The 119,778-nt window shown below is 31.6% G+C and overlaps 20 protein-coding genes across 20 annotated transcripts; 11 read left to right on the top strand and 9 right to left on the bottom strand.

Moving 5' to 3' along the window:
• Window positions 1–1,974: 1,974 nt before the first annotated feature.
• Window positions 1,975–6,454, bottom strand: HELRODRAFT_170202 (hypothetical protein; the record flags this gene model as incomplete). Its single annotated transcript, XM_009016034.1, has 5 exons — window positions 1,975–2,098; window positions 2,331–2,334; window positions 2,492–2,573; window positions 3,233–3,376; window positions 6,212–6,454. The coding sequence occupies 5 exons, from the start codon at window positions 6,452–6,454 to the stop codon at window positions 1,975–1,977; spliced, it is 597 nt and encodes a 198-aa protein (XP_009014282.1).
• Window positions 6,455–14,669: 8,215 nt separating this feature from the next.
• On the top strand, window positions 14,670–15,542 carry HELRODRAFT_170200 (hypothetical protein; the record flags this gene model as incomplete). Its single annotated transcript, XM_009016033.1, has 1 exon — window positions 14,670–15,542. The coding sequence occupies one exon, from the start codon at window positions 14,670–14,672 to the stop codon at window positions 15,540–15,542; it is 873 nt and encodes a 290-aa protein (XP_009014281.1).
• A 277-nt stretch (window positions 15,543–15,819) lies between these two features.
• Window positions 15,820–25,770, bottom strand: HELRODRAFT_191008 (hypothetical protein). Its single transcript, XM_009016032.1, has 22 exons — window positions 25,580–25,770; window positions 24,363–24,414; window positions 24,045–24,140; window positions 22,973–23,020; window positions 22,734–22,811; window positions 22,493–22,641; window positions 21,972–22,139; window positions 21,567–21,639; window positions 21,350–21,455; window positions 20,883–21,118; window positions 20,219–20,464; window positions 19,874–20,001; window positions 19,425–19,620; window positions 18,975–19,133; window positions 18,421–18,491; window positions 18,074–18,230; window positions 17,583–17,641; window positions 17,109–17,212; window positions 16,938–17,000; window positions 16,495–16,653; window positions 16,232–16,328; window positions 15,820–16,107 (listed from the first exon to the last, which is right to left on the bottom strand). Exons 1-22 carry the CDS (start codon window positions 25,603–25,605, stop codon window positions 16,050–16,052), a joined length of 2,529 nt encoding a protein of 842 aa, XP_009014280.1. The 5' UTR covers window positions 25,606–25,770; the 3' UTR covers window positions 15,820–16,049.
• Window positions 25,771–27,758: 1,988 nt separating this feature from the next.
• HELRODRAFT_75798 (hypothetical protein) lies at window positions 27,759–28,992 on the bottom strand (the record flags this gene model as incomplete). Its single annotated transcript, XM_009016031.1, has 2 exons — window positions 27,759–28,032; window positions 28,859–28,992. Coding segments are annotated over 2 exons (408 nt in total), but the record flags the coding sequence as incomplete, so codon positions are not given.
• A 679-nt stretch (window positions 28,993–29,671) lies between these two features.
• On the bottom strand, window positions 29,672–30,264 carry HELRODRAFT_76087 (hypothetical protein; the record flags this gene model as incomplete). Its single annotated transcript, XM_009016030.1, has 2 exons — window positions 29,672–29,856; window positions 30,153–30,264. Coding segments are annotated over 2 exons (297 nt in total), but the record flags the coding sequence as incomplete, so codon positions are not given.
• A 3,583-nt stretch (window positions 30,265–33,847) lies between these two features.
• Window positions 33,848–35,908, bottom strand: HELRODRAFT_170197 (hypothetical protein; the record flags this gene model as incomplete). The annotated part of the gene is made up of 4 exons (XM_009016029.1): window positions 33,848–33,894; window positions 34,577–34,658; window positions 35,286–35,410; window positions 35,614–35,908. 4 exons carry the CDS (start codon window positions 35,906–35,908, stop codon window positions 33,848–33,850), a joined length of 549 nt encoding a protein of 182 aa, XP_009014277.1.
• Window positions 35,909–37,899: 1,991 nt separating this feature from the next.
• HELRODRAFT_132660 (hypothetical protein) lies at window positions 37,900–47,032 on the bottom strand (the record flags this gene model as incomplete). The annotated part of the gene is made up of 4 exons (XM_009016028.1): window positions 37,900–38,015; window positions 39,669–39,782; window positions 46,017–46,133; window positions 46,912–47,032. Coding segments are annotated over 4 exons (468 nt in total), but the record flags the coding sequence as incomplete, so codon positions are not given.
• A 2,833-nt stretch (window positions 47,033–49,865) lies between these two features.
• On the bottom strand, window positions 49,866–55,908 carry HELRODRAFT_98421 (hypothetical protein). The gene is made up of 16 exons (XM_009016027.1): window positions 55,761–55,908; window positions 54,872–54,944; window positions 54,521–54,783; window positions 54,215–54,437; window positions 54,008–54,146; window positions 53,780–53,895; window positions 53,543–53,650; window positions 53,331–53,458; window positions 52,854–53,240; window positions 52,621–52,688; window positions 51,864–51,979; window positions 51,657–51,776; window positions 51,353–51,534; window positions 51,193–51,290; window positions 50,914–51,119; window positions 49,866–50,228 (listed from the first exon to the last, which is right to left on the bottom strand). The coding sequence occupies exons 1-9, from the start codon at window positions 55,897–55,899 to the stop codon at window positions 53,224–53,226; spliced, it is 1,206 nt and encodes a 401-aa protein (XP_009014275.1). The 5' UTR covers window positions 55,900–55,908; the 3' UTR covers window positions 49,866–50,228; window positions 50,914–51,119; window positions 51,193–51,290; window positions 51,353–51,534; window positions 51,657–51,776; window positions 51,864–51,979; window positions 52,621–52,688; window positions 52,854–53,223.
• A 1,580-nt stretch (window positions 55,909–57,488) lies between these two features.
• Window positions 57,489–62,907, top strand: HELRODRAFT_75816 (hypothetical protein; the record flags this gene model as incomplete). Its single annotated transcript, XM_009016026.1, has 4 exons — window positions 57,489–57,595; window positions 58,431–58,464; window positions 61,916–62,026; window positions 62,716–62,907. Coding segments are annotated over 4 exons (444 nt in total), but the record flags the coding sequence as incomplete, so codon positions are not given.
• Window positions 62,908–64,735: 1,828 nt separating this feature from the next.
• On the top strand, window positions 64,736–67,049 carry HELRODRAFT_170189 (hypothetical protein; the record flags this gene model as incomplete). The annotated part of the gene is made up of 6 exons (XM_009016025.1): window positions 64,736–64,835; window positions 64,898–65,084; window positions 65,186–65,448; window positions 66,435–66,595; window positions 66,767–66,848; window positions 66,922–67,049. The coding sequence occupies 6 exons, from the start codon at window positions 64,736–64,738 to the stop codon at window positions 67,047–67,049; spliced, it is 921 nt and encodes a 306-aa protein (XP_009014273.1).
• Window positions 67,050–67,966: 917 nt separating this feature from the next.
• On the bottom strand, window positions 67,967–72,480 carry HELRODRAFT_98414 (hypothetical protein). Its single transcript, XM_009016024.1, has 12 exons — window positions 72,440–72,480; window positions 71,642–71,680; window positions 71,381–71,546; window positions 71,015–71,115; window positions 70,570–70,769; window positions 70,388–70,502; window positions 70,081–70,220; window positions 69,782–69,943; window positions 69,541–69,693; window positions 69,150–69,320; window positions 68,760–68,937; window positions 67,967–68,231 (listed from the first exon to the last, which is right to left on the bottom strand). Exons 1-12 carry the CDS (start codon window positions 72,447–72,449, stop codon window positions 68,101–68,103), a joined length of 1,566 nt encoding a protein of 521 aa, XP_009014272.1. The 5' UTR covers window positions 72,450–72,480; the 3' UTR covers window positions 67,967–68,100.
• A 3,568-nt stretch (window positions 72,481–76,048) lies between these two features.
• On the top strand, window positions 76,049–76,483 carry HELRODRAFT_138302 (hypothetical protein; the record flags this gene model as incomplete). Its single annotated transcript, XM_009016023.1, has 2 exons — window positions 76,049–76,160; window positions 76,368–76,483. Coding segments are annotated over 2 exons (228 nt in total), but the record flags the coding sequence as incomplete, so codon positions are not given.
• Window positions 76,484–78,208: 1,725 nt separating this feature from the next.
• HELRODRAFT_110527 (hypothetical protein) lies at window positions 78,209–81,146 on the top strand. The gene is made up of 8 exons (XM_009016022.1): window positions 78,209–78,426; window positions 78,557–78,662; window positions 78,830–78,888; window positions 79,144–79,336; window positions 79,475–79,734; window positions 80,005–80,135; window positions 80,203–80,284; window positions 80,901–81,146. The coding sequence occupies exons 2-8, from the start codon at window positions 78,580–78,582 to the stop codon at window positions 81,020–81,022; spliced, it is 930 nt and encodes a 309-aa protein (XP_009014270.1). The 5' UTR covers window positions 78,209–78,426; window positions 78,557–78,579; the 3' UTR covers window positions 81,023–81,146.
• A 1,852-nt stretch (window positions 81,147–82,998) lies between these two features.
• On the top strand, window positions 82,999–84,738 carry HELRODRAFT_170185 (hypothetical protein; the record flags this gene model as incomplete). The annotated part of the gene is made up of 7 exons (XM_009016021.1): window positions 82,999–83,054; window positions 83,286–83,370; window positions 83,469–83,560; window positions 83,651–83,708; window positions 83,978–84,103; window positions 84,400–84,508; window positions 84,575–84,738. 7 exons carry the CDS (start codon window positions 82,999–83,001, stop codon window positions 84,736–84,738), a joined length of 690 nt encoding a protein of 229 aa, XP_009014269.1.
• Window positions 84,739–85,099: 361 nt separating this feature from the next.
• Window positions 85,100–91,877, top strand: HELRODRAFT_170184 (hypothetical protein; the record flags this gene model as incomplete). The annotated part of the gene is made up of 20 exons (XM_009016020.1): window positions 85,100–85,108; window positions 85,306–85,383; window positions 85,674–85,755; window positions 85,956–86,033; window positions 86,151–86,218; window positions 86,462–86,506; window positions 86,643–86,867; window positions 87,474–87,545; window positions 88,119–88,218; window positions 88,484–88,634; window positions 89,011–89,102; window positions 89,352–89,439; window positions 89,709–89,782; window positions 89,916–90,013; window positions 90,138–90,208; window positions 90,516–90,690; window positions 90,796–90,939; window positions 91,104–91,223; window positions 91,407–91,570; window positions 91,772–91,877. 20 exons carry the CDS (start codon window positions 85,100–85,102, stop codon window positions 91,875–91,877), a joined length of 2,040 nt encoding a protein of 679 aa, XP_009014268.1.
• A 168-nt stretch (window positions 91,878–92,045) lies between these two features.
• On the bottom strand, window positions 92,046–94,893 carry HELRODRAFT_191003 (hypothetical protein). Its single transcript, XM_009016019.1, has 3 exons — window positions 94,585–94,893; window positions 93,434–93,556; window positions 92,046–93,138 (listed from the first exon to the last, which is right to left on the bottom strand). The coding sequence occupies exon 3, from the start codon at window positions 93,134–93,136 to the stop codon at window positions 92,612–92,614; it is 525 nt and encodes a 174-aa protein (XP_009014267.1). The 5' UTR covers window positions 93,137–93,138; window positions 93,434–93,556; window positions 94,585–94,893; the 3' UTR covers window positions 92,046–92,611.
• Window positions 94,894–96,975: 2,082 nt separating this feature from the next.
• Window positions 96,976–100,125, top strand: HELRODRAFT_170182 (hypothetical protein; the record flags this gene model as incomplete). The annotated part of the gene is made up of 8 exons (XM_009016018.1): window positions 96,976–96,982; window positions 97,307–97,552; window positions 97,686–97,813; window positions 98,074–98,151; window positions 98,225–98,301; window positions 98,405–98,450; window positions 99,535–99,642; window positions 100,069–100,125. 8 exons carry the CDS (start codon window positions 96,976–96,978, stop codon window positions 100,123–100,125), a joined length of 747 nt encoding a protein of 248 aa, XP_009014266.1.
• A 1,207-nt stretch (window positions 100,126–101,332) lies between these two features.
• Window positions 101,333–103,081, top strand: HELRODRAFT_170181 (hypothetical protein; the record flags this gene model as incomplete). The annotated part of the gene is made up of 2 exons (XM_009016017.1): window positions 101,333–102,820; window positions 102,992–103,081. The coding sequence occupies 2 exons, from the start codon at window positions 101,333–101,335 to the stop codon at window positions 103,079–103,081; spliced, it is 1,578 nt and encodes a 525-aa protein (XP_009014265.1).
• Window positions 103,082–104,896: 1,815 nt separating this feature from the next.
• Window positions 104,897–113,417, top strand: HELRODRAFT_98406 (hypothetical protein). The gene is made up of 20 exons (XM_009016016.1): window positions 104,897–105,031; window positions 105,270–105,358; window positions 105,632–105,758; window positions 106,041–106,117; window positions 106,220–106,285; window positions 106,957–107,046; window positions 107,524–107,602; window positions 108,056–108,128; window positions 108,989–109,077; window positions 109,361–109,428; window positions 109,641–109,874; window positions 110,043–110,128; window positions 110,346–110,435; window positions 110,662–110,790; window positions 111,177–111,269; window positions 111,356–111,429; window positions 111,585–111,693; window positions 111,976–112,035; window positions 112,271–112,366; window positions 112,753–113,417. The coding sequence occupies exons 2-20, from the start codon at window positions 105,334–105,336 to the stop codon at window positions 112,870–112,872; spliced, it is 1,785 nt and encodes a 594-aa protein (XP_009014264.1). The 5' UTR covers window positions 104,897–105,031; window positions 105,270–105,333; the 3' UTR covers window positions 112,873–113,417.
• Window positions 113,418–116,984: 3,567 nt separating this feature from the next.
• HELRODRAFT_170179 (hypothetical protein) lies at window positions 116,985–119,372 on the top strand (the record flags this gene model as incomplete). The annotated part of the gene is made up of 5 exons (XM_009016015.1): window positions 116,985–117,088; window positions 117,148–117,241; window positions 117,731–117,809; window positions 118,670–118,795; window positions 119,281–119,372. 5 exons carry the CDS (start codon window positions 116,985–116,987, stop codon window positions 119,370–119,372), a joined length of 495 nt encoding a protein of 164 aa, XP_009014263.1.
• Between the last annotated feature and the right edge of the window lie 406 nt (window positions 119,373–119,778).

Raw genomic sequence — 119,778 nt, 5'->3', positions numbered from 1 at the left:
ACTTTATCACTGAGCGTGATTAAGTTTGTCTGTTTCCCTTGCATAGATGAATTCAGTTTATTTAACTGTTCAAAAATATCAGCCAAATAAGCCAGAGTAGCAACCCATGAATTGTCATTCAAATAAGCTGCAAGTTGGGGATTTTTTTCTTCAAGAAACTCTTTCAAAGCATCACGCAATTCATAGAGTCTGTTAAAAACTTTCCCCCTCGATAACCAGCGAACTTCAGTATACATCAGTAACTGTTCATGTTCCAGCTCCATATCTAAACACAAGGCAGCAAAGAGGCGAGAATTCAGTGGACGTGTCTTGATGAAATTAACAATTTTTATAGCCTGGTTAAAAATAGACTTTAACTCGGCACTCATTTTTTTACATGCAAGACTTTCCCTATGAATCATACAGTGAGTAAATTTGGCAGTTGGCACATTTTCACGTACACGTTCCCACAAGCCAGTTTGTCTTCCTGTCATTGCTGCTGCACCATCAGTGCACACTCCAACACACCATTGCCATTCGATGCCATTGAATGTCATGAAATTATCAAGGATTTCAAAAAGTTCTGCGCTTGTTGTATGACCCGGGCAAGTTTTACAAAACAACAAATCTTCTTCAACTTCATTCACCCAAATATATCTCACATAAGCCATTAATTGTGCCTGGCCAGACACATCTGTCGATTCATCCAATTGAATTGCAAATTTTTTACAATCTTGTAGTCTGGAAATTAATTGTTCTTTAACATCACCTGCTGCCAATGTAATACGTCGTTGAATTGTGTCATTTGAAACTGGAATTGTTTTTAGTTTACTTGCTATGGCTTCGCCAAATATTTCTCGACACATATCTATAGCAGCAGGCATTATTAGAGTCTCAGCAATTGTGTGTGGTTTTCTCGCTTTTGCAATTTGAATAGCCACTAAGAATGATGCTCTTAAAGCTCTCTCGTTGACTTTTGTTGCTTTTGAGATGCATTCCTTCTGACTAGCAAGTGACTGTTTCTTACGCATAAAATATTCAAGTGGTTTTTCTGAGCAATCAGGGTGATTAGTTTTAAGATGTCTTTGTAGTTTTGCAGGTTTCATTGCTTCATTTGAAAGAGTTTGTGAGCATATTACACACTGTGGTTTAGGTTGATCATTTACTGTGACACATATAAATCCAAAACGCAAGTATTTTTCATCATATCGTCGTACGGTTGTTCGTCTTTTTTTTCAGAACTTCAGTTGTTTCACAGCCACTCGAGTCAGAGGAACTATCATCGTTTTGATTTTGTTCGTTTGTTTTTTTGGTTAGAAATTTATCCATTTATTTTTTTAAATTTAATTATTTGTACATGTACTATAATTTTTATAAGGTCTTTAAAATTTAAACTTGAAATACTTGAAATGCTAAAATGTCAACAAGCAGACGTGAGGTTTCCGGTGATGTGATTAAAAGTAAACATAATTTAAAACGAATTTCATATGTTGCAACAATTTTAGTGCTATTTAGCGATTAAAACAAACAAAATTAACCATATTAATAGTAAGAAAATTTTGTCATTATTAGTTTCCTGCGGCCATCTATTCTAGCGATCGAAATTGAATGAAATTAAAAAAAAGACAAAAATATATATTTGTTTTTTGTTTTTGTAGATTTTGTATGTTTTTAATTTAAAAAGCGCAATTTTAGACTCTGCTTGCGGACCACCAAGCAGGTGGCCGCGGACCACAGGTTGAGAACCACTGCACTATACAATGTACACAGTGCCTTTTAAGGCAGTCATACATGGAACACATGCGGCTTATCCTTTATCTAAGATCATTAGCACACAATTTGTCACCAAGTTAAAAGGGCTGCGTTATTTATATATATATATATATATTTATTTATTTATTTATATATATACATTTATATATGCACATTTATATACAATATTTATTAATTTATTTTTATTTGATCCCATAATTGTTTGTTTATTTATTCATTAATTCACGGAATCATTAGGATGTGCATGCATGTAGACAGGAAAGCTGTAACGTTTTTCAGCTGGTGCTTTGTGACTTCAACGAAATGAAAAAGAGCGAAGATGACAGATAAATGCACAGCGCATATTCTTGGAAAAAGGAGAGAGAGAAAGAAATATATTCATAGACGGACAGGAAAATGGACATAACAAAAATGCAAGATAAATAGCTTTTTAACTTTTTAAAAGAAGATGTGTTAAAATAGATAATAACTGGTCTTGAAGTTTGAAAATGTTCGGTGAACTACATTTGATGCCGTTTCAATCTATCTATTAACCCATCACTATGAGGCATTTTCTAGAATTTAACGTTAGCAATAACCTGCCTAGTTTTGTTGTTTAATTAAAATTTTTGAATTTAGTTCGTTTAGCTCGCACTTGTCAAATAACCGAAAAATATTTTTCTGCCGTGCGTCACCGCAAAGATGATAGGTAGAAGTATGATAAATGAGCATCACGAGGCCTGCCTGCCTTCTTACTTACAACTTTCTTCCAACTTTGATAAATCAAGCACTGAGAGTTTTGGCAACTCGGAGGAAGTTTGATAAATTGGTTTGAGTTTAAACTGAAAAATGAAAAAGTGTTTGTTAATAAATTTTTAAAGTTAGAACATGTAGCTTCACTGTTTAAAAATGATTTATTTTAGTAACAAAAACTGAACGTTAAACAAGTTTTGAAATAAAAATTTTGAACATAAAATTGGTTCAGATGAAATTAAAATTTTTGTGGCTTAAATGAAAAAAGTTTATTTACATTCGTTACGAATTCATGAAATAAATATCTCGTTGAATTTAGGAAATAATTCATGGACATTTGCGAAAATTAGAAAAATTATCGGTAAAAAGGAGATATATAAAAATAATATGACGTTTTTTGTAAAAAAATACTTAATTAGAGCCAGTTGTTGCAATAAATACCAAGTCGGAATGTATGCAAACAAATTGCGTTTGCAGATAGTGTATTATTTGTAATATTCATTGTGATATATAATACATAATTCATAAATCATACAGTGTGTGTATGTATGTGAGTGTATATGTATTTGTGGTTTGTATGTGTGTGTCTGTCTCTGTCCTGGTTATGACATTAAACTGACCCTCACTGCCTTGTGAGTGATGTTGGATCATCAAAGACTAGGCCCACCGCTTATAACTGTGGTTGCGTAAGGAAGGGCGTCCTGCGTAAAAATTAGCCAAATAAATTACTTATGATGACAGAAGTGACAATGGCCCTCAGAATGGCGTCGAGGGGTATTTCGGTTTCATCATAGGTAGCCAAACGGCAACCCCCGATCTCGGGGAAAATGTCGTCTAAACGTGTGTTGTTGTTGTTGTTGTCGTATGTGTGTGTCTGTCTGTGTGGTTGTGTCTGTGTGTGTGTTTGTGTGTGTGTTTGTGTGTGTGTGTGTGTGTGTGTGTGAATGTGTTATTTTGCCCACCATACATAATTTCATGGCAAACTTAATTATCTCACAAGTCCTCTGGTTATGAAGCCGTAGAATAAATCAAGTTGATAGTGGATTAATTCTCAACTTCATGGATCAAACGCTGTAACAACATTCTTAATTTATACCTATCTATTAATATCATAACTATATTTAACGCCTACCACAGTATTTTATTTATATATTTTATTTTTCTGTTCGTTTTATATTACTAGCAGCAGTAGTAGTAAAAGTAGTTGTTGTTGTTGTTTGTTGTTGTTGTTGCTGCTGTTGTTGTTGTTGTTGTTATTGCTGTTGTTGTTGTTGTTGTTATTGGTGTTGTTGTTGTTATGGTTGTTGTTGTTGTTGTTGTTGTTGTTGTGGTAGCGGCGGTTGTAGTAGTGATAATACTACTACAACTAGTAGTAGTAGTAGTAGTAGTAGTAGTAGTAGTAGTAGTAGTAGTAGTAGTAGTAGTAGTAGTAGTAGTAGTAGTAGTAGTAGTAATAGTAGCAGTATGTATTTCGTATTTTTTTGTTTTTCGTAAGCCAATTAAATAACCAAATTAAAATTAAATTATATAATTATCTGTGTGAAACCATAAAGATTCTGGGTTCGAAGATTTTAATATAAATTCTGCGTGAAACCATAAAAGTTAATTAGTGGACTCAAATTCTTGAGCAAATTTAAGAAATATATCTATTGAGGATTATAAGCGGAGAACATCGAGGAACCCCGTTTAACAAACTAGACCCCATCACCATCTGCTCCAACTTCGTTGTATACATAACATAACGGATGCATGACCTGAACTTAAAAAAGGGCATTAACCAAATGCCTCACTTTTGAATTTTTAAAAAAAATTTTTTGTCAAATTTTTGAAGATCTTGTCAAATTTTTGAAGTCCATGAAATTTTGTGGCCTCTAGTTAAAATTCACAAAAATGTTGCGTCAATTGGACACATAAAATTACACCAAATGGCTTCGCTTCCTACCGCCAACGCTTAAAACGGTCATCATCAAGCATAATTCTTGATAAAAATGGTGGTTAATCAGAAAAGTTTAATTTCATTAACCACGTTTAGATAATACAGTATTTTTATTTTTTTCTCTAGTTGTAATAACACTTAAAATGCCACTATGTAAAAGTGTCACGCTTCTTCCTTCACTTTCCTACCCGCGTCACAAAATTAGTGAAACTTTTAACACATATTTTTTAATCAACCATTTAATAAAACCAATTTTCGTTAATATGGAAGCGTATAAATGCATCAGTTAATAATAGAGCAACAAAAAAGAGAATTTCTTCTATGACGAGGTTCACTCAGTTTTAAATTATATTTTTATCAGTCTTATATTTTATTAAATGTTTTATTTTGTATTTTCTATTTTTTAGCTCTACTTCTTCCTTTAAAAGCCCTTTAGTCCTTATATATCTTTGTATATGGGCGTGAGTGTTTGTTTGTGCGTGTGTGTGCGTGTGCTTACGTGTGTGTCGTTTGAAATAAAGAAATTAATTATTAACGTTGCAAGGTGAATAAAGATTCCCACTTCACACTTCAAACATCTTATCCTACGCACATGACGTTTGGTAGTTTTTGAGTTTTCCGCAGACGGCATCCGAACAAGTTCATTACCCAAGAAGGAAGAGCGCAAGACAGCACTGCAACCGTCTGAGCTAACTCGCCAAAACGAAAGCTATCTCCCAATCTTCCACGTTTCAAATTAAAACTTACTGAGAATATAAATTAACTTTCAGCTGGCAATGCAACAAATTTTTACTATTGTACGTTGTTTCGTTTGACTGGCAATTGAGTTTTATGACACACTCCTCCAATAATTTAATACATTCTCATCTCACTGCTCACTGCTTCCTGCACACTACTTCTAACAATGACTTCAAACAACTCAACCAACTTAATATATAAATAATCAAGTTTATAAATAACATTATATATAAACTACAGCATATATTACAGAAAATATAAAAAGATTTACACATCAAAAGATTAAGTAAAATGACGTATTAAGAAATGTATAAAATGCATCAACGAGTTATGCAGGAGGGGTTCTTCACTGCAATTGTATTTCATGGCATTTTCATGTAACGCTAACGAGTATGCGTGATGTAAAATGTTTGAAGATGGCAATTAAATAAATTGAACCGTTCAAATTGGTCTTTCGGGATGTTCATTAATTGGAAATGTTTCTTTGCTCAACTAGTTTTTATTTCTATCTTATTAATCAATGAACTTCTTCTAAATAATTAAACTTGTTCGTGTTCAATGATTTGAAATATGCTACATCTCATTGCATGCAATAATTTTAAATATCTATAAAAATAATTTTAAAAGTAAATTTCCACGATTAAATTTCGATGAATTGAATTCATAATTTTGCAAAAAAATTACAACCAATGAGAGGAGCGGATGGATAGATGGATGGATGGATGGATGGATGGATGGATGGATGGATGGATGGATGGATGGATGGATGGATGGATGGATGGATGGATGGATGGATGGATGGATGGATGGATGGATGGATGGATGGATGGATGGATGGATGGATGGATGGATGGATGGATGGATGGATGGATGGATGGATGGATGGATGGATGGATGGATGGATGGATGGATGGATGGATGGATGGATGGATGGATGGATTGTTGGACGGACGGACGGACAAATAGATACATAGATATAGATATATAGATAGATATAGATTGATGCACGTTCTCATCTTGCCTATGCATCTCATGCTTACTTCGCGCTGTTACCTTTCTGATAGAAATAAGCGGATAATCTTTAAAATTTGGTCTTATGTAATAGGTAACGCTTGCATACGTTAAACGCGTTGATATTTCATTTTGTACACACAGCATATTTGCACGCGGTGGGAAATGACAGAGACAAGATGTTTCCAAGGAATGATATGCAAGGGTGCGCAGACCATCGGCACCTGTGTTTGTTTGCTTTTCTCCTTCTGAAACATTCAATGCCTCGAACTTCAAATGTTTCATTTGCACATGTACTGAAGATGCATCGTTTATTTTTTTTTATCTACCATATCTGTCATTGTTTCGTTTCTCTTTCTAAAATAATGTTCCTTTTAATGTTTTGTATCGCATTACAAATAAAACTTTTTTAAAATAATTTTTTACTTTGAAACAAAATTCATAAGCCTTTCTTTCTTAGGTTTTGAAAAATTTTCTTCTTTGACATGATCTTTAAAGTAAAACAGAAAATATAATTTTGTTTGTTCTTTATAAAAAAAGACTAGTAAACTTCTTTCATCATTACATTTACTTGTTTCAAATATTAACTATATACATTTACGTAAACATTTGAAGCTGAGAGCAGCACACAATTAATACCTCTCTCGGCCACTCAGTCGACATCAACCTTCAAAGAAATCATTATTTCTTTCAAGAATGTTGAAGAATTTACATTCAGATAAATATTTATGGCATTTATTTCATGGCATAATATAAAAACTGTGAAATTGTTTTTCATATTTGACGGCAACCTAACTCTTGCTTAGGCAAGATAACAAGAAAATATGATAGAATAAATGAAGCGTTGTGCAATGTGCCTGTGTCATTTTATCCCCTCTAATTTTTTCATATCGTGTTGTTACGCACGGAAACATTTATCTTGTGTTGTGACTTCATTTTTGATTTCCAGTTCAAATTTTGTTGCCTGCAATCTTCACACGTACGTACTCGCATTATTGAATTCATTTGAAAATTTTGATTATTTTCAATATTAGCAAAATGTGTGCCGATTAAATCTTATTTAATAGATAATATAAACGTAAATGTTTACCCAATCTGATCAACTAACGATTTACTCTCTATTAATTACTTATGTGTAAAAATGTTCTAGCCTTAAATCAAGAATAAATGTATCTTCAAATGATTCTTAGCATAAAGAAATATAAAGAAGGAAGGGAGAGAAGACACTTCAGGTGAAAGTGCCTTTCACCTAAGTCATATTTTGTTAACTCTACATTGGTTTGTCATTCCCAACGGCTTTAAACTTTCGCATTAGTGAATTTGGCATGTGTCATGAATTTTTTAGATATCAGGAAATAGGAAAAGTTAGCAGCCAAATAATAATCATCGGACAATGTGAAGACCGCCTTAATTGGTGTAATTAATAAATAGATTGATGTACTTAGTATTTCTTACGGTTTTTTCTTTGTATTCCTCAAAGATATCGACAATAAACAGACAAAGTATTGAAATACACGTGAAGAAACGCATCACACACATGTAGTTTACATAATTTATAAATTAATTGTCTATACTAACGACGGTTGAATGTTTCTTCAGAAAAGATTCGACATAAAAACTTGTTAACAAACTTTTTGTATGGTCGGACAAATATTATCCTTGCTCCGAGTGAGAAAAAATTTGAGCAAAGCATAGCAATATTGTACATTCCAATTAAAAACATTTTATGCAAGTTATCTGAATTTATTAACTGCACAGTTGCATCACTGCAGAATTCTTTACAAATGCAGCTCTTAGAGGTTTTGTCTGATGATGGCATTCATGCAAATATTTCTCATATGTTTACGCTCTGTTTCTTATTTATGCACTGTTTTATATTTATGTTTTAAATGAAGTATTTCATCAAAAAAGTTGAGCAAAAATTTATTGTTTTCACTTTTCTTGCATCTAAGACATTCGGAATAAATAAAATAGCCAACCTGCAGATGCCAGGTGATATACAACAATCATTTCTAAATGTTATTTGTTAACATTCTTTTTTGCAGAGCCAGTATGATGCGTGCTCCAATAAATTCATTAAGTACATGGGCCACTCTTCTTAATATTTATTATCCTGCGTGCGCATGATGTTATCTATGGCACTCACGTGTGAAACTTGTGGGTGTGCACTGTATATAAGTGTGCACTGTATACAGAATGAAATTTTAAAAAATTTCAAGTTTTTACATTGTCACATTTTTCAGTTTTATTTGAAATAATTAATAAAATAATTTCAATAATTCATAGAAAACATTGCTGAAAAAAAGTCTTAAAAAATTAAACAAAAATAATACACTAGCTCTTTTTTTAAAACTAATTCTTTCATTTATAAATGTACCCGACCAAAAAAGATCGAAAATTTATAACAATACGGAATTATGCGTTGTCTGTTTGAGCTGGCCTTCCTTAGCGACATGGAAGTCTGTGCCGTGTAGTTGCGGGGCGATTCTCAGGGCAATTCGTAGAATGCTGATAAGGAATTTATGTTTTTTGACTACTTTTTACTTTTTGATTTGGCGTTTCTCAGGCCCGCGCTTTTTTCATCTTTGTCATGTTTATGGTTTTATTTATAAAGTCTATATCGATGTTTTATTGTTCTAATTCTTTATTTTTGGTTTTAATTTTTTCACTTTAGTTTGTCCCTTGGTGGGTTGGTTCATTTATTTATTTAGTTGATTGTTCATTTTTGTGTTTTAGTTTAAAATAGCTCGCCTGTTTGTTTCTGTGTAAGCAACATAAGGAAAATTTTTATAGCCTTGTAGAACACTTCTTCCAAAGGTTTTCATAAAATTAAAGTTTCAACCTATCAGTCAAAATATAAATAAAAGTAGACTGATGTTCGTTATGCAGTTAGTGAGATGCTGATGATTCCATCGTAAATTTTTATTTCATCGAACGAATCAAAATTCAGCGTGCCGACCCCTATCAAGGACGGGTAAGAGGTTTGATGGCCATGAGGCAACGGTGGAGTGGAGGTTTTTATTCATTTTCAGAATAAAAAATGGAGTAAAACAAATTAAATATGCTTGGAAAAACGGGAAAGTTGTTGACCTATCGTAATTTTTATATCTTTTAAATTTATTACTGAGCCCCATTTTTAATTAGTTAATTAGTTAACAATCACTCATTTCTTTATTTATTCATTAATTCATTCACTTATTCATTCATTTACTAAAAAGTGTATCAACATTGCAATCGATAAAATATTTAAGCCGATATTCTTGATAAATCGAAAAATTAAATTTAAATGATAAATAGTGCCTACCCTACTGCAGTAAACACTTTCATCATTTAACATTTAAAACCCAGAAATAATCTCTACAATAACAATATAAAAGATATGAATTTATAAGATATTTTGAAATTTAAAAGCCATGCACTTGATTTTACAATTCACAAACAAAAACACCGAGAATAAATTATTTAAAAAAATTCAAATAACCCAACAAAATCAGCTTGAGTTTGAAATTTGTCAAGCACTTTCAAGTTTAATTTAGAATTTATAACATTCATACATGGATATAAATTTATATAATAAATATATATAATAAATATATATATATATATCTATGCATTCACATGCAAGCAAATAAAAATGTTGAATGTGAAACCAAATTTTATGACATGTTCAGAATTTAGAATGTATGCAGGTGCAGCAAGTAATTTAGTCTCCGTGCCTCAGCTTGTTCAGTTGCGCTCATTATCAGAAAGTTCATTAAGTCTTTAATCCGAGGTTGTTTTAATATATAAGGATAATGATGACGACGATGAGGAGAAAGAAAATGATGAGGATGGTAATGAGGATGATTAGAGTGATGCTGTGTGTACTGTAAATGACAAAACTTACAGATGCGTTCATAGGCATTAACTTATAATGAAACAGAAATTAAAGACTTGGGATTTGTTTAAAAAAACAGAATGAATAGTTTTAATTGGTTATAAAAATCGAACTGAAGTAAGATGAAATATTTTATCACAAAAATGTAAATAAGAAGGCAGCCGTAAACATGAAAAAGTAGCAGAAAACATTACAGATAGCGATAATGATGACCAAAACCTCCGCGGACATTTATACAAAGATTTTCATCTAATCGATGCTGCAATATACATTAGAACAAATTCATACAAAAACGCAAAGATATATGCGATCGCTATTAACTGAATTTTCATGCCAATGCAACCTGGTTTCGTGTTTGGTTAATGGTTTATTGAATGGAAAAATAGTTCTGTAGACCCTCCCTGTGTAAACATTAGACTCTCTCTCAGCGCTAATGTGTTTAATTACCTCGGCTGCACGAAACGCCAGTCAGCTTATATTATTGTTTGCGTAACACTGAAACGTTAAGTTGATAGTTTTAATCTGTCAATTATTTTGATGAATGTTGTATTGATAGTTCTAATACGTCAAATTGTTTGATGTATGCAACGCACTGGGTTCACGTTAATTATTTATTTACAAAATGTCGTAACATTTTTGTGCTTTAATGTAAATTTTTCAACTTCAAGAATTTTTTTTTTAACGATACAAACAAAGTTCTTCTTTAGCCACTGAAACTTTTGCACTTGAAATAAAAAAACGAGCACACACACAAACACACTTGCCCTGGAGTCTTTCTGCTTTGCTGAAACACTTGGCATTTCATGTAATTATGAAATATACTTTATATAAGAAGTTTTCACGTGGAAATAATTTAATTTCATTGGATTGGTTTAAAAATTTTGTGCATGTCATATTTTAGTTGCGCTTGAAATGGGTTGTGAATCTTGTTATGGCTGAATTTCAATTCAATAACATTTTGAAAGATGATGGAACTATATGAGAAATAATTTCAAAGTTAATTAACTGTAAAATTTTAATGTACCTTTATAGGAAAACAATAACTAAATGATGGTATTAATATCAATCATACTAATAATATATAAATCTAATTTGTTGTCAAAGGTTACATATAAACACTCATAAAAAAATGATATCATTTAAAAATCCAAGATTTTCTGAACAAAATTGATCAGGTGAAGTGAAAAGGGTTTCCTTTATGCAGCAGAGGAGTTACTCGTGCGGCGATATCTCTCCAACAGAAACAGAGGCCGACCTATTCAAGGACGACGACGACAACATCGACAGCCTCATCTGCTGCGACTACGACGACGACGATCCAGACGCTGAACTCTACCACAACCAGCAGAGGAGTCTACGGCGTCGAACCCACCAGCAAGTTCTCTCAGCCCATCCTCATCATTCACAGCAGCAGCACCATCCTCGCCATTATCATCCCTATCGTCCCTACCCCCAAATGGCGACAATGCAACAAAATGTCGATTACTACTCTTTTGCTCATGAAGAAGGTTTAAAATGTACTTTGGCATATTTCTGATTTCTGACTCATTAAAACGTTCAAGGCAAATTTTTGACAATGTTCTAATTAGAAGATTAGGACTTTTAAATAAACGTGAACCAATTAGCATAATAGATATTATATAGCACGATATATATTTAATGCAAACAAATTTGTTTGAATGTCACCAAAAAATTCATCCGGCTGATAAGCTCTGATTTGACAAAGAAAATAATTTTGTCAAGAAAATTTTGTCCAGTCAACACAAAAATGTAATCACAATAACTTAACAATCTTCACTTTTATTTTGAAAACTAAATTATTTACACGACAATTCACTAAATTCAACAGCTACAAACAAAACGTGCAATAACTGTTTATTGCCGAGAAATTGTAAAAGTCTGTGTTCTATAATAAAAGTTAACTTTGAATTATTTGCGTAATCAAATATTTAAAAACAATTTTTATTTAGTAGGGCAGACATATTTTTGTCGGAATGACATAATATAGTATATTTTATTTAAAATGTTAAGAATTAAAATTATGTAATAATACGGCAATAAAAATAATTGCATGAAAAAACGTTAGACATTTAATATTCAATTTATTGAAAGCTTTTCTAACTTAACTACTCAGGTTTCAAAAATAAAAGAATGCCACCTGCATACTGCGCCCCGAAATCAAATCTTCAGTACGAGTCAACGATAGATCGTCGGCAAAATTGGCTGAAACAAAAGCAACGAAGTAAATCATCGGACTTTTCCTGGAGATCTGGCATGTGGAGTCCCGTAGATGACAACAACAAAGTTCTCATCATAGTTCCTTCGTCAAACAGAAATAAAAATTATAACGCAAACCAGATTAATAAAATAAAACTACCTGCCTTTTTCCAAATGGACAGTGGATCGTCGTACGAATCAAATGATCCCAATGACCCAAATAAAATGGTTCAAGACAAAGAAAAATTAATTGTTCAACCTGTTCAACATCAAAAAAAACCTTATAATCAATCGCTCAAATTGGTAAACGATCAACTGCAACGTGATGAACGACCGCAATCTTCACCATATAGCCAACAAAAACAATCAAGTCCCAGCACCAAAGTAACACGCTTATCTCCGATGGAAAATTTCGACAGATCGCACGTAATGAGATTGTCGCCGCAAACAGAAATCAGCAAAAAATTAAAACTGAATAGGCAACATTTCGCGAACCAAAACAAAAGTCATTCTTTAGATTCCAGCTTTGACGATCATGGCAACCAAAGAAATTCCATTAATACAGCCAGCTCTGGGTCCGTTTTGAGTGCTGAAAATAGTTCTTATTACTCAAACGCTCAATTAGATGTTGGAGACAAACGCAAAAGATTTATGATGAGCAACGAAAACAAATCGTTTGAAGTTCGGGAACCGTTTGTCACTTCACCAAATCATTTATTGCAGGCATACAATCAGCTGTCCAAATATAAAGAACGAAAACAACTAAAAACTACTGACTTATTATCGAAACAAACAAGTGAAAGGTTGCGAATAAGCAACGAGGAAATAAAAAATATGAGACTAAAAGATAAAAGTCCCGATGGATCTGTGACTTCTATGAAGAAAAGTGAAAACAAGTTGAAATCAGTTCTTTCGCCATCATCCAGAAATTCTACTGCAATAGATTTAGAAAGAGAAAAAAGAATAACTTTTTCGCAACAGAAGAGTTTTTCATACGATGTGCCGAGCATGCAACCCAAGCCAGCTGCCCAATTTCGCAAACAATCTGAGCCCATCGTAAGCAGTACATATCGAATGCAAACTTCACGAAATCGATACATGGCACATCCTCCTTTATCAATGATGTCTCACAGTCCTTATTCAAACGCTAATAAATTTGTTCAGTCCCTTGATGTAAGTTCGTCCGGCTCTAACTATTCAAGATCTCCTACAAATCGGTCGCCACACATTGCAAAAACCCAACAACCGACCGTTGAAATATTCATCACTTACGAAAACGATCAACCAGCTCAAGAAAACGAAGCGTTGCCATCAATGAGACGACAGAAATACTGCACGCAACGTAGCCAATCGTGTGAAACAAGTAATAAGCAGCAAGTAAATATTAAAAGGCCTTCAATGAGTGAACAGTTGTTGACCGTTTCGTCCAGGGTTAAAAGAGATTATTTAAATCAAAATGAAATGCAAGAATTTGAAACGCAGGTTTCACAGTCAATACGCTCAGGTGTTACGTCACCAGTCATGCTCAAAACCAAAAACATTATGAACGCTGCAGAAAATAAAAAATTGCAATACTCTTATCAAAAGTCCCAATCATGCGAGGCGACCGAAGATTACTATTTGCAAACATCTAGCCAACCATTCCACATTCCACCTCGAGAAATGCGTAACTTAACCGGTTATCCAAAGTTACTACGACAGTTCGCAAAGTCTGATATGGAAGTAGAGCCAATTTACGAAAAAGATTCATCAAATTCAAGTAAAGAAGCAACTGACCCACCAATAATTAACGATCAACAGACTCAGCAGTGTCAAGCCACTCAATCGACACAAGATGCCCAGTATCAAAACCAGATTAATGAAAAAATTAGAAATAACGATATGATAGAGCAAAGGAGATCAAACACAAACCGACAGAATGTTCAACTTAGCCATAAAATTACTCAAACCGTTCCAACTCAGGCACAGCAGATACAAATGAATGAAAAATATCAGATGCGTGAATATCCACATCCAAGCTCCAACCGTCTCGCTGATGTTATTGATAATTCATCTGCCTATGTCAATCAAGTAGAAAATTATTATCGTCAAAAATGGCCAGCAGGGTAAATTTACCGTATGTGTTTTTTGTATGTGTAGATCGCCCCAAAAAACATTTCTAAATGATGTAACAATTTTAAGTTGTATTCTATGCACACCAACACAATGATTTTGTTGTTAAATGATAACCATGAATGCATATTTTTAAGTCCGCCATCCTCACGCCGCTGAGAAATACTGTCCACGCTACTATCAATAAATGTGTAAATATAAATAAATATACAAAAATTTGTACAACACCATATACGTAAAATTCAATTTAAAATTTTTCAAAGGATGCAAGAGAATGTACTACTAACAACCCGAATGACGAGCCAAGAAGAAAGCCAAATGGTTTCTGATGGAATTGTCAAGTGGCGCAGAAAACTGCCTGAAGTCGATTCGGCTGTGGCTAACGAAAAATTTGAGAGGCTGATGGAGAGAAATAGGAATTGGGTGGAGCAGAGAAAAATTAGCTTTCAACAAAACGAGAACCACCGTTATTTTCAAGTTCATTTAGACGAGAAAAGAAACATTTTCGGACAACAAAAAAGTTTTTCTTACGAATCCGAACATTATCCGAAAATGAGACAAATAAATATTCGACCCACTGAAGCACAAGCAGCTTCTCACAAAAAGCCTACGCTGGTCGACAGAAGAGTCATGTTGATTGAAAACAAGCGAAAAAGTTACTCCTTAGACGAGAATGTTCCAGCAAACTGCACCACACAAACGAATAATTTATGCGAAAGTCGATCTAGAGGCAGGGACGAACCTAACAGACCAATTAACACCGCATACAATCCACCCTCAGCCCGAGATACACCCATTCAAAGCCGTTACAATTATTCTCAAGAAGTAAATATTGATAGACGATATTCAGAAGCCATTAAGAACATAGAACCTCCGCTCTATGCGAAGTCACCAACACAAAATGTGATTCAACGATCCACCGCAGCTGAGAAGCAACGCCATTCAATGGTCAAACCGCAGAACAAAAGACTCGTCATGCTTCACGATATGAAGGCATTGAACGACAATGACGACAACCTTAACGGAAACCAATTTAAATCTGAAATAATAAAAACTCGAGAAGAATTAATTGCAGAAAAAAATAAAATGTTGAAAAAGCGTATCAGTTGTAGGCTACCGCTGAGCAAACTTTTATCGAAATTTAGAATGGAACGTGTTAAAAAATAATATGATGAAAAACCCCATTTTTGGGTTAAATAAAAAACATTGTTAATAGATGAAATATTAAATTTTAAATATTTAAGAATATGTTGGTCGTTATCGATAGATGGAGACACGACAATCGAGTAGGAACCGTTCAATGTTACTGTGTTTCTGCATTCAAAGCTTGTTCATTCGTCGTTTTGTACGTGTGTTACATTGTGATTTCTAGGTAATTTTTAAAAATTACTATTTTTATACAATATCTTTTGAACTCATGTCACTTGTGCTATGTATATTGTTATTTTTTTATAAACGTTTTGAATCTTGGAAAATAAAAATTCGTGTATAAATAAATATTAGCAATTGTTTGTATTATCATATCACAAAACATCAGAAGATTCAACAATTATTACTCTACATAATTGCCGCCCACATTCTAAACTGCTTATTTACATATAACCATCCATTCAATACTAACTACACTTATCACTCATTCACTAAAAAATTATTATCATATTTCTTATCATCCCATCATTCACAATCCATCTCGAGTGCAGAGTCTGCATCATCCACTTCGTCAGAAACATGCCTGCAGAAAAAAATTAGTCAGTGAACGACATGATTTCCATATATCAAAATGAATTTTTAAATTTAGCTCAAAATTTTTTTAGAATCGAAAGTTGTTTAAAAAAATATTTCTAAAAGACACAAACTTGTTATTAACAACTTGGCTGAATCGGTTGACTTGACAAAGATAATTTACAAAAGTTGATTTGACGAGCAACTTTTTTACCCGAGCAAAGTGTCTTTCTACAAATTTTGTTAAAAATGGTTTAAATGATTTGATAAATAAATAAGTTTACAAAACAAATTATATATATATAAAATAATAAATTCCACTTTTATTAATTCTAAGACAAGCAACTAAATTATGGATACAAGTAAATACAAATTGTTGTATGTTTCGTAAACTTGCCTGTGTAGGGAATCATTCCTTCGACCAATTTTTTCGAGTTGCTCAACTGCAACAACTGCGATTGTGTGTAATGACGCAGTAGAAAATTAAGTACATGCTGAGCCACGAGACAGTTCTTTGAATTTTGATTCCATGCGATAGTGTAAGCTATGAGTTGATCTGAAAATTTTTTTTAAATGTTTTCCTCGTAAAAGTAAGCATATTTAATAAACTTGCATAAACTAGCTAACAAAATTTTTCCTACACACGATTAGGCAGACATTTTTAAACAAGGTTAACTACTTACATTATATACATTAACCGCTTTCGACAGTTAAGAAAGTTGAGAAAATCATTATGACCAAACAAATAACAGTCTGCCGAAATTGAGAATTAAAATAAGAAATATAGAAAAAGCTGTGAAATGAAAACGACCATAAATGTTAATTTGTCGATTCACGCACCTGTTAGAACGTTTCCAAGTCCTTCCAAATGCTTCTTTATGTCGCCTTCACTGTTTAACAAACCTGAAGTGTGGTGCAATATTCGAAATGAGTATCAATTGATACTAACTGAAAGTAAAAAAACTTCAAATTCTGAGATTATATTATCAATAAATTAAAGAAAATGTAAACCTTTTAGAATTTCCAGTGTCCGGTTTGGCTGGTTAAGACTTATTGCCAGTGCAAGAGCCTTTCCAAACTGTTTGGCTTGAAGATAGTTTGACAGTTCCTGCTCTCTTCAAGTTCAATTTGATTTGAATAGTTATTAATTAATAATTATAAAAGACAAAAAAAAAATAATGTTATCGACTGTTTACAAATTTCAATCTTAATCGTAGTCACTAAAAAATCAATCAGCCAGCTTCTATCTTAATTTCGAGGATAACAATTTTTACGCTAAAGTTTAGCGTAAAATTTGTTGTCGGCTAAACAATAACAATTGATACGGAAAAAAATTAACGACGTGAACTGAGGCTATTGGCAATTTCGGTAACATCGTCGTAGCTAAAACATTAATAGATCATCCTTCAACGTGTAAACCTTGAAATGAGAAGCAATTCAAATAAATAAAGATCTAGCAATGAAAAATTAAAGAAATGTACAAACTTAATTGTAAGTTCTTGAGATTTGTTGAAGGCTTCCTGCCTCTCATCTTCGGTGACGTCCTTTAAAAAGTTTCGAATTTATTGAAATATCAAGGGGCCATCATACCATCTTTAATATTTAATAGTAACAAATTCATATCAGACTGACTGACTAAAGTTATGCGTATGTAATGCACTCAGTTAATAAAAAGTTTTTATTAAATATTTTAAACGGTCATAGAGCGTGAAAATTTCGAATAAGTCTGTTTTTTAAAGTTAATCGGAGTAGAGCGAGGGAAAAAAAAGCTACATTTTTATCACTTCATCTCAATAATTTATTCCTTCAATATATAGTTCTAGCATTAAATCGATACAACAAGCAAATAAAGGTTTATATAATAAACTAAGTGAAATTATTACAAATCACAAGTTATACACAGAAGAAATATGAATTGATATAAATTAATGAGGTTGGAATTCAATAAAATCTTAATAACGTTAAATGATGAAAACCTTCCAATAAGTTATGGAGCCATCACCAGCCCCAGTGGCCACCCTCTCTCCTGATTGGTCAGTACACATGGCCCACACGACGTTGTCATGGGCATCAATCGTTTTCACGCATTCATTCGTTTTTACTGTCCACAGTTTCATCAGTCCATCTGATCCACTGCAGAATTTCATGAACTATTGCGATATACATGCACCTACCACACAATCTACATCATACATCTACAAAAGGTACAGCAAAATTTAGTACGAGACACTAAAATTTGAAATACCAACAAACCAAAACATAACTCAACACACACGACGTTCACCACACGATGTGACGCAAGCAAAGAACATAGAATGCTAACCATGACAGAAGTTGCATTCCCCTACTTATGAATGCGACCTTCAAAATGGCACTCTCGTGACCTTCAAATGTCTGGAAATCAGTAATATAAAACATTGCCAATATTGTAACGTATCAATTATCATCATTTTCATTATGTTAGTATTTTTATTGCTAATGTTACAATAAGTGCTATGCGAATAAACTTTTGAAAGCAGTGGAACATCACAGAAAGACAAAATATTAATTTTAATTTCTTCCATAAATGGCTAATAAAAATCTAGGTCATAAAATCATTACTTAGTTTTACTTGTTGAACCGCTATATCTATGTTACAACTCTGGTAACAATGAAAATAATCTCCCACACATAATTATTCATTTGAAGTTTCAGTTCACTATAATAGACATAATACTAATTTTTAGTTATAGAGGTTTCAAGTTTCCATTAGAGTGCTATTCTGCCATCATCCCTTCTACATCCCAAATGTTGTAATGTACGAAAACATTCAATTATCCTACAGTTCAGTTTAGCAATTCCAAAAATAAAATGAGAAGCATAAGAGAAAGTGCAGACCTTGATGCATGCAAATGAGGAGATGTCCCAGAGTTTGATAGTAGCATCAGCTGAAGATGTGGCGAGGATCTTATCGACGTTGGAAAACTGGACACACCAGACTCCTCTCTTGTGTCCCTTGAAGCTGCCCAGCAAGTTTAAACCAGACCGACTCCACAGCTGAACCATTGTCGTGGTGTTGAGTTTTAAAAACATTTATAAATGAAATCTTGATTATAGCAAACCAACAAAAAAAGTGCTAAATTAAAATCAATATAAACCCGAGACCCAATATAGTTGTCTTTGAACGAACGTAAATAATGCATGCAACGAGTGAAATAGTAACCTATTTTAATAAACAAACATAACTCTATCTGAGATGAAATACGAATATGAATGAAAAAATAAAAGAAAACAGAAATTAATAATGAAGAATATTTCGTTTAATGAGGAGGAAGGAAATCTACCCACCTTGGCAGTTCGATCTTTCGACCCAGATGCGATGAACTTCTGGTCAGGAGACACGCAGACCGAATTGATATCTTTCTCGTGACCATCAACGGTCAGTTTAGCCTTCACCTTCGAGCTGTCTGAACTGAACTTCCAAAGTTTCAAAGTTTTGTCATTTGAGCCAGATACAATGAAGAATGCTAGAGAAGTAGATTGCCTGTAGGATGGCAGATGTGCCGTGGTTGTGTTCTTGATGTCATTTTTTAATTGTAGTAACTATTAATTCAATCAATAATCATTTCTGAATATTGTACAAAGCTTAATTATATAATCCAAATCATGTAAAATCTATGCATTTCTTGTATGCAAAAAAATATCTAAATATGGTATCGTAAAACATTTCGGTCAAACAGTAAATGATTTTTCAATCTGAGATAATAATTTTGTCACGTTGATAAGAGGGCACCAACTTCTCACTCGGTAGGAGTTTGAGGAGTGCGACAGAGGTGACAGTGTGAAGATGACCTCCACCTCGACAGATGAACTGCAGATGTGGAGGATCCCCTTCCTGCAATTGCCATACGCCTACTGTGTTGTCCTGTTGTGTGGTGGAAATATCAAGTATCATGCATCATTTCATGATATTTATCAATCAATTAATCTTCGTTTAGCGTCCAGAGACCCAGTTGCCCCGAGGTAGGACGTATCATGATATCTATATATCATATGTGAACAGATGAATTAATGAAAATAACTTTAAATATTAGAAACTACTGAGAAACTATTCGAAGTGAACATTTTCCAATGATACAAACCTTCGATCCAGTGACAACATAATACTTCCCGGATATTTTCAAAGTGTCCATGGATACGATGATGTCACTATGGCCAGCATTAAGAGAACAAGACCAGCATTTCGTGTTGTACAGTTTCAACTTGCTTGTGTTACTGGCAACTACGAGGTATTTGTTTTCCTCAACACTTGAAGCATCATTTGAGCCAGCTGAAGAACTGGCTTCTATGAACTTCATGTCCAAAATTTGGTCATTGTTACCTACAAACTGCCATTAAAAAATCAAACAGCTCTTTAAATAATTTCAAAATTTTACAGGAAGATATGCAAAATTAAAATATATTTCAGCTAGTTTTTTGTAATTTTATAGAACTTATTAGACTATAGATACAAAAACATATAGAAAAAGCCACCAAGCATCTGGTTATATTGTATACAACAGATCAAATCAACTCGTGATAACATTTCTCAAAAGAAAAGAAACATGAAAAGTATTACCAAATGTTTAGCAAGTAAAAATGTGAAAAATGAAACTACCAAGCCTTTCATTAAATGGTTATTCAATATAATGATAATAAAATCAAATTATGCTTTCTACCAAATAAGACTCACCCAAAAATTTGATAACTTGAATTAATCTTTCCTAAACATTTAAAAAAAACCAGTGACAAGAATGAAGAACCTACTTGCTTATGTACAGAGAGGTTGGATGCATTGATGAACATGATGTTCTGGTCGACGGTCACCACAACAAACATTCCCGACACAAAGAACAACTGGGAATATCCTTCTGAAGACTGCTCGGTTTCATCGCTGCTAACAGTTTTCAACGATGTCTCGTCACTATTTGTCAGCTCCTGTTGTTGTTGTTTGGTTGAGGCTACACATAATCCAGTCTTTGCATTCCATACTGACAAATTAGCTGGATAAATATCAAGATGTTACAGGAGATATCACTGTATTAATCGTGCAATGAGTTGATTTGATCTGTTGGATATGATAACAGAGCATGCTACCATATGGATCAACTAAGACAATAAGCTTTAAAAATAAACTAGCATTTATGAACATAATGTAGCAAAATATTAAATGGTCAAAAAGTGAATGTTTGTGTGTCCACACAAATTAGTGATATAAATATAGAAAGACCAACCATCACTCCCGACAACAGCAAAGTGGTCATCTGACTTGTCGTCAACACAGGCAATCTCTGACAACTCTTTAGATAGAGCAGGTAGAAGGAGAAGGGACTCTATGGACTGCAAGAAGAAATTAATATTTCTAATTCATTTCATCTTCAATCTAAATTTACGGGTTTTATTTTCAATCAGGTATTCACAATGAAGTGATTATACCAATCAACAACTCACTTCAAAAATGGGGATGGTTCTTTTTGACTTTTCTTTCAGATTCCATATCAGAAGAACTTTATCTCGACTTGAACTGAAATGAAAAGAAAGAGAAAATATTAATTGAATATTCCAATATAAACTTAGACTCCAATCGCCAAATATATGTATAATCATTTTAAGTTCAAACATCTTTTATGCAAAGAGTACTAAATATAAAACTTGATCATTTTTTTATAAAAATAAAATCACTGAGATGAAAATTAATAAATAAATATATAATAAAAAACTAAATGATTTTATTGACTACAGTCATTACATTAATAATTTGAATGTTACTCAAGCAACTTATATAAATAGATGTTAGCTAGAAATCTTTTCAAAGGAAGAAAACTAAAAATATAATTAATCTGAAAAATTACGAACCTGTATAAAAAGTTGGAATCGTGTGAGAATTGAACTGAGGTGACGAGACTAAAGTGACCTTCAAGGGACCTCAGACAGTCGTGAGTTCTCAGGTCCCACATCATTATATGGTAGTTGTCACTGCAGGTTACCAGCTGGTAGCTGTCATTCTCGTTGAACTTCACAAGGCTGTCGGCATTCACCAAGACACAAAAATTAACAACATTATTTTATTATCATCCGAAATAACTTTCTGGTTAGTGGGCTAAATACCATCTTCAGCAATAATAACATAAGCAATGTCTTACATAAATTAAAATGTAACATTATTCATCTACAAAGAATCAATGAGAAATAGAAAGCTTAATATTTTTCTTGGTTGATGATATAACTTAATGAAGCAGACGACTTCTTTTAAATAGATAAAAATCATTAGTCCCCATTCAAATGGCTAAAAAAATGTACAGTAGATCAGTTACCTATCAGACTGAAGCCACAACTAATGAACAAAGAAGATAGAAAAATAACTTTTGTTTAAGAACCTGACAACTCCAGAATGCTTCCTGAAGTAGTTGGTGCAATATTTCTTAGCAAGGTCCCAGACTTTAGCAGAGGAATCAGCACTGCCAGTGCACAACAAGGTTGATGTTGAATCAAAAGCCATCGTTGAGATAGGTCCTACATGGTCAGACTGTCAAAAAAAATTAATCATTATTTTAAATCAAATATAGAGCTACTTTACTTTAAGTTATTAACTAATCTAAAATAGTGAACCCTGCTCACCTTCCACGTCCTTACAAGACTTCGACTCTTAAAATTCCATTGCCTGAGTATGAATTCTTTATTTGATGTGACCAGGTGCTATAAATATATATTACATATTTAAATTGTATTGCCATATTTATTGTACACACACACACACACACACCCACACACACACACATATATATATATATACATATATAAAAGCATGCATATAAATATGAATATAAATATACAAATGTTCCAAATGAAATTCTTACCTCATTATCAGGACTAAGCGTGAAGCAAGTGATGCACGAATCATCTTCCTACAATTACAACAAAATTATTATACCACCAAAAAACAACATTTATAAAATTGGAAAAATATATTTAATTATATTATATAATAACAATTCCAAAAGTAAATAAATTGTATGGGACAGTGATGTGGTTGTATTTAAGTACCATTTCCAAGGACTTGCACTTGACACCCATGTACTTTTACATGTCTCGCATTTATACTTGAAAGTGTACAAGTACAGCATACCGTTACTTTTATCTTTAACAGTACTATGCATAGTATCAGATTACAGCGTACAACTCTAAGTCATTCATTGTACAATCTTATTAAATATCTTTCTATTCACACAGTTATAACATATTTAAGTCAGCCTGCTAAACAGATTAACATGTTTTGTAGTAACCAATATTTCTCTACTGAATGCAAAAGATGAATGAACAGCAGCATAGAATCACTGATGAACAAGACTTTGGTCTTGTCAGGACAGTTAAAAAAATAACGCCAATCCTTTTCAATGGATGGGAAATTATCTTATATAGCCAGCCAGATTTCAACTCAGTTATTTTAAACAGAATCAGCCAAGGCAGTTCAACAGCCACATATCACAAGATTAAAATGTTTGACTGCACAAATGTACAACATGTCCAAGTACAATTGACTTTTGGAATAATTTAAGAAAAAGTATGCTTCGATTCTGTTGATACATACATTTACTGTACACATTATTTTCTGCCCTTGAAGTCAAGAATTCTTACTAAAACTTTAGATATGAAACTTGTATTAAAAATCTAGCTCTTGCTATTTGCACTTGAGACCCGAATAAAAGATAGAAAACAGTTGGAATGCTATGGTAACAATAAAGGGCATTTGCATTATTTTTCCAAACAGAATTTAAATGTTAACGTGGTTTTATGTCTTAATACATATATAATTTTATGTAATTATCAAAATGCATTTTATTTTCTACAATCTATCTACTCACAAACCATTCTATCAAAAAACACAATATTTAGAAAAGAAATGAAACAAATGAAGTATAAAAGATGTACATGAGAGAAGAAAGATTCCGTGAGTCCAGTGGATACGTTGAAAACGTTCACCTGGTTCTCCATGCCGCACAACAAGTAATTTCCATCCTTCGTTATCTTTAAAAGTATTTAATTTAATATTCAAAATCAACTGAAGATTATTATGATTTTTAATCAAAAATTAACTCTATTAAATCAGACTTAAAAATTGAAATTTGAAAACCTTAAATTAACAAATTTCAAATGAAAAAATTTCTAACTAGCAATAACTAAAACTACTATTTAAACATTTTGGTAATTAACAACTAGTTAACATTAAAAAAAATAAAGAATAACCACCTCAATTTTTCCATTTGTGAAAAATTTCTCAAGCTTGTTCACAGGAGCATAACTACAAAAAATTGACAGTTATATTAACAATGAAATTGAATGTCATCCAATCAAAAAGATGCTAACATGAAATCAAAATCATAGCTATTTGCAACATCAATAGCAGATATATTACATGCTAAACCCTGCTCTACAAGTTTGGAAACGAATAGGTACTCCATATAAATGAAAAAAAAGCTATAATTTTGCAATTGTTTTCAGTTCTTTTGTTCTTAGATTTGGAATGTAATGTAACTTGTAGGCAAATACAAATGCCAAATCAAATGTTCATCCTGTACCAAATCTATATTGATACATATTCCTGTGATTTCCATTTATTGTTATTATTAACTAGTAACAATAAATGGAAATCACAGGAACAAAGGCCTGGGTTATACAAATTTCCTATATAAACTGCAACCAGTGCTGGATTATACAAATTCTGTATATAAACTACAACAAATGCTGAAAATGACTGAAAAATCAAAATAGGTCCTATACAATCGAGAATGAATTGGAAAACTATATATTATTGTAACTTTAATAAAATAATGACAACAAGAATTTGGTTAGAAATATTAAGAAATGTAATAAAAAACTATCCAACACTAGGAATTCTGTAGATTTCATAAATTATTGCATATATATATATATATATATTATATATATATATATATATGCAGTAATTTATGAAATCTACCGAACTTTTAGTATTGGAAAATTTGGTAGATTTCTTAAGTTACTGCATTAATTATGGTCTTTTACCAGCATTCTAAAATATCTAGAACCAACCAAAGAAACTTAACAGGTGAACATAAGTCATAAATGTGATCAACGAATGTTCCATTTTTTTGTGAGTAAATAGCAAAGTACCAACGCTAGAGATTCGGTAGATTTCATAAATTACTGCATTAATTTAATTAATTTAATAATATTCATATTAATTAATGATTAATAATTAATATGAATATAATTATGGTTACCGTTACAGTAAAGGCGTTACTGGACCATTGTTTTTGCTTTATTTTATTTTTATTGACCACACAAATGTCATAAATCATAAATAAATAAATAACTACATAATTAATAAAAGAAAAATTCTTTCTGAAAAAAGCAACTGAAACTTGAAAGTTTTTATTTTTTAAATTTTAAAAGATTAAATTAAAAGACAAATAAATATCACTCACTTTGCTTTCACTTTTAAGTTTGACATTCTAAATACGTCAAATAGAGCTGATTGCTAAATAAATTAAATATTTACTTATTTTTCGACTTATTAACTTTGCAAATTTATTGCGGTTGAAATCTAAAAAGATCGTGACCAGCCCTTATGTTGATGATTCTAATATCGTTCGCGATAAACACATGCTTTAATTTGAACTACCATAGAGCTAATACCATAAAATTTTATAAATATGTATCATGATCATATAATTAGAATAACAGTCTGTTACCAAAATATATATACATTAGAGTATATTATATATATATATATATATATATATATATATATATATATATATATATATATATATATATATATGTTCATAATAACTTTCGGGTGACTTTCAAATAATGGATTTATGCAACCAGCGGTCAACAATAAATGTTTGAAAAATATTTAATTTGATGCGCGTGGTGATCCGCGAAATGTTGGCTATAGCTTTTCACCCCATGCTACCATGTAGTCCTGAGTGGTCAAAGCTAAAATATAAAAATGCAACAACTTTTTGGCCAACATTCAAGCCAACAACTCCATTTTAACTTGAATCTATAATTCAATGGTTGTGAACTTTGAGGATGATAATTTGTTTATTTCAGCAACAATTATAAAGAAATTAAAAATGTCTACAATATAATAAATATTTTGTTAAATAAATATTGTTATATCTAGAAATGAAATGTTTTTGATATAATTAGAACAAATTCAAAAAATGAATAACCTGATATATAATAATTGACATAACTGTTTTTTTTCAAAATATTGGTTGTAAATAATTATTCGAAACCGAGGTTTATTATATAAAATCCTAGTAAATGTACCGGTAAATAATTTGGTCCTAGTAAATCCTAAAATCCTAGTAAATAAAATCCTAGTAAATGTACCGGTAAATAATTTGGTTGATTCGGTCGCATTTTAAAAAAATGTTGTTTTGCCAAATAAATGCTTTGTCATGTGTGTTCTTTTAGAATTCTATCAATCCATGTTTTGAAATAAAACACCTTGACGGCAAAACTACTTTGACATACATCAGATGTCTCTGGAGTAACTGGTCCTATCGCTACAATTGAAAAATATTTCTTAATAAAAAAATCGAACTATGAGTGTAAGCAAACCTTACCAGCCACATAGCTATGAATGCCATGTACTGTCCAGCGGTCTTCGGTTAAACTCTGACAGGCAAACGGACCTCCGCTGTCACCCTTGTGGTTGCAAGTGCAAATAAAATTAAACGATGTTAACTAACGAACTCACAATATTTTTGTATTTTATTGATAAACAGGATGCAGTGGTAAGTACTTGCATTTTTAATTTATTTTCAATATTTTTAATTTATTTTCAAGGGTGGACAAACAAAAAACAAGAAGTATTTTGCTCAAATTTTTCAAAAACTATTATATTGACTTATGAGTAGAACTATGTTAAAAAATGGCGTTCAATGAATGAGTAAATCTATAATTCGAACATAACTCATTAACATTTCAAAGAAAGCAACATTAATAATTCAATATATTACTATTTGATAGACACGTTTTTTAACTTATTGAACCCCTGCAAAAAGAAGCACAAAGTAAATTCAAAATGATATGTTTATAAAAGAAAGAAACGAATGAAAAAATTGTCTGGCGCGTTCATGACAAAAAAATATATAGCCAAAAGGACTAAAAACCCGGAAAAATCTTATTTTTTAGCTCTCGGTCTGTATAAGTAGTATATAGGCAGGGCAACCGTCTGTCGTGAACCGTTTGTCAAAATTTCAATATGAAGTTGAGATTGTGGTGATTGTTTGATTGAAAAAATTTATATTTTATAACTATTTGATGAATAATAAGTCATATTTAAACTATTGAAAAATCTAACTCTGCAAATGTTAGGAAATTCTTTGATGAAACTTTTGTGAGCTCCAATGCATAGTATGTCAATATGCTCCGCACACGGTAGAACTGTCATCCTGGTCTTCAACATTTTATCTGAACCGGCATCTGTGCAAGTTTTTAAATGTTTTTATTTACTGCCATGTGTAGGTTCATGTCATTATTAATTTTTAAAAATCAACCCAATTTTAAAAAAGCGTCTGAAATTCTATGAATATGATGAATTGTTTTTATTCTTATTATTTAAACAAAATGTTAAAATAAAAATGCTTATTTTAAAGTGTATCCAAAGCCACTGCTGATGCAAACGCTGTGAAGAACAGTGGAGGCGGAAGCGCGAGGAAGGCAGATGGGCTGAATGTAGTGAGTGAATCGTACTTTTCTTTTAAGTTTTACCAGTGCGATATCGTTTGCTAGATGATTGCCAGGAAGCTTTTCATGAAGAAAAACTTTATCAATTTTCATTCTTTCCCAGTTTTCGTCGAATTTATAAATGGAGCCGAGATGAATGGTGCATTCATGAAGTTTTGTCCGAGTTTCTGTGCTGAATACACGTTTACTAACATATTCAAATAATATATAAAATTCTTGTACAGATAATTTTAAAATTTAATATTTTTATCAAATAAGTTCACTGAGTGGAAAGTTAAACAAATTTCGTGACTAAATGTTATTTAGCTGCGTTAACTTTTTAATTTCTTTGCCAGAGCACGTTCAACACATAATCAAAATGTATATTGTTGAGTTCAGTTCGAGAACAAATAATTTGGTCCTTTATCTCATACAATTGCAATATTTGAATTACAAAATAGCTGTACCATTAAAAAGCTTTAAAAAGTGAAAGTTACAGGAATTATTATAAATGGGATATGAATCAAACCAGGTTGCAGCAATTGATTTGAAGTTCAAAATGAACTCAACATAGTTAAAAAATTTAACTATGTTGAGTTCAAGTTTTAGTTCAAGGACGAAGACGGTGGTAAACTTATAAACTGACGTTGATGTTCATAGTGTTGAAGAATAATTAACACATACTACAGCTTACAAGACTTTAAAGCAAAAAAATTTCGTGAAGCAAAGCATAAAAATGTTGCTCCAGTTTGTATGGACCCACCAACGTAAAAATATCAAAGAACGAGCTGAAGAGCACTTTCTTAATATGGGGAAAAAATAATTCAGCAGACGTGTAAGAATTTAGCATGGTAAGTTTGGAATGTGGTTGACGAGCAGCCAGTCAAACACTTTGTTAAATGACATGAAACGGCGATTTACATGGACCTCAAATTATTTCATTTACTGCGCCTAAATAAAATGAAAACAAGAATTGATGGAGTCTGATAAAAAGATATTTTTATACAAGTTCAACTCACAAATTTTTGAAGCAATGTGCTGCAGTCATGATCCACTGATCTTTAATCAGAACAGCTCCACATGAGGTGAACGAGCACAACATGTAGACCTGCCAAGGTAACTCTCCCCGTGAAACTGCTGCACCATATATGATGTACTGAGAAGATTTGTTCACGTGGGGTCGTCTGCCACAATCTGGCGTGTTGAAACAATGATGCAGGTTACAAAAGCATGAAAGAAGATTTTGTGTCTTACCTTCCTCAAGACAACTCAGAGCAATTATTTCTTGGCAGACCACATTCCTGTATTATGTTATAGACACAATTTAAAATTAACGATCTTTTTCAACAAACACAAAGCGTTATAATTAAAATGACCGTCTGACGATTGTATATATCGTGATTAGGTGCTGGACATCGACATTGACCTCAAGACCCATGGTTGCGTTCGTGTTATGCCTGATTGTGAAACCTCCGCCAGTTCTGAAACAAATTTAAAAATAAATCTGATATCACCAAAATAAAGCTTCATCATCAGATAAACCTGAAATTGGAAAGGACACAGAAATGAGCCACCCACCCCTCTTGCCAGTCAGTGGAGCATACAGGTCTCCAAGTTGAATCTCTATCTTTTAGCATCAAGGTGCTATCGTTCAAAATTTTGACTGCAAAATAATTAAATATTTAAATTTCCTTAAATTTTATAAAAAAAAAAATAAACAGTATTATGTTTATTTTGTTTATAAAAAAACTACATGATAAAAGAAACGATTTCAATTTTATTACTCTTAAGATATTTTAATGACAAGCATTTTTTAATTTTCGTTAATTTGTTCAAAAAATAAAATTTCTCTTAAAGCAATAAATGAATGTTGTTGCAAGTGATACGACGAAACGCCAACCGCAATTTTTCTCATCACTGCCGTCGTAACAGTCTCTCGCACCATCGCATATTTTCTCTCTAACCAAACAAATTGTTATTTTTCCTGAACATCTGAACAGATTTTCGGGACAAGAAACTGAAAATATATCAATTATAACAGTTGCGCTGATGTTACAACTACCTTTCTCCCTATATATTACATATTGTCTACCGTTGCATATTATCATTATTCTCAAGCTTTAAAACAATTAAAACACAATTTTTGAAACGTTCATCTATTAAAAAAATTTTAAGCTAAATGTTAAATGTTGTGACAAATGTATTAAATTTTGTTAAATGCAGAATAATTTAACTCTGTTATAACTGTTTATCATGCAGTTATTAAAATATTAACTTTGACATCAAATAGGAAAAATCGTAAAAAAAAGGCACCACAATTTTTTTCACTTTCGTCGTCTCCCAGAGGGCAGTCCTTCCTACCGTCGCAGAGAAACATATTCGATATGCACCTCCCACTGATGCATTGGTGTTCTACCTTACCGCAAGCTGCAATAATAAATTTATGTTTCAACTTACAACATTTTTCACAGTGAACACATGAAAACAAACTGACTACAATTTTGTTCGTCTCTATCGTCTGGACAATCTTGGTATCGATCGCACAGTTGGCTGTATCTTAAACATAGTTTCAAAACTGGACAATACATTGGCGTTCCAACCGGACAATCTGTCAGCATATTATTTCATAATTTAAGCGTGGTGTATGTTAGTGTAATAAATTGTATAAATTACCCCCTATCATTGTCGCTTTGCTGAAAACTGTTGAGGGTTAAAAAATAAAAAAAAAGTTAAAAAAATAAATTTATTATATTAATAATTGTGATGTTGATAATGTTGAGCCCAATTTATTGACATTTCGTTAAATAGTTTAATGAGATGAAATGAGAAATGAGATGACGTTTGGTTTGGTTTGAGATAGCCCATTTTCATTAAACATATCACCGAATAAAAATAAAGCGATTGGAGTTGCAAGTTTCTTAATCTATGCTATTGAAAGTTTTGTAAAAAAAATTATTTAACATATCAAAAAAACATCTCATGAAAAGAAAATAATAATTGTTCATTTGAAAAAGATATCGTCCAACATGACTGTGTAATTGCGGATGAAATGAACCTTCGTAATATCGTAAACAAATTTACATTTTATTCAGGTGCACTTTTTTAAACTTTAAAACTTTTTGAAACTTCATTCGTTGCAAAAAAAAGTACAAACCTAAATGCATCGCTCTGTTTATCGTTCGTAACGGGTAGAACGAAATAAATTCAACGATCTTGGTCAAAGCAATGATGCCTCCGACGCTGATGATGACCCAAAAATATGCTAACCTCTTTCGATGTTGAAAATAAGATGATTGAGATAAGGTGCTTCCTTCCGGGAAGCATCTAGTATTTTGAATTTAATAATAATTTCAATTGGTTATACGTAAGCACATAACAACAGAACAGAAACATGACATTATAAACTCACACAAGAGGAGTTTCGGTTAAAAAAAAGCTGTAAAAACTTTTGTTTGTTCGCGCCGTTCTCAAACTTGACGCTTTTAGAGAAGTTCGCCTGTGTCCATGTGATGTTTTGGAAAGAATATGCCTATGTCTCTCTGAAGCTTTTAGAGAAGTTTGCCTATATCTATCTGAGGCATGCTCATATTCATATGAAGATTTACGAAACGACGTCCTATTGTCTGAAATTGATGAGTCGTCGGTTAAGTTCTTTATACCAGTCATATTTTGTTGTTGTTTATCTTTCAAAATATGTTGAAAAAAAATGTTGCATTGATGTTGTTTTGTAAATATTTCTAAAAATTTATAAAAACGTCATAACATGGAATCGATGAATGATTATTTCAATCATTCAATTATGGGATAAACATCATAGAAATTTTTTTTATTATGATAACGACATTTGGACTGTTCTTAACTTAAATGTTTTTTCACATACGGACTCGAAGTTCAAAAATATTTTAGAGAATACATAAAAAAATCTGTTAAAACAATTAGTTATAATGTAATAAACAGAGTACAAACTTTATCTAAAGGAATAAATAGGAACAATTTAGAAATTTCTGTAGTGGCTCGGTAGACCAAATATTCAGCACTATATATTTATTATTATTATTATTATTATTATTATTAATGGTGCGTCTTTAAGCGTCGTTTAAAAATACCTCAGAGTTGCTAACGATAATTGCAGTACATTGAGTAGCAATGCAATGAATGGAGAGAGAAAAGGTATTAGCACGGGTAAGCTTGAACAAAAAGATGGTGTGTCAACCTTTTACAAAACTGAATAACAAACAACGCAGGATCGCGAAGGTTCCTAGGCAAACCATTCCAGACAGCAGGATTCATTACGGAAAAATTCCTTTGACCAAAAGCTAAATTTGTGTCAGGTACAAACAGTAAACCTGAATTGTCGGAGTGCAATGTTTGATTCAGCAGTGACATTGTTCCAGGAATGACTCTATCAGTTAAATATTTAGGGAAAACTCCTTTAATGCATTTTTAAACTGTTAAACATACTTTGAAAACAACTCTTTGATTAACCGGAAGCCAGTGAAGAGCAAAAAGAATTGGCTTAACGTGATCGTATTTTAGACCGACAAGCCTTGAACCCAATTTGGAATCGACTGCAGTCTAGACATATTTATACCAGACAGACTGAACAAGACATTGAAAGTATGCTTGCTTAAGGATCGTTTGATGCGCCAAAGCCTACGAAATGTTTTAGAGCATTCTTTCGAAATTGTTCTAGCATGAACGTTAAAAGACATGTTATTATCAAAAACAAATCCCAGGTTGCGTGCCGATGTCAGAGTCACCAAGTCTGATAGACTCAATGTTAATTTTTTCCAATTGCTGTGCCAACCGATAAAAACTGAGTTTTTGATTGATTCAATTTATCATTATCATTCATTCATCATTTACCATTCATCATTTACTTATTAATTTTCGAAATGAAGCAGTGAGGAGGGCAGAGACCATAATTACCTCGCCCGTTAAAATAGAAACCCCTTCTTTTTTCCCCTTCTTGTTTGCCTTCTTGTTCACATGTTTTGTTTGGTTTCTCATTTGCTTTTCTTATGTTCTTCTCTGATTTTAGCTTTCTTTTGTTCTTTGAAGTTTTCAGGTTTTGAATTATTGAAATTTACAGAAGAGATCATCGTTTTTTGCTGGCAGACAATCGTCAGAAGAGATTCATCATTTGTCCCACGGTAGATCCAAATTTAATTGATTAAATTGCTAATTCTTAATAATAATAACAACAACAACAACAACAATAATAATAATAATAATAATAAAGATAGTAATAATAATAATAGTAATAATAATAAGGATATTAATAACGATAATAACAATAATAACCAAAAACAAAAATTTTGGTTTTGAACTCAAGAAACTTGAGAATGATTTACGATCAACCGTTAAAAAAATCGAAAAGTTAAACATGTAATTAACTAACGCCGAACATGCTGTGATTTTTATCAATAATTGCCTAAATAAATATAGGCAATTATATATAATTATATATATATATATATATATATATATATATATATATATATATATATATATATATATATATATGTTGGTAATAGACCATAATTTTTACAATATTCTATAAATTCTACCGTTTACCGTACCGTACCGTTAATGTGTCAACGCCAAACATTCGGTAGAATTTATATATATATATATATATATATATATGTTGGTAATAGACCATAATTTTTACAATATTCTATAAATTCTACCGTTTACCGTACCGTACCGTTAATGTGTCAACGCCAAACATTCGGTAGAATTTATATATATATATATATATAAATTATTATATATATATAATATATATATATAATAATCTATTATATAATTTATCAACTTGAGTGCTTCTTTGAGTGATTTTGAAAAAACCCGTTCGTGGTCACCGTTTGTGCGTGCAGCCGGTCCAGAGCATCGCATGTTTTCCTAACGGTTGTTTGTGTCAAAATGTAGAAAAGAATTTTATGGTACAGAGTTTGGTGTGTATTAAAGTTTTTATTGGGTTGTTTTTTTCCAAATGTTTACACCTAATCGTTTGCTCGCATGTTTATGCCTAGTTGTGTTTTTTCAAATCCTGGTTGATTGAGTGTAGGATATTGACTCAATTTTAATACCATGTTCAATTTGCTCACAAAATAGATGTTGCTATTTAAGTTTTTATGCATTTTCGTTTTAAACACCATCAAATTGAAACGCATACATTTGAAAGTCTTTATTAAAAATTCTTAACAATAATATTACTCTTTAATCTCAAAACTCAAAATTTTAAATCAATTTTCCATTCATCAATTTTAATAAAATGTACAAAACTGATTATACATTTTTGAATGTCATAACTTAAAATAAAATATTTTCTGTTGAAACATTTTTTTGATATAGTAAACGAGTGAAAATTAAAGCGAAACTGGTCTTTATATTCTAACTATCGATATATGCCAGTTTATAAAATGTTGCATGTCACATTTTTTCATCTAGACAATATTTTTTTCAAATTTCATGATTTTTTTTATAGTGTCGAATAAATATTATTTATGTAATTATTTGTGAACCAATATTAACTGATTATTAATTTATAAAACAATATTAATTATTATCTTGTAAAATTTCATCAATCCACTGCCTGAAATAGAAGACGTTGACGGCGTAACTGCTTTGGCACATTTCAGATGTCCCAGGCTTGGCCGAAAATGGTGCTGTTAAATAAAATCCATCTCAATTACTGAAAATCACCGAACTGAAAATTTGAAGAGTCCTACCAGCCACGTAGCTGTGTATGCCATAGAGTGTCCATCGATCTTCTGTTACACTTTTACAAGAAAATGGACCTCCACTGTCTCCCTGATGATACAAAATCGGAGAAATATTAAAATGGTGGATGTTTGTTGGAATGTATGTCTCCTAAACACATTTTCATTTTCTACACACAATGTGATTTATTATTAAATCCTGATCAAATTTTAGTGCTCTAATTAAATTCTTGACTTTTTCTCTTGAGATACTCAATGATAAATTTGTATTTAGTGAAATTTTTAGATTTTAAAACAAAATTATCCGAAAAAATGTAGAGAGCGATAGTTTAAAATCCTTTGCGTTCTTTTTTTTAAAGTAAACTTAGACGTGAAATGATGATCATGTTTGGTTCAATTGATTCAGGGAAATTTTTGCTTTTCGTAGGTTTTCAAAAAATTGCATTTTTTTGAAGATTGCGTTCACATTTTAAAACTTTCACAGTTCTTCTTGATCTAACAGGAAAAAGTCGGTGTGGATATAACCGGAGGGTTCATTTATTTAAAAAATTATTAAAAGGCATTACCAAAATGGAGACCTTCAAAAGGCACGAAGGTAAATTGAATGAAATTTAGAGTCAAATTTCAATAATTTAATCATTGTTTACATCCGGCAATTTATTAAACTTTATTTTATTTTATTTTCATTTTATTTTATTATGCAGTTGAAGATTTTAACTTTGCAGATGTTAGAAATACCCTGCACGATTAAATTTTCATAGGCTCCTATGCATATGACATCCCAGCGTTCGTTGCACTGCAGTATAGACATTCTAATCTTCAACATTCTGTTTGAACCAACATCTGAGAAGTTAGTTACTTTTTATTAGTTAATGCTATTTTAACATTTTCAAAATATTCAATTTAATAAATTGCATTAAAAAAATTACCTTCTCAATGATAAAACTACTTTATCATCAAAAAATCATTAAAAATAAAGTAAATTAAAATTTTTATCAATTATTTTGAAAAAAACTAGGTTTACAAATTTTTTTTTTAAATTGAACTTTTTAAAGTGTATCCAAAACCACTGCTGATGCAAAGGTTGTTAAGAACGGTGGACGTTGAAGCACGTGGAAGGCAGATGGGCTGGATGTAGTGGGAGAATCTTACTTTCTTTCTCAGTTTTACGAGAGCAATGTCGTTTAACAAACTTGAACGATCATTGTCTTTGTGAAGGAAAACAGTCTCTATTGTAAACCTTTCCCAGCTGTCGTCAAATTTATAAACGGAGCCAAGATGGATTGTGCATTCAGCTATTCTTGCTTTAGTTTCTGTGCTAAAATTAAGTTTACCGGACATTTATACAAATGTTCATAGATTTTCAATAAGTAATTCAAGAAAAACGTGCAATTAACTTCACCGTTAAGATCGGTTGAGCATATATATCGCTATCTACAACGCATAGACATTTTAAATGAATTAATTATTTTAAGGTGTCTAGGGTACTGCACTGATCTTTGCCTGTTAAATGGTCAAGCTCACGATGCGAATTGTATGCGTTCCGCTTGCTGGTGTTTGCAACATCGCAAAAGCAGATTTAAATAACTTGCGAACCCAGCGATTATTTCTGAGAACAACAAAAATTCGTTACTGGAAATGTTTAGCAGCACGTCAATTATGTAATATTTTTAGTTAAATATCTCATTTAATAATTGAGAACGTTAAATTATAATTTTGATGAACAGAGTCAACTCACAAATTTTTGAAGCAATGTGCTGCAGTCATGATCCACTGATCTTTAATCAGAACAGCTCCACATGAGGTGAACGGGCACATCATGTAGGCTTGCCAAGGTAACTCTCCCCGTAAAACTGCTGCACCATATATGATATACTGAGAAGATTTGTTCACGTGGGGTCGTCTGCCACAATCTGGCGTGTTGAAACAATGAAGTACGTTACTGAAGTTTTAGATTGAAAATTTTTAAAATTACCTTCATCCAAACAATGCAAAACGACCAACCCACTGCAGACCACGTCGCTGTATTTTGTTGCAAGCAAAAATAATAATTTTAATTACATGTTGCAAAAGTTACAAAACTTTCGACTTAAATAAGCGACGTTACTACTTATTCCATAGTGTCAATGACTTACACTTGACAACCGTGAAATTAAATTACCGTCTGCTTATTGTGTATATCGTATCTGTATCATCAATATCGACTTTAATGACAAAGCCCATACTTTTGTTGGTGTTCGGCTGGACAGTGTGTTTTAAGCCCTTTCTGAAATTAAATTATAATGTTTGACAGAATGAACTGAGGCAAATTACGTCCATATCAGAATGGAACCTAAAATTGGAAAGGACGCAAAAATGAGACACCCAAGCATCTTTCCAGTCGTCTGAACATACAGGCTCCCATGTTTTGTCATCAGCCTTTAACAACAACGTGCCTCCATTTGAAACTTTTACTTTAAATAATAATTAAAAAATTATTTTCAATTCTATTTATCAAAATCAAATAGTAAAAACATTAGCAAATGTAGTTATAAAAATTATTAACTGTGTTTATAAAAAAAATTTTTTCGTTATTTGTGAAAGCTCAAGTAAATGCAAATTAAAATAATGTATTAAATTCGCTTATTGTCGCATCAACATTGGGACAAGTATTGAGTTAGAAAAGAGAACGACTGAAGTTGAAGACGGCAAAAAAGATTCTAGAAAATGAACGTAGTCAGTGATGGAACCAGAACTTTTGGAGACTACGCCATGTTGATTGGAAGAAGCTGCTTTCCGGGGACAAACATTTTTTTAAATAAGAAAACTATCCGAAAAATATCGTCGTGAGCGTTGTGTTCAGCAGTTTTTCATAATAAATGAAATTGATAAAATATTTACGCTGTAATGTTCTATTTGCAAGTTTAAGCAGTTATATTCCATTTTCAGGTTTACAAAGTACATTATGGTGTTAAACAGTTTTTGTTTTTGGTTTGATGGTGAATGCTTTACTGTTTAATTTTGAAAAGACTTTGTTATCTATTGCGTCGTAAAAAAAAATCTATTTATTTTTTTTCTCTCATGACCTGCTGGATATATATACCTAAACATATTTCCTTCTATTCGCCATTTAAAAAAAGAAACTATAAAAATAAAAGACGAACAAGTGATTTTGTTAGTTATTTGGTAATATGTTATTGATGAGTGTATCTGTAAACAGTGCGCGCGGCTTCGATAGATGAAGATCATGATGACCATGGTGGTTCAGCGGGAGCAGTTTCAAAACAACCTACGAACTTTTATATTTTGAAACGAAAAATAATAAAAATTACTAAAATCATTTTATACCAACCACAATTAAATTCATCACTACCGTCCAGACAATCTCTTCTGCCATCACATAACTTACTCCCATGCAAACAAATTGACAGCTTTCCAGGGCACCTGAAACCGTGGTTTAGACAAGGAACTGAAATGCAATATGATGAGTGATGTACGTGGAAATATATGCATATAATTTCTTCCATCTCAATGTTGATATTATTGCTTGGTTGTGTTGTATTTAATGTTCTTCTTACTGAAGATCATAAGTTCGTTTAGACTCTTGAACATTAGAAGTCTACTCAGACGCAAATGATATCTATGTTTTCACCATCAAATTAACTTTTTAGTTTAAGCTACGACGAACCTTTTCATAATTACAACTATATACAACACGTGAAACATTGTGTGAAATAATACATAGCCACATTAAACAGTCATTTTATCAGAACCACCAATAGCAAGATAGATTTGCACGGTGGATTTAATGAAAATGTTTGAAAATTCTTATCCTTTCCCCATCAATATTAAATTGTTCTAGCGATTATATTAGCTCAGCGTGTTTCAACCATTTAAATATTATAACTTACGATTATCTCTCAAACAAACGTGATGCAAATGTCTTTGCAAAGAATAGCATGCCTTGTACAGACTCTTTAAAAATCACACCAACTTTTCAATGCCTTTTACAAAAATATGTATTATATATTTTAAGTATTGTTTATGTTTTGCACATTGCGTTTTTTAACAGTAGCAAACACCAGCCAAAAATTTAGGTGTTGTCCATAGGATGGTGCTATCCATAGGGACAACGGTTTATCGAAAGAGATGAGAATGTTGATGAGAAAAAAGATATTTCAACAACTTCTTCACCAGCGTAAAAGTTGTTAAAATCTTTTCTTTCTCGTTGCTTTGATTGGTTTCATTGCGAGAAGGTCGTTGCTCCAGAGACAACAGGCAACAACACACAGACCTCCTTTCTGATCAATATTTATAAAAAAAAAGCTATAACATCAACCGTGCTGGTTATCACAACGCAAACTCATCATCCTTATAAAATGAAAGAAACACTTCATTCAAAATAATACAGCACACTCCACTAATTGATACCTTCAGACATCAACTATTCCTCCATAAAAATTTTGTTCAAACAACTACGTAAAATGGCAGTCAGAAACTCCATTCATTCTGATGAAGCGATAGTTTTACTCGATGGATGGCCTTCTCTCCACCTACAATGAATCAGTCCGAACAAACACTAACAAGATCCGATTGAAGAAGACTTACTTGCACAACTTCTGTCCGGCCGTAGAAGACTCCTCAATAGCTACAAATCAAATTAAAGCAACAGCATCAACAACATTTGTCCGTTTTGCCATCTCCAATCAGATGATGTGCTTCAATCGCATCAACAATCCTGTACCCATCTCAACACAACCGACCTTTGGAAAAATCCTACGCAGGTTGCCAGCTGGCTACAGCCTCGGTTGAACCAATAAGCTGGTGGCGGACTTAGGGCAGCAGCTGCAACAGCAGCATTAAAATTTACGCAATGGATTGCAGATGTGATTGGATAAAAGAGCAAGGCACTGTTAACTAAACTTTTTTCATCTCTTGCCGCTGATATATTAACTTAATTTAAACTTAGAGCAAGTGCATAAACGGCTTGCTGCGATCGGCTACACATTTTTGCAATTAGAAACAGTTTAAAAAATAAATACTTGAATTTTAACAAATTTTCGATTACGCTGTTTAAGCTTATTCAGTGAACATTATTCAAAAACATCTTTAGAAAACTGACCACAGTTCTTAGCGTTCTCGTCGTCTCCCAAGGGACAGTCCTGCTTACCATCGCACAGGTACATTGACGATATGCATCTTCCATTCTCACAATGATGATCTGCTTGATTGCAAGCTGAAGCATTTATTTTAATTTTCAAACTTCAACATTTCAAAAATTGGATAAACAAATGAAAAAAAAAACAACTGACTACAATTATGTTCATCTCTATCGTCTGGACAGTCTTGGTATCGATCACATAACTGGCTGTATCTTATACAAAGTTTATTTTCAGGGCAGTACATTGGCGTCCCAACCGGACAATCTGTCAGCGTATTATTTCACAATTTAGGTACGGTCTGTGCCAATTTAACAAACGTTCATAATTATTACCGTCCAGGATTGTTGCCTTGCTAAAAACTGTAACATGTGTTCAGTTCGTTTGAAATTAATTTATCAAAAAATTTATTATATAATCTAATTTATTAGATTGCATACATTCAAATCGAAATTATAATTATTAGGTGTCGAGGTGTTTATTTAACCACAACATAGAAAAAAATGTACTTGATTCTTTTATATAAAATTGATCTTAATATAAATATTTAAGTAGGAGATTTGTGTATATATCAATGAAAATACAAAACTTTACAACCAATTACATAAACATAATAAAAAATTAAAGAAGTCATCGAATGCACGGTTGGTGCGCGCTGTCATTCACATCTCATCTACATAATAATAGTTTGGAAATATTCGACTGTTTATTTTTAAAACAAATGATAAACCTAAAAGCATCGCTCTATTTACTGATCGTAATGGGTAAACTGAAATGAATTCGACAAATTTGGTCAAACTTAGGATGATGAAGACGGTGATCATAACCCAGAGGAATGCTAATACTTTTCGGCTTTGGAAGTAGGAAGATTGAGAAAGTGTGCTTCCTTCCGGATAACAGCTACAATTTTTTTAAAATTATTATTTTATATATTTTATTTTTTAATAAAGTATAGATAAGAGCAAAATTTATGGTTTATGTTATCAAAAAGATTGAAATAACGCAGTTGTAAGCAATTTAATTTTTTTTCTTTTATCGGACCTGAAATAATGAAGCTTATTAACTTACACTAATGGGGTTTCTGATAAAAAGAGGCTGTAAAAGGTTTTCGTGGTTCGAGCTGTCCTTGCACTCTGCCGCGTTCTATCTGGCCTTGATCGTCTGCCGAAGTTCAGTTCGTTACTTTCCTTTTCACTCGGCTGTGGTTTTGTACTGGCGATGCTTTCCATCAATTTCATTTTTTAATTATTTTTTGAATCGAAGCTTTTCAAAAACAATTGTTGCAATTATGTTGTTTTGTAAATATTTTTAAAATAAACAGGAAACGTCATGGCATGGAATAGATTTGAAAAAATTTATCAAACCATTATAGTGTTGAGAATTGATGTAGCTGAATAATTTTCGTGTGTGACATTTGGAATGTTTCATCAGCCCTTCTAGAACCATTGTCTCGTTAATTTTTGATTTGACTATAATGTTCAAAAATGTTTTTTGCTGGATATTTGACATGAAAAACGCAATAATATAGAGAGGTTTTGGCAACAAGAGGAAAATATAAATTTGAACTACGACATCCTATCAAATTATTTTTGTTGGTTAATTAATGGTACAATTCATGCCTAAATTTTACCTAAAAATATCGAGTTTCTAATAGACATCGATTTGAAATTTTATTAAATAATAGAACACAGTAATCCACAAGTTATAAAAGCAGTTACTATAATAACTGAATTTGTGTGAATTTGCCATAGAGTTTAGTATCGTCAATCTATTTTATCTAAATGTATGCCATGTTTGTTTGTCGTAGATATATTTGTCGTGTTTTAAATATTTTGAAAATAAATTATTTTTTTTATTTTTAAACTTTGATAATAATTTAATAATATTGACATTCTTCATTGGATTCGATTACATTTTTTGTTTTTTTTTCAACTGTTTTTTAAATTCCCTGCATCTCTGAGGAGCAAATCCTCCCGCCCAAACCGCCTGCTACGTTCATTCACAAATAAATTATTTTTCGTATTTCAGATTTAATCAAAATAACAAAGTAAGACAAATAATTTGTCAAAATGTAATTTGATAATCGAATATGGCTGTAAGCATTAAAAAAAAGAATAACCTTCTGATTACAAAAAGTCAAATGTTGATAAAAAAAACTGCTATTATATTTGCATGACTTATTATTAAACATTATTATTAATAAATTGTAAATATATTTATACAGCTAATAAAAACATAGATAAAATTGATTTTTGTTTATTCATGGGCAAATATTCCACTGTTCAAGTAGTTCATTGCGAGTAACAACAAACAACTTCTGTCTTCTGTGGCCACTTGGCTGAATTTCCGTTGACTAAAAATTTCATGATTTTGTTTTTACAAAATATTTTTATAAATATCCATTGAAATTTTTCAATTCATTAATTTTTCATTTTCCATCCACGGTTGGAACTAAAAAACTTTTGCGGCTCAACTACTTCGGCAGAGGTCAGATGTGACAGGTTCGAGGATTCCGCTCCTGACTGTTTCAAAATTAGTTTGATGAAAAAAATACTCCAATAAAATAAAACGCGGATGGAAAGTTAATGAACCTTAGCAGGAACATAACAGCGGATGCCATCCAGTGAGTGTCCAGTGGTCCTCACCGGAACTTTGACTAGCAAATGGACTTCCACTATTCCCTTGTAGTTTCAAAATTTATACCAACTGAAAAAAATTAAATAAATATATTTTTAAACTTCGTGAACGCATTGGAGAAATCTACACATTATATTAAAGAAAAAAACATCATGCAATTTATAGAATGGAAGATGGTAACTAAATAAATGATGGACAAACGCGATCATAACGATATAAAGAACCATCGTAAGACTAAAATTTGTAAACGAGTTTATTATCATAACAGGCGTACAGGTTGCAAACCAGTTCTTTTGCTACTGAAAACTGACCATACACTTAAAACAGAAAATTAAAATAGATGAAAAATAATTGAGTGCCATATAAACTTGAAAATTAAAATAAACTTGTAAATGAAATTCAGTCGAACCAGCTTTCCAATAACATTAACGAATCGCATGGTATGTCCCTTAGATTTAAATGCGGGGCGGGTGTTTCACGAATAGCTGACGATACCAGCATTCGTTTCATCTTCCCACAACCAGACTGTTGGAGCATGAATTGAAGTCAAAACTCTAAAAGCAACCGGATTTAGTGTCGAGATTTGTCACTCGACTCCGATATGATGCAATCATTTAGTCACTTTAACTATTTACCAACGTCAAAAGATTGACACACTGTACTGAGTGTAGTCACAACATCATAATTTAAGTACTGATTTCCGAAAATAAGCTCAATGAGATACCGAGGTTAGATTAGAAAGTTTAGCCTGCAGTTTACAAAATTCATCCCTCAACTCAGTCTAGCGGTAGGTATGGAGTTATATTGGATAATTGGGCTGAAGGTTAACAGTTCAAGTCCGAAATTGATCTACTTATTAGGAAGGGGTCTAAAGAAATATACATTAATGCTGGAACAATTTTTTACCTTTCCCGATATTGCGCGTTGAAAACTTAGAAACAAACACGAACAAACTACGATCGCAAACTTTTCAAATTTTAGAAAGCCACTGATATACCTAACTTACGCACGGTGACATATGATGCAAACTGAGTATTTACTTCTCCGCTCTGTGCCCTTGCGAATATCTTCAAAATTTGGGATATTTATGAACAATAAACACTAATATGATAATATTTTAGGATTAACTTTCAATATTGCTAATATAATGTATACTAAATCAATTGAGAATGATTATACTGTAAAGATGTTAGATGTCAAATGTTAGAAATTTATATTTTTATAAACTAGTGTTTGTTTCAAAATTGGAAACCAAAAGTTGAAACAAATTATTTAAAAGTGGGAAGACGGAGTATAAGGCTTCTTAAGATATCAGTCATAATTTTTTCTTATATAATTAAAATCATGTTCATGCGTTTTTGTTCTAAATTGGATGTTTTAAAATTAATTTTTTTATTCAATGTTTGATATTTTTAAATTTTAACACATATATTTAATGTTCGCCAAAACTATTTTAATACGTGTTGTTTTGAATATGTAATCAACAAAATATATCACAACTAAAACTTAAACTACGAAAAACATTGTAAGTAATAAATTAATTAATTTAATTTCAATTTAGGCTGAGAATTAAAATGAAACTTTGTAGGTAACTAAACGATCAGTAATAAGTTTTAATGGTCCTGTGAATCCAATCGATAAAATAATAGACGTTTACAACAAATCCATTCTGGCATATGTCGTACGTATCAGTGTTACCAGCCCCTGAGTCATTAATTTCAAAATGATGTGTCTTAGTAGCAGAACCGTTGGACAATTTATTAATAACAATGTAAATCTCGTTTAACATCCAACCTGAAACAAAACTGTTGATCCCATGAAGAGTCCACCGACCATCGAACTTGTTCCTGCAGATGAATGGACCTCCGCTGTCACCCTTTGTAATGAAAACATTTGCAAAGTTTAATACTCTGCTCGTGCACAAAGTTGTTTGTACAAATTAGTTATTCAGTAACTAGTTTTGTTACTCTACAAATATTTGGATTTCCTTTCACACCAAGCTCGCCGTAACTGCTGATGCATAGGATATCGCGACGACTGTGACAAGCTATTATAGACATTCTCGTCTTTAGCAATCTCACTGGCTGCATGTCTATATATTTAGACAAATAAAATGTAACGCTTCAAAATTGAAGTTCATCACTGTTTAAAAAAAAACTAGAAAAACTTCTCTCAGTTATTCCAAAACCGCTGGCCACGCACACAGCTTGTAGGACCATGGATGACGGAGTTGTAGGTAGACAGATCGGTTGTAGGTAATGAGTGTAACGAACTTCACTCTCTAATTTAATGAGAGCTATGTCGTTTGAGGCAGTGAAAGAAGAATAGTTTTTGTGCAGAACTATCTTTTCAACTCGGAATATTTCCCAGTTGCTGTCATGCACGTAGATGGAGCCCAGATGTACCATGCACTCCTTCACTGACATACTCTTTCTATATAAGTTTAACAAACAAGTTGTTAAATGAGAAGTTTGAAATGTTGAATACTAAATTTTTGTTAACTTTTAAATAGATTTTCAAATGAATTTTTCTAAATAGTTGAAACATTTGCTTGCAGTAACTTACGTTGCTTCAGATACGCAATGTGCTGCTGTCATCACCCAACGCTTGTTTACGAGCACTCCGCCACAGTTCTTATGAAGACACCTCAGGTAAACTTGCCAGGGTAACTCCCCTCTAGAGACGCTGGTGCCGTAAATGACGTACGGTCGTTTTTTCTCAAATAATGGTTGTTTACCGCATTCTTGAAATTGATCGCTTCCTTAATATAAGAATATTTAATTTTGAAGAGTATTTAATTTGTTACCGTCTTGCGCGCACTCCAATCCAACGATGCTGCTACACCATTCATCACTGCAGAATTTATGATAATAAGACCCGGTTTAGAAAAATCTAAAAATGATTAAATATAATTCATAATTATAACAGGTTTTTAACACAAACTTTTGTTTTAAACTGTAGAGGGAAGATTTTCCAGAAGAATTCCTAACGTGCAACGTTGTCGTATTAAACTCGTTTGGTATGGCTTTTGACTTGATTGCATTTCTTTTCAAAACCGTTAACAAATTGAAAAATTCAATAAAAATATTTAAATTAATTTCCTAACTTTGAATCATACACTCTGTAAAACAATGAAACGAAGTTTTAAAAGTCTGAAATGCCTGAATTTGGCCAGAACGCAGAATTGAATGTTCAAAGCCTCGCTCCAGCTGTCGAAACAAACGGGCGTCCACGCTCTTCCGCCGACTTTGATCATCAACAAATCGTTTTCTGTTACTTTCACTGCAATTAAGATTCAAATCATAATAATGCAGAATAGACGATGTCTCATTAGTTTGCAATATTTCGTAAAGGGGGTGCGACTTGTCTCAAACCATTTCTGAATTTTAATTTACCGAGGTTTTTATATTTTCTTTCTTCATAATGAAGAACGTAATTTGTTTGTACATTTCTATCTTGCTACATCTTACTAAAAAGTATTAAAAATCATTTTAACTGGGTCGTGTGTTATCTTTTGTGTTTCTTACGTTCACGTTTCACTTTCACGTTACCTTTGTTCATATTTGTTCGCGTTGTACATACAAGTGCGTTTTGTATTTTTTAAATAAAAATTTGAATTAAACATTTGAATTTGAGTACACAATATTTATTGATTCAAATTTAAAAAAATTGACCACAATCTTCTTCATCCCCGCCGTCCAGACATTGTTTCTTTCCGTCGCAGAGCTTTCGCGGTTCTAAACATTTCACTTTGCTTCCAGAACATCGATAATAGTTATTTAGACATGGGCCTACAAAAAATAAAATTTAACAAACTGATCGGTGACTTTTAATTCAAAATGGATTTACAAAAATTTTTTTCAAATCCAGGAAAATAAACAGCATCGACATTGAAACAATATGTTCTAGTCCTAATCACGTCATTAACTTTCGTAGACCACCAATCAAAACCAACACCCTGTTGGTCTGTTGGCGCGAGCAAAAAAAGTTGAAGATCATTCTTTAGCATATAATATTCAGAGATGAGATTTCAAAAACGCATATAGCGTACGCGTGAAACCACTCATCCCACACGCTGATAGGCGGGGAACTTTTTGTAGTGGAACCGTGTACTGCAGAGCAGAACCAGGCGTCTTTAACTGTTACGAAATTATGCCGCCAAGAGTGTTCAAACATATCACTCCTTTAGAAAAATGTTTAGTCCCACATTGGCAGGATATCAAATATGCTCTCTTTTCACCTTTATACATTTTTCACGGACCGCATAGTAAATAATAAACATTCAAAGCGCTATAGCATGCATTATATGTATGTATGTATATAATAACACATATGTTTGAATAAGGTAAAAAGGATTGCGGTGATAAATTAGTCGATAAGTGCACGATGACATTTACAATTCAGTACGAAGTTCATGAATATTTTATATTTTGCATTGATACATAAGAACCAGCATCTGCCAGAATCAAATTTTTCAAAATAACAATAAACTAATAAATGAGTACAATGTTTGGAAATGTTGTGTTTAAATTAGAAACAATCAACGAGGTAAGTGACATAAAAATTAACCACAAGTCTGAACATCCTCGTCCTCGCCATCTGGACAATCGTCGTTTCTATCGCAAAGGAACAAATTTGAAATGCATCGGCCGTTTCGACATTGAAATGTGTCGTTCATGCATTCTGAAATAAAATATTTAAACTCAGTAGCATTTTTCCAAAGCAGAAATAATAAGCAATGTGTTTGATTCTAAAATTTGTTTCATACTTTCATGATAATGCAGTTGTATTAATAATTGTATTGTCTTGTACAATGTAACTATAACATTTCCGTCACATTTTGTCAAAGATTTAGTCAGAGGTTTAACTCCAAGATGAGCTTGGATTTCGTTGGAGCAAGCCGCAAAAAGATGTATGTCTTTGAATTCGTATTATTTTTTAATGACTCTAGTTGGCAAATTTTTGACATATCATGTCATTATTTTCGTTGAAAATTATAATAAAAATTTCATCCGATGCCGTCAGACACACTGACTGCAGGTCTGGTAACTAATTTCTGGTAACGCCGATGTGAAATTATTTTCATTCTCAAAGGAGTTCTCATTGAATCTCGAATGATAAAAGCTGGACTTTGAAGAAGTTTTGCACTTTTCATGTTTACATTTCCGGCCTGGTTTGAATAGAAGTAAATGATTAAAAAAAAGTTGTGTTCCCGGTTACAAAAAGATTTTTATTTCATGGACATTTTTAAAAATTTGTAAAACTGGTCAAATAGTAGGTATTACAGAAATTTGTTAAAAGAAATACAAAAATATTTGCACGCTTATCCGCCTAACTAATGACGAATGCGTAGGTATGGAAAATTGAAACAAATAAACTAAAATTTATTTGAAATATAAAAATGTTTACTGCAGTTAATTTCATCTCGGTCGTCGGGGCAGTCCTGGAATCGGTCGCACACCTGCTTCTCACTGATGCACTCCTTGTTCTCCGGGCAGAACATTGGTGTTCCTTCAGGACAGTCTGCAACATTTCGAAATATGTTTACATGAAGAAAATGTTTTTGAAAATTTAAAAATAGTAACTAAAGTTTAAAAAGTTGAAACTTTGAGAAACCGTAGAAAAGCATGGCTTTGCTGAAAACTGCAAAAAAAGTTTTTGATTTTATTGAATATATTTAATTGAAGAAACAATAGGACCAAAATCGCAGTTACCAATGTGGACGGCTCTACTGAGTACGTGTGTTGCGTAATGCGATATAAAATCGACAGAAACGGCTGCCAACAAAATTGCCAGCGTAGAAACGATTGTCCAAAAAAATATCAGAGCTCGTCGATATTGAACAAGTGTTCCGCTGGAGTACGAGAAGGAAACGCTTGAATTTTTAAGCAACAATTATAATACTTTATTATAAAATGAGAAAATTTAAACTCGATTTTAATTTGTTTTATAATTTGAGTTTATTTTAAAATAAAGACAGAAAGCAAAAAAATGAAGAAAAGTTTTTTTTATAAAATCTTACATAGTTGCTTTTCTGTTATAAAATGTCATGGCTTAAAGTCTGGTTTTCAATTTAACAAACTTTATGAAAAAACGTGCTGACACAAACAACGCAACAATTTATTTTCATAGTCCAAAAATAAATATAACTTGTTGAATTAAAAATATTGTCAACGTCACAGATGAAGGGAATTGTTCGTTAGTATCGTATCAAACATAAATATTAAAACAATTTTATAAATCCTTATAGATGCCAAAATTATATATGGAAAACGAGCACAAAGATCATTATGTCTAATGAATATGAGAATGCAATTAACTGCAATAAACTAAAATGAGTGCAATCAGTCATTCAATCAATCAACAATCCTCTTTAATTTCTTGAAGAGACCGTTTTCAAAATAGTTTACCATCGATGGCCAATTTTATTAAATTCAACGTTTTCACCACAGTTCAGTTCATTATTCAATGTCACTTGTTCATATCTGGGCTGGTCTTTCAACTTTTCAAGTTGTTCTTCCTCATTAGTACAGTTTAAATTTTCATGTCATCCAGGATTTTAAAAACATGTCCAAATTAAACTTTTATTTTGTTTTTATTGAAATACAATTAATAATCTTTATGCCATCATGTATCTCCATCAATTCCAGTAAACTGTGTGGTAATAGATCAAAACCATCAACAAACCTGAGATACATAATAGTTTTGATCCTCTAGCAATTCCATTCTTCCATGATTTTAAAATAATGCAATGCGTCAACTTTTACGCATTTATTATTTATCCGTCTCTTACCTTCGCTAGTCTTTTCAATTTTGTATTTCATTTCGTTTTATTGGTTTTTAGTCTTTTTGGCGGCGGGATGAACTAGTGGTCTAGTGGTTAAGATCGCCTGGTCCTGTTATATAGTGACCGGGTTCCATTATGACAAAACGATTCCTACCTATCAGTTATCATGTGCGTTGTATGTGATGTGATGCTTCGTTAAGGACGTATCGATATACCAACGTTGTTTGAAACAACGCATTTGTTTGTGTGTCATGTCATTGATTCTTCTAAAGTTTGGAAGAGTGTAATAGAACTTCAAGCTTTTTCTTTCTTTATTTTTGACATTCAAATTTATTTTCTCGATACTAACTTTCCATGTTTCCACAATTTTATACATTTTTTGGTCTTAAAACTATAATGTGTCAAGAAACAGATTTCCTGAAAAACACTAAAACGTTTACAATGTTTACATATTTACTGATTCGTTCAACAAATTGCTAAGCTGACAGTTATACGGACGAGAATATCCATTACTTTTCTAAAAAAATATTGAATATTCATAACATTTCACAAAATAAGAAAGAACTAATGTTGACGCGGATTACAAGTCACGTAAAGATTGGTAGCAATGAAAAGTAGATAGGATTGTAACAACAAATGCCCATTCACTCCGAAATTCGTGATAGAAGTTCCCTTGATACCTTGTTGCAGATGTTGGACAGGAGAAAATTGGCAAAAAAAGCTAGAATGAAATCAACAACATTCATTGGTATAATATCTTCTATTAAAAGGAAGCAGTGGAATTTATGCTCCTAGATGGTGAATGTAATTTTTGTAAATGTAATTTTGTAATTTTTACGATAATTTATTTGGTTTGCCGGTAGTTTCACTTTTCAACAAAACAACAAGCGCGGTAGTTGCGATAGCAAAATTTTAGCAAAATAAAAATCGAGTCTGGAATCTGTTTAAGTAAGACTAGTTAAATAATTAATAAAGGAAAAGAGACATATTTTCTTAAAACAAACGATTTGAAATGAGTTTGTGGGTAGATAAGTACAGACCTACCTCTTTAAACAAACTGGATTATCATGAAGAACAGGCTGAAAAATTGAAACAACTTGTAAGAAATTGACATCTTCTGTTTTAATAATATTTTGTTTATTTATTTTTATATTTTATATTAAATTTAAAAATATTTTTAATTTAAATTTTAATTATTTTTAAATATAAAACCTCTTGAAACTTGTTTACAATTATTTTATGGAGTGCAAATTAATTACTGAAAAGATAACAACACTCACATTACCTAATAAAACTGAGTAATAATCATTACATTCCGATTGAAATTGAATTATCTTTTTTTGCTTTTGGTTTGGCAGTTCAGTGCCACTAACTAAAATCATGGAAATCAAACTAGTCCACAAGTTTATTATTTTTATTTAGCATACTAACTTTCAAAATCTTCATAAATCATTTGATAACATTTTTTTAAGTTTTATAATTTTGTCCTCTGGCTATTTTTTTTATCTTTCTTTTTTCTTTTTGATACAAGTTCACTTCAACAATTGTTCATTTTTAAAAAATTTCTCTCTTTCCAACTAACTAAACATATTTAGCTTAACTCTTTTAAATAATCATTTAATGTTAATCAATGTCACTCATACTCATACATAGACTGTAATCTAAGATTGTTCTACAAAGTTTGCTTGAAAAAATTTGTAATCTTTTAATTTTTATTTTGAAACAAGGTTTAGTAATAAGGAATTTGATAAGGAATTGAAATGTAAATTTTTTATGATTTGAAGGTTTCTCTTGGTGACTTTCCTCATTTGTTGGTGTATGGGCCCCCAGGGGCTGGTAAAAAGACGAGAATCATGTGTTTGTTGAGAGCTCTCTATGGCAATGGCATTGAAAAGTTGAGGATAGAACATCAATCATTTACAACTCCCTCAAAAAAAAAATTAGAACTTTCCACCATTGCTTCTAATTATCACATAGAAGTTAACCCTAGGTATTTCTTAAATTATTAAAAATTTGAAGATTGTCAAATAATTATCAAATACTTGTTTGAAATTTTCTTCTAGTGATGTTGGTATATATGATCGAGTTGTTATTCAGGAACTTTTAAAATCAGTTGCCCAAACAAATCAGCTTGATACGACTTCACAGAGAGATTTCAAAGGTGCAACTTTTATTGTAAAAATTCTTAATACTCTCATTTACTCACTTATTAAATAAAATCAGTGGTGCTGATAAATGATACGGACAAGTTGACGAAAGATGCCCAGCACGCTTTGAGACGTACAATGGAAAAATACATGGCAACCTGCAGAATCATACTCTGCTGTAACTCTCCGAGTCGAGTTATTCCTGCTATAAGAAGTCGATGTCTTGCTGTTTGTGTGCCCGCTCCCACCATGCAGCAGGTTCAGAATGATTACTGAATACTTTTAAAACAATTGTATTTACAGATAATTTTTGAAATGTAAGATTGTGAATAAGCTTTTAAGTTTCAGTTTTTAGTTTCATATTTTAACCAATTTTCTAGATAAGTGAAATCTTAATTGCAACGTGCAAAAAGGAAAATTTAATTCTACCAGAATCATTAGCAAATAGAATTGCTGAAAAATCAAACAGAAATTTGAGAAAAGCACTGCTCATCTGTGAAGTTAGCCATCCATATTCTACCATTTTCAATCCATTTGTTTTTTTTTCAAATTTATATATTTTATTTCATGCATGAATAATCATAAAGGTTTGTAAAGTCGAACGATATCCATTCACAAATGATCAGCAAATAACTGAACCAGACTGGGAGGTCTTCTTAAGGGAGACTGCCAACATGATCATCCAACAGCAAAGCCCAAAAAGGTTGATGTTTCCATTAAACAAAATAAGAATTACAATTGTTTCGCCTGGATCATTTGATTGATGTGTCTATCTTGATTAGGTCCAAATTACTTTTAAATTTATTATTAACAGACATTAACACCAAGAACTATGAATCAGATAGATTTTTTTCCAAATATGTTAACATGTGATGTATGTTGACGTTATTAATATATACAAAAGTTCAAATATATGTTTTATGTATGCTTATAGAAGAATTTTTCAAAAATGATTTTAAAAAATTGTTTGCGGTACATAGCAAAATATATGTTAAGATAAGTGACTGTTTCAAAAAGTGGAATGCATTAAATGAAAAAGTTTTCATTTATTATGAAAAAATCTTCAACAACAGTATCACATCTTATTGTTCAAGCTTATTTCATATCTCCAATTTGGTGAGCTGTGTTTGTAAGCTGCACTTATCTGGTTTTTTATTTGTAATTAAAATTTGTAATTTCAAAGTTTAGAATGTTTTCATTACTAATAAGTACCACAATTTTTTCATTAAGATTTTTGCAACCTGCTCTACTCAGAACAAATTACCGAAATTAGCATTGTTGTTGTTCTTATTTAATTCCAACATATTTTGGAAGCATCTTTCACTTGTTACTCCACACTCACAGAGTTGCAGAAGTTCGCAGCAGGATCTATGAACTGATGTCCCACTGCATACCAGGAGATATCATCATCAAAGTAATCGTCTTTACCTTCAAATTACATTTTTAGCTATAATATTTTAACTTTCATAACTAACCCAATTTTATTGAAATGTTTTTTTAACCTTCATCAACAACTTTACTGAAAAATAATTTACAAATGTCAAAAGTGTTTAATCTACAAATGTAAACTTTATTCCAGGGTTTGCTCAATGAATTACTGCAGAACTGTGATGGCCAGTTGAAATCGCAGGTCATTCAGATGGCCGCCTTCTACGAGCACAGGATGCAGACAGGCCAGAAGCAAATTTATCACATAGAAGCTTTCATCATAAAATTTATGGCTCTGTACAAAAGATTTCTTGAAGACGGCGTTCTACAAGGCTTCATTGATGATGAGTCTGATGACGACATGTAATGCGTCCAATTCCGCCTTTTATTTGTCAATTTTAAACAAAACACAGTGACTAAATTGAATTTATTTCTTTATTTAAAAGTTTCAACAAAACATAAAAAAATTCAAAGCAAAGTAATCAGTTTCAGAATGTTATTTTCTTTTCTTGATTTCTCTTAGATAAGGTCAGCAACTGTTGAAAATAATATTAAATTGTGGGTTAGATTATCATAAAATAAGTGAAACAAAATGAATGAAACAAAGAATTATCAGAAATAGTTACCATTCATGGGCATTTCATCAATCTGTGTACTGTAGTACTGTTCAATGTCCCTTAAAATTCTGATGTCATCGTGTTTCACAAAGTTGATGGACACACCCTTCCTTCCAAATCTACCTGATCTTCCAATCCTGTTTAAAATAAATTATATTAGCATAATATATTTTTATTACCTGCAACTTTTTTATAAATTAAAAAATGAGTTTATCACAGACCTGTGTATGTAGAGCTCACGGTTGTTAGGGAGATCATAATTGATGACCAGCGAAACCTGCTGCACGTCAATGCCTCGAGCCCAGACATCAGTTGTTATCAACACGCGACTAGAATGGTTGGCAAAATGTTAGAGTGAGCAATATTATCAATGAAGGTTGCATGTAATGTGTGCATCTAAATGTATACATATATGTGACCAAGTGTAGATTAGGCTAGCATCAAAAGAAGAATCCTACCTGGCACCAGTTCTGAACTCCTGCATTATTGCCTCTCTCTCTTTCTGTGGCATGTCTCCATGCATAGCAGACACTGTGAAGTTGTTTTCACGCATCTTCTCAGTCAGCCAGTCCACCTAAACAGTGTAGCATAGTTAGTAACTTGTTAAGCAGTGCTGATTATTCGATTCAAGTTAAAAACCAATACCAAACTCGGAGATTAACTAACTAAATAAAATAATGAGTTACCTTTCTTTTGGTGTTGCAAAAGATGACAGCCTGTGTGATGGTCAGTGTATCATAGAGATCACATAGGGTGTCAAATTTCCATTCCTCTCTTTCAACAGCCACAAAGAATTGTTTCAAGCCTTCCAACGTCAACTCATCACTGAAAAAAATATTAAAAAAATTAATTATATAAAGAAAACAATTGATAATAGACAAGTGGTGACCAACCGTTTGACCAGTATTCTTACTGGATCATTCATGAACTTGCTGGTCATTTCCAGTATCTCGTGAGGCAGTGTTGCTGATATGATGGCTACCTGGATCGCAGGAGGTAGGTATCTGTACACATCATAGATCTGCTCCTTGAAGCCTTTGTTCAACATCTCATCAGCTTCATCCAAAACCAACAGCTTGATGGATCTCGTTCTCAGTGTTCTTCTTTTGATCATATCTGAAAATTAAAATAAATTAATAATTTTTTAAATAATTTATTTTAATATTTGAAAAATCTTAAAAATAAGACTAAGAACCAACCAAAAACTCTTCCTGGAGTTCCAGAAACAACGTGCTGTCCATAGTCTAACTTTCTTAAATCTTCTCCAACATTTGTCCCACCAATGCATGCATGGCACTGTACACTCATATAATCTCCCAGTGCTAACAAAACTTTCTGTATTTGTTGAGCCAGTTCTCTGGTTGGTGATAACACTAAAGCCTGGGTTTCTCTAATCTGGGTGTCAATATTCTGAAGAATGGCTATGGAAAATGTAGCTGTTTTGCCAGTGCCAGACTGAGCCCTGCGCATTTATAAAAATATCAGTATATATGTAAAGATTCAAATAAAAGTAATTATTTCAACTTATTTTTTGAATAAAAATATCTTACTGAGCAATGACATCTCTTCCTTTGACAATTGGCTTAATAGCTCGCTGTTGAATTGCTGAAGGTTTCTCAAATCCTGTCGTGATTGTGGTGAAAAATAAAAAAATTAAGTGATCAGTCGATTTTTTTTAAATTATTAAAATGCTATTAGAGTATGTTTTACTTTTGAAAAATAAAAAAAAAACATAAAAAATAAATTAAATACTGCAACAATAATTTTTTTAGATTAATTAATAAATCTCTGGTAAAAATTTGAGCGAGTCACCAGAATTTTTAAAATTAAACACTGTTGTTGCTGCACTTGAACCTATTATTAAAACTGTTAGTGTTAGCCCCAATGCTAACATCACACCTGTGCCAAGAAGCATGGTATGGTACACAACAAATCAAAAAACTTTTAGAGTGCAAGTCCATGGAACTTGTTTTTTCGATTCCCATATTAATAGTAAATGTACCATTGTACCATGAATATAGTGAAGGAAAAATACTTTTGAAAGAGGATACGGAATGTAGCAATTTGAAACTCTCAGACCCAAATATATCTTTAGCATTATCATGTCATGTACCACACAATTCTTAATTTTGCAGTGAGTGCTCAAAACATAGCTTTAGCGGCTTTATATATTTTAAATTATATATATTATATATATATTATATATAAATATTTATTATATAATAAATTTTATAATTTTATATATTATCCAATTTTGTAGTTTATTTATTTTTATTTGATAGATAAATAAAGTAATAAACTGATTATAAGATTATAATTATTATTATAAGAAGGCTAAACTTATAATTTATCAGATTATCTATCAAATAAATAAACTACAAAATTGGATAATATATAAAACTTATAAATAAACAAACATAAAATAAAAACATGAACAACTACCGTAAGCATAAATCCCACGAACGAGTTCAGGCCGGAGTCCCATCATATCGAACGTCGGCAAGACATCGACGTCTTCGGAGCTCTCAAATTCTACATTCTTTAAGTCCTCAACAGTTTGTTTTCTGCGTTCAGCCATTTTTGAAAGAATTCAAAATACGATCAAGTGCGACAAAACAATATCAACTTTTATCAATGTTCCGTAGAGAACGAAAGAGAACATATATATATACACACGAAAACAACAAATGTTACCAAAGAACATATATATACTCACAAAAACAACAAATGTTACCAGAGAGCGTAATTGTTAAATTAAAGAAAGCCAAAGTTTTTAAATATCTTTGAGAACAAAAATTTTTATGAATCTCTTTGTGTGAATGTTATCGATGTCATTTGTATGATTATAAAATTTATCAACCATAACATAATAATTTAAATAATTTAACGTATGACTTTCGCTGCTTTTAAATTTTAAGCTTCATAAAATACAAAACTAAGTGGCGTCGTTAATATTTACAAACGTTTTTTATAACAAAAATCATCTTAAATGCACAATAAAAATGTTTGCAAATTAAAGTAAACAAATTAATTCCCTGTGGCGTAAAAAAATATTTTTTACGCAATAATTTTTCAAATTGAATCAATTTTAATTTTGTGAGAAAATGAGGAAAATGATTATTCGATGAAATGTCAGCAATAGAAACTGGCCATGAACATTAGTAGGTGATTGATGCAGGCATTTAAAGTTGATTTAATTTAATTTATCAATCAATGCAAACGGTTTGCTCGGCATTTCATCCAAAGTTACGTTTTCTTCCCGGTTTTCTACTTATTATGCTTTTCTTATATGTACGTATAGGCCCATACTATACCTACCTGTATTTTCCATAGTCGTTTAATGTTGAACATCAATTTTGGTTACTGGGAGATTGGAACGAAAGCGATCCGAAACTGTTTGCATTTGTTTGCGCTTTAATTGTCGAGCTCTTTGTAATGAGTACCCTATTTAGGGAGTTGTGATGTTAATGTTAATTTTTTTTACAAAAGTAAAATGACAATAGACAGCAATCAAATCAACGAAAGGAAAAGCAAAAAAGGTTTGACTTTGGCATTCTCTGTCCTATTTTGCAGTTCGGTAATCATTGCATCTACTTTTCTGACTAATCTACTTTTTCACCCATTTACGTGGAATGCAAACAGATTATATGATGAAGGTGAGTGGTCTGATGCTAAATAGATTTAAATAAATGTAAAAAGATCATAAATCATGAAAATTATTTTATTGCAGTTTTTGGTAAACCGTCAAATATACAAGGTAACTAATTTTTTTACATTTTTATAACAGTTATAATAAGAAATGGTCATAATAATTTATTTTTGATAAATACTGGCATGGGAAAATTGATAATATAAAGTTCAAACGTCAAATATGTGGCTATGCGCTTCATAAATGAAAGCCATTAAATATTATATATGCTATATAGACTGTCCGCCAAACACCGCACTCTTCTGTCCAGCCAGCAAAAAATGCCTGGCTGTTGAGGAGGTTTGCGATCGATATCAGGACTGCCTAGATGATAGTGATGAGGTCAACTGCGGTCAGTACTCAAATTTATTAACTCCTTTTTGTTGTTGCTTTTCTTTAAATTAAAAATTTATTATATCACGAAAACAATTAAACTAATTTAAATTTGATTAAATAATAACTTTAAATGGTACAAAGCTTGTGAAAGCAACGAGCATCAGTGTCGGAATGGCAGATGCATATCAATGGACTTCTTGTGCGATGGCATTCACGACTGCCCAGAGAAGGACGATGAAAGTGACCAGGTGTGCGGTAAGCAGTGAGTGTTGAGCAGTCGGCAAATTACGCTAACTCTCAACATTATGTATCACATTATAATGCTGAATGGACAAAATGCGGTTCATGATTTTTTTTATATTGTCGTTTGCAACGTACGAACTTACGACTCACTGTTATAATATCTCAGGTAAGTGTCCGACGAACGAGCTGAGATGTAAGGGTCTTCCTCTAATTTGCATTCCCTATGAACAAAAATGCGATGACCATACGCAGTGCCCGCACGAAGATGACGAAGACAATTGTGGTAAGTGCTTCCATCCCATCACAGTAGTCAGCGTTTGAACTGAACAGAAATCATTTATTAATTTTTATCGCAGTTGAAGTGAAGGTATCAAACGAGTTAAAAATTTCTGTGAGAGGTCAAGATGGTTTGAATATTTGTTCGTCGGACTGGAACTCGCAATGGGATGAATGGTTTTGCAACAAAGCTAACTATGCGTACTCTTCATGTTTTATATTTTATATTTTTGAGCAAAATGTTTAACTCTTTAAAAACTTCTTACAATAAATTTTCAATGCCAATTCTAGGACGAGTTTGATAAAGTTTGATGTCAAAGCATTACCGCCTCGTACGATTGCGAGATTAAAGTTCAAAAAACAAAGGAATTTCAAAGACAAGCCATATACAATCGAAAAAATGTATGGATTTGATTGGTCACATTGATATATTAATCAATTCGTGCAAATATAAAATTAATAATGTTTTAATTACAATTTTATACTTCCATGAATGTGACCGATGTATTGATAAAAGCAAGTTGTCATTTGGTGAATTTAACATATCTTTAAACGATTATTGACAGATTGCTAAACAGGAGTTGTCCAAACGACCTTGTTGTCGCACTGCACTGCCATCAAGAATGTACGAAACATTTGTAAATCATATGAAACTATTTATAATGAACAAAAAACATTTATCACCATATGTGTAGATTTTTTAGCGTCGATCACATTCGACGCCATTTTAGTCAGCAACCAACATTCATTTGAATGAAACGCTGACATGATTGTATTTTTAAAACAACAAGCTTGTGGAAGGAGGCATCTTATGAAAGAGAAGCCAGGAAAGGGTTACATAATAAACGGAGTGAAAACAGAGAGAGGTGAGTATCCGTGGTACGTGAGGCTGGTGTGTGGCTCGGTGGTCTGCGGTGCATCCATCATCAACTCCAGGTGGTTATTAACAGCAGCCCACTGCCTCCATCAACCTCATTCCATGGAACTGAATAACAAGTGCAATTCTATTCTTAATTATCAATTGTTCATTCATCTGTAATGTGTAATAAATTTTTATTTCGAATAACCAAAAATTATTTTTAAATCTATATATCTCTTACTAACGGCCATGTCAGATTTTTTCCTAAACAATGTCGCGTTTTTGTGGGCGCCAATCATTTGCAAGATTCGACTTGGTCGGTATATACTTTAGAAAAAATCATCGTTTACGGAAACTACATCCACACGACGTTTTTAAACGACATTGGGCTGTTGAAAACTAACAGGCGAATACAATTTTCTAAAATTGTTCAACCAATCTGTCTGCCCCTCACTCCTTACAAGCATTCAGAGCATCCTGTTTGTGTTAGCGTTGGATTTGGGAAAACAAACAAAAGTTAGGTCACATCTGATATGGATTGTTTTTAAAAATAATAAAATAATATATAGACAAATCTATATATATATGTATGAGACAAATATACAAATCCTCACTCTGAAATTGTATCAATATTATGTACTGTTATAGGTTTGTGTTAGATGGGTATAAATTTTTTCAAAAACGATTTCCAACATTAAAACGTGAAATTTAGTAGACCACACCAAACATTTTGATCGTGCAATCAACTTCCAAATTAAAAGAACATTACACCAACTCAACCAGACAGATTGTCTCCACATTTACTGCAGCAGCGCATGGCGATCAAAGACGCGTGCGACGACAACCCATTCATAGAAAACTTCTCAAACGTTTTTTGCATCGGAGTAAAAGACGGGATGAGCACATCGAATATATGTACAGTTCAGTGAATGTATTGTAATGCGAATGTCTTTGAAAGAAATCACAGTATAATATAATTAATATAGTATTAATTATATTTAAAAATGATGTTTTTTATAATACATAAATATTTATTGAAAGTTGAATTTGTTAGGGAGATAGCGGCGGACCATTTGCTTGTAAATACCAAAAAATGGACAGATGGACAATCTTTGGTGTTCATAGTCTTATATATGGTAAGGGTAGATTAAATTTATATATGGGGAGGATGGTGAAAGGTTATGAAAAAATTATATATGTAGTTATATGCATGTGGGCGACATGGTAACCTAGTGGTTAAAGTCGCCTGTATAAGCCTTTGTTTTAATTTTTTGTATTAATTAATTAAATTATTTATTTATTTATTAATTTTTGTATATTGTTTTTTACAGTTCAAAAAATTAAATAAATATCCTAAATAATATTTTGTAGGATTCGGGTCGATACCAAGAAATTCTAAAAACTGCCAAAACAGCGTTGACACAAATGTGCATTCTTATCTTCACTGGATAAATTCAGCTGTTGAAAATAATTAATTTTTTGGACTAAAAATAAAATAATGCCCGTGCAAATTAACGTTGTTGCTAAGCTTTATTGTAAATGTTTTACATGTTATAGCGCGTTCATAAATAAAAAAAAGGTGACCAAGATAAGATGTCTCGACGCTAATATCGATTTTTATAGATCAAAAAACCCAAAATACCGTGTTGAATTGAACTCTCAAAAATTGCCATGTTTAACAAAGCTATTTTAACGTGTGGACATAATGTTTGATGGAATCAAAAGTGTATCATGCTTGCAATTAAGATGAAATTGGAAAGTGTTTTAAATGTACAGGCAACAGATGATAAACAATATAATTAATGAATAATTGTAGAGTTGGAATACATATCACCGTGAGTCAGTCATCATACAACGTGTGGTCATTTTGCGCGGTGTTGAACCTTTCATTACTTAGAATGTCAAGCGTAGTAATTCTTCATTGTCTTTCATCAAATCATCCTTATATAGAAAACCGTATACACTTTTTCAAGTCTTATCAAACATGACGTGTTGGATGTTTATTAGTGAATATAAGCTCTTTGTTTATTTACAAAAGACTTCAATATATAAACACATGATATTTTAAATAAAAGTGTTATGCAGTTCAAAGCAACAGAATTGAAAGTTTTTACATCTCATATACACTAAAATCGAAGACCAAACGAACTGTAAGCTTTCCATCGAGACTTCATCAAATCATGTCAAGATAGGAAAACAATTTTGCCGTGAAAACTCAACATCAAACTGTAAGATTAAAAAAAGATGCCAAGGAATGAAAATAACGAAGATGAAGTTATCAAGGAACCTCCTTATCTTCCTCCTTCTTATCCGCAGCGGTAAGTAAATTTAACTATTTATTTATTTATTCTACTCTCATAAACTATCACTTAGAAATGAATTGATTAAAACATTTTTATTATTTTTGTATAAAATGAAAAAAGTTCAAAAACTAATTTTTAAATCAGAATCGGCAGAGTAAGTAGTGAAAATGAGAGTCAAATCAGGAAAAAATTAATTATCTTTATATGGGCGGCCCTCAGCACGGCATGCATACTTCTAACTTCCTTTGTCCTGCATCAGCTCTCAAGCGGTGTTTTGAATCTGTCATCAAGAATCATTCATTTAGGTTCTCTTTCTTTCTAATGTTATCGTCTTATAAAATGATTGTTCGTTTTATAGTAATGAATCTCAAATTTTCATTTCCAGTATACGGTAGAGCCACCATGTTTAATGGCAAGTTGATTGTTTTTGTATGATAAAAATAATTTTATTTAAAAATATATGTAGACGTTTGTAAGTTTCTCGTAGTCCTTCATCACCTCAGAGAGGTATTCCGACGCGAATACTTTTAAAAGCCATGTTAAGCTGCAAAACAAGCGAACATTAGCGCTTCCGTGACGCCGATGTTTTCTGTTGAAGCATGAAAATAAGAATGATACGCGTGTAAGATTTGTGAACACCTTCCATGTATTAATATAATACAATTTTCCAACACTACATTTAGTACAGAAAGAAATATAATTAATTCTGTAATTTTTGTATTATTCTACAAATATAACATTTGTCCACGTTTAGCAATTGTCTGTGAGCAGTTTTTTTATTACCCATTTTAGTCAGAAAAACTTTTGCTATTTCGTCTTTTGTGGACACTGAAATAATGAATGAAAATATTGCAAATCATTTAAAGACTGCCCTCCTGGGACGATCAAGTACTGCGAGATAACAAAGAAGTGCATGAAGTCCTCCCAAATGTGTGACCGTTACCAAGACTGTCCTGACGACAGCGATGAAAGCAACTGCAGTCAGTGCACCAGCCTCAGCGTTTTTTAATCCAATTTAAGTCAATAAAATATAATAATTGCGGTTTGCAACAAAACCACTAGTTTGTTTTTCTCAAATAAAATGTTGAAATAGGGATGACAAAAGTATTCGGAGATCCGTACTGGGTAGAAGGTTTGCAAAGTTTTTAAAAACAGGCTGTCAAAGTAAATTTTTGACAATTTGAATAGAACACAATCCTTACGACAATTATATACAAAAATGTTAAGGAAATAATCATCTAACAACGAGCACGGATCTCCGACTTAACCATGGGGAATATAGTGACAATTGTGTAATGTAATCAATCGTTCAATAAACTAATTAATGAACCCAGCCTGTATTGGAGAGGAGTTCCGTTGCATGGACGCCAGGTGCATCTCAACGTTGTTCCTCTGTGATAGGGTGCTTGATTGCCCTCTGGGAGATGACGAAGGAACCAGTGTTTGCGGTTTATATTCTCATTTTTTATATTTCTGATAAATTCAACCAACTAATTTAGTTAGTTAGTCAGTTAGTCAGTCAGTTAGTTAGTTAGTCAGTCAGTCAGTCAGTCAGTCAGTCAATCAGTCAGTCGGTCATTCAGTCAGTTAGTCAGTTAGTTAGTTAGTTAGCCAAGGAACTTTCAGGTTTGATTGAAATGTTTTAATTTATAAAATTTCCAAAAACCCATGAAAGGTAAGTGCGGAAAGGATGAATACCGTTGTAACGGCAAAACAATGAGATGCATCCCGAATGAACAGTACTGCGATCAAGTGCAGCAATGCCCTGATGGAGACGACGAACAATCGTGCAGTTGCTACCTTTTTATTCATTTTTTCTTTAATTTAGATGAAATTCCAAATGCTGATTTTGATTTATACAACCAACTGTTGCTGGTATAAATTTTAAATTGATAAGGTTTTCAATCTACTACTAATCTCAAAAATCCGAAATAATTTTGTTACATTGGCAGTTCATTTCACTGGTAGGAAGGAGCTCTTGTTGACCGTGAATGGTGAAAGAAACGTCAACGTGTGTGCCAAAGACTGGAAAGTTGAGTGGAATGAAGTGTTTTGCACGATGGCGAAACAAAAGTTCGTTTTTATTTGCTCATTATCAAGTTTGCTGGACTGATTTTTTTTAGCGACTAATATATCATAGATTGAATAAATGGAAGATAATTAAAAAAACACGTTAGGTTTATTTTAATTTAAAGTAAACTTGAATCAATCAATCAATCAATCAATCAGTCAGTCAATTAGCTTATAAAGCGCTATTTCCGCGATGTTCAACAGCGCTCCTCAATGAATTTTGAAAACAGATGGGTCTTGAGATCCGCTCTGAACTTCGCAAGTGATGGAGAAGTAGTCAGAGAAGTAGGTAGAGAGTTCCAGAGAAAAGGACCAGAAAAAGCAAAAGCAGATTTGGTAAGGCAAAAGAGTGTTTAACACGAGTTAAGAAAAAGCGAGAAGAAGAAGACGATCGTAAACCGGGGCGTTTAGGTTCAATTAATATATCTGATAAATACTTAGGAAATAATTTAGATTGAGACTTATACATGAACGTGCAAATTTTAAAAATTATTCTATATTTTATAGGTAGCCAGTGCAAGAGAACAAGATATGGAGATATATGAGAAAAGAAAGGGGCACGAGCAACTAGACACGAGCAGCAGAGTTAAAAGCTTTACTTAAAGGATAGAGTATAGAGTCAGGAAGACCATAGTAGAGCGAGTTACAATAATCAATCCTAGATAAGACTAACGAAGTAACAAGAAGGAGAAGAGTAGGATCATCAGGAAAAGGCAAAAGTTTTTTTATTCTACGTAGATGAAAGTAAGAGCTTCTAGCAAGAGAAGAGAGAGACATAGTAGAATCAAAGATAAAACCTAGACTACGAAAGTTATGAGAGACATCTAGAGTTTTAGAATCAGGTAAGATAATAGGAGGAATAGTAATAGAGTGTTTAGATTTATTAAAACAAATTAATTCAAACTTAGAGGGATTAAGTTTAAGACACATAGAGTCAGACCAAGCGATTATTGAAGAAAGACATAGAGATAAATTATGAAGAACACTATTGAGATTAGATGGAGGAAAAGAAGTATAAATGTAAGAATCATCAGCATATAGTTGACTAGAGAAAGAAAAGTTATTAATAATACGAGGTAGTTCAGAAGTATAGAGTAAGAAGAGGGCCAAGGATAGAACCCTGAGGTACCCCGAAAGTAAGAGTAGAGGAGTTAGAAGTAGAATTATTGAGAACAACAGAAAAAAAACGATTACAGAGATAAGAAGAAAACCAAGATAGACAAGAATCAGTAATATTAAAAGAAAGATGCAGCAGTCTCAAGAGAATAGTATGGTCAACAGTTTCAAAAGCCGAGGAAAACACTAGAGTGAACGTTGTGTTTAGAATAGCTATAGTTTGATTTAATAAATTGAGCATTAACAAAATCAGCAAATTAATAATAATTAGCAAATAAATATTTTGAAAACAACAGAAATTTCAAGAAAAATCAAACGTTATATAAGACGCCACCAATAAGCACCGTCATATTTGATGTGGTTGAGGAAAGTGGATCTTATAAATTGGTTAACATTGTCAAGTAAATTATTTCAAATTTAATCAAATTTCTTTAAAAAAAATTTTTTCGAAATTTGTTAACATTTTATAAACATTTTATTAATTGCTGTTAATAATTTAAAATAATTTTGCAAAGGGTAAAAAATGTTTCCAAGATATTTTAATGTTTTAAAATTTCTTAATAGAAAATCAAACTACAGCTGTCCGAACAATCTCGTTGTTTCTCTGACCTGTTTATCGCACGGTAACATTTTTTAGTCATCTGTGTACGATCACGTGGCGACAAAATTTATTACTAAAATCTAGATTGCGGTTCAAGGCACGTAAAAACGGGCAACTTTAGAAGTAAATACATTATTTATGGTGACAAGGTGGCAAAAGGCGAGTACCCCTGGCAAGTGAAATTGAACTGCGGTAGGCAGCTTTGTGGTGGAAGCGTCATAAGATCAGACTGGATTATCACGGCTGCACACTGCGTCATGCTCAATAAAGCGTACGCTACTTTTTTTAATACTTCAAGTAGTAGTACTTTGCTCAGTAGTACTTTAATACTTCTAAGCAAATTCTTATAAAAGTTTATTTTTTTCCCCAAAGTATTTTCAACACAAAAGATTGTACGGTAGCAGTCGGAGCTGTTTATATGAACGATCACAACTGGCTGCTATACGGAGCTGAAGCACTCCTGCCACATAAAGATTACGTGGAAAAAAATCATGAGAATGATATTGCTTTAATAAAATTGAAGAGAAAAATAAATATTTCGCCGTACGTACAAACGATATGCCTACCAAAGAAGCCTTATAGTAAGGAAGATTTCTCTTATTGCATTAGTAGTGGCTTTGGGAAAACGATTAGAGGTTTTGTTACGTTCACATTTATATTTGATCTAGTATCTATTTGAGTGGTTGTGCAATTTCTATTGATTTTGTTTTATCTTATTCAAAAATAAATGTTGTTCTAGAAAATATTTTGATACGTTCCGCTTACCAACGTATCCATACGATTCCAAAAAACTACATTTGTTAAAACAAGCAGGGTGTTCTAGTCGAAAGTTTTTTTTGTAATAGGGGTCGGAACGTTAAAAGAGTCGAAAAATTTTTATTTCACTCCGACATAAGTGTTGAAGTTGTGAAATGTTTGAATTTTTTGTTTATTCAGCAGTTGTTTTTTAAACTAGTTTATTTTAGGAAGATATTATTTTTACCAAATAAAGAATTCATCGTCTGTGAAACTGAAGTCACAATAATTTTGCAGCTGTTTAGTAGGCAAATTTTTAGCTGTTTAGTGAGAAGAATATTCATAGATTGAAATAAAATCAACAATAATGTAAAAACATTCCCCCTTTTGGTACTTTTATATATTTTGTAAACTAAAAAAATGACTTTGTCTCGCTGCAGAAAAACAATGACTGTTTTGTTAAAACGCAAAGACCTTCTAGTCTTTCTTAATATATGAATTTAGATTAATTACATACACAAAGGAAAGGAAGGACGTCAGTTCAATTTGATTGTTTTAAATTATCTATTTAATCAACAGACAATACTTTTTTTTAAACTGTAAAGCAGAAATTGAAAATATTTTTTGGGAATCGGCTTCTAAAATGTGCAATCCAAGAGTTGGAGTTGTATAAATTTTTTTTCAACTCCGACACCCTGGTTAACAGCAAAAATTTGTGGTAACGTTAATTTAATTAAAATTATTCAGAACTTGTTGAAAATGCAATTTTAGAAAATTTGGTTGAAGTGCAATAATTAGATTAATATTTAAAAAATACACACTAACACAAAACCAAGGTTTCCCTAACAATAAATGATACTGCAAATGACACGTTTCAAACATTCAGACCAGGTCTCGCACACTTTGTTGCAGCAGAGAATGATAATAAGAAATGATTGCGGTCTGCTGAGATTGCAACAGAAATCTGGTTTCTATAATAAATCGAGCAAGCTCTGTGTCGGAACGACAGGAGATTATTATCAGGAAAGTACAATAAGTACATGTCTGGTCAGTGAGTTTTCAGAATTAAACTGTATATTTTTCAAATTTAATCCAATTCAACTCTAAAAACAGTTTCTTTAAATGAATTTCACATATTTTACAAACTTGCTTGTATTAAATGGATGTGAACGAGATTTTCTTGAACTGACAAACGGAATGTTAATATTTTAATTGAAGGGAGATAGTGGGGGACCTTTTGTTTGTAGATCTGCTACAGAAGATAGATGGACATTGTTCGGTGTTCACAGTTTTGTTTCAGGTTTCAATTTGTTAATGACGGACTTGCGCGCCGTTCAACTGCTATTAAAAAATCACTAATTGTTTTTCAACAGGAGTGATCACGGACCTGGAAACAGATTCCTGCAAGCAAAGTTTCGAATCAAACGTTTACAAGTACATGGACTGGATCACTACCACAATAAGTCTACACAAGAGAAATGCGACTGATGATGCTGTCTGAATTTGTTTGGATATAACATATGTCTGATTTAGTTTAGATATAAAAATATTCCGTTTCCAAGGTTTTGTAATAAAGGGAGAAAGAAATTATCACACTTAGAGAATCAAAGAACTAATTCATATGGTGACTTAGTCTTTTCAGATTCTATTAGTTGATTAGTTTAAATTTATACTAGGAAAAATAGAAAGTACGTAATTAAATTCAATTGATATTTGTGCATTTTTAATTTTTTCAATTACTTTTTTTTAATTTGGAACCAATTATTCTCATCTTCGAGGCTAAATTCACTAAAAATGTTTTCTAAGTTTTATTGGACAAGGTTTCAATAATCAATTTGTCCCTTACAATTATCAAGCAATTACAATGTTTCCGTATTAAATTGCATTCCGGATTTCGTGAACCATCGACCCTGCTTATAAAAGAGCGTCCCGTATTTACGGCTACACAAATATGCCTTTAAAATCTTGCCCAGATACCTCTCTTCTGCCAATTTCTAACTCAACCAACATCGAAACTGTTCACAATTTGATAAACGTTAACGCCATTGAGGATCACATGAAGCATTCCAATTTTAAAAAATTGAACGTTTTTGTACAGTCAATCTCGAACTTCATCTCAAGATACGTCAGTTTGTAAAGGACACGTTCTTTACATTGGTCACAGGATGGCTCCCTATCATTAAACTGCACACCGATCCTGATAAAATAAACTTTCATTAAAACTAAAACAAGATCAAAATGAGTTCATAAAAAAAAATAAGATAAAAGCTCACCTCGACCATCGTGAGTCTTCACTCATTCGACACGAAATGAATGAAAACTACAATTCTTTCTCCGATAAATACTTCAGTTACATGATGTTTACTAATTGCAAGTTTTACACGACAAAATATGTTTCGGCTGCAATAAAGACACAAGTACACAACCTAGGTAGGCACCTGTTACTTCAATCCAAACTGATCGTGCATTAAAACTGGTTTTATATTTACGTACTCATGATCGAATAAATACAGAACACAACATGAAAAAAACCACAATGTGAACAAATGTTATCATTTTTTTGATTTATTGTTTGAGCGAGATGAAACTTTTTTATAAAATTTGTTCTTTTCAAGTTTTCTCTTTTTGTCAATTCCCCCTTCGTACTTGAAGTTCGAATTCTTCCGTTTAAGGCTATTTGACTCTGCAGAACATTAAAAGGAAATTTATAAAATGTTAGTTATTTGACTTTATAAATATTTGACTCAATAGGTCATTAAAAGAAAATTTATAAAATGTTAGTTCGTTCTCAAAATGGTACTCATAAATTGAACGTGAGGCAGATGGTTGTGAATGACAGGAAATGTCTGCCTATCTATACTTTTTTACTTTTTAATGATTCAGACTTTAAAGAAACAAACCTAAACAAATACAGATATTTATATGACACGCAAAATATAGAATAATCAGGAGTAAATTTTTAAAAACTAAAAGAAATACAGAAAATTAAGGACATAAAGCAAAGAATAGGAAGAAAAAACGGATATATATTTAAAATATTATTGTTTAACTGGGTTTAAAAAATAAAAAATCACTTGTAAATATTGCAATATTCAATAAACAACGCCATTATTGAGAGTGCTAAGCAAAATACCAACTAACAAATTTCACTATTTAAGAAACAAATATGTTCCTAATAATCTCGAAACGAAAAAAAAAAATTCAAACTTACTGAGTGGGACATGTGGAGGAACGAGAAGACCAAATGACTGAGCAACTTTTTGCAGGTCCAATTTATGGACATCAAATATTGTCTTAAGGGAGTGAGAGACATAGGAACGAATGAATGCCTTGTAACCTTCTTGGGCAGCCTGGTGCAGGTAATAATTCTTACCCAGCAGCTTCTCCAACTGATTAGGAAAAAAATGAAAGAAGCGATGAAGGTTTGCTATTTTAAAGAGACAATATTATTTCAAGTGAGACTGCAGACACTATTGTAGTAAAACTGACCGATCAGCCATTCATTCTCTGAAACCGTGTTTACTTATGATTTTATTACTTCAACAACAATTTATTAAAGAGGAGACGAGGTGAAAAATCACAACGAAAAAAAAACCCGAACCTGTGATTGAATATTAGAAACTTTATTCCATTTCATTTCATATTCACTTAATGGTACTTTGGCTTCTTTCAAGTAGTCGAGAAATAAAATTTCCTCTGACGTGAGGAAAAGGAGGGCGTGGCCCGACCCTCCCGCACCCCGAGCCGTTCTCCCAACTCGATGTATGTACTCCTGAAGTAACAAATAGCAATGGTGCACTTCTTTCTATTAAAATTGTGTCATTCTGACGCAACTTGATATTTAAAATCTAGAGGCATCAGTGCTAACATCGACCAGTAAAGTACATTACAGTAACTAATGGCACACAAGTATACACCCTAAATAAACAGTTCACATACTATAAACACTGGCCATACAGGCAGAAGAAGACATAACCCAAATATAAACTTACATTGGGATCATCTGGAGGATCGTACTGAACAATCCAGTCCACGGCGGGAATGTCCAACCCTCGTGCTGCCACATCGGTGCACAGCAATATGGATTCTGAATCGTTGCAAAATTTAAAGAACGTTTCAGTCCTCTTTGCTTGCTTTTGCTGTCCCTAAGCAGTGATATAGACATTATCGCATTGAATAAAATGAGGTACCCACCAGTGCAAACTATGAATCAAAGTATTGAAAAAAACTTACATGTATGCACATGACGGGCAAATCAATGTAATTGAGAAGATCATGGAAATACTTGACAGCCATGCAGGAGCTGAAAAACACCATAACTTTTTTATTTCTGTACTTTTTCAAAAACGTGAACAGCACCAAGAATCTTTTTTCTGGCGGACATACAACATAACCCTGAACGAACATAAAATGTTTTTAAATTGAATGTCTAATAAAATGTCTGTTAAATCAATTAAAATTAAAAACTTTATTTATACAAAAATAAAATTAAGAATATAATTGTGAAGAAATGAAAGGAAGAAGGTACAAACCTGTTCCAGGCCTTCAACTGTGGCCTTCTTCTCTTCATCGTCGACACCAACATACACCACGTCTTTTTTTAACGACACCTTCACCAGATCTTCAGTTTTCTTTGTCTGTGTGGCAGAAAACAACATGGTTTGTCTTTTTCCTAAGAAAAAAAGAACAAAAATAAAAAATTAAATTATTGCTATTTAAAACGTTATCTTTCAAAAAGTAAATAAAAGTCAGGAGAGACCACAAGCATTAAAAAGTAAAAAAATAAAATGGATAATGAAAATAAAAATTTATGTAAATCAAGAAGCCAGTATTAAGAACTTGGTAAAATTTTGATGATTTGCCTCATTTCTTCTTCGAAACCATCTTGAAGAATTCTGTCCGCCTCATCAATTACAAGAACTTTAAGGTTGCTGAATATGAACTCCGGCGTGTTCTATATTTGTCAGCAGATTTAAATAAAAAACAAAATTTATAAAAAATTAATAAATAAATGAACAAACTTGTAAATGATCCAAGAGCCTTCCGGGTGTGGCCACAAGAATATTGATTCCTTTCCCAAGCTTTTTTGCCTCCTGCTGTCGATTTGTGCCACCCATGACCAGGCCAAATGTGTGGCCATGGAATTGGAGCAACTCCTCCAGAACTTTGAACGTCTGCATGGAAAGTTCCCTCGTTGGTGAAATTATTATTGCTCCAGTGCCTGAAATGCATCAGGTATTTAATGGATTCATGCACGTGCATCATAAAATAAATATGTATTTTGTTTATGTTTTTAATTCCTTAAAAAGATAAAATAAATGTTTTATAATATTCTAGTTCAAAATGCGAATGAATAATATCTACCCGATGAAAAATAATCTTAAAAAACACTAAAGTCATAATGACATTAGTTTAAATATGCAGTGTAACCACGTGAATTTAAAAAAATCTTTAAAAATTTCTTACCACTTCTTGGTTTGAACCCAAGTTTATTGATGCGCTCAATTACCGGAATGAGGAATGCCAACGTCTTGCCACTACCTGTTTTGGCTGCACCCAGCAAATCTCTGAAAAAAAATCACTTCTGCTAAAAATTCCTTTAATCCTTTACAGACTTGCAAATAGTTGTAATGATTATATTCATTTATTCACCTCTATACTATAAACTTTTAGAAAATGCTTGAAAATTTTTATTTGATATAGAAATCTCTCTGCATATACCCAAAAATAAATACATATACACCATCCAAACACACACACACACACTTACATACTTACATATACAATACACACACACACACACATACAGAAATTTTATTGCAAAACACCAACCTGCCCTCCAGCAAATGTGGGATACATTGTGCTTGAATCTGAGTCATCTCTTTGAAGCCGAGTTTCTCAACCGCCTTCAACGATTTCTCAGAAACAAATCCATTCAGCACTGAGAAAGATTTGTTTTGTTTAAACGTTTCAGCAAGACTTTCCATTGGCTTATCTTCTGGTGGAAATACATAAAAATTTAGCATTTAATTTTTTCTTTTTCAACTTTTTCAAATTTTTTTAAAATGTTCAAACATTAACAATTTGACAAACCTTTATTTGGTTCACCTTCTGCATGTACATTATCAGCTTCTTGAAAAATAATAAAACATAAAAAAATTAACTAAGTTGAAAATTCATACCAAACAATCTTGTAAATAGATATGTCAGCCAGTATTCAAAAATAACTCCACACAAATAATTATAATTTGTAAATATTTTTAATAAACAAAGGTTATTGCTGTCTTATAAAATATTTAAAGATTGAACTAAATTCCTAAAACTAAAACAATCAATAACATGTTACAATTGAAATCAATTCATTTTTTAATCTTTAGTTAGGTCAACATATATTTAAATTTTTTAATATTAAAAATCTCCATTTTTATGCTTAATTAAAAATGCTTAAAAACATTAAACTCAAACCATTACCATTGGTAAACTAAAGTTAAGTCTCCTAAAAATATAAAAACAAACAGCCTTCAAGTCATTGAACGATACTTAATTCAATGATTAATTAATTTATTAATTCAATAATTAACTTTAAAATTTTACACAGTTCTTTTCCTGTGATCTATTTTCTAGAAGAAAACCTCTCTAGATTCTAGCTAGTTTCTTGTTTGCTTCGTTTGTGTTAATGCAAAATGTTGCTAGTAAATTAGTAAGTTAGTTGTTAGTAAAAGTAGAGTTTAGCTTTTTAGCCTGTTATGTGTTATGTTAGCAGTGGATTTGGTTCACACACAACTACAACCCATGGTGAAGTACGACGAAACAAAATCATTGACACAAACAACTTAAATGTAAAAAAATGTTGCAAAAATATTCAAATAACTCCAAATTTTTATTTTTTACCTTCAGTCATTCTTTTTTTCTAAAAAAAAAAACTAAACGATTCTGATCGTCACCGCGAACACGTTATAGCGATAAAATAGCAAAATAAACATTGAAATGAAAACATTTTTATTTAAAACAAAGATCTTTTGAGCAAATGAAAATTGATTTACCAGCATATTGTTACTTACTTGGGTTGCTTTTCGAATCTGTTCAATGGAATGGAATGTTAATATATGTGGAATCCAAGAAATCATCAGCGCATCAAAATTGAGAATTAACCCAACCAAGGATCGATCTGTGTGCAAACCTTTTAGGCATAGGTTATAAATTTATAAGGTTTTTGTATAAGTTGTAACTGTAACTTATACCTCAATGGTTCAAACATAGGCAAAATGCAAATGAGATATTTTAATGAAACGAGAAATAATGTATCTAACAATCAAATCAAATTTTTCGATGTGGCAAACAACCGATTAAAGCATACCTATATGTAAACATGATTTTAATACGTACGTTTCATTGTTTTTTTTTATGATTATGTCGCACAGAAATATTGAATTGCAAGAACTATACCAAGAGGTTGCCCATAAAGGATTTCACACTTTGACGTGGGGAAGGAGTCAAAAAATTGTAACACGGGGAGGGGTTAGAGGGTTAGAATTAAATCCGGTGAGTGACATCCACTTTTCAGTTTCTGCCGTTAATAAAAACTTTGTTAACATATTTTTAACAAAAAAAGGTTATACATGTGATCAAAATTTTGCGTTTTTTTATATGCCTGTTTATTTGGATTCAGCGCCATTAGACGTATTTGATTGGAATTTTTATCATTATTCGTAATATTGATAATTCGCATAAAACTTTTTAAAAGGTAACTTTGAAAAGGAGGCGGGAGTCAAAAATTGTGACGCGTTAAATGAGGGGTTTGAAAATTTGTAACATTTTGTGACTGGGGAGTCAAAATACACAAAAAAAGGTTGACATAATATGGGCAGCACCTAAACAACTTCAAAGTTTCAAGTAGTTTAGGTGCTCTCCGTAGGTTAAAGAATTTGCGTCATTGTATAAAAACCCGTGATGGAGGCCCCTGTTGTAACTAAGGGTCTAAGCATCTAGATACGTTGTGAGACATCTCCATTCCAATATCTTATTCAGATTTTTGAGTTGTGAGACATTTCCATTCCAATATCTTATTCAGTATTTTGAGGATAAGTACCATTTTATAGTTTGGAAGTAAAAATTTTATGTATCAAACAGCTTATGACTGGTTTGGTGGGCATAGAACAGACCATCCTTGGCATTATCTTCATCAATATCATCTTCACATTACCTTGTTGCAAAATTAAAATCTATGTGTATACAGTCAATGCATCATTTGTACATTTTTTTCTTAAAATGAATACACAATACACCCAATAACGTTTTTCGTCTTGTAAATAAACGTGTGTTTATGTAACTGTGTCTGTGTTGTTTGAGTTTAATAATTTATGTGAACCTAGTTAGGCGTATTTTCGGTGGTATAATTAGTTCAGTTTTGTGATTATACTGTCCCGAGAAAATCTTCAAGCCCTCATCGTGATTGGTAGATAGGAAATAATCACTGATTCGAGAATGTCCGCGTGAGCACGATTATTTAATTTTTAAATGCTATTTAATAAAAACGGGCCGAATAATTAGTCTAACCAGTTACATAATTGCATTTCCTAACATCAATCAACTGCCAAACATTAAGAAAGTATGGAGAAAAATATTTCTACAAAACTTGAAAGAAAATCTATCTAGCAAAATTTTTAGACGTTTTAAAAAAGAATGAAAAATCATATGAAAAAATAATTTTAACATCTTGTGAAAACAAATTGCAGACTGTACGATTTTTAAAAACTAAAAAAAATGATACCGAAAACTAGCTTAACCTCAATTTTCATCTAATATTTGGCCCGTCCTCGATGTTTAATTTTGATGAGAACAATCAATTACTTAAAAACATTATTAAAGTCTAGTTATATATTTCACATTAGGGTTTATTCTTGGATGAATTTTCAATAAAAAAAATTGATAAAATAAGCCATGAAAAGACTTAGATCAAATAACATACAAACACCGAGCTCCTTACATTAAAACTTTCACGTCTGGCCACGAAAGACTATATCTACGTACATAGATACACCACTCAACACAACGTGTACCTCTACCAAAAGATGTGCATACGTGTGTATGCACAAGCACTGCATCATATGCACGAGGCGTATGATAACTTTCGGGGTAGTATTTAGATAGAATTCGAACCAGGAAACTGCGCAATAAAAATGATGCGAGTATGGAACTTTTACCGTCTGGACTTACTCTTTAGAAGAATGAAGATTACAGTTAAAAATTAAAAAATTGAAATTTCAACTAAAATAGCTCGTTGAATTTTTAAGTTGATTTAGTGACAAAGTTTGAAAAAATATTTGTAAAACCAAACTATTGAATTAACTTGCTTTCCAAACAGCAGAATTCCGTCCTCAGGCACCAAATCGGGCTCGGTGTTCCTTCGGCAGTTGTTTCCATTCCTAAGCTCAAGCCTAGCAACATTTACGCTGAGAAAAAACAATGTTGTATTTTTTACAACTGTTCTGTGCGTCACGTTAATATTTTCAGTTTGCCTCGTGTTTCACGCCACTTCTCGCCATATCACATCGACGACATCAAGACTTTTTTATTTGAGTGAGAAGTTTTACTTTTTTGTATTTATTATCTTCCGCGAAAATTTTCGTTTATAATATGTGATGAAATACACATTTTCTTTTTCCTCTGCAAATGTATATTTTGATAAATTTATAAAACCGACATACTGAAATATTGATTTGAATAGAAAAACTTAAAACTCCAAGCGCCACAAATGCAAGATGCTCGGAGTTTTCAAATTTTGTGTTCAAAACAAAATAATTTAATAATTTTTTTTCTAATTAAAACAACATTATCTAAATGAATTTAGCAAAATTTGCTTTTGCAGGAGCTACATCTACTTCGTGTGTGCGTTAGTGCGCGCGTGTGTATGTGTGTGTGTGTGTGTGTGTGTGTGTGTGTGTGTGTGTGTGTGTGTGTGTGTGGGTGAATGGATTTGTATTAGTTATAAAACAAAATCCATTTTTTTCTGCAAAGATTTTAGTTAACAGCAGCATCGTCTTGTTTGAACTAATTCTTATTTTTAAAAACAATTGTTTTTTTTGTTTTTTATTTTTTAATTGCTATTATATTATTATTATATTATATTCCATGTTTAAACGTTAATATTTCAATGTTTAAACATTGATATTTCAGTTGTAATTTCTATTTAAAAGAAAACGTAATCAAATAATTTTTTCAGTTTTCAACAGAGCAACATCCATTAACGGTTGGTTCTTCATAATTTTGTTGGATCAAAGGGAGAAAATAGAAATGAATAAAATGTAACTACAGATTGTCCTGCCGGAACTGCTCAGTTCTGTTCTACACTGAAAACTTGCTTGTCCTACGACCAAGTTTGCGATCGCTACCAGGACTGTCCCGACGATCTCGATGAATCTAACTGCTGTAACTTTAATCTTATTGTTGTTTATCGTATTTCCATGAATATGAATTTTCAAAGTTTTTGAACATAAAGCTTGTTTAATGCACGAGTTCTCCTGTACGCGTGGGAGGTGTGTGTCGAGGCATTTTTTATGCGATAAGATATTTGACTGTCCTTACGGCGATGATGAAAGTCCCCAAGTTTGCGGTTAGTTCACTCATAAACTGCTTAACACAATTCTATTAAAATAATATATTTATTTGTGAGAATAGAATTGAGGGTAATTATTTATATAACAAATTGTTCGGTAGTTCGGTTGATAAAAACGCTCTCTAAGTAATATTTTTCATTTTTTTTTTAGAAAAAAAACTACTTAAACTTTTGATGAAATTTATTTTAAATGTCTTCGTAAAGGAAAATGTCGGTTTAATGAATATCGTTGCAAAGGCGAACGTAAAAAATGCATATCAAATTATTTTGTATGTGACTCAAAGGCAGATTGTCCTGTAGGCGATGATGAAGATTCCTGTGGTGAGATTTTCGAAATTAAATACGCCATTTTTAAGAAGTTGAACAAAATTAAATTTTTCATCGCAAAGTTACAATAACAGGAAAAAAAGAGCTGTTAATAAATTTGAGAGGGGTGGACAAACTGAACGTTTGTGCCGATGACTGGCGCGCTGAATGGAACCAGGCTTTCTGTATCAAAGCTAAATACAAGTATAGTAACATGGGGTAAAACGCCCCCTCCAAGGGAAAAGTTCGATTAAATCACATTTATGCTATAAAACTGTAAGATTTTTAAAATTCCAGAAAGATCACTCATAGTATTTTATATAAATACATAATTTTAACAAATAAAAACGACCCAATAAAAAATTTTTGCCATTAAAACTTTTTTGATAAAGGGGCTTCTTACCCCAGCGTTGGGGTAAGAAGCCTACTGGGAGGCGTTTTACCCTATGTCAATGTCATAGATAGTGTTTAAAAATACATTGGTAAATTTAAATATTCAATCAAATTTATTAAACAAAACTATAAAAACAATGTTAACAAATATTGAAAATATATGATCCTCTTGCTGATTTTCTTTTGTAAGACCGTGGCATTCTGTTAAGTTAAATTAAAAAGTATGACTGTTAAAGTTAAAGTTTAAAAGGAACTCAACAAACAACTGTAAAATTTCATTTTTTAATTTTAAGGATTAAAACAATATCAAATAGTTCTAGTATAAAATTATTCTTTAATTACATTATTTAAAAGGGAGCGTTTTAGCCTAACTATAGGGGGACGTTTTACCCCAAAGTGTATTGTAAAATTTTAACCGATAATGTGCTACGATGGATTAAAATTTAGATTTAAAAAAAATCGTGTTAAATAGTGTAAATAATACAAAATTTTATCACTTACTTCAACTTTTTGAGAATAACTTCAGTTTTTGAGAAAAAGCTTTAATGATTATGTTTATATTTGTAACAGATAGCCCTAAAATCATAAACTTTCATTAATTATCAACCAAAACAACGCGCGGCTTCCACAACACAGACCATTTAATTACATAGATAATCTAATATTATGGCAGTTAAAGAAAATTTGCAGCACAATAATTTCGCTCAACATGGACGGGAGGCCTCTTACCCCTAGTAGGCGTTTTACCCCACGTTACCCTACATATTGTTTTAATTATTTCACATCTAATTTTTTGCGGTTATGCATTTAAACAGCGCTGCTGCAAGGTATAAAAGTTCTTCAAAAAGCCAAGTGTTATTTATTTTTTACTCTATTATCTAATTTTTACCTTTCAGAAATGTTACTTTAGGGCTGTCACATACGTCTTTCTGTATAAGTAGTACGTTGTTCCCCGTTTCCACCCTCAATTTTATGTTATTAGTCAAATTGGTGTAAAACGGAACGTCATATTCATTCGGATTACGTGAATTATAAGTTACACGTAACATGAGATCGAACCCACATTCATAATATTTCAGTGAAGTCGACGTAGCCATTCTTACGGGCCGACCAAGTATGAGAGTATAATACCAGTCGCTCTTTTTATTTCACCATAAAAGAACTGCGATATTAATTGTGATATTCAATGTAATAAAATTTAATTGCTCTTTGATAACGGTAATTCAGTCAAATATTTAATGATAAAATATTAAAACTTCTTTAAAAAATGTAATCATAAGCCGATACAATGAAATAAAATGTGAGGAAATGCTTCAAATTTTGTTTATAGATCTTATTTAAATACATTTTTTCTCTTCTTGAAAGTTTATTCGGATTAAATTTTCAGGTTTATTTGCACTCGTTTCACATAATTTTTATATCGTGAGATAAATAGGAAATTTCTATATCGAAAAAGCAATCCAAATTAGCAAAATATCCGGATTAACAGAATGCGAATTAAGTGATTTCGATTGTTTCTTGAATGTTGAGTAAAACTTCCTTCAACGTGTTCACAATTCGATTAAGTTGAAAAATCAAATAATGCAATAAGAAGCTTCGATTTGAATATTGAACTGCCGAAAGAAATTTCATTCTTTTCAATGCGCGTTATTCATTATATTTAGAAAACTAACGTAGAAATATTATTTTTCGAAGATCAGCTTTGTACCACAAAGCGATGAAGAAAAATGTCGTTCTGAGGACAGTTAAATTTGATTTAGAGCTGGATGAGGAGGACATTGTATATCGAAATATAACTATGTAGGTATGCTTTTTAAAATTAGTGATTATTTGAATTCAATAAGTTACAGTATATAAATGTTGGTTGAATTGTAAGCTGAATTATAATATAAAAATTCTTTTCCAATGCCTGTTAAATTTATTAAAATTTGTAAATTTTTGTTAACCAAAAATTTTTACAAACGTAGCAGCAACAGCAATGGTTGCCCGGAAAATTTAGTAGTCGCACTGAAATGTGTCGAAGAAGGTTTAACATTTCAACTTTTCAACTTTGTGAAAGTATATTCACATAATTTTTCTATATTTTAATAAAGTTCTTTACAATTTTGTTTATAATGTAATAAATTTCATGCAAATGTTGTACTTACTTTTTAAAAAAGTTCCATATTATCGTGTGTACATTCTAGCAGAGTTTCATATTAACAAATATACTGTTTTGTACACTGTGAAAGCGTTTCATCTTACTGTAACGTGTACGTAACGTGTGTGTACGTCGCAACAGAGTGTGGCAGTAGGACAGCATACAATAAGAATGAGTTCAAGAGCAAGTACGTGATATACGGTGAGAAAGTCCTGCCCGGTGAGTTTCCATGGCAAGTCAAAGTAAGTTGCGAGGGCCTGCTGTGCGGCGGTTCCGTCATCAAATCCCGCTGGGTCGTCACCGCTGCGCATTGCGTAGTAGTCTTCGGTGCTGCGTTAGTTCAATTGAATTGGAATTTTTTAAAATTAACTTAGAAATAATTTTCGTTACTTAACATTTTATAAAATTTAAAGTAAATCATAAAAAATTAATGTAGTGATTAAGTGGTGAATTTTTTACCAAAATTTTAAAGCTTTCGACCGTCTCAATGTTTAATAAGTGTCGGGTCGGTTTTTTTGCGTGACAGCAACTGGATTATGCTCAAACCCGACTTTATTTACGTTCACCAACATTACAACGAAAAGACATTGGACAACGACATTGCTCTTCTACGGTTAAGTCGGAAACTTGGCTATTCTTCACTGGTTCGAAACATTTGCCTTCCCCGCAAAGAGCATCACCCAGGTCGTTTCCCTGTTTGCGTGGCTTCAGGGTTTGGCAGAACCGTACAAGGTAGCCATTGTTTCTTATTGATTTCTCTACATGCTGCATAAATTTCTCGAAAAATACTATAAGTTCATAAGTTTCGTGCTCAGGTGTAGATACAAGCACATTGATTCTGGTACGTTTTAAGATGGCTTAAGCTACAGACAGAATAAAAAATAGTGTTAAATACTTTAAAAGTAGAAGCAGATTATTTCCTTGATAAAACTGTTTATAAAATTTATTTAAAAAAATAACAAATATATCACTAAATGCTAAAGTGATGTTTCATTGTTTCAGACAAAGTTTCAAACGCATTGCTGCAGACGAGAATGATCATAAGATCGAACTGTCCTGGTTTTCCAGGACTCACACATGGAGTTATATGCATAGGTACGCACAGCGGCTCAAGATATCCTAATGTGTGCATGGTACGCTGCAACGTATACATACATTTAAATTTTGTAACATCTTCAAATCACAAGTATAAATATGCAGGGTGATAGTGGAGGACCATTGGAATGCAAAGCTTCACACGAAGATAGATGGACTCTGTTTGGCATCCACAGTTTCGTCGCAGGTTCACAAAAGTTGATAATTTATTTTAAACATTTTCACAGCTTATACAAATTCGTTAAACATCCTAAAATTTAAAAAATGTACAAGAACTAGGTTACTTTGATTTGAACTTAGATTTATAGAAGTTTAAGATGATGCTTTAAAAATTCGACAAAAGTTGCAAATTTAATTTTAATTTTCACTGCATGGAAATTTTGGCTTCTTAATCATAATAATTTCTTTTTTGAATTATTTAAACTTTACACTTTTGCTGAGGATAATTTTGCATTAAACGTTTGCTATTGTAAGTTCAATTCTCGAAAAGATGAGGCATAACTCCCATGCATAATGTAATTCCATGTATAACATAATTATAACATTAAATAGTCACATAATCGGTAAAGACCACCTAATACCATCTTCACATGAATCAACTCTTCATTGTCCGTATGAACTTTCTCAACAACTTTTAACTTTATTGTTTACGTGAACGAAGAAACGAACGAGCTTTTGATTAACAAATTCAAACCGAACAATTACAAAAATTACAACAACAATAACTACCAGAGCAACTACAACCATAACAGCAACAATAATAATAACAATGGTAGTAAAGAACAAAATTATTTTTGTAACAGGAGGATCAAACAGTTCCCAAAAGCTCTCAGAATACTGTCAAACCAGCTTCGCCACAGACGTCTATTTCTTCGTGGAATGGATTGATAAGACGATAAAAAGTCACAAAATTAAGAAGAACTAGCTTGTTTGAAAGGCCTTTGTCAAATATTATTATGACTAAGAAAAATTCTTTTTTTATTGATTTTTTGACATAAAATAATAATAAATAATAATCGATATAATAATAATTAAAATAAATAAAAAAAGTTATTATGAACTGTATTGAGTTAACGAAATTCGCAATTTAGTGTTATTAAATTATAGACCATGGATATAATATTATATATATTATATATATCCATGTTATAGACAGACTAAACTCAAGAAAGAACCAACGTATATCAATCAATCAATCAACCGATCAATCAACCGATCAATCAATCAGTCAGTCAGTCAGTCAGTCAGTCAGTCAGTCAGTCAGTCAGTCAGTCAGTCAGTCAGTCAGTCAGTCAGTCAGTCAGTCAGTCAGTCAGTCAGTCAGTCAGTCAGTCAGTCAGTCAGTCAGTCAGTCAGTCAGTCAGTCAGTCAGTCAGTCAGTCAGTCAGTCAGTCAGTCAGTCAGTCAGTCAGTCAGTCAGTCAGTCAGTCAGTCAGTCAGTCAGTCAGTCAGTCAGTCAGTCAGTCAGTCAGTCAGTCAGTCAGTCAGTCTGTCAGTCTGTCAGTCTGTCAGTCTGTTAGTTTGTCAGTCAGTCTGTCAGTCAGTATGTAAACAACTGATGATGCATCGTTATCAATATCGACACCGATCCGATATCTTCAGTTGTTATGTTACCGACCACACCGAACCCGATATATGTTATCACATGCTATCTATATATTATATATGTAATTGTATATATATATATATCAATTTTATATGTATACAATCACATATACAACATACATGTAAAATAAAGTATACAATACTCTTACATCAGTGCTGAGTTATCAAGCACCTGATACCGACACCGATCAGTATCGTAAACGCCCATGCCTACCCATTGATTGTTGTGTTATCGTTTGTGCGCCGGTTTCAATTGCACTTAACAACTCTACCTATTTATCCTACATATATGACTCTATCTATATTCTATATGCTATTTATCGCGAACTACTAACTAACTGAATAGTTGCTATGTTAGGAAATCTGAAAAGTTTAATTTATTTTAAAACTTTCGTCGTTAAATGTAAGCTTAAAATAAAATTTAATTAAATTATTAATTAAATTAATTAAAAAGTGTCAACTGTCGCTGTCAGTCAACTCCAAACTGTTTTTTTGCATCTTGCATTCAGCTTCCCATTCTTGATCAATGATCACCTACTAAGTTTTAAGTTTAAAAAAGTGTTATTAACCTTTCCCCAGATCAACTAGTAGCAGACCTGTTCTGTGAGTTACTTGAGTGTTTCTATCTATCTATTTATTTATTTAAAAAAGGTTGTTTTTTCATATTTTTTATAGTTATATTATAATCAATAGAGAATTACTAAATATACCCAATACAATATGAATACACAACAAACATATAATAGTATATTTTTTATTTTCAGGTTCGTTATATATTATAATATTACAATTTATTTTATGTATGTTTTTTATTTTAGTGTTTTGTTATAAAAGTTATATTATGTAGATGTTTTATTATTTATTTTATATTTATGTTAGTTAATGTTATTTGTTTTATTTTTATATTATATTTTTTCATCTATTTCAATTGTAATTAAAATTATATTATAATTATGGTTTTTTATATATATATATGAAAACTGCTATAACAAATGCTATATTAAGTTTTCTCTTAATAGTTATAATAATATATATATATATATATATATATATATATATATATATATATATATATATATATATATGTGTGTGTGTGTACAGTATATGTGGGTACAGTACTAAACAATTTCTACTACATACATGTATATATTTATATTTGAATTATTTGTTTTGTATGTACAAGTAAGATTGAATGAAAGCACAAACAGTTTTCACCTGATTCTAGTTAGATTCTATTCCACACACTCCACAGACAGCAAATTGATCTTCTCTTCTCGCTATTTTTAAATAAAAAGAATGGCTCGAGAATTTAAACTTCATCATCATGTAAATGAACTTATGACAAATTTGAGGTGGTTGAAATTTTTTTTAAAGTTTTGTTGAATTAATAATTACTTGAAATTACTGAACTTTAATTTAGTAACTACATTATGTCAATAACATAAACATAAAAATGATTTAATCTTTAATGCCACTGTACTTCATTTCCTTGACTCCTTGAAAAAGTGGAGTTTGTCTATTAATTTACATTGCATTGCATAACTGAATTACATTAAAAATTAATGTTTGTTGTTTCATTGAAGAGTTGCTTCTACTTCAGAAGGTCCAGGTGCTGAGGTGTTGACAGAGGTTTTGGAAAAAAGCATTTCTCCATTTGTGAGCACACAGGTCATTTTATTCATTCATGATTTCTATAACTTGCTGTCTTGTGCTAACATAGTGTGAAATTTAAATGATATAAAAATAATTTTTATTTTCACGCAAAGGTATCAACTCAAAAAGCCATTAAAAAATTATCTGATCAATCTAATCAGCCCAATGAGTTCGTTTCAAAATACGAGCAGCTAAAATCAAAAAAGTTGGTTTAAGTTTCACTGTTTATATATATATATATATATATATAACAAACCATTACATTTATATAAAAAGCACAGTAATTTTATTTCAGTTTGAGGGAGTTAGACCCTTTGATTCATCTGATGTCCCGTCTCAGTGCTGATGCACAGGTTAAGTATTCACTGCTCCATTCTTTTACAAATTTTAATTTTGAACTTTCTCTTTCTTTTCTCTTTTTCTATCTCCCTTTCTTGCTGCATAATCATTGAACATTTAACTTTAAATGTTCTTGCTGCCTAATCATTGAACATTGAACTTTAAATGTTCTTGCTGCTTAATCATTGAACTTTAAATGTTTCTCAATATCAATCATTTTTTTTTATAAATTTGTCATATCTGTATTATTTTTATCAGTTTAAAACATGAATTCAATATTTAGATTAAATCAATGCTGAAAAAAGCAAAGGACTCAAAGTCTGAATCAAAATTGACTTCACTACAATCATCAACCGTGAAGGTGACCACCCAACCTCAATCAACATTGAGCTCTGAAGGATTGAAAAAGGTTCTGTTCAAAGATCACTTTTAATATTTACAAATGCCTTATCTAAAAGTGTTTTCAATCAGTTTTTTGAACTGTTTTGTTTATTAAAGCAAATCCATTTAGTTATATTTTTTATATTAAAGTTATGTGAGTTTCATCTGTAATTAATTACATGTAGTTATATACATTTCTGTTTTTCACATTGTTTTCTAGAAAAATGCTCAAAAATTTGTCTTTCTTTTCTTTCAGCAATTTGATGAAGCTATCTATATAGCACATTTATTTAAATTGCAGATTGTTTTAAAAAATATTTCTAGCTTTCCGAAGAGATACAGGCAGAACTGAAAAAGAAGACAACGAAGGAATCTTCCTTGGTGAATATTGAGACCATCAAAATTGATTCAAATAAGGATAAAGATAAAAAAGGTTTTCATTATTTTTAGTTTATTTCTACAAATTATTACAATAACGTAACGTGATATGCATTTCAAGGGGCCTCAAAACTTTCATTATTTCCTAAGTGGATAGAAGGTCGACCAAATCTTTCGCTGGATTTTTTGCCAACCAATGCCGACGATTTTGTGAGTTCTTACTGGATCGTTCAAAATTCTTCATTTTATATAAAACCAATTTATTTTGGATTTTTTAAAATATAACTTTGATTGAAAACCATGCTGCTTTTTAGATTCACTCTTACATTTTTCTTTACTATCATAAAAACTTTTCAGCCTTTGAAAATAAATTTGAAACAAAATTAATTTGATCCTCTCAGAGTTTCACATTATGAATTTTATACATACAGCATGTGAGAAAATACTTGTTGTCCAATAAATGTGAACCCAAAATATTTCTAAAATTTCAACAGCAAAGTTTTTAGATGACTTCAGACAAAATAAAATGATGTCGTTATAAAAAGGCAAAAATATTTAAGTACAGGAATCTTTGTTTAGAATCAGGTGTTTAAAATAAAGTTGCAAAGTGTGCAGAAATTTATTTTCTTGAATGTCAAATCGAAACATGCCCAAAGTTAGCAATCCACATGAAATGAACTACATACAACTCACAGTAATGTATCTACTCTGGTTTTAAAAATCTTTAAACTTTGCTTATTTGTGTTTTTTTGAAATCACTCTTATCTTAAATCAATCTTAAATTTTTCCTAATTAAATTTTGGTTTCATAGCTTAAATTTATGATGAATTGGTCATTTGAAAATGTTTTAAGGATCTGCAAGATTTGTCAAAACTTTCATTGTCTGAACAAGAAGCTGCTATCGTTGAAGATCTCTTGTTCTGTTGCCAGGTCTCCAAACCTGCTTTCAATTTTAATTTTCTTTCAAATTATTTTGAACTGTTTATTTATTTCATCACTTTCTTTGTGGTTTAATAAAAAATTTGCAAGTATCATTCAAGGATTTGTTTAAAGTGAAATGTTACGTTAATGTTTTACAGAAATCAATGCCAGTAGAATTCAAATTTTTTATTGGATTTAGTTTCGTTGTCGTCCTACTTTTACAATTTATTTAAACCGCCTCCTAACAACTTTCAACCATTCCTTAATTTGAAAACTTCTACAAACTTAATTTAACGAAGGGCATTGATGGCGCATATATCCATTCAAATCCTCTCACGGACCCTTTTGCTGTCAGAACATTTACTGTGCACAAGAAGTTAGGTCGGTTCAAGTGTTCATTCCATTGTGAAAGATTCCATTAACCTAATTAATCTTGCACAAAATTGTTTACTAGTTCCTGTTTATAATAAACATGACAGAAAACACCAAATGATAGAACCTATGTGGTCTTATGTAGATGTTTGGAAATTGGTCTTAATGTTGGAATAATGTTATTGTTCATGATTTTTTATAACGTTCAGATAAGTCTTTGAGAGATTTGACTGAACGAATTCTTCCGATCTGTTCCAACTACTCCATGGTTGTCAGGTTCATTGAAGGTTTGTTCATTCATTCAGCTTCTCCATTCTTTTGTTTTTCCATTCAATTTACTAAAATTCATTTTATATTTGACTGTAATAATTTAACTTGAGATGTTTTTACTTTTTTTTTAACAGAAAAGTCAAAATATGAATTTGGTTTGGTGAACCAGGCACTGGCAGCTACTTTGAAATCACTCATCAGAGTCTCTTTCTTCTTTCATTGTTTCTTTACAAGCTTTTTCTTTTTTTTTTACTAAAATTATCAATCAACTAGCATTATGAATTATTTTTATTTATTGTTATTTATTGTAAATAATTCTGTTACTTTATAATTGATTTTTTTAACTTGATTGAACCTTATCTTGAATTTGAAAAAGTTCTCATGATATAAAACTATCTTATTGATTTAATTCATAAGAGTAACTGTTTTCTTTTATTGCTTGCAGGACTTTGCAGTCCTGGTGGCCCAACTTGAACACCAATCAAACATGGTACGGTTTGTTCTTATTTAAATCATTAGGTGTGTATCTCAAATGTAAATGAATAAATATATATTTTAAATATGGGCCAAGAATATGTTTCTTCTAGACTAATCTATCAGAATTGAATTATTTTATTTTTCACTAGGGTAACTTAACACTGCAAAAGTTTTGGTTCTACATCCAGCCATCCATGAGAACTATGGAAGTCTTATTTTCGGTGTTAACCCCCATTAATAAGGTCAACAATTTTTTTACTACTTTTATGTTCTTTGCATTGAACTTCGTTACCGGACGTGAACAATTAACAGGCTCAAAGCATTGGTGGAAATGTGTTAAGCATACTGCACTCCAAGACTTCCTCGTATACTGGGTTTGCTTTTCTTTATTTCTCCGTTCAACTTGCACGTAATTTACCGTGCATGCAGTTCATTTCATTCATTTATAGTTTAATTTGTGTGTTATCAATAACAGTACCAAGTGGTTTTAAATTGTTTGATGATATTAATATTCGAAAATATCTTTATTGTTTCAATCAGTACATATATAATATCAGTAAACAATAAATGAATATATTTATGTATATTTACCAGAGATTCTAAATCACAGGAGCTCTGCTTGCATCTCACCAGAGAAGTTTGTATCATTGTCTGACTGCACTGTTTTAGTTTTTCTTATCTCCATAGATTATATAAAATAATTACATTGCCTGTATTACTTGCAAGTCCTTTATATAAGCTTTAAAAGTTGCAGTGAAATGCCCAAGATTTTTTAAATCAAAAAGATGTTTATTAAGTGGAAAGAATGGAATTATAATGGAAATACAGGCGGTGCTATTATGATCATGAATGTTATTTAGATTATTATTATTTATGATTATTATTTAAATTATTATTATTTATGATTATTATTTAAATTATTATTATTTAAATTATTATTATTTTTGATTGTTATTTAATGTTTTTTTCTGTGAACCCAGGCCAGTCTTCCCTACTTCGAGATGCTGGAGAATTGGATATATAAGGGGATAATCAATGACCCGTACTCTGAAGTATGTCTCTGCTTCCATATTAAGTGGCTAATTAAATTGCTTTAACAATCTTATTCGTTTTTACTTAGTTGTTGATTTAGCCTACTAACCATCAATCACCAATTTATTATTCAACACTTAATTGGTATGTTAATCAATCAATTAACTAACTAATTAATTATTAATCACTCAATAGTTCCTCATAGAGGAAGATGATTCTTTCCAAAAGGAGAAACTGAATGAAGACTTTAATGATGCATATCCTTCGTCGATTCTCTTTATTGAATTATTCAGATAGATGTTTACTCTTTTATACGTTGTTCATTTGTCAACCATCGTTTTGCCATCTGCGTTATTCATCAAGAAGCAACCAACTTCTTGAATTGACTCAGTAAAGTTTTTGTGTTAAACCGGTGTTAATAAATCTATCAAAAGAAACACGAATAAATCTATCAATGTACATTTGTATTGTAGCTCTATTTATTTTTAGTCTGAGGATGATGGCTTTGTGGGCAGTTTGGTCACTTAGTCCAAATGTTTAGTGGTATTTTTGAAATTGTTTTCTTTAACACGATGTTCACATATTGGGAACAGCGATACACCATAAGGAGAGAGAGTGTGCCTGCATTCCTTGAACAACTCTCGAGCAAAATACTTAACACTGGAAAGTATTTGAATGTCGTCAGACAGAGTGGTTGGTAGTTGTTTAATTGCTTTTGTTTTTTTAAATGTGTTTGGGAGGTGCATACATAAGTGGATAGCCATTGTAGATGTTTATTTGTTGAAACGTTAAAATTGTTGTTGCCAAGTTGATGGTATAATATTTATTCAGTTCAAATTTTGCGTTTGAATATTTGAATCATTATTGCAAATTATTTTAAAATAACTTAGCTTTTTTCATTTTAGTCTAAGTCAAGAATATTAAATGATACGGTCTTCTTGACGCTATCTTCAAACAGATTTGGATGTGAAGTGTCCAACAGCTGAAAGTTTAATGTACACATTAGAAAAGAGATTGTACATTGATAAGATAGAGCAGGCATTTCAGTATGCAAGTTCATTACTCTTGGATCTCTTAATGAACAAAATGGACCTCATGGCTAGACTGAGGTTAGTTAGTTGATGGCTCTCTTGTTGGTTTTCATGTGGTTTTCTAGTTGGTCTTCATGTTTCTTTTCGTTCTTAATTTTTGTAGCCAAGCTATTTGGTTACTAAGCTTTTTGTTTATTTATTTATTCATTTATTTATTTTTTTTTTTTCATCTATAATTGTTAGTCATAAGCTTTACGTATCAGAGAAACATTGCTCAAAATAAAGCTTTCTAACAATGAAAAATTGTTCGGAATGTTTTCGATGTTTATTGGTTCCATGTACTGCACTTGTCATTTTCTAACGTTAATTATATTTAATCTTGTCAAAATCATATTAGCTTTTTTTGTTAGAGGTTTTTGTTTTTTTGAAGCTTGAGTGACGTTATTGCATTCAGGTCTATCAAGCACTACTTCATGTTAGACCAAGGAGACTTTGTTGTTCAGTTCATGGACCTCACAGAACATGAATTGAAAAAACCTGCCGATGGTTTGTTGGTCGATTCTCTTCCCATTTATTTCTTACATTCGTCACTCAATCTCAAGTAGTGGAATAGGACGTAAATGTTGATTTGTTCCTAAGTGCTTATATTTCTGATTTTGCGAGAATAATTCCACATAACAGTTTGTTTCACATAACATTTCATCGTACTGTTGAACAGAAATATGGGTTTACCTGATCAGTTTGATTTTATACAAAGGAACAATTCTTAATTTTTATGTGATTCGTTTTTCAAAGAAATTCTCCTATCTCGTTTGGAGACCTTATTGGAGTTGTCACTGAGAACGAGCACTGCCAACGTTGATCCATACAAGGACGACCTCAGGTTCTTCTTGCTTTTATTCCCTCAAACTTATTCACTTGCTATATTGTTATAAATATTTTTGTGTGTCTGCCACACAATTTTCCGTCTTTCATTTTTAAATTGTGAAATTAATATTTAGAATTTATTTTTGCCACTTTTTTTACAAGTTCTTCTAATAAACTCAACATGTTTTCAATCATTGTTTTGCATCGTCCTCATACATCCACATCCATCCATACATTCATTCATACATTTTATAGTTTTCTAAATTATCTTTTTCCTTGTTGCAGAGTTGATTTGCTTCCATTTGATCTGGTATCTCAGCTCTTCAAAATATTATCAATTGAGACAAAGCAGGAAAAAGGTTTTTGTTCATTATCACCTAAAATGTTTAATTTATTTTAAAAATTGTTCTAACGATTTTGCTAACTTTATGTAATGTGTTTTATATACTTGTATATTTTTCTATATTTTCTACAATTTGCACGGTGAACCAGATTATAAGGAAGTAACAGACATTCGCCTGTCTGGCTTGGAGTCATTTTCATTTGACTACACTGTTCACTGGCCTGTCTCACTTGTCCTCAACCGAAAAGTTTCTTCCATTCATTTTTTATTTCTGCTGCTCGATCAGTCATTCGTTCAATGTAGTCTTCACTCTATCGCTTATTTTTTAATTTCCTCTTTCAGTTATTTTTTCATGTCGTTTATATCTCCAGGCTCTTACAAGGTATCAGATGCTTTCTCGACATTTTTTCTACGCCAAGCACGTTGAAAGACAATTGTGCAAGTTTGTACACTATGTCATTCTACAAATAGTTCAATTAACTAAAACGCTATTTGAAAAAGTTTCTCTTATGTTGTCATTGATTGACATGAAAATTAAGAAGGATGCTTTTAAAAGATGTGTGATGCATGTTGTACCATCACTAATCATCTGCAAAATTCATTTTTATACTTGCTAGACTTCTTTATTTTTACTTTTTATATTTTATTTTATTCTCACTTTATTCTTACTTCTTACTTTTCATAAGTTTTAAAATTTCAATCGACGTATTTTAATGTAAAATTTTTATGGACCATTCCTTCTATCAAAGTGTCTGGGTGAAGGACAAGTCATCAAAAATTCTGCAATCAACATCTGCAAGCCTGTGCTCACACGCCTATGCCCTGCGACAGAGAATGTTGAATTTTGTACAGAACTTTGAATATTACGTCATGTTTGAAGTTGTTGAGCCTCAGTGGCAAATCTTTGAAGCTAACATGGCGAAGGTAGATCTGCTGCTGTTCATTAAGACTACGTTTGTCAAATTCAACTTTCAACATGGATTGTTTAGTATTTAGTTTTGAACTCTCACTTGATGAAAATTCTGACAGGTAAGTAACATTGACGAAGTGTTGTTGCATCACACAGACCTGCTGAGCAATTGTCTTAAAGATTGCATGCTCACTGATAGCGATCTCCTAAAAACTCTTCATAAACTCATGATGATCTGCGTTACCTTTTGCAATTTCATGCAGGTTCAGTGAACGTGCTTGTCGTTGTATCGTGTCATGGGTATTACAAATAGAAAAATTTGTCATAAATCATTAAACTAAGGTAGTGGTAATAGATCGTTTATTAATAAACATTACGAACATTTCTGTATGAAATTTGAACAAGTGTATTTTTTATTAAATCCCAGAGACTAAGTGCCAACCTCGACAGTTCCAACAACGTTCAGCCAACGTTATCCTCATCATTGTCTTCATCGCTGAGTGCGTCATGGAGAGATGAAAAGGAGAAAAGGAAAGTGATCAACAAAGTAAATGAGACATTTCAACTGCTTAACTGTAATGTTTCGAAACAGTGTCAGATATAAATGACATCAGGAAATATGCAAGAGATTAATTAAGTCGATGACTATAAAATGTAACGCTTCTGAAACCAAATTTAACGGCAACTATTATGCTTTCCAAATTTTTTCCTCTAAAACAAACGCCTGCAGGCCCTGTCCGAGCACATGGATGAAATCACGAGCAATGACAACTATGAACTGACAGTAGCCAATTTTGATACTAATTTTTCTAAATATCTTGTCGATCTTCTCGACAAAATTGTTGATTACAGTGTATCAAAATGCGAGCACAAGCTACTGAACATAATTCACAGGTACCACCTACCTACGTATTATGATTTCATAAAAATAGAACACAATAAATTTGAAATTGTAGTTGTGAATTAACATCAAATTGTAATACAAAGTGACAATAGTATTTTTGATAACTTTTTTATCGACAGTTTCTTACGTATTATTACATTTCACAGGGCATAAATAAATTGTTCTTTTTGACTGGATTAATTTTTAATTAGATTGGATTACAATGGCTTCTACAAGAAGCAACTTGACAAGCTGGTCGTTGAGAAACGTTTGTCGTCATCAAAAAAGATGGGCGCTGGTGATTCAAGTAAGAATTAGATTAATAACCAATGGTGGACGGTGCGATGGCGTAACGATAGAGTGACTGGATTCGATTGCAAAGGGAATGGGTTGTATCTCCATTATTTTCAGATTGATAAACTACATAATGATCTAACATGTTGTTCATTATCGTTTAAATATTAATACACTGAAAATCAAAGTGGTATTTTATTCATAAAAATAAATAAAAATATTTATTTACACATCAATTTAATTTTATTAAGCTCTTAATTAATATGAAAAAATTGAACAGAAAATTTCTTGCATGGATCGGCGTCATCCCTAATAGCCCAATCAACACGACACAAAGCAAAACACCATCATCACCATGCTTCGACTGGAGATGTTGGACGAATAGGATGAAATACTTGAAAAACGTAGTAGTGATAACAATTTTTGAACATATTTTTAATGTCACAGTTGAGTTTTTGTACTATGCAATTGACAATTTTGCCGTCTGAATAACACTATGTCAATTGTTTGAACATTTCATCTAACATTTTGCTATGTACAATGCAAATTCTCGATGGAGTCCATGTGTATTATTATATACAATGCATGACAAATTAACATTTAGTCAACAAATATATAAAAGGCACTCACCTAATTTAATTAGCTGTCAAATGTTAAAATTTAAGGGATTTGCTTTATTTAAATTGTTGTTAAAAAGTTATGAATAACTTTAAAATAAGCTACAACTTAATGTGTGAAAAATGAACATAACATTAAAACTATACTAAAACATCTATGATGATTTTGAGAATGTTAACGAATATAGTCCAAAGCACTGAATCTTTTTTACCATCTTCACCGTTATCGGCAAGATCGCCTGCCTCGTTATCACCCTCATCATCATAAGCGAACACTTGCAGTTCGAACGTTGTTTCATCAATGAGTGGATGTCCAAACACCCCAATGCCTAAAGGTCTTTTCATATCTGATAAAATTTCTGCGACATCTTCACCACAAGTGGCTGATTTTAATTCATAACTGTTGTAAGTGGGGTAGAGTGTTGAGCTGGAAATGTACAAGTCAGCGTCGCCATCAATAGAGTTCAACACAATTTTAATCCTTCCGGTTTTATGTAATTTGAAGTATGTAAAATTGCTGGCTGCAATTCTGCTGGTTGTTGAATATACCAAGTGCGGAGGGGAGATGATTTCTGACATGCACAAATCAGTTAGCAGTAATAATAACGATGACACCAGACATGCATAAGTAGGTCGTAGTGAACCGAAACAGGGAAGCCAGGCCATCACTATATGTAGTTTTTAAATGAAATTATATAATTTCTATAAAATTAATAACTCAAGAAAGCATCAAAAATTATTTATAAAATGTTACTTTTTACGAATATTGTGGGGCAGGAAAGTTGGACAAATTAGAACAAAACAAAGAGAACTGGTGTATAGAGATTTGAAAGGGTTCAGTTTTGTTCTGAGTTTAACTGAAAAAAAGCACTTTTTAGTTTTTGAGTATGTCAGAGGAGTGAAACAAACCCAGGAGGTTGATATTTTTGGGATATGTGAAGTTAAAATGCACACATGTTATACCTCAGTAAACTGCACTGCCAGAAGTCTTGAGATTTTTATCACTATGTTCTTAAATTATAAAAATGGTCCAAGCTAGATCCAGCTTACGTCAATTTTCTAAGGTTCTGAATTTTCCTTTGCTAGCTGCAAAAAAAATTATATGTAGATGTTTAAAATGTCAAATTTTACATCAAAACTATAGTTGCTGTAAGGTTGTGTAGAATAAAAATGCTAAAATAATTGTTAAACAGCACACCTAGTCTGAACATTGGACCTAGAGCTGGATTCAACCATTAGCGACTGAGAAGAGTTAAAATAAAAGTTAGCTTCATTAACTGAATGGGCAGTTTATTTCTATAATTTTTTCTGTATAATGTTTTACCAAAGGCTAGATACAGTTTGACCAGAGCCATATTACTTTGGTCATTTTTTAACCCAACTCTTCTCATATAAGTCTACAAGATAATCATTTACTAACTTATTTTGTTATGGAAATGCACATATTTTTCTTGAGTTTATCACTTCTAACATATACGATTCAGAATCGGGTTACTTTACCTTACCAGAGAGCTTTTAACATACAAAATCTAAACTTCTTGCCAAACTTATTAAAATTGATAATAACTGCCTTGTTCTTCCATTGTTCAACATGTTTCAAAATAGCAGAGAAAATCCAGTCTTTCAAATCAAAACTTTCCATTGTCTCCTAGCTTCAGTTTTAACTTATATATTAAATTAACTTGTGAAATATAATGAGATAGATTATTAGTGAAACAAGTAGGTAGGGAAGTGAAATTGTCAAGCAAAAAAACCTTTGCTAAAGAGATTTGAAAATGTCAATCTATCTAAATATAGTCTTTCTCTATTCTATAATATAGCAATTTTATATTTTTATTGTAAATTTTAAAATCTAAAAACAATTAGATAAGAATTTTAAATGAAAATTTTTTTAGTTAACAATCCATTTTTTACTAGAACTTTTTAAAACGGAATTTTTATTTCCAAATTTTATTTTCTCGAATAATGAACTAACAATCTATAATACATAATTTGTCCTAATATAATTTATAATATAATTTTTATAAAATAACTTCATTTAAAAATTTTTTAAAAATTGTTAAAAAGTTTAAAACTTTAATTTAAAAAATTATTTCTGGGAACAAATAACTAACCAACCGATTTACAGCATAACTCATTCAAAAACCAAGTTAGCCGTCTTAAAAAAAATAATCGAACGTGAAGGAGCCAAGTTGTCAGGAGTTGAACTTTAACTGGTGGTAATTGGAATTTTTTATTTTACTGCCAAAATATAGTGCCGGTAAAACTTGCTGGCAGTTTATTGAACATATGTCTTCAGTTGTGTTAGTTGGTACATTATTTATTTTTTTGCAAAAGTAAAAAAATTTAAATTCACGTTTTTATATTTAAAACAAATATTAAAAAGACAAACCAGAACCTACTTGCTTAAACGAAAATTAACTTTTGCCAGAACAGCAATTTTAAGGATCATAGATAGCTAAGTGTCTGAGTGTTTGACATGTAGAAACTGACATTATATTATTGTATATAAATGAACTATCAAGTTTAATGAGCTAAACGCGTTTCAATAATGATTTTTTATTAATTTATGTTTATTTTATTATTAATAGTGCACTTAATTTTTTATTATTATAATAAGAATAATTTAGTATTAATTTTTTTACAATTATTAAATTTAGATGTCTTTGCATAAACAAGTGTTCTAAAAGTAAGCTATAGTTTGTACCCAATTAAGCGAAATTGAAACAGTACAAATTTATAATATTAAAAATGGCTGCAGCTCCGAAAAAGAAACAAATTAGTCAAGAAGATTTAAGAAAAATTATGAAGCAGAAAACACAATCAAACAGAAACAAAATTGATTCCCCTTTTGCAAAATATCCTTTTTTTATCATCTTGTGCTTGTCCTTCTTATTGTTTTTTTTCACTAACTTGATTTCACAAATTCTAACTGTAAACAACTAACTAAATTATGAATTAAACCGATTCACCTATAGTGTCAGGTACATACGCCTGGTAGCTACATTATATGATTATAATTTGCATCATTTAATTTAAAAAATGTAAAAAAAATTACTTTACCAAACTTTACTTTTTTTTAACAATGTTCAGTATTAAGCTATCTTTTTAAAAATAAAATGTATAGTGAATTAAATGTTTTTATGAAACAAAAAATAGTTTTGAGCTTATAATATGATATTTAGTATTAATTATGAGCTGGTTAGTTCAGGGTTAGTTAGGGCTAGCTAGTTAGTTTTTTTTATAATGTCTTAATGAAATAATTAGAATATTATTAAGAAATTATAATTATAGCATGCATACCAAATGCATGTAATTTTTTTTAATTAAATTTTTTAACAATCAAATGGGAAGTGTTTCATTTTGGTAGGTTTGAAGGCTTAATGTAAAGGTTAATTGGTCATAATTTTCATAATTTATTTAAATGGTTTTGTTGGAGATTGAATATTTTTTTAGGGTGGTTATGATTTAGAAGGAGATTAGGTTTAATTTATTTATTGACATTATATTTAAATAAAAAATCACAGTATGTTGATCCTGTGTGACTCTAGGTTTGACTTGTTACTGTTAGAAGATGACAGTTCCACTTATTTATTTGATGATAAAATTACTTGGGTGAATTTGGAGGAAATGTGGATGCATTGATTTTAATTTAGTGAAATTTAGTTAAAATTAAATTTTCTTTGATTAACGAAAATATTCTTATTTAGACACTTTTGTAAAAATTTATTTCAATCACTTTGACATCAATACATTAGTACATATTAGTTTGTGGCAAAAATTATCAAATTTTTCATCTGTTTCCCAAACAAAATAGGTGATGTTCTTCTAGTTATTCTTTGAAAAGTTTTTCTTAACCTTTTCAAACGTATAACAGTTTAGATCAACTGAGTTGCAGCTTATGTTGTTTGCCTATTAAGAGTGAATTAATGTGGAATGCTCACATTTTGAGTCGGACACATAAAGAAGTATTTATAAATCTCTGTTTTAACTTTTATTTTAAGAATCTTCTTATTATGATTCCTGTCATAAATTTTTCATACATTCATAAATAGAAGGTTTCATGTGAACAGTACAGAATTGATCTTTGTTTTTCAACAAACTTTTTATGTTACAGAAAATGTTTTGAATTTTTTTTGGAATGTTGTCAGATCAGATTGATAAATTTTACAACAAAATTTTATTTTTAAAGTGTTAATGAATTTTTTTAGTTTGTTTGACAATTAACTGGTTGTCTTAAGATCATTTAAGTATATTAAATTTTGATTGCTATAATATATATAATCATTTCATATTTTCAGCACACTGAGTGAGTCATCAAACAATAAATGAATCTTTGGAAAATTCATTTATTTTTTTTTATTTTGAGATGATCATATTAATATTCACGTTTGAAATTGGAAAACCAATGAAATGTTGTTTTTTTTCAGAGTTTATTGAAATCACAGATCAATAAATCTATTAATAAAAGTGTTGACAGCCTCAATGAAGTTCCCAACAAAAAAATGAAAAGTAAATCACATTCGTAATATACATTGTTAACCTGAATTGGTCAGACTGACAAATGCTATCATGCTATATAAGTGTTGAATTTTTCACACAATATGTTAAAAAAATTTTATGTCTAATTTAATTCTAGCATTCGAAGACTAGTGATTACACTCATATATATGTTTATTCATGAAGTTTTGTACATTAAAAATATAATGTAAAGTTATAGTAGAAGATAGCGTCTGTCTGTTTTTTCTAATTTATTATTGTTGATTAAAGTAGAGAAAAAGTAAATGCATCTCGTGTTATTAATGCTGATAACGATGATTTGAACCTTTTTTGTAGTTTCGGGCTCAGAAGAAACGTCAACAGCTTTACCATTTGTAAGTAATTCAAATCCATCATCAACATCTCTTGGTACTACTCTTCTAAATGTCAACACACCATCATCTGGCTCAGCACCGAAATCTATATTGAAAAAAAAAACGGAGTCTAGAAGCACAAACCCGTCTGATACCCGAACAAAAGTTAACAACGGTGCCAATGGATGTACTACTGATGATAATTTAAATGCACCAAAAACTTTCAAAGGTATTTTAAATATCTTTAATTAATTATTTTCTACATTACGTCCTACCTCGGGAAACTGGGTCTCTGGACGCTAAACGATGATTGATTGATTGATTTATTTTCTTAGTGATATGGTTTTTTTGTTATTATTCAGATAGAAAAATAGAGACATCAGCAAATACAGACCCAGATATAATACCAGATACAAAAACGGAGCTACCAGCAGATGTAGCTCAATTTATACCTGAAGGATTTTTCGATGATCCAAAATTAGATGCAAAAGTTAACTTTTTTTAACCTTCTTTATCCGCTTTATTTCAGTTCATTTAATTGTTTTTTTTAAACATTTCTTCACTTTTGTGTATTTTTTTATTTTGTTTTGTCAACATTTTTATTATAAGTTTATGAACATGATCTGAACTCAAGAGGTCTGTTCGTTTGCGACTGTTTGTAAGATAAATTTTTAACTATTCAATATCAATATATATGTTTCATTGATTTATATAAAGTAAATGATAATTATTTATTACTGTTAATTAAAGGTCCGAAATATTCCATATAAAGACAAGATGGATGAGCAGATGGAATTGTTTCAAAAAGCAATTAAGGAAGAAGCAATGGTCGGTTACATTTGCAATAGTTAGTTGGTTAAGTTAATGACAACTGGAATAATTGAGAAAATTATTTAACAAGGTTTCGGAAAGCATAATTGAGGAAGATGACGAGGAAAGAGATGAGCAGCGTCTTTTGGATGAAATCGATGAACAGATGTTGGGAGTTTTTATTTGATTTTTAAATTTAAAATTTTAAGATGATTAAGATTATAAATTTCTCTTAAGTATGATTTTTCTTGATTTTGATGTTCGCAAACAGGATCATGTGGTCGAAAGTTGAATATTTAGCAAAATCCAAGCAGCCGGTTAGAAAGGTTGAAATCAAAAAAGAAGAAAGTGATGACGATGATAGTGACGTTGATGAATTTCTTGACTGGAGGAATAAGTCTTTTTTGAGTAAATTAAATTGACAGTTTATATATCGCAAGAAATGTATTCTACTTTGTATCACTTATTATGCAAATGAATTTCATATTATTTGACACCCCCAACCAAAATAGTTGCGATTCGTACAGCAAAATGTTCGCTTTGCTCATCAGTCTATAAAAAACATACTAGTGTCACAAAGCTTTCGAAGTGGAATGCGAAGTTTTATTGTCTCGTGAGAATGTCGCGGACATTACCTAGACTTGGTGCTAAAACCTAGTAATATGTAATATACATGATTTGTGATCGATCGGATAGAATAGTGGTAAGTTATAGAAGAGGGAAGGTTGGTTATAATCAAGGGGAGGCTTTTTTACCAATATACAACACTTTCTTATGTGTTGAAGCAGGGATATGGAAAGAAACTCAATTTTTTTCAACTTTTAATTATTTTCGGTAATGTCGATTATGTCGATTTTATTTTTTAAATTTATACCAAATCTTATATAAAGAATATACATATATAGGAAATCAGCCATTTGTAACATTGATCAGCCAATAATACCATGCACACAAGGGGCCGTAATAATCCACAACTATAATTGTGAATAGCATAGATTAACATGTGTTTAAATTTTAACTATTTATACCTTATGCAAAATAGTAGGCTAGTGTTTTTTACAACAAATTATTATAATATCTTTATAGAATATAAATTTTGAAATTATATTAACGTTAATTAGAATGTCTGAAAACACAAAAAGAATTTCATAATACATTATTATAAAAAAATGAAAATGAATGTGTATTCTTCAAACAAATTTTTAAAAACCTAGCGATTATATAAAAACTACATGGTCGAATATTACAAAATTATCACGGTCCATGGATATATATAACATGGTATATGTAACGATAATAAGGATATTCTTATATATGTTAATCTGCATTTGTGTACTAAATAAAAGTAATTAATTACCACATTGAATAACAATTAAAAAAAATTAACATTTTAAATAAAAGCAATATTCTATAATAAGTAGATATACGATTGTAACTTTTGACTCGAACGATAAAAAAATTACCCTCCAACTTTCCTCCGGAATTAAGCTCTTTGTTCGACCGTTGACAGTAAGCGAAGGCCGTTATATTTATTCTTGTTATATGACTACGGCTACTGGGCTCTCGCTGTTTCAATTTTGTATTATATTAAAATGTCATTAATAGGTCAACAAATAATGTCAATTTATATAAATTTTTATTAAAAACAATGTGTAGGTAGAGAAATGAATATTTTCAATAGATGAGTATTTTAATTCTAAGAATGTGAGATTGACAACGACGTGAACTTATAGCTGTCCATAGTTAACGTGCTCTAATAATAAATTAGCGATGCTATGCGATGCATCCATCCGCATTACGAAACAATAGCAGAATAATGCACGCGTAATTTTGACTGCTGCTCTCTCTCTCTATTTCGTTTGAATTTTAAAAATGGTTTAGTATTTATTTTTTTTAAATTTCGTTCAACAATTTTTATTTACATCAACAATTTAGAAGTTCTACTTCCAGTCAAAGGCTGCTGTAGGTAATTCTTGTAGTAAGCTTCTTTAGTTTAAATAAAATTGTTCAGTTGCCTACTTAAAATTTTATAAAATAAAATATAAATTGATTTTATTTGATTATTTTTTGAATTAGTTTAGTCTTTTAGTAATTTAGTTGTTCAATTGTTCATATAATTATATAATACATATGATGAAAAACTTAATAAAAAAAGACAAGATTTTTCCACTTTGTTCCTATTTGGTTCATCTACCTGCAAATTTTGTAACAATAAATAACAACATTCAAGAAGAGATCATAGTTATAATTATTCAGTTATAACTTAATTATACTTGTTCAGTTTTCTTCTTTATTATTTATCATTAAAATTTAATAAATTAATTTTATTTGATTATTTTTTGAATTAGTAAGAATATTTTATTCATCATATTATTTATTATTATAAATTATATAGTTATGATCATATTAAAATTTTTTATGTTAAGTTTTTGTTTCACAACATGAACTTTACAAAACAAATTAAAATTATTTATTATTTAAAATAATTTTTATATGAACATATAATATTTAATTATAAAGGATTTATTAAACAAAAGTCAGATTTTTCCACTTTGTTCCTGTTTGGTTCATCTGCCTGCAAATTTAGTAACAATAAATAACAACATTCAAGAAGAGATCATACGTCGTTATTTGATACATTGTACTGTGCAGTTAACATAATCAACAACAAGACAAGAACACCGCTGCAGCTTGACTTGTTCTTTCCTGTTACTTATTTTGGTAATTTAGTAAGTTATTAGATATTTATTTATGTAAGATTATTATTATATGTACTATAGTATACACATATAATAAATAGTTTTTAATATTTATATTTCATCAAATTTAAAATGAACTCAACCAATTAGCCACAGATGACAGATTCCTGTGACTAAATACTTTTTAGTGATATAAATATTTATCAAAATTTATTTGATAGGCACAAAGATTGTGAAGCATTAACAAAAAAGTTTAACTAAGAGTGCAGCCAAATTAGAATTATCAAATTTTTAGTGTTTTAATCATTAACTTTTAATATAGAATATCAAATAAATTATTAAATTAGCAATGGTAAGTTAAGTACATTATCAGATCAAAGTTCTATAATATACAGTTGGAGATAGTTTTTAAATTATAAAATGCTAAATATAATTTTTTTTCAATTTTTACAGATCAAAAGACTTAGTTAAGTTTTATTTATAGACATAGTTATCTTTTAATGGATGAAGAATATTTATACATCAATTCAGAATTTAAAAACCGAGATATTATTTGTGAAGAAAATTTGTCGATAGATTATCACATCGAAAATTTTTATAACAAATCCGTTGAAGAACAAAGTAAAAAGGATGGATTTACATGTTGTTCAAGAAAAAATTTAAATACAAGTCTACCTCCATTAAATTTTGATTTTAATGATGATTCGTTCAACATTGTTGGTTCTGATATTTATGATAAATCAGATAATGATGTAATTGAAGATTTATTAAACTGCAATAATAAAGGATACAATGATGATAATGACTATTTGTCTTTCAATATACCAGCAGCAGCAGAGTCAACAACTAATTCCAAGGTTGATCTTTCCTTTCCATCCAAACATTTTGATTTGTTTAATGAGGACAATAATGATGATTTTGAATCACCCTTAATAAATGTGACAGATGAAGATGTATTTGAGAAGAATGATGTTGGAAACAATCATAACAATAGTTGTCTTTCTGGGGTGCTCGGCCATCGGCGTACTCTTTGTCCCAATTTTTATAGAATGAAACCTGTCGCTGCTGTTTCATCTTGTGGGTCAATTTTGCGTCATTCAGCATCAATGCCTAACACAAGATTAATTTTAAATCACAACAAGAACTTTCTGAGCGTCAACAAGAATAAACACAGCAGTGTCGACAGAGATTCTAGCAAGCAAAATCATGTAAAACTAAATGTAAACAAGCAGAATTCTGAAGTGAGTAAAAGTAAACATTACGAGGGAACATATCCAGCATTGGAAGACCATAGATACTATGCCAGAATGAAGAGACCTGAAAGTCCACCACCAATAAAAAAAAGAAATTTTATGAACAGCATGGTTCACCGTTTTGATATCTCTCCAGCCAATCAACATATCACTTCTCCTATCAAAGAATCAAAAATGAGTATATTGGAAAAGTTCCTAAGAGCTAGGTGCCCTTTAGACCCTAACAAAGGAAGTAACGCAGCGTTAGCCACTAAAGGTATGCTGAATCTTTGTATCAAAGAACAGAAGAATAATTCATCTAATAAAGTTCTAAACTCTAAAAACAGAGATGACCTAAATAAAAATAATATTTTGAAAAAGTTATTAACTGGTGAGTTGGAACAAAGTGAGGCCCACGAGTTGGATATTAAAAAAAAAGTCCAACGTGACAGTAACAAAAGCAAAGTTATTCACGAAGAACTTACTGATTGTTTAAGTCAAGATAAATCCCTAATCAATGAATTTAACCCAGACATAGTAAATATTTTTGGTGATGTTGATAATGTTGATGGAATTGTTACACCATCTACACCGATATCATCATCGTCTAGCACAAATAATTTGTTTTCATTCAACCCCGATAACATTTTGGTGGATGGCTTTGGCTTGGATACAGGGTTATTGGTCGATGAGAATAAAGGAGCAGTGAGCATTGGAGTTGATCCTCCATATTGGCAAGATGATGATTTTCAAATGGTAATTTTGAGTTTTTTAATCATATTACATATTCGTGTAATTATCTTACATATTATACTATTATAAAGTATGTATATATAAAATGCTAAGCTTTTATTATATACAAATTCATTAATTACAGTTTATTAAAATATTAAATTTATAATAAATATTATTTTTTGCTGTTAACAGAACTCGATGTTCGAGTTTGAGGAAAATATAAGGCAGCACAACAGACAGGAGACCATTACATTACAACATTACACCAACAGCTATCTCTGACCACCAATAATTTACACATCTGTAGTCCAAATTTACTAGGTTTATTCATTTTTAAAATTTTTGGATGGATTTATTTTAAAATTTTTGGAGGGATTTATTTTAAAATTATGATTGTCACATCATTGAAACTGTTTAAACTGGTTGGTTGAGTTGTTCCTTTAAGGTAGTTGTTCATAAAACTACACCACTTCAGTTGCAATATAGTTACTCTCATCTGTTGGAACATTTTGTTTTTGTAGGTGATGTATTGAGTTTGGCTGTTTTCTTAGCCGTAACTTTTTTCAATGTTGTTTAATTGAATTGTCCTCTGACAATTCTACCAGTTTTTATGTAGTTGTTTTTTTAAATAACATTTTCATGTTTTCATATTAACTTATCCATGCAAATATAATTAGTTCAATCAGAACAGTGAGGATTAAGTAAAATTAAAATCAAAACTGATTAAAAGATTATTAATTAATTTTTAAATATTTCGATAAGAGACAAAATTTCTGCTTATAAACTTTTAAATAAGAACTGTATTAATGGTGTAATGGAATCATTTCTTCTATCATGTGTTTATAATACACGTAGACTGTGAATATTTATTGATGTATAGTACTTACTTGAATCCACATTCACATTTTTTATTTTTAGAGATTTTGGATTTCTTTTTTTTAATATCATTCGTTTAATCCTTTCATAATAAAGGCCTTAGATATATTATATTGTACATATAATAGTTTTATCGTTTTTTTTTCAAATTTAATTTTCAATAATTCTAATTGTTATGATTAATTGCACCGGATAAACAATGTTGCGTTTACAAGAGCATACAAATAATTAATGCAAACGAATTTTAATTAGTTTATTATTAATAATTAATGTAATTGAATATTCAAACATTAATCTTGCTTAGTAGTTGAATTGCAATATACTTTGAGGTAAATAAAAATAATCGTCAACAATGGAGCACTATGTTTAATTTAAATGTTAGATTCTATGATGTTTTTTGTGTAGATGTCTTTGCACATTTTTTAAAAAGAATAACGTTTTGATGAACTTACTTTTTGTAAATATCAAAGCACAGCTGTTTTATATGTGTGTGTGTGATGGGTAGATTTCTTATTTTTCTTATGTTTTAATTTTATTAAGTTTATTGATCATGATGTTCATATATGTTTCCAATTTATATTTCTAGCATAAATTGTTTGGACGTATTTTATGTAAATTTTCACATGCTGCTACTTTCAATTAAGGTTATTTAGAAGTTTTAAAATATTATTTTACAATAGTTACCACACAAATATATTAAAGTTTTAGAAAATGTTTTTATGTATAAAAAATAGTAATCAAAAGACTATCTTGTAAAAGCTTTTTGTGGACATTGGTAAAAAAACAAGGTTAATTTATTTGATTTTATCATGTTTAGTGTGTACTGGTTATGTAAGAATTTTTCAAAAATGAAATTATGAAAATCCAACTCTTGTTAATTTTCGGCTGCCTCAAGAATTGAGAACTTAAGAAATAGCTAGATAGTACGTAGGAATGCCAGTACTAGGAACAAATAGAACGTAACAAAAGGAAAGACTTATTATACTTACTGAACCGGCTATTTTGCTTTGTAGTTAAAGTTGCAGAAGTATATATATAATACATAAATAAAATAATAAATTCAAAAATAAATAATTACATAGAATAATGGAGGTAAAGTCGACAAATTATCAATACGTCTGTATAAAACGCGTTTGTCGTCATAGATACACTTTTAACCAGGCAAAGAAATGTATTACGCTGGGCGATAATAAGATTGTAAGTTTGCGCATGTTGTTTCCGTCGTTTTGATGGTTGTGGCATAAAAATTTTTTATTTTTAATTTAAAGCGTCTTCTTGCGTTTGTCTGTTCGACCTGTCCTCAGCCTGACGTCTAGGACGAATTCGAAGTTCTTATTCTGTCAAGAACAATTTCAGGTTAGGTTTCTACCTATTCTTATTATAATTATAATAATAATAATTTTAAATTAATTTTAAACTTTTGACAAGTTTTTAGTGAGGTTTTTTTTTCATCTTTCAGAAGTAGAAGAATATTATAAAAGCAATTTACTTAATTGCATATAAATAATATTAAAAAAATGTTATATAAATTTGTTTTTTTGTATTATAAATAATTATATAATTTATATATAAATTATAAATCATATATTATAAGTACAGAGTGGCATTATTTTTTAAATTTTGCAAAATTTTCAGATTGTACTGTCATCTGAAGAATAATGTCTGGAGATCATCGTAAACATGGTCAGTTATTATAATTTTATTACAATTTTCTATTTGGATTGTAAATCAATAAGACATTGTTTCATTCCCTATGTCTATGTGATATGTGATATGATTAACAATGTTAATTTAAAATTAAATTTTCACTCAGACACAATGCATCTATTATTCTATTCTTTATCGTATAAATAACCTATGTGTATGTATAAATAACAATTCTAACCTATGTGATATCTGATATGATTAACATTTAATTTAAATTTTATATGTACATTTAAAAATCAATGTTTCAAGCAATCTTGAGCGTTTATGACAAAGCCGGCATCATAGAATTTGCCAGAAGATTGGTTAATGCTGGCTATATGATATTATCATCTGGTGGTACTTCGACCCACTTGAAGCAGCAAGGCATTGATGTCTGGTATGTATTTGATTTGACCACCTGATGAATTATGTATGTTAATAAATGTACAATCTCAAATAGATTAATAAATGTATAATGTTAAATATGATAATAAATGTATCATGTCAAAATATCCTGGTAAGTGTATAATTTCAAATATCTTAATATGTGTATATTTGCATAATGCTGAATAGGCTGATGAATGGGTAATCTCAATTATGTTAATGAGTGTATAATATTAATTATGTTAATTAATGTTGTATATCAATGACCAAAAATATGAATGTTTCCTCTGTGCAGTGAGATATCCACTTACACAAAGTCTCCAGAACTTCTGAAAGGAAGGGTGAAAACCTTGCATCCAGCCATTCATGCTGGTCAGTATGGAAATTTTATTTTCTAATTTATTATAAATAAAATTTTTAATTTGGTGTTCATGGCTTTCTTGTGCACTACTTATTTTTTTGTTTTTATTTCAGGAATTTTGGCAAAAGACACTGAGTCAGATGTGAAAGAATTAGAAAACTTGAATTACAATTTGATAAAGTAAGTGGTGTTTATTATTGCCGCAGTTATTAAGTTTGTGATTTTTTTGGTGTTTAATTTTATTTGTTATTGTATATCAGGGTTTGATCTTTACTTTTGGAAGTTTCTTCTACTTTTAACATGAACAGCATTGTGGGATAGCTGTTTGACTATTTAACTTATTATTTGATAAATGATGTTTTTTATCTATGTCTGTATGATTAACTTCATAATTTTTAACAAGGAACCAGAATGCTTTCACCATTATATATATTTTTTGTTACTCATGAGTTGATCACCAATTAGCATTTATTTTCAGTTTCCATTATCATTCATTAATTAGTATCACTTTGAGCTAATTGCTAGACACCAATATGGTACTTAGACTTACATGATGCTTTTGTTGTCATTTTTTGAATTTTTTTCATATTATATCATCTGATTTTTATAACTTGACTGTTTAAAAGTTTTTAGCTTCTGGCGACCATGCATCTTCCTTTTAATTTTCAATCATTCAAATTTCAAACTTTAATTCAACCACCAATTTTTTTTTACAATGCAAAAATGCTTTCCAAATAAATTATTTTGTTAACAAACGGTTTTCTAGTTATGACTTTCATTTCTTTTTAACGTTTCTGCCTAACTTGCTTACTCATAATGTTTAAATTCGCCATAAAATTTCCTGAATGAAGCCTGGTTGTGGTCAACTTGTATCCATTCGTGCAGGCCGTGTCTTCTCCAGATGTGACCATTGAAGAAGCTGTTGAGCAGATTGACATAGGTGAAATGTTCATTTCATTCTGAATTTAATATTTCGCAAAACTTTAACTTTGAAATTTCGGATTTTTTATAAATTATTTGTTACAGACTTAAAAATGTTTACATGCTGCAAATTGTCTGTGAATGCTATTTATGTGATGCTATAAATGGTTTTGAGTCGAAAAATTTTAAATTAATTTTACAAACACAACAAAAACGTTTCATCTGGAGATTTCACAACAGCTTGTGAACAAAAAATCGGGGTGAAACAAAACTGTTGGGAAGGGATCATTTTCATATGTTGGAATGGAGTAGTTGGATTGTGTGGAGATTAAAGAGATGAAGATTGTATAGAGATTATGGGAATGTAGATTTTGTGAAGTTGTTTATTTGAAAAAATTTTTTTTGATATGTTTTATAGTGATGTTGATGACAGAAACAAAAATTAATAAGTAAGACAATAGCAGTTGTATTGTTGCTCATCAATATTTTAACTCAGGTGGTGTTGCTTTGCTCCGAGGGGCAGCTAAGAACCATTCAAGAGTGACCGTCGTCTGTGATCCAAATGATTATGACAGGTTCGACACGTGGGCCTTGTTTGTTTCATTTTGTTGTGCTGCTTGCAAAGCTGTGCATATTTAGGAGGAATGTGATTTGTTGCTGGAAATAATTAAAACAATGATTTTGTTACTCAATAGGTGTACTGAAATTAGGGTTAGGAGTATTCATGATGTTTGTATATACCTGGCATAGAATTATAATTAACTTATGTAGCTGTCATCTTATTGTTTTCACATACTGAATTTCTTGGAATTACTTTGAATACTTGTGCTTACCGTGCAGCTAGGTAGATTGCGTTGACAGTGTATGCCTCATCTTGCCTGTTCATATGAGAACTGAGCTCTAGTTTAACGCATTTCTCTTTATAAATGAATAATGATTATGAAAAGTACTGAAAGGCAATGAGTTAAACATTTTCTGTTTTTTAAACGTATCAGTTAAACTTTGAAATCTCTATGAATTCAAAATAGAGTGCTTGAAGAAATAGAACATTCTGACAGCAAGGATACCACAGCTGCTTTGAGGCAATCTCTCATGATCAAGGTTGGCTGATTATGCCGGTTTTTTTGTAGCAAATGTTCAATTATTTTTTTATTTTTACACATATTTCAATATTTTTTAAAAATACATTTTTCTTAATTCCTAACTTCCTAGTTCAAAATTGTTAAGTAAGTAATTTAGTTTAATTAGTGAACAAATATTCAATTCAATAAAATATCATAAATGAGTAATAAAAATAGAAATAAATAAAAGTCTGAAGTATATGCAAATGTGGTGGTAGTTAAACAAGTGTTGAGATGATAAATATGCTGCAGTGCAAATATGGCTGACAATATTAAGGACAACAGTTTTGGCATTGTTGATGTTATCGGCAATAAAGAAAGATTACAAAATGTAACTTGATCAAATGGATCAAATCTTATTTGTTAATTTTGCTGATAACAGTTCTGGCATATTAGATTTGTGTTCGTTATAAATTATTTTTTTGTCTGTGTACTTGTTAAACTAGTCAACATTCAATAATTTCAGTAAAAACTGACGACATGCACATAAACATGTGTGCTAATAAACCTACCCCGTGATTATCCTGTTTAACGTCATGGTCATTTTGAGAGCCAATGACATTTTGCTGCTCACCTGCCTAAATACATTAATTTATTTTGCTCAATTCAGTTTTTTACTCATTCAATTTTTTTTCCCTTTTTCTTTAATTTACCTATTTTCATATTTTTATATACTTCCAATTCAGTGTCAGCCTTTGCATTAACATATCCTAGTTTGGTAATGAAAGAATAATATAATATAATAAGTATGTGCGTGCTTAAGTGTGCTTGTGCTATTGAAAGTTGTGCCTCACTTTGCCATTTAGAATGCTTACAATTTCAATACTTTGTATGAAACAGGCATTCAACCACACCAGTGAATATGACATAGCAATCTCTGATTTCTTCAGGAAACAGTACAGTTCAGGAGAGGCCCAGATGTCCTTGAGGTCACGTGTTTGTTGGTTGAGTGGGGATGGGGCTGGGTTTGTCCTGTGTTTGTTGATTATTGTTTGGCTGGTTGGTGGTGATTGAGGATTTATGTGTTGGTTGCAGCAGACTTATAAGTGCTTTTTCATTAAGTCATGTTATTTGATGATTGTAAAATTGTATCTGGAACTATTTTTCAGTTAGGATTGGTCAATTTTTTGATTGAGCAGTAAAGTACAATAAGTATAAAAAAATGTTTATTCAACATTTGTTTTGTAATAATTATCTATTAATCTTTTAAAGATATGGAATCAATCCCCACCAAACGAACGCCCAGATATACACTCATCTGCCATCTTTACCCCTTAAAAGTATATAATATTCATTTATTGTCTACAAATTATTTTGTACAATCTTCAAGTTTTCAATTGTATTTTCTAATTAAGCTGTCGTTGTTGTTACCTGCATAACATTTAATGACTTAGCATTGAAACTTTGTAAAAATTTAATTAGTTTCATTAAAATTTTGTGTCCAGAATTTATACCATAAAAGAGTTTTGTAGATAAATGTAAAAATCTGTAGTTCTGAATGGTAAGCCGGGCTACATAAACCTCCTCGATGCGCTGAATGGATGGCCACTTGTTTCAGAATTGAGTCAATCGCTGAACCTGCCTGCCGCGACATCGTTCAAACATGTCAGCCCTGCAGGAGCTGCTGTTGGCCTGAAGCTGAGTGTTGAAGATGCCAAGATCTGCATGGTGGATGACCTTCTTGATCAGCTCTCACCACTTGCCTCTGCTTACGCTAGGGCTCGCGGTGGGTTGTTGTTTTGTTGTGTCGTTGGGTAGCTTCTGTGACTGATGTAGTTGCTGATGATGGTGTTATTGTTGGGTTACTTATGTGGTTAGTTTGATGTTAATGACTTCTATAGAAATGATTAACACAATCGTTTAAAGTTGGAATAAACAAAAAACAACTGAACAGGATCGGATCGTATGTCATCATTTGGTGACTTCATTGCATTGTCAGATGTCTGTGATGTCATCACAGCCAGGATTATATCTCGAGAGGTGTTTGTTGTTGATGCATGTATCATGGTTCAAATGTCATCATTGGTTTATGTAATCTCTACCATTAATTACAATACCTATATCATCATCCTATTAAAAATTTTTTAGTTCTTGCATATCTTGTAGATTATAGAAAGATGATACCTTTTATATTTTAACATTTATTCTGGAAAAAAATACAATTAATTTTCATTTTTATAATTTTTCAATTAATCAGGTATCGGATGGCATAATAGCTCCAGGTTATGATTTGGAAGCATTGGAGATATTGAAGAAGAAGAAGGGAGGTGCCTACTGCATCATTCAAGTAAGACAACTATCACATTAGCTTTTCCGGCTTTCTTTTTGTTTACCTTTTTGATAATGTTAACATCCGTTTTCTAAAATAATGTTGAGACCAGTTATTGTTTTAGTACGTCAACATTTTATATTAATCGTTGTCATATTCATTCAGTTCTCTTTTTATTGCGATAATAAACTCCTTCATTGAGGCAAATGTTAGAAATCGTTGAAAATTTTCACCCCTTAATAAGATCGATAAGGCATACAAGCCTTCTGCCAGGGAACTAAGGACTGTGTTTGGATTGACGATGGAGCAGATGAGAAATGATGCCGTCATAAACAGGGACCTTCTCAAAAATATTGTCACCACTCACCAAAACGTAAGTTCAACTTTCATGTCCCTTTCTTCTTCGTTTCGTGCAACGTTCGTTTTGGTTTTGTGTTTGTTTTATAGTTAGTGTTAATGCTGGATTGTGTTTGTTTTACGCTTGATACCTGGAGTGTAGCCAGGTCAAATTATGGGATAATGTAACTCATGGTTTTTTATATATTTTAGCTTCGGTTGAAACATTGTAGAGATATGGTTTAGACAGTTCAATAATGAATGAGTAAAACGAGAATTAAGCTGGAATAGAATTGAATTCAACAAATAAGATTTCTGTTCCAAACTATTAAAATATTTTTATTTTAAAATAATAATTTTGTTTTTTGTGTAACAAGTTTATTGGAAACAATAATAAAGATTCTACTGTTGAACCACATTCAGCTTCCAGAGCAGGCCATCATAGATCTGATCGTGGCCACCATTGCATTGAAGTACACCCAGTCCAATTCCGTCTGCTATGCCAAAAATGGACAGGTGTAAATTTTTTAACTGACACATCGTACAATATTTGAATTTGGCTAAAATTTTCATGTCATTCTTGTTCAATATGATTTTCAAAGGTCATAGGAATAGGTGCGGGTCAGCAGTCACGCATTCACTGCACAAGACTTGCTGGTGTCAAGGCCACTAACTGGTCAGTTGGGTGTTGTGTTGTACGTAATATGCAGCTTGTTACGTCTATTGGGTGCTCTGTTGGTCAATGGTCACAATATAAAATTAGAATTAGAAGGCTTACACGTATAGATACATAGATGGATTTCCATATTACTTTAATTGCTTAATAAACAGGTGGCTACGTCATCACCCGCGTGTTGCATCCATGACTTTCAAGAAGGGAGTCAAGAGGTCAGAGATTGCAAATGCTATCGATAATTTTGTTGAAGGAACTGTTGGTCAGGTGAGTTTGTTGTCTCTTAATTATGGTTTCTTTTAAAATATAACAAATAAAATATAACCCAACCCAGCGTACTTTATGTGATACGACGTGCCAAGCTTCTTGCGGACTATTGTGATTTGTTGATCGTATTTGATTTAAATTTGATTTCAATGTTTGAAGTGGGTCTGATGCTCGTTTTATTAAAACAAACGCGTTTATATCTCTCGCCTAAATATTATAGTGTAAATATAATACTACAATTCCTATTTTGTATTGGTTATTGTGATGCACTACATCTTGCAGGATGTTGACAAATGCAACTGGGAGAAATCGTTTGAAGTCGTCCCGGAACCACTATCGAAGGTTGTTATTGTATCATTAATATGAAATTACTTTTAAAGAATACTTTCAGATATATAATTATTTCTAAATTAAAACTAAATGATTCAAAATTGAGTTGAAGAATTTTGAAGAGTCTTGGTATATTACTCTTAATGAATGATTCTGGTATGATTTTGATGATAATCGTGAAGATGATGATAGTGAGAATGATGATGAGAAAGATGAGAATGATGATGGTGATAATGAAACATGATAGGAGGAGATTCACTCATGGATGATGAAGTTGACCGATGTTGCACTCAGCTCCGATGCATTCTTCCCCTTCAGAGACAACATTGACAGAGCCAGCCAAGTTCGATCTGTTTATATAACATTGCTTTAGATCTTTTTCAAATATATTGAAATTTGTATGTTTCAAGTTGAGCTGTCATGTTCATTTAGTTTTCTAACTTCTTATGTTAAACATGGAAATGGGTTTTGACTTTGAAATAGAATTTGTAAAAGAATAATTTCAATCAACCATTCCATGTTTTCTGTGTTTAGAATTGATTTTTCAGGCAAATAAATGAAATAATTTTACAAATTTAGAAAGCTATACGCAAATGATATGGCATCACATAGTTTGATGGGTTGTATAATTGGTTATTTTAATCTGCCATTGCTGCATTAAGTAATTAATTGTTTCTTTTTATCCATTGAAGTTCTGAAGAAATAAGATGATTGCTACATATTGATTAGATTGGAGTGAAGTACATAGTGGCGCCATCAGGTTCAACTAACGACCAGAGCATCATCGAAGCATGCAACGAACACGGAATCACCCTGGCACACACCTCACTCCGCCTCTTCCACCATTGATCTGTTGTGGCCCTATCACTCAGCCTAGCATTCTCGTTGACGATATTGGCGTGGTTGCCATTGATTGCCGCATTGAAAAATTGTTTTCCTGATGAATTTAAATTTTTAATCATAATTTTGAACTGTTACTTTGCGAACATTTAAGGAGCTGTTTTAATGGTTTCAGATGTGTATGTTGACGCAGTTTGTTTGGACATGTATCATTTTGAGTTACTGTTTTTTATAATAACTTTTCTGGGAGTTGTAATTTTTGATCTGGAAAAAAGTGGAAATCGTGTCGATTAATTTTTTTTAAATTGTAACAGCGGTGCCTGACGTCTTTGTCTTGTTTTCCACGAATATTCATTTTTTATGTTCGCTTATTGTAGTGTATTTGAGCTAAGTAATATTTTAATTTTGGTTAGTAAACCATTTAATGACTGCAACCTATCATAATCGTCAAATTATATAGAGAGTACCTCTTAATTTTCCTAGCTGACTGACCGCTTTGAAATTAGATAATTGCAAATTCTTTCAAAGCACGAAAATTCATAAAAGCGATCAAACTAGACCTTCGTTAAATTTCATTCTACTTTCGCGTTAGTAAGTCGCCACTGTTTTCTGGTGAGTTATTATTGTGACTTGTTTAAACGAGCAAAACATTAAATTTAGTAAGAACTCTTCTAGTAATTTCATCCGAATTCAATGTCACCGTTCTTCGTGCGTTTCGTCGTCAACTGATAAAATTTCGTCAAATTATTCGACTGTTTGGCATTTGGCGCACATACTGTTTAATGGACAACTAACTTACCGAAGCTCTCTTGGGCGTTTGTAGAAAATTTTGTAAAAAAATATGTTTGGGCGGCGTGATGGCCTAGTGGTTAAAGTCGCCCGTCAATTTTCGCAGTGCGTGCAGTGACCGGGTTCGATTCGATTGTATGACAAAAAGATCCCGCTTATTATATGTTGCGTGTGTGATGCTTCGTTTAGCACGTATTTATACACGACGTTGGTGGCGTGTCGTTGAATCTTCTGCAGAACCTAGGAAGTGTGTAATTGACCTTTAACCTTTCATTTGCAATTATCAAATTTATTCGTTTTAGTACCTGCAGATTTTCAAGTGTACATATAAATGAATGGTGTAATACACAACGTAGGTGTATCATACAAAGGCATACTAATGTAATATTTGTTTTTTTTGTATGTTATAAATATATGAAAACGGGTGATGCTTCAAAAAGTCTGGGGAAGAAATTTACCTCGAAAAGATTATAAATTATCCTCGTGGCGAATGAAAAAGTCGGGCACATGAATATTTGAATACACTTCCGTGCGAAGTTTGAACGTGTGTTTCACAAGACTTTTCCATGTTGTTTCGCACAGCTTTCGTTTCACTTCGATACAAACAAAGTTAAAGTCAGGGGATGGATTGATAGGTGGTGGTTTGAAACAGGTTCTCCTTGACCGACAGGACTACTTAAGTATTTTTAGACGTTTCATTCATGTATCTTGATTCATTTCATATGGTTTCATTCATTCATCGCTATTATTACTTTTACTTGGGCATGAAAATAAATCACTGAAACTTACTTATGAATTTTATTTAAAATAAATTCATTTTTCGATTGGTTTTAAGCAGAGAAGACTTGAAAATGTAGAATTATGATAATATTTAAAACGAACGACACCTGCGTGTGAACACGTTGTTTGTACGTTGTATGCGTGCACTTTTGTGGCCTGTAGCAGTGGCGACTAATAAAGCAAAGTGCTGCTTGTGGCGCATGCATGAATCGAAAGGGACAAGAGCGTTGATGAGGTGGGTCTGGTGTGCGTGCATGCTGGTGCGTGCTATTATGGCGGCCTTCGTGATTTTGTATGTTAATGTAGTTGTATGTTGTAATATGCTGTATGTTGTAATATGCGGTGACGTGTAGTTGGGTGTAGTGCGAACAAACGAACAAACAAACGAGCAAGCGAACGAACGAACGAACAAACAAGGCAAGCAAAGGGTCTCATGGCCGAGTGGTTAGCGTGTCCGTCTACTACTCCCACGACCCTGGTTCGAATTCTGCAGTTTCTACAGATTCATCCGGGTAGCCGACCCCCGGTCAACCCAGCCGTCCATCCTTTCGAGGTTGGTAAATGGGTAGACGACGTAAGTTGTCGCATGCTGGCTGGCGAGATGGCTCGGTGGTTTAAATGCTCGCTGAGTCAAACATCTCAATGGCTATCATATACTCAGCGTATATGATGCGGTGCTTGCGCGTGCACATAAATACATGTGTACGTCGTGTGAAAATGATAAACAGCCTTTGTGGCAAAAGATGGCTGCTTCAAATCAATAGATGAAGAAAAGAAGAACATAATAAAAGATATATAGATAACATAATATATCTGTAACATTGTAAGTGGTTCTGCGTATGTCAGAGCTGCAATAATAAAGACTAATAAAAAAAAAAGCAAACAAACAAACAACCATACCCTTGAAGTTGATGAAATTGTGGTAAAACAAAAGTAGTCTTCACGATTGAGAATTAAAATTTAGTTACAGATTTGTAGATAACCAAAGTTCATAAATAACCAAACAGTAAGTTTCCAATTTAGAGGGAATATTTTACATGATCAAACATTAAAGTGCTGTTACAATATAAATTGTTCTCGTTGTTGGTATAGAGACACTGTACTTTGTAAATACTAAATATATATCTTGGAGATTCTGTCCTAGTTGATAGAAAGTTTCGATTGCCCTTGTGGTACAAAACGTTTTTCACGCAAACAACTTAGAAAAATAAAGTTAAATTGGGTCAAACATTTTTAAAACTTTTAGAAAATAATTTTTGACATTTAAAAAGTAAAGACAAACGACAGTGAAAGCTGTTGCCTCATGTAGAAACCGCTAAACAGTCAAAGTCATACAAACTGTCATAATGTCACGTGTTTGGGGAGACAACATCACACTGATATTACACAATTAACAACAATAACAACACAGTGTGTGTGTGTGTGTGTGTGTGTGTGTGTGTGTATGTGTGTGTCATAATACATTCAGAATACATACAGACGGTGTAGTTGGCTTTCTTCAACATATTCGTGTTGGAATTTCATCGTGCGTTCAAATGAATTGATGGTGGGTCGTAAAAATTCATTAAAAGCAGCATGGAGTTATGACGCGTTTCCTCAATCAATAGACGCAGAGACAGGCAGACAGGCAGACAGACACAGGCAAACAGACTGACAAAAAGGCACACTACACAACAATTTTGCTATTTGAATGAATTGGTCACGTGCAGAAATTTGCACGTGTTTGCGTGTGTTGACATGTATGCATGCCGTGTTATACTTTTATGTTTTATCTACTGCTATTTATTTTATCTGCACTTCATTTTTTTGTTTGTTTTTTCATAGAGTTATATGAATATAATGTGCACATTTATTATTTTAATTTGTAACAAACATTTTTTCGCGATTCAGCTTTATAACTTTTAAATATTTTGTAAAAATTTGTGGATTGAACTTGTTTGAAATATTCACAGACGTTTGTTGGCAGACAATTCAATCCCTAACTAAGGACAACACTTTGTAGTGCTTGCTATGAGATCATTATAGCCAAACACTTACAGGACTACCGATAGATATTCAACTTAAATAATTTTCTTTAAATTGTTGCAACATTAAACTTAGAAAAATGTTTATAAAACTTGTCGAATTTTTTAAAATAAAAAAAATTAGACCGTAATTATAATAAGTTAAATATTAAACGAACCAAGCAGATGGAAATAAAATCAATTGTTAACAAAAGCCTACCTTAATGAAAACCATGTCAATTATTTCAACTGCTTAAAATATTTCATTTAAAAACTGAAAAATATCTGAAATTCTGAAACAAAAAGTAATTAATTCAAACAACAAAAAGAGAGGACAATCGAAAATTTTGGCAATAAATCTTTTCAGAAATAAATTAAAACAGCAACATTCCTTTTTAGAAACCCAGCGTATCCAATCAATCAAAAGTGATTGGTAAAATTATTTGATGGTGTCACACAAGAACCTTTTCACATCCTTGAAGCCTTGCAGCCACATGCGAATATCGATCTAACTGCATTGTCCCAACGTACTTAGTGCATCTATGCGTGATGACCAGTCAGTCAGTCAGTCGGTCAGTCATTCAGTGCATGTGCGTCTGTGAGGTGCCTGTGGATGCACGTGACTGTGTGATGTATAAAAAAGTGAAGCGCATGTGAGTCTGTGTGGTCTGATCAAATGATTTATTTGCTTCATCCATGCCGTCTCCACCAGCAGTCTTCAGTTTTCTTTACTTACCGCTTGCACTTTCCTCTTCCATGCTGATATGCTGGTTAGTGGTCACTTTGGTATTATCAGGGCGTTCGAGGTGAAATTATTGACGTCGATTGCATCACCTACAGTAAACCACATTTGAAACATTTAATAATCCTCTTTCCATTTGAAAACATTATGAAAGCACCACAAAGCCTATCTGCATACATCCACCCACGTGTGTTCGTTCCCACATTGCACACACACACACACAAACACACACACACACACATGCATGCTGTACAGACTGAAAATAGAAATCATTAAGAGGACGAGGGCAGAATATTAATTGAGCATGCTTCAAAGAGCGGCAGCATCGACGCGCGCACACTGCAGCACAAGAATTCACACACAATGCAAACCACTACACATTATAAAACACATCACAGCGCAACACAATGAAACACACACGACAGCATACATCAGGCCACACAGCTTAAACTACAAAAAAGCAAACACTACAACACGATTTAATCCAGCATTGTACACTGTGCACACACACACCACACACACAACAAGCACACAACATGCACAACATACACAGGCAGACAGGAACTACGCCGCTTCAATCAAACTTGCGGAATGTTCCAAGCCGAATGTTGCAGACCGGAAGTGGATGAAAAGTTTGAAGTCTGTCTGCATGTGTGTATGTGTGTTTGTGTGCGTGTGGGTAAGTGTGTGTGTGTAATGTGAATAAATGTTCTGATTGCTATAAAATTATGTTGTTGTTGCTGCAATGGTGTGAAACTGTTACTTATTGTTGCTTGTTTACAACAACAAACACTTGTTGTTGTTGCTGCTAATTAATTGTTCACAGGTGTTGATGTTTTGAAGACACATTAAAACGTTATGATGCGTTCTCGTTGTGTAAAAGTGTTAACATGAAATCTGATGTTAACACACGCAAGTTGTGCTCGTTAGGTGATGCGTTTCTGACACTTCGATGTTAACGCCCTATTATTGGCTCATGTTATTCTATTGTATTAATGTTGAAAGATTTCAAAACTTTTCAATATATTAAATGTTATAAAAATTTTAATGCAGTCAATAAAATGTAGCTGCTCTTATAATATCAGCTGTCGAAATGTTCATCTACAATCATTTAATCAGTTTACTTAGAAATAATTTTTGTCTGTCAAAAATTGCACATCTGTTCTCTCACAACGTACACTCGATGACTGTGTACACGAACCAACAAAATAATTTGTGGAGTTCTCGGCAGCAGGCATGGGGCAAGGTCACTTAACTGCGCCGTCCTTGCTGGAACAGACCAGTATTTCTTACCCCACCTAACACACGCTGTTAAATTTCAATACTCTCACTTTATTTCTTCTATCAATATATAGCTTATTTATTCATCAATTACAAACTTAATAATTATTGTTCCACAAAAATATTCTCAAAAATAATTTTTTCACTCGTTGACAATCACGTTTTCGGCAATGTTGCAAACGAGCAACATCTGCATTAGCCACGACGGCAGAACAATTTGCAACACCATCAAAAAATAACATGTGCAACAATATTATCAACGACATCAGCAAAAACGTCAACATCAACAGCAACATCAACAGCAACATCAACAGCAACATCAACGTCAACATCAACAGTAACATCATATTTCTTCTCTGCCATTTCTTCTTTCACTCGTTAAGAAATTTTTCATGGCGTCGACGAAGACAACACAAAGAAGCCCGCACATGACGGCAAGGATTTATTGTCGAAGGCAGAGGTTGGTGTTTATTGTGACGTCATCATCGCATCCTTTCTTTTGACGCATTTTATTTTCCTTTCAGACATCGAATAATAATTTTATTTGAAATGCTGTCAACTGCCTTCAAACACTTGGAACATCAACATTATCTCGGTTGCATTTTTCCACTCGTGTTGAAATAAATTGAAAATCTTCAACACTTCAATTACTCTCCTTCCTATTTTCACTCATGTTGTCGCCTGCCAGCATTGTAGTCCAAACACTTAAAGTGATGGCAACATAAGCAACAAACCTATGCCAACCTAAGCATACCAGACCAATTCGTGGATTTCAACAAATTTATTAAACAACATACCATCCCAATCGCCGAATCTCACCAGATGGCTACGACTTCCGTTACGTCACTCTCCACGTTTTGAGGAAGTTGCTTTTCAAGTTTTCATTTCAGAAGACAAGCTCTATAAAAACTTAGAGTTAAATAAATAAATGAATGAGTAATATTAAATAATATAAATAAAGAACAACTAATAAAAATTAATTTATTTTACTGGCTGCAAAACAAAACGAAATGTTATTGCTGATTGGATGATTTTTCATCATCCCCATTCCTTCACCTTCTCTTCATCATCATAAACATTCTCGTCACCATCATCCTCCTCATCATCATCGACATGACTAATTCACATCCTTCAGCAACATCCCCACCACTGATCACATTATCATCATCATGATCGATTCAGTGATGACATAACGATATCAAAATAATAATAATAATAACAACAACAATAATAATAAAATAATAATAATAAAAAAATAATAATAATTTCTGCCATCGTCAGCCTTCTGATCTCTTGAAACCTCAATCTCGTTGAAGCACT

Source organism: Helobdella robusta (genome assembly GCF_000326865.2).
Source record: "Helobdella robusta unplaced genomic scaffold HELROscaffold_17, whole genome shotgun sequence".
NCBI classification, from domain to species: Eukaryota; Metazoa; Annelida; class Clitellata; order Rhynchobdellida; family Glossiphoniidae; genus Helobdella; species Helobdella robusta.
This window is presented reverse-complemented; position numbering and strand designations above follow the sequence as displayed.

What these genes read in the sequence shown, in the direction of transcription:
- HELRODRAFT_191008 (XM_009016032.1), bottom strand. Translation starts at nt 25,605, where the DNA reads ATGTCAAACTTAAAAGTGAAAGCAAA. An exon ending in ATGTTGTCACTGGATCGAAG is followed by an intron (nt 20,002 to 20,218) that starts GTTTGTATCATT and finishes ACCACACAACAG; the next exon opens with GACAACACAGTAGGCGTATG. An exon ending in TCTCAAGAACTTACAATTAA is followed by an intron (nt 17,213 to 17,582) that starts GTTTGTACATTT and finishes TTGAACTTGAAG; the next exon opens with AGAGCAGGAACTGTCAAACT.
- HELRODRAFT_98421 (XM_009016027.1), bottom strand. Translation starts at nt 55,899, where the DNA reads ATGGCTGAACGCAGAAAACAAACTGTTGAGGACTTAAAGAATGTAGAA. An exon ending in GGAAGAGATGTCATTGCTCA is followed by an intron (nt 54,784 to 54,871) that starts GTAAGATATTTT and finishes ATAAATGCGCAG; the next exon opens with GGCTCAGTCTGGCACTGGCA. An exon ending in GAGTTCAGAACTGGTGCCAG is followed by an intron (nt 53,651 to 53,779) that starts GTAGGATTCTTC and finishes CAACCATTCTAG; the next exon opens with TCGCGTGTTGATAACAACTG.
- HELRODRAFT_98414 (XM_009016024.1), bottom strand. An exon ending in TGGGTTCAAACCAAGAAGTG is followed by an intron (nt 70,770 to 71,014) that starts GTAAGAAATTTT and finishes GATGCATTTCAG; the next exon opens with GCACTGGAGCAATAATAATT. An exon ending in GGCTCTTGGATCATTTACAA is followed by an intron (nt 70,503 to 70,569) that starts GTTTGTTCATTT and finishes TGACAAATATAG; the next exon opens with AACACGCCGGAGTTCATATT.
- HELRODRAFT_110527 (XM_009016022.1), top strand. Translation starts at nt 78,580, where the DNA reads ATGAAGAAAAATGTCGTTCTGAGGACAGTTAAATTTGATTTAGAGCTG. An exon ending in ACTGAAATGTGTCGAAGAAG is followed by an intron (nt 78,889 to 79,143) that starts GTTTAACATTTC and finishes ACGTCGCAACAG; the next exon opens with AGTGTGGCAGTAGGACAGCA. An exon ending in GATATCCTAATGTGTGCATG is followed by an intron (nt 80,136 to 80,202) that starts GTACGCTGCAAC and finishes ATAAATATGCAG; the next exon opens with GGTGATAGTGGAGGACCATT.
- HELRODRAFT_191003 (XM_009016019.1), bottom strand. Translation starts at nt 93,136, where the DNA reads ATGGCCTGGCTTCCCTGTTTCGGTTCACTACGACCTACTTATGCATGT.
- HELRODRAFT_98406 (XM_009016016.1), top strand. Translation starts at nt 105,334, where the DNA reads ATGTCTGGAGATCATCGTAAACATG. An exon ending in CTTGAATTACAATTTGATAA is followed by an intron (nt 106,286 to 106,956) that starts AGTAAGTGGTGT and finishes TTCCTGAATGAA; the next exon opens with GCCTGGTTGTGGTCAACTTG. An exon ending in GATCCAAATGATTATGACAG is followed by an intron (nt 107,603 to 108,055) that starts GTTCGACACGTG and finishes AATTCAAAATAG; the next exon opens with AGTGCTTGAAGAAATAGAAC.